Raw genomic sequence first — 138,837 nt, 5'->3', positions numbered from 1 at the left:
CCTGAATCCAGCCATTCCTGAAGGCAGCCAGCCACTGGATGCTTGAGTCATTACATTCTCCTTTTGACTTACAATTGTTTGAGTTGGGTTTTTGTCGTACACAAATGAAAGAGAATTTCAACGAATATGCTGAGTTTTACTAACAGAAACATTCACACAAATTGAGTGCTAGAAAGGCTAAATGCTGGGCTTTATGGCAACTTATTTTTCATAACATGGAAAATGAACTCATTGATTTACTTATATTGTAAGACTAAAAATTAATATATATTTAAGATTTAGGATTTCTGTGGCCTACTAAAACCTTAGCTATTACTATTACATCTAACAAACTAAATGTACCTACTAAATCTAAGAAAATAAAACCTGGTATGATACCAGCCTAAGAGAAAGAAGTATGTCCACCAAAAGGCAATGAGAGTGCTCATAGATGCTTTTCTTACAGAAGAGTCAGAAACTGCAAACAAGCTAACAGTAGAATAAGTAAATGAATTGTGGCATATTCATACAGTGAAATGCTATACAGCAGTAACAAAGACGGGACTTCTGTGACATGCAATCACATGGATTCATCTCACGGAGGCAATGATGATTGAAATTCAGATACAAAAGACTACAGACTGTGTAACATTTATACAAAGTTCAAGAACAGGCAAACTAAATAATGGAGCTAGAAGTCAGAATAGCGATTACCTTGGGGAAGGGAGGACATGGGAAACAAGATGAGTGAGCACGCCTCTGGGATTCTAGAAATGTCCTCCTCTTGATCTGGGTGGTGGCTGCATGGTGGCATGTGTGTGCGCATCAAGGACACGTAAGAACCGTGTGGGTGCGTGCTCGGTTGCTCAGTTGTGTCCAACTCTTTGCAACCTCATGGACTATAGTAAGAACTGTGTACCTCTCTATAAATATACAGCCTCTTACTCTTAAAAAGAAAGAGAAAATGAGAATGCTCTGAACCAGAAACCATAATGTGAAACTTTCTATTTCCCCTTCTATTTCCTTCTAATTATACTAGCTGAAGATAAATGAATGGCTCCAGCTCACAAACATTACCAGTTTTCTCACATATGCATCACAGAACATCTGAGTGGATGAAAGCAAAAACTAGGCGAGGACAGGACACGTTATCTGAATTGAATCCTCTGTTGTCAGTTCAGTTCAGTCGCTCAGTCGTGTCCAACTCTTTGTGACCCCATGAACTGCAACAAGCCCCGCCCCCCTGACCATCAGCAATGCCCAGAGCCTGCTCAAATTCATGCCCATCGGGTCGGTGATGCCATCCAAATAACTCACCCTCTGTCTTCCCCTTCTCCTCCTGTCTTCAGTCTTTCCCAGCATCAGGGTCTTTTCAAATGAGTTGGTTCTTTGCATCAGGTGGCCAAAGTATTGAGTTTCAGCTTCAGCATCAGTCCTTCCAATGAATATTCAGGACTGATTTCTTTAGGATGGACTGATTGGATATCCTTGCAGTCCAAGAGACTCTCAAGAGTCTTCTCCAACACCACATTGGTTCAAAAGCATCAATTCTTCAGTGCCCAGTTTTCTTTATGGTCCAACTCTCATATCCGTACATGACCACTGGAAAAACCATAGCCTTGACTAGACAGACCGTTGTTGGCAAAGTAAGGTCTGTTTTTTAATATGCTGTCTTGGTTGGTCATAGCTTTTCTTCCAAGGAGCAAGCATCTTTTAATTTCATGGCTGCAGTCACCATCTGCAGTGATTTTGGAGCCCAAGAAAATAAAGTCTCTCACTGTTTCCATTGTTTCCCCAACTATTTGCCATGAAGTGATGGGACCGGATGCCATGATCTTAGTTTTCCAAATTGAGTTTTAAGCCAACTTTTTCACTTTCCTCTTTCACTTTCATCAAGAAATTCTTCAGCTCTTCTTTGCTTTCTGCCATAAGGGTGGTGTCATCTTCATATCTGAGGTTATTGATATTTCTCCCAGCAATCTTGATTCCAGCTTGTGCTTCATCCATCCCAGCATTTCTCATGATGTACTCTTCATATAAGTTAAATAAGCAGGGTGACAACATACAGCCTTGATGTACTCCTTTCCCAATTTAGAACCAGTCCATTGTTCCATGTCCAGTTCTAACAGTGGCTTCTTGACCTGCATATAGATTTCTCAGGAGGCAAGTCAGGTGGTCTGATATTCCCATCCCTTGAAGAATTTTCCACAGTTTGTTGTAATCCACACAGTCAAAGGCTTTGACATAGTCAATAAAGCAGAAGTAGATGTTTTGCTGGAACTCTCTTGCTTTTTCGATTATCCAATGGAGGTTGGTAATTTGATCTCTGGTTCTTCTGCCTTTTCTAAATTCAGCTTTAGAAATATCTGGAAGGTCTCGGTTTATGTACTGTTGAAGCCTCACTTGAAGGATTTTGAGCATTACTTTGCTAGCATGTGAGATGAATGCAGTTGTGTGGTAGTTTGAACATTATTTGGCATTGCCTTTCTTTGGGACTGGAATGAAAACTGACCATTTCCAGTCCTGTGGCCACTGCTGAGTTTTCCAAATTTGCTGGCATATTGAGTGCAACACTTTCACAGCATCATCTTTTAGGATTTGAAATAGCTCAACTGGAATTCCATCACCTCCACTAGCTTTTTTCGTAGTGATGCTTCCTTGATGCCCACTTGACTTCACATTCCAGGATGTCTGGCTCTAGGTAAGTGATCACACCATCATGGTTATCTGGATCATGAAGATCTTTTTTGTACAGTTCTTCTGTGTATTCTTGCCACCTCTTCTTAATATCTTCTGCTTCTGTTAGGTCAACACTATTCCTGTCCTTTATTGTGCCCATCTTTGCATGAAATCGTCCCTTGGTATCTCTAATTTTCTTGAAGAGATCTCTAGTCCTGTCTATTCTATTGTTTTCTTCTATTTCTTTGCATTGATTACTGAGGAAGGCTTTCTTATCTCTCCTTGCTATTCTTTGGAACTCTGCATTCAGACAGGTATATCTTTCCTTTTCTCCTTTACCTTTTGCTTCTCTTCTTTTCTCAGCTATTTGTAAGGCCTGCTCAAGCATTTTGCGTTCTTGCATTTCTTTTTCTTGGGGATGGTCTTGATCACTGCCTCCTGTACGATGTCACGAACCTCCAACCATAGTTGTTCAGGCGCTCTGTCTGTCGGATCTAACCCGTTGAGTCTGTTTGTCAGTTCCACGACATAATCATAAGAGATTTGACTATGTGATGCTGTGCAATGAAACGGTTAGGAATCAAGCCCTTGGCATCGGGTTTAGTTTCTATCTGCTAGCTTTGTGGACTTGGGCAAATCACTTAATCTCTTTGATTCTATTTGCTCATCTATCCAATGCTGACTAATAATGCCTCATAGAGTGGGAAGGAGTGAACAATATGGGGCACATAAAGAACGGGCATCAAGGAAACATTCACTGAATAGAAGATATTATTTACCACTATTTTGATTTATGTGTAATGAAAACCCTGGCAGCTTTCACAAGAAAGAAGGCTTGGTGGACAACAAAAGTCAGGCATTCCATTTGGTGGACAACAAAAGTTCATTCCATGGATGGACCTAGAGATTATCATACTAAGTGAAGTAAGTCAAACAGAGACAGACAAATGTGATGTCACTTACATGTGGAATCTAAAAAAAAAATATATACAAATGAACTTATTTGCAAAACAGAAACAGACCCACAGATATAGAGAAATTTATGGTTACCAAAGGGGAAAGATATGGGGGAAAGATAAACTAGGAGTTGGGATTGGCAGATACAAAATACTATGTATAAAATAGATAAATGACAAGGTCTTACTGTATAGCACAGGGAACTATGTTAATATCTTTATAATAAGCTACATGGAATTCCCTGGTGGCTCAGATGGTAAAAGAGTCTGCCTTCAATGCGGGAGACCCGAGTTTGATCCCTGGACCCAAGGAGACCCTCTGGGGAAGAAAATGGCAACCCACTCCAGTATTCTTGCCTGGTACATCCCATGGATGAGGGGGCCTGGTGGACTACAGTCCATAGGGTCGCAAAGAGTCAGACACAACTGAGCAACTCTACTTTATTCATTATATGTATAGGCTACATATAGTTGAAAAGAATCTGAAACAGAATATATGTGTGTATGTGTGTGTGTGTGTGACCAACCTAGACAACATATTAAAAAGTAGAGACATTACTTTGCCAGCAAAGGTCCATCTAGTCAAGGCTATGGTTTTTCCAGTGGTCATGTACGGATGTGAGAGTTGGACTATAAAGAAAGCTGAGCACAGAAGAATTGATGCTTTTGAACTGTGGTGTTGGAGAAGACTCTTGAGAGTCCCTTGGACTGCAAGGAGATCCAACCTGTCCATCCTAAAGGAAATAAGTCCTGATTATTCATTGGAAGGACTGATGCTGAAGCTGAAACATCAGTACTTTGGCCACCTGATGTGAAGAACTGCTCATTTGAAAAGATCCTGATTCTGGGAAAGATTGAGGGCAGGAGGAGAAGGGAACGACAGAGGATGAGATGGTTGGGTGGCATCACTGACTCAATGGACATGAGTTTGAATAAATTCCAGGAGTTTGTGATGGACAGGGAGGCCTGGTGTGCTGCAGTCCATGGGGTTGCAAAGAGTTGGACACGACTGAGCGACGGAACTCAACTGATGTGTGTGTGTGTGTGTGTGTGTGTGTGTGTGTGTGTGTATGAATTCATATACAGAAACTAATAAAATGTTGTAAAGCAACTTATACATCAATTTTTAAAAATTCAGGCATTCAACTAGGACATTTTTAAAAATAGAAATCCTTTATAATAAAGTAGAAGGAAAAGAAATTCTAGCAAATTCCTCAGTTGACATAGTGACTGTAAATGAGAACTAAATTTTGGTGTGAGCTTCTTTTTAGTGCAGACTGAAAGAGAATCATACAAGTTATGTGATACTCATTTCTTGGGAAAAAAGGAAGTATGTCAGTTTTTCAAGAAGTCCATGCTTTTCCCCAGGATGAATTTCTGGGAAAAAAAAAAAATGTGTCAGGAGGACCTTCTAAAGGGATCAGATGACCACAAAATACAGCTCAGGGTCACCAGCAAAGAACTCAGACCCTCCAGCAACTCCAGGACGAGCTGCTGGGGCTGGGGGTGGGGAGAGTTGGGGGGAGCTCTGGAGTCCCTGCAGGTCACTGTGAGATGAGCAACCCCCTTCCATAAAGGCGGTGGCATTGGGCTAGTTTTGGCCAGAGGGCTGTGAGCATGTGTTACTTCCAAGCAAAAGAATTTAAGAGTCAAAAACAACCTTTTAGTGCCTTTCCACTGCCATGGCAACCAGTGACATTTCAGATGGAGACCCACTCTTCACCCATAGACCGCGTGACCAAATGGGGCACAACCCACCCCCAACAACCCATAATAGCATTTCATGTGCAAGAGATAAACTTTCAGGAGTTAAGCCATTGAGATTTTGAGTTTGTTTCTTAATGCAGCAGAGTCTAGCCTAGCCTGACAATACAAGATCATTTAGAATCTTTGACAAATATATCTTTGTGTATTATATGAATATATATATTTGTGAATATATTAATGAATGAATGAACTGTTGGCTGATCACATATAGCATCTGTCTACTTATCTGTCAATCATTCACTTATTTACCTGTTTATCTCTGTGTGTTTGTGCATATGTATTGTATGAACATACTTATTCATACAACACATACATTTAATATATGTATTCATGAATGTATTTATGAATATATAAGTTCATAATATATTCATATAACACAAATATGGATAGATAGACACTATATGTGATCAGCCAATAATGAGTTTCAATCTGCTGGTACAATTCTCTGTTCTACTGACGTCATTTGACAGGAGTTTGTCAGTTCACTTGTCTTTTTCACAGACCAGGCACCAATGTGCTGTAACCTCAAATCCCTAAGGAAGCAAAGAGATAAGCCACAGAAAATGACTGAAAGAAAAGAGAGAGGAGGAAATAACTACAAGGAAATAGTCTTGAGCTGACAGGGAAATTAAGTGGGAGTGGTCTTCTCAGAAATTTACTCATAGTTTCCTACTAACTCTTAGGGGTACAAACATCCTGTCTTTTCCAAGGAAAAATTTCTCTTTGTGCCTTGGAAGAAGCTCAAATACATATACATTTTTCTTTTTATTGAAATATAGTTGATGTAGTTATAGTTATGTGAGTTACAGGTGTACAATTTTAATTGTCATACTGCATTTATAGTTATTATAAAATATGGGTTTTAGATTTTATAGAGTATATTATATATTTTTTTGCCTCTAAGTTTTGTTGCTCTAGTATCTTCCCAATAAGGGCCATTGATTCATCAATTCTGAGTCCTCCTTTTGACATCTATTTAGGTTTTCCTACTTCACTGTTTCATTGGTTTTCAGTCACATTCCCACACAATTATATGTCTTTTGAATCTGTTAATTGCAGGCTCCCTATTTGATCTTGCAAGTCTCCTGGTTTGAATGGATGATCATAACAACCTTGCATTTAGCTAGTCCAATAATGTTCAAAGGATAAACTACATCCTAGAATCTTGATAAGGTCACAGGCAGGCTATGTATCTGGATCTCTACTGCCTCTTATATTTCCCAGACTTAAACCAGCATAAGCCACAGCAAGTCACCCACGATCTTTGTTCTGCAGCCACCAAAATGACCTCACAAAACAGTGACATGGAGTCATTAAGTCCAAGCTTTATGTGTAATGAGAAAAAATGGAAACAATCCAAAAACCCATCAACAAGGGATGGATCAAATCGGTGACAGCACACCTGCATAATGGAATATCGTGGGGCTAAAAAAGAATGCTCGAGATCGCCATGTTCCAGCAGAAGACAGCCGGCTTTGTAGGGCTCTTCTCTCTAATCTCCTTTTCCCGTCTCCTGCCCAACCCCACGCTAGAATCACGAGGCAGTCGTAAACTGCACAAAGGTTAATTTTGCTAATAAGGCCAGTTATTACCTGAAAGACAAGGGAAGAGAGGACAGAGCCTTGTAAAAGTTAACTTGACCACCACCAAATGCAGGACATCACCCCATTAGGGGCAAAATGAGGCCACAAATTCTCATTTCAGCTGCATGTTCTGTCTTCTAATGGGGTGAATTTTGTTGTTTAAACACAAGACAACCTTTCAACCTAAATGAAACCGACTTGCTTATAAATGGTATATAGTACATACAAATTTAAGATCCACAGTCAAAGTTATTAAAAAGTGAGTCTGTAGAAATTTTTAATTAGTTCCAAAGAGCCACCATCATTTTGATTTAGATCAACCGAATTTTTCAGGTTTTTATTTTTTGGGGCAGGGGTGGGGTGCTACATTTTATTTTGCTAACTAAAGACATTAAAAGCAACAACAGCTACCATGACCTACGATCACTGTTATTTCATAAACCATTTTATAGACAGTTTTTAAAAGGAAAAAAATCCCAATCTAAAAAGAAAGAACAGTCCATTTCATCGAATAGATTAACCTTCTTAAAAACTTACATCTCTGTCCTCGTTTTTCTCACTTTGTCCCAAATGAGTGCAAACTTCACCCACAGCGACTTGGCGTGCAGATGCTGTTGGAACTACAGGGTCGGATGGATGTGTGTTTTCTCTCCCACTGGCTGTTGATAGAAGCGGATCCGGGACGATTTCCAGAAGGTTATAGTCCTTAACGTGAGTCTGAAGTCTGAAAATTCCCAGCTGCTGACTGCAGGCCATACATCCTGAAAATCAGATGACACAGGACTTTGACTTCTATAAGAGATGATGTCACACCACACCCCTTACCGGTGCCTGTGAAGGAGGGACACGCTAGTTCAATGCCTTCTTATTTTCTTTCCTCTTATGACTTTTAAAAAATGGACAACAATCAAGTACAGACAGCGAAAGAATAAATACTACCAGATACTAATCTTTTTCATGTTAATTCCAGATTTGTGCTTATTTTCTCAAGGAAATAAAGCATGACTGGTAAAATGGAAGCTCTCAAGCTTCCCCTCAACCCAGTTTTCCACCACTATCCCCCTCCCCCTTTCTCTGTCCAAAAGCCAGCACGATTCTGAATTTGGTTGGTGATTTTCCGCTTCATATTGTTTATATGTTGACCACTGTTAGGGGTTGTATTATGTCCCTAGTAAAAGATATACTAAAGTACTTAACCTTTGCTATCCCAGTTTGTGACCTTATTAGGACATAGGATCTAACAGGTAATCAAGTTAGAATGAGGTCATTAAGGTCCAGTATGACTGTTGTCCTTGTTAGCAGGGGAACTTTGGACACAGCCATGCACACAGGGAGGAGTGTGTGAAGAGACACTTGGAGGATGCCATGAAGATTGGTGTTCTTCTGCCTCAGGCCAAGGATTACTAGAAGTTGGAAGAGGCAAGCAAGGATCCTTCCACTATAAGTATAGGAGGGACCATTACCCTCTGAACACCTTGATTTCAGACTTCCAGCCCGCAAACTATGAGACAATACATTTCTGGTAAGCCACCCAGTCTGTGGTACCTTGTCAGGCATTGTCAAAGTCCACTGGGAAATAAATCAGCCGTTCCTCCTCCCCACCTCACCTCTGAGTTTGAGAATGGCTGAGTTAAACTGACATTAACACAGGAGATCTAAAAAAGGGCTTTTCCAGCTCTCTAAGTTCATGATATAAAGAAAAATTTGCAGCAAAAAAGGAAAAGAAAGGGAAACAGAGGTGAGATCTTTTCATTAAAGAGGAAGAAGTGGACATTTTGTATGATTAGGAAGTGAAGGGATGTATCAATACTTCTGAGACATAATACCACCTGCCTGCTGGGAACCAGGCAGCAGGGGCATACGCTCGCTCAGTCTTCACTCGTTTTGGCGGGAGGACCCTTCATGCTCTCATTTTGTTCTGTTCTCACTAAGTCGCATCCGACTCTTTGCGACCCCATGAACTACAGCACACCAGGCTTCCCTGTCCTTCACTATCTCCCTGAGTTTGCTTAAACTCAAGTCCATTAGTCAGCGATGTCATCCAACCATCTCATCCTCTGTCGCCCCCCTTTTCCTCTTGCCCTAAGTCTCGCCCAGCTTCCGGGTCTTTTCCAGTAAGTCAGCTCTTTGCATCAGGTGGCCAAAGTACTGGAGCTTCAGCTTCAGCATCAGTCCTTCCAATGAACACTCAGGGTGATTTCCTTTAGGACTGACTGGTTTGATCTCCTTGTTGTCCAAGAGACTCTCAAGAGTCTTCTCTAGCACCACAGTTCAAAAGCATCAATTCTTCAGTGCTCAATCTTCTTTTTTTAAATAATTTAAAATCATTCTCAGTTACAGGGGTTGCATTTATGGAGGGTAGTTTGCCAAACTTTTATAAACACGCTGGCCTGTTTTCCTGGGTCATGACCTTCGTACACGCTGCTCCCTCCACCTAGAATGCTTTTCCCTCCACTCCTGGTCTGGTTAACTCCTCATCCTTAAGGAGCCAGCTTCAAATCTGCCTTCACAGAGAGGCCTCCCTTATTCCTCCTCATCCAAACAATTCTCCTTGTGTTTCTCTAATAGCATCCTGCCCCCTTTTCCACAGGACTTACCAATTTGTAATTATACATTAATTGTGTGCACTTATTGTTCAAAATGTGTCTTCCATTGACTGAGAGCTCTGTGAGGGTAGGAGTTGTTCTATTTTGTTCAGTGTCTCCCCAGGATCTAGCACCACACCTGGCACACAGGAGACAAAGGAGACACTCAATATTTGTTGAAGGAATGAAGGAATGTTGACTCACAAAGTTCTCATTCATCGCCTGGAGCCTATCTTGTTGGCAGCCAGTGGGAGGGCAAACCAATCTAACTGGGATCTGCTGGACCATCCTGGGAGAGTGGGGAGTGGGGAAAGGTTCACTCAGACCTTCTCAGGCCTGGGTCCCCTGTGGCCACAAACACAACCCATTTATAAACTGAGGGTTTCAGATCATCACAGGGATTCTTGAAAGGAGAAATTTTCTCATGGAAAATAACAAGATTTTATTATTTATCATCTCCCAGCGATAGCTCCTTCCTTTTTATTTCTTGCTCAATGATTCAAGTTAATAACTACATCATCTCCATTAGTGCTAATGATTCTTCAACAACTCTCTGAATGGGCCACTGTCTCTTTTTCAAAGAGGAGAGAGCAAAACTCAAGTTTAGAACCTTCATGAGGCTACAACTTATGACTAGACTCTAACAATTTCACTTTTAAATTAACAAGCAACAAAATATTTGGGATATATAGTTCTGTGAGCCCATGCACAACCACACAGTCAGGATACAGACAGTTTCATCACCTTAAACTCCCCTCTGCCCTTCCCTGAAATCACCCCTCCTCCCATCCTTAGCCCAAGAAGGGTCTGTTCTCCATCCCAATAGTTTTGCATCTTTCAAAATGTCATATAAATGAAATCATACAGAATGTAGCTTTTGAGATGCTTCTTTCACAATCTAGAATTTAATAACATGGTTTGGTTTTCCTTCTATGTATGTATGTCTATGGGCTTCCCTGGTGGCTCAGACAGTAAAGAATCTGTTTGTAATGCAGGATACCTGAGTTTGATCCCTGGGTCAGAAAGATTCTCTGGAGAAGGGAATGACTTCCCCCTCTAGTACTCTTGTCTGGAGAATTCCATGGACAGAGGAGCCTGGCAGGCTACAGTCCATGCAGCTGCAAAGACTTGGACATGACTGAGCAACTAACACTTTTCACTTTTTTCATATATGTCTATAAATACATATAAAGGTAAATAAATATAATAATGTTTATAAAATAAATATGACTATAAGTCACCTATATATATATAAGCAAGTGATACAAATTTTCCATTTACAATAATGACATGTTTCCTTTTAAAATAAATCTATTAAGTTAAAAAAAAATAAATAATAACGTTCATAGTACAAAATGGGGGTAACAAGTATGAAGGTGGAATGCAAATGACAATATTTAGGGAAACAATGGACATTATACAAATAATATAATTACATACTCTCCTCTTTCCCTCCACATGCATTCGAAATACCAGCCATAATTCTAAGAATTCCTGAAAGGGAAGAAAAAGGAATTCAAAAAGAAGACATTGCTCATTCCCAGGCATCTCATTTGAGCCAAACCCTCATAATTGCAGTTCTAGAAGCTTCGATTTCTTTCAGGAACCTGATCTTGGGAAGTCAACTCCCACACAAAGAATGAAGACCACCACATGTCTGAGAGCGGTTGCCCAGGCATGAGGCCACATGCTCAAACACATCCACGTATCAGCGGAGACGTAGATCTTATTTGCTCACAAGTGCCTTGTTCTTCTGGGCTGGTCATGTTAGCTTAATGATTACTTTGGCTGTCATCATTGAAGCCACTGTAAACAAATACCTTAGAATCCTTTATCTGCGGGGAAAGTGCAGAACAAGGAAATAAAACCAAGGAAATTAATCTCTTTAAAGCATGTGAGGGAAAAATCCTTCCATCACCCATTTAACTAATTCATCCCGGAACTAAATATTTGTTAGCTAGCACCCCATGAGTCTTCTCCCAGAACTAAATTATTTTAGAAACTGTTTCTGCCTTTGCCTCAGGCACATTCAAGACCACACATTGGAGCCCTCAGAATATAAGATTTGGCTTTCTATGAATAGAAGGGGAAAAAAACAACAAAAAATAACAAAACATCTTGTCTTTTTTCAAGTTTTCAACAAGGAATTTACTAAATTTTAAGAGATTTACTTAATTCCCAAGGAACAGTAGTTGTATATTATGAATGCTGAAAGAATGTAAGATTTTTAGCTTGTTAAGCACATAAGAAAGTGTCAAAGACTAGAAAATGAACATGAATTTTCATCCTATGAAGGACATCACCTTGACATGGCAAAAATCTATCCAAAGAATGGTCTAGCGGGCTACATTTAGCACTGAGGTAGCCCTGGAGAAGGGACTAGCAATCCACTCCAGTATTCTTGCCTGGAGAATCCCATGGACAGAGGAGCCTGGTGGGGTACAGTCCATGGGGTTGCAAAGAGTCAGACACGACTGAGAGACTAACACTTTCTGAGTTCAGTCCCAGACCATTGCAATCAAGTGAATATTACAATAAAGTGAGTCATGTGAATTTTTTTTGTTTTCCAGTGCATATAAAATTTATGTTTATATATATTGTGGTCTATTAAGTATGCAATAGTATTACATCTTTAAAAAACAATGGATACATTTTAATTTAAAAATATTTAGTTGCTAAAAATGGGAACTGTTATCTGAGCCTCCTACAAGTCAATCTTTTTGCAATACTAACATCAAAGATCACCTTTCACAGATCATCGTAACAAAATAACAGTGAAAAAGTTTAAAATATGCAAGAATTACCAAAATGTGACACAGAGACACAAAGTCAGCAAATGCTGTTGGAAAAACAGCACCAATAGACTTGCTTGATGCAGCGTGGTCACAAACCTTCAATTTGTAAAAAAAACACAATATAAATTGAGGTGTGCTTGTAGAACTTTTTATGATGATGGAATAGTTCTATATCACACTGTCAAATAGAGCAACCACTGACCACATGTATCTAGCAAGTACTTAAAATGTGGCTAGTGCAACTGTGCAACTGAGGAACTGAATTTTTAATTTTATTCAGACGGTAAAGAATATGCCTGCAATGCAAGAGACCTGGGTTCAATCCCTGGGTCGGGAAGATCCTCTGGAGAAGGGAATGGCAACCCACTCCAGTATTCTTGCCTGGAGAATTCCATGGACTGAGGAGCCTGGCAGGCTACCATCCATGGGGTCGAAGAGACATGACTGAGTGACTAACCCTTCATTAACTTTAATGTAGATAACCATTAGTGATTATGGGATTACCAGTGCAAGTCTAGGGAAGGAAAAGACAGTGAAGCATAGAGCCTAAAGGAACTTCAACCTTTAAAACATCGCTGATCTGTGTGTTTTGGGGACCATCAAGCTGGATGCCCAGGAGAGTCACCCAGGAGCCTAAGGGAGATGGGGACCCGTGGATCATCAGGTGACCAACTTGTCCCAGTTTCCCCAGAATATTCTCAGTTTTAGCACTGAAAGGTCCATGTCCTGGAAACCTGCCAGTCCCAGGAAGACCACCCTAGTTCGGGTCCCATCCCCAGAAGTTTTGATTCAGTGGGTCTGGGTGGGACCTGGGAAGCTGCCTTTTTATCAGGTTCCGTGCACGAAGGTTTGAGAATCACTGCGAATTAGCCAGGGAACGGATCAGCAAGGAGCAGGCAGAGAGGTGGAGGGAGAAGAGGAGATGTGAGGGTTGCATGCCTTCCTGCCTGGCTGACTGCCCCAGTCCTTCCCAGAAGAACAAGGATCCCTTTCTGGGAGAGCTGAACCCAACACAAGGAGCCACCATGGCTCCTATACCTGCAAAGACCCGCTGGGAGGAGTGGGTGATTCTGCTGCCCAAAGAGGGACCCCACTTCTTGGAGACCCCGCCTCTTCCCCTCCTGTCGGGAGCCGGCATATTGCATATTGAGTGCATATTGCATATTGAGTGCAGCACTTTCCACAGCATCATCTTTCAGGATCTGGAATAGCTCAACTGGAATTCTATCACTGCCGGGAGCCAGCGTGAGGAGCTCCACCCATGACAAAGGTCATGAGGAAGGAGGCTCGGCATACGCAAAGGCGGGATCGAGCCTCAGGAGTCCCCCTGGAAATTCTCGAGCATCTACCCCCCAAACCAGAGTCTGCCTACTTTCTGCTTTGTGCTTTCACCTACACCTCTGACTTTACGGGGGGCTGTCTCCCACTACCTCTCTCTGGAAAAAGAGTTAGCTTACAGCTCCAGTTAATAATTCTTGGATGTGACAGTGTTTCAACCTACAAACTCCTTTGGAAATCCTCTAGCCTGCCTGAATGGGTTTTTCCGGCCACATGTGATTGTTCAGAGCCTCCCAACTGTGAGAGGCAGGAGATGTTCTAAACTGCCTAAACACAGATTCCTTTGAGTAGTTAAAAGATTGATTAGAAATTGTATTGGTGAAGGGTTTTTCACTTGTTGGGCCAATGTTTGCTGCTAAGTCTCCATACTCCTTACCTACTGTGTCCTTGGCAGTGTATTGATTGATATAATGGGTGTATAGAAATGTAAAATGCAGCTTTGTCCAATGCTTTTTGGAAGGCTGGCGCCTGACTTTGGAATAATCACCTTTAGAGAAAGATAAGTTTCTTAAAATGTTAACAGGCCTCTTGGCCAGAAGATGATGTCTATCACCTGAACTTTTGCATATGATAAGTTTACAGGAAAAAAGCCTGGCTTGCTGCATGACTCTACCCCTTCCCCCATTATCCTCTATGCATAACTTAAGGTATAAAAACTACTTTGGAAAATAAAGTGCGGGCCTTGTTCACTGAAATTTGGTCTCCCCATGTCATTCTTCCCTTTAACTTCCAGCTGAGTGTCCATCTGGAGCGCGGATGTCCTCTGCGACCATTTATTTGCCTGGGCTTCTAAGACCCACTCGAGAAGGTGTCTAAGGTGGGGCACCTTCCGCTGTTCGAGAGGGCGCCTGCGGCCTCCGTGGTCAGAGCTAACCTGGTGTCACGGGTTATATTGATTTTCCGCGTAAACCAAGCCACTCAGCTTCTTTTCTCCACTGAATTTTCCTACTGAGCTATCCTTATTTCAGCTGCTTTTCTCCACTGAATTTCCTCACTGAGCTATCCTTATTCTATTACTCTTTATATCTTTGATGAATAAATAATTAAATAGGTCGCCGACGCCGTCCCCGCTTCGAATACCCTGGATCAGCCGGGGCTGGACCCCGGAACCCTCCCCCACTGTCAATGTGCTCAGAATCCTGCCCAGAGCAGGGAAAAATGATAAACCTAAGTGACAGCCAGGAAGCTGGCTGAGAGCAATGGGAGGTCACCCCTTCAGCTAACAGTCCAATAGCCACCCAATCCCACCAAGCAGTGTACCAGCCCAGCCCCTCACACGCCCCCACCAGTACTCCAAAAATAGTGAGGGGGCTGAGAAAACCCTCTACCAGTGGACTAGAGGACTTTCCCTACTCTAGCACATGCGCACACCTTCCACTAATCCAGTACAAAAGTAACCTTTGGTGGCTATTGGACTCATTAACTGCTCATAAGTATTCCATGAATACATACATCTAATTATAACAGACAGAACTATGGCAAGGCCAGGCATACTAGAGGATCTTGTTACATAACCTGCAGCTGTGAGTCAAGGCTGTCAATCAATGACCCCTCTGGATTATGCAAACGACCCTGCCTTAACAACTAGGCACACCAGTCCTCCAGGGCCATTTGCCTCCCTTGGCCTAGCCCACCTCTCTTGAGGTGTTCTCTCTGTTCTTTCTTTGCGTGCAGCTCAGTCGCTCAGTCGTGTCCGATCCTTTCTGACCTGTTCTTTCTTTGGTCATTATTAATAAACTTTCTTGCGGTGGGTAAGACCTTATATTCTGCTTTGCCCCTTACCAAGAGCTGAGGCCCACAGGAGGAAGGGTCTCCAGACTCTCCTTCCGCTAACACTTGGTGTCTCTCCCCTCCGGGGCTGGGGATCTTCCTCTTCTCTACTACTGGGTGTCAGAAAGGCAGGAGGGGCCAGTAAAGGTTGAGCTTCATCCACCTTTGGCACTAGAAGCTTACTTCTTAGACTAATTCAGATTTGTATAGTATAACAGTCCTATTATAAGGCCTATTTAAACAAACATTATATAACACAATCTAAGTATTATTCCAGATTTGCAGACATGGAAAAGAGAAACTGAAACCAATGAAAACAAAACAACAAGTACGTATATGCCAGACATGTTATGAGAACTTCACAGGTGTTAACCCATTAAATCCCCACCATAGCCTTAGTAATAGATGCTATTATTATTCTTATTCTGCTGAGAAGGACACAAAGGCACAGAGAGGCTAAGTAACTTGCCAAGAAACACAGCCAATATAGAGTGAAGTGCAATATCATAAACGGCCCTTCCTCTTAGGGAAGAGAATCCTTTTTTTCAACTTGCTTGTCCAGCATTCACATTTTGAATATGGTCATATTTTTGCCCATGCTGAGTAAGTATGAAGTTACACGTGGGAAGTTTCTAGATTCAGGGCTATTTGCAGCAAGGCCAGGAGCCGGGTGAGGGAGTAAGATCCTGGCCTGGGATACACATTCAGTTCAGTTCAGTTCAGCTGCTCAGTCGTGTCCGAGTCTTTGCGACCCCATGAATCGCAGCACGCCAGGCCTCACTGTCCATCACCATCTCCCGGAGTTCACTCAAACTCACGTCCATGGAGTTGGTGATTCCATCCAGTCATCTCATCCTCTGTCGTCCCCCTTTCCTCCTGCCCCCATTCCCTCCCAGCATCAGAGTCTTTTCCAATGAGTCAACTCTTCACATGAGGTGGCCAAAGTATTGGAGTTTCAGCTTTAGCATCATTCCTTCCAAAGAAATCCCAGGGCTGATCTCCTTCAGAATGGACTGGTTGGATCTCCTTGCAATCCAAGGGACTCTCAAGAGTCTTCTCCAACACCACAGTTCAAAAGCATCAATTCTTCGGCGCTCAGCTTTCTTCACAGTCCAACTCTCATATCCATACATGACCACTGGAAAAACCATAGCCTTGACTAGATGGACCTTTGTTGGCAAAGTAATGTCTCTGCTTTTGAATATGCTATCTAGGTTGGTCATAACTTTTCTTCCAAGGAGTAAGCGTCTTTTAATTTCATGGCTGCAGTCACCATCTGCAGTGATTTTGGAGCCCCCAAAAATAAAGTCTGACACTGTTTCCACTGTTTCCCCATCTATTTCCCATGAAGTGATGGGACCAGATGTCATGATCTTAGTTTTCTGAATGTTGAGCTTTAAGCCAACTTTTTCACTCTCCTCTTTCACTCTCATCAAAAGGCTTTTTAGTTCCTCTTCACTTTCTGCCATAAGGGTGGTGTCATCTGCATATCTAAGGTTCAAGGGGTGTCCAAAATTCCAGTAATCAGGATCAATAACATTTTAATGCAATATTTTTTAAAGTAGGAAAAATGCAAGAATCCATGATGAACTAAAAATCAACATTTTCAATAAAGACAGGTCAGGATTACTAAATTGTCCTCTGGCTCCCATTTGGCTGAGTGTGGACTGCCTGGCAGGCAGGAGCCCACAATCCCTGAGTTACACTCCCACATATCATCATCTCACCCCAGGAATGGAGGTTCTGGGGGCAAAGAAAGTCATCTTACTGGAGATCACCACCTAGCTCCTCTCTTTTTAAAGTCTTTCCCCTCATCAGACAATTCTAAGTCAACCCTCCACCACAGGAGAAAAGTCTGTCTTGTCACTATTTTGCATTTATTGGGGATGCAAAAACAGGAAGTATTGGAAGAAGTAACTGTGGTCCCCAGTTCTTCTGTTGAATTATAGAAATAGGACGTTCTTTCCTTCTTTTAAAAACCATCCACACTGATTCAAATGCCATAGAAAGCAGAACTTGTTTGTTTGGGCTTGTAAAAAATCCAGAGGACTTACCTAGTCTCTTCTTTCCCTACAAATAAAGTGTCTTTCCTAGAAATGACCTTGCCTAATAATTAGCATTCCATCAGCGTGTAGGTGTCTCTGGGAACATTGAACCTTCAGCAGCTGGAAATAACCTGAGCAGTAATACAGTCCAGTCTCCTTTTACTCTATTCCGGGACCTCTTGTCAAACGTGATCTATCATATGACTCACTGAACTGTCAGAAAGTTCAACCTGACCCTGCCTCTAAGGAGAGAACCCTTCCTGGCATAAGAGGACTCTAAACCCCACCCTTGACATCCAACTCCATTGGAGGTCCATTTGCCAATCTGTGCAGAAGCAATCTAGTAAAATAGCAACAATAACTAATAAAACGCATCAAGACAGCACCATTTGTTGAGAGCTTAACTCAGCACCAGGCACCATGCTATGCATTTGTAACTGAATTTGTATGTAACTGTATGCATATGTAACTGAATTGTAACTATGAATTTGTAACTGCAACCTATGAAGAGGTACTATTATCTCTATTTTATGATTACATCGAGGCCCAGAGAGGTTAAGTAATTCACTCAAGGTCACAGTTTTACAGATAGAATGAAATTCAAACTCTTTCCTTTCTGCCTGAACTTTAATCATTATCATCATCATTGTTATCAGAGGAAGAAGGGAAGGATGAGAAGGAAGAGTCAGAGGTAACATTTACTGAGTGCCGACAGGGCCCCCTATGTTCCGATTAGTCCTGACAGCCCCACATGGGAGTGGGAACTCTTACACTACTCGTCCTACAGACAAGCAAGCTGGAGCCAGAAAGGTCCACCTCCCCCAGCGTCTCCCAGTGAGGACCCCCGAAGCTGAGATTCCAGTGCAGGCAGACAGCTCTAGAGATTTCTCTTTAGCCAGCACACTGCTTTGCCTCCCACTTCCCCATGGTCATTCTTTCCTCTGACAAATATTTATTGTGCATTTATTCTGTACATAGCATCTGGTGCTAAGCAACAGAACAGCCCTAGTTTTGGCCCCTCCCAAGACTCGTTCCCAAGCATTCCACATCATTTCTGTGACCCACCCCAACTCTTCTTCAAAGTGCCCTCTCTTACCTGTGCCCCATCTTTCAGGAATAGGCAGGCATTTCCTTTCTAATCTGCAGAGACAGTGAGGGTCCTCTTTTCTTACTAACTCATAAGATCCATCTTTTTCTGCCTTAAACATAGCCCTGCTTGCTCTCTTGGTCATGCCTCTGAGCTCCCAGGGAGAGGATGTCCTACCAGCTTATGGCAGTTTTATGCCACCCTGGTTATTTTCTCCCCCCTTGTCAGCCAATGGATAACTGGGTCTCACCCATTATACACAGATCAGTCCTTGACTTCCAACTTCATGGCTGCACCATGGCCTCTGTGAGCTGGGTTTGAGGAGAAGGTGGGGAGAGCCCTAACTCAGGGCCTTTGTGTATTTATTTCTTCCTGAATGCCAGCCCCACCCTCTCATCAATGTTCTTTCAGCATCAGTGCAATAAAAGATCAAAGTTCTTCCTACACGTTATTTGATTTCTTGGACACTATAAGGAAGTTAGTTTTTTTTGTTTGTTTGTTTTTGGCTTTTTTTTTTCCCCAGAAAGCTTAGCTTTTCATTTTTACAAGAAGGTCATTCTGGAACAGACTGCTCCACTAGGCACCCTCAGGCACTGGCCACTGTATCCTGTAGATTCAGCCCCTGGGGCAATATATTCAGACCTTACAGGTTTAACTTCGTAATTATGATGGCCTGACTTTCAGGGACATAGGGTAGTGTGGAACCAGCTCACACTCAAGGCTGACTTGAATCAAATCTTGACTCCAGCACTTTATGACTCTACCCACTCTGAACCAAGTGTATCCTTCTGAAACTCAATTTCCCCTGTCTTATCTGCAGAATGGGGACAATATAATCTACCCCCGAAAGTATGGTAAGACCTAAATGGGTTAAGGGTTTCCCTGGTGGCTCAGACAGTAAAGAATCTGCCTGCAATGCAGGAGACCCAGGTTCATTCCCTGAGTCAGGGAGATTCCTTGGAGAAAGGAATGGCTACCCACTCCAGTATTCTTGCCTGGAGCCTGGTGGGCTACAATCCATGAAAGAATCGGACACGGCCGAGTGACAAACTTTCACTTTCACTAATGGGTTAATCTTTGAGAAAGGCTAGACCATTTTAATGGTCAAGTTAGCAACAGCCACTGAAGGTTCAAGTTCCCACAAAGAAACTCCCACCACAGGAATGCTAATCCTCCAGGAACAGTCAGGTCTAGAAAGTGAAAGTGAAAATGAAAGTCACTCAGTTGTGTCCAACTCTTTAGGACCCCATGGACTATACAGTCCATGGAATTTTCCAGGCCAGAATACTGGAGTGGGTAGCCTTTCCCTTCTCCAAGGGATCTTCCCAACCCAGGGACTGAACCCAGGTCTCCCGCATTTCAGGCAGATTCTTTACCAGCTGAGCCACAAGGGAAACCCCAGGTCTAAAAGGGAGACTCTTTATTCATATGGAAAGAAAGAAAGAAGTAAATGATCCAGGGCTGGGTAAGATCTCCATATTTTTACAAATGCCATAACAAGTTTCCTATGGCATCTGAATCTGAATCATTTAAAAGAAAAAAAGAAAGTCCTGTTTTTATAATTCACAAGGAGAATTGGGGGACCATAGCTACTGGTCCCAGCTTTTGATATGTTATTAACACCCCCCCCCCCAATAAATACAAAATAATGGCTCTCCAAAGACAAGGAGAATTTTCTCCTGTTTAGAGAGAGACAGGCTTTACAAATTGTCTGATCAAGGAAAGGACTAAAAATGAGAGGAGCTAGGTGGTGATCTCCAGGAAGAGGGCTTTATTTGTTCCAGAACCCTCATTCCTAGGGTAAGTGACAGTACCTGGCAGCATGTGACTCAAGGAAGAACTGGACTGCAGGCTCCTGCCAGGCAGTATAGAGCTGAAGCAAATTGGAGTCCGGGGCAAAAGTATTGCAGAGAAGAGCCAATTTTGACTCCATTATGGAACTGTTTCTTTGACTCACTTTTCCCTGCTGTTGTTATTATAATCATACATAATGGCCTGCCTCTGAGGACCGTGCCCCTCTGCCTGACTATTGGACTAAAGTGCCTTTGTTCAGCTCACAGGCTGAAATAAAGAAGAGATTAACACGTGCCTTCCAAAGGCTGGCCATTCCTGGAGATGCTCTGCAAGACTGATGGCCCTTTTTACTTCCTTACTGTCTCTCCCTCTCTATTCCGCCTTTTGACTTTTGTTCTTCACCACTTCTCTCTCTGGTTCTACAAAAGAACTTGGTATCCAGACCCCAACAAGATGGCTATTATGAGACATTAGTCTGCCATCTTCTCTGTCAGCTGGCTTTCTGAATAAAGTCATATTCCTTGCTTCAACATCTCATCTCTTGGATTCATTGGCCTGTTGTGCGGCAAGCAGAGTGAATTTGGACTAAGTAAAAAAAGGACAAATCAGTAATTCTTTCGTAAATCGTACTCAGTCCCTTTAGTCTTGTCCTACTCTTTATTAATTTCCCTGTTTCTTTTGCTATAAAATGAGATAATTATAACTATATAAGGGACTAACATTTATTATCACATTGGTTTTATCCTACATATGTTAATTATATTTAATACTCATGGCAGCCCTGTGATTTATGTATATTAAAATCATCCCATTTTACAGATGAATCTTTTGAAGTTGTGTTGTTCAGGCATGTCCAACTCTTTGCAACTCCATGGACCGAAGCACACCAGGCTTCCCTGTCCTTCACTATCTCCCAGAGTTTGTTCATACTCATGTCCATTGAGTCAATGATACCATCCAACCATCTCATCCTCTGTCGCCCCCTTTCTCCCCCTGCTCTCAATTTTTCCCAGCATCAGGTCTTTTCCAATGAGTTGGCTCTTCACGTCAGGTGGCCAAAGTAGAGTGTTCAAGTAGCTTGGCCAGAGGTCACAGAGCTAGAAAATGTCAGAGGCAGGACTGGAACCCAGACAGGCTGGCTTTGGAGCCCAGGTTCCATGGATGACTAGAGCTGGGGCTTAGCACAGTGTCTACCACAGAACAAATTAATGACTCTGATTATAAATGGATGACTGATTATACCAAAAGGCTAGGATCCCTGCCCCTGCCAAGTGCCCACATCAAAGGATGGAGTTCCCCAGGCAGAGAGCACAGTGGTCTTCCCATTATATGCCAGCTTTCCTGTCCCCAGAAACTGCCCTGGAACACTTAAGGGAAACACCTGATCTATCAGAATGAAAAGCTCTTCAAGGATTTGATGGGTGAAAATCCCAGGAGACTCTCAAGATGAGAAGGGGTCAAGGAAAGGGCACTTATTTAGTCTTCCTTGAAGAGTTTTACCTGCACATCAGCAGATCCTAAGGGTAGGAATAGAAAAGAACACCACACATCCAACAATAGGAGCAACAGCTGGCATTTATCATGTGCCAGACACTGTGCAAAATGTTTTTGAGACAGTTCAGATTATCCTTTCAATAACCCTATGAGGTCCTATTATTGTGCCCATTCTACAGATGATGGAACTGAGGCTCGCAAAGTGACTTGCCAAAGTCCCAGAGCTGGAAATCACTTCGAGATGATATTTGAATGCAGCTCTAGCTAGAACAACCACCACATAACTGTTCTTGCTACCTGAAATCCTCCCCAAAGCCCATCTGCTGCCATGGGAATCAACTGAAGCAGGAAGGACTCAGCACCCCCTTTGTGTAACAAAAATGGTAACAGATCCTGCCTTTGTCTCTTTGTATACTAGATGGGCAGCGGGATGCCAGGTGACACCTTTCCCTCTGCACTGAGCAAGGGGGCTTCTTAGGAATATTCCAGAGGGCAAACAGGAGCCTGGCTCTGTGGATCACACAGAAGGCAGGAAAGCTCCTTGGTAACCTCGCCCCCCTGACTCTCCTTCCCACTCCCTAGTGGGCAAACATAGCATGTATTGTAACAGATGTTTATTGAGTCCCTGCTAAGCACCAGGCATTATTCTGAGAGTTTTATCTTCATTTAATCCAGACAAAAACGATATGGGATAGGTATCATCACTGTCCCTATTTTGTGAATAAGGAAACTGAGGCAGAGAAGAATTAAATAACTTGCCATACTCACCCTATTGGAAAGTGATGGAACCTGGACTGGGCATCAGAACTACAGAGACTTTGTGATCAAACAGACCTGGGTTCAAATGTTGACTCCTCTACCAGCCACCGGCGTGACATTCCCTAAGTTGCCTAACCTCTCTGAACCTCGGTCTCCTCATCAGGAATATAGGGACACCAAGGATTATGGTAAAGGATAAAAAGTAATATGTGTTCCTTACTCACGGGACAAATGTTTATTTAGCATCTACTGTGTGCCAGGCACTAGGGCTGTACCTGCAAACAAAACAGGGGGGAGAAAGTCCTACCCCTGTGGCATGCACACTTTAGCAGGGAGGCACTTACATGTTAGCTCAGTTAATCCTCACAATAACCCCATAGGTTAGGTACTATTATACCCATTTCACAGATAGCCAGAAGGGGTCTCAGAAGCAGTTTATCCCCACCTCCACTTCATCCTTCTAGGAAATAGTGGGACCTGGATTAGACCTTAAAGTCCAGCCTCTGGAGTTTGATTTCCTGGCTTCGAATCCTGCTATTTCCATCTCACGGCTGTGGGCAAGCTTCTAAAGCTGTCAGAGCCCAAATCTCCTTCTGGGAAAAATGGAACCAGGAGACCCTAACTCGCGAGATTATCCGAGGGGAAACAATGAAGTCTATTTAGGAAGCCTTTTCATAACTGTTCATGGGGTTCTCAACACGCAGAAGGCCGTCTTTTTTTTTTTTTTTTTTTTTAACTGAGATGGAAACAGGCGCGTAGAGACAGTAACTAATTTAACTAAAGGCGCACAGAGCATAAACAGTGTGATCCCTGGGAGACTTTTCCTACCGCGGAAGTCCGCGCGCGGCTGCCTGGAGCTAGAGCCACTGTCTTGAGTCCCTACTGCCCATTTCCCGTCCCTGGATGGTTCTTCCCCCTTTCTCGTATCCCACCCCAGCTCTCTCCCCTCTCCCCGCCGCGGTTGCACCTGCGGCCCTAGCCGCCGCAGCCCCGCGTTAGGGACACGCCCCACTGGGGAGAGGGCTACCTCCTCTGTCTCCCCTACACGCCCCACTAGGGAGAGGGCTACCTCCTCTACCTCCTCTCGGAGCCGGGAAGAGGGCTCCTCCACGCCGCCCGACTCGGCGGATACCTGGGAAGGCAGCCCCAGCGTCCGCCCCGCGACCTGGAGAGCTGGCCTCACCTCCCACCGGCGTTCGCGTCCCCTGCGCCGGGCGCTCCCGCCGCCGCCGGGTTGGCTCAGCCGCGAGGAGCGTGAGTGACCCGCGGCAGCGGGTAGGGTGTGTGTGTCCCTGCAGCCTCGCCGAACTTCCTCCTGGAGGGCCGACTACTTTTTTTCCTGGAATTGAGCCAGGTTCTTCTGAGCGCTGGGTTAGCACACCTGATGGCATCCGAAACCTCTCTTCACGGCCCTGAGTCTGCATTTATTCTTTGCTTCCATTGAGCAAACCTTACGGAGCGCCCACCAGATGCCGCGCGTGCTTCGGGCACCCAGGGGACCCGGAGGGTGTGCTGGCTAGGGCTCCGCTCTCCAGAACGTTGGCCATTCGCCACATGTGGTTATAGAGCACGTGAAATTGTGGCTCCAAAGACTGAGACGTGTTTAAGACGTAGGACCAAAAAAAAAAAAAAAAAAAAAAAAGGAGGGGGGGGGTTAAAAAAAAAAAAGGCAACTCATTAACAAGTGTTAAATTCAATGTTAAAATGAATATTTTGGATACAGTTTTTTAAATGAAATTATTACTAATTTCACCTGTTTCCCCTTTTCTAAACTACAGCTGCTTGAATATTTAGAATTCTGTGTCTCCTATTATACTTCTACTGGATAATCCTGATCTGGGGCAGGAATTCACAGCATGTTCCCAAATAACCTGTCCCAATTCTCCCTTCTAGAAATTATTCAGCCCTTCCTTATTTCCTCCAGGAAACACATGGGGGAAATCTAGTGTGTACCAAGTGTGAAGCTTGTGTTGAAATCTGAAACTGGTCCTGGTACACAGAGGCAAGAGAAGGCCAGAGAAACAGGCAGGTCTAACAAGCAGGAGAACCCACCTGTGAAGGTGAGAAATGGAGTATTTCCTGCCAGACTAATAAATAAGGCTGTCACAGTCATCAGTGATTCCAGCCCACCAGGGCTGGAGAAGAATACCTGTAATCCAGAGGCCATTGGGCTGCAGCCACTCCCCGTGGTGAGCACTGAGGAAAAATGCAGGCTAAGCAGGGTACTAGCCCCAGATAGCTGAGATGCATATGAAAGGAGTGATTTCAGTAAGCCCAGACACTTGCATCGTCCCAAACATAGAAAAGTGCTAAATTCCTTAACTTGGGATATCTGGTTTTCTTTAATTCACAAAACCACTTTTGATGTTCAGACTACCTGCCCTTTGTTGCAAACTTCTATATGAATTGACCCCTTCCCCCCACCCCCAGCCTCCTCAGAGCAGTTCTTTCAGGGTTACTTGAGATGTTGTCCCCAAGCTTGAAGTCCTAAAATTTCCCACCAAATAGAACATAACTCTCAACTTTTAGGTTGTGACTATCTTTTTAGTTGACAGAGGATTGTCTTGGCCGCTGCAAGATCTCCACAGGTACCTGCCAGAATCTTAATGGTTTATAGAAAGACCTCAACCAGCTTCAGTCAGGTGCATTGTCCTGATGGTCTCAACAGCATCTTATTCTGTCAAAGTTGCCTTCTTGAAACCAGCTCCTACCATGGGAAGGGCAGGCAGAATGTTCATTCCAAGGATGGCAGGGAGGGTGGCAGGGGCTGGGGAAGTGAGAAGCCTCCAACTGTCTGGTCCAGCTCTCTGGTCATCTAGTCATCACATCCTCTCCATGGCCTCCTCCAACAGCCAGACCCTGGAGGAACAGAGTAGTAAACAAAACAGATGCTACCAATGGCCTCATAGAGCTGACTGCCAGGTCAGATGAGAGAGGGCTGGCAAATAAAATGCACAGTGACTGGAAAGGACAGGCTAAGTAGTGGGGGAAATATTTGCAAATCATATCCCTGATAAAGAGTTAATATCGAGCACATATAAAGAAGTCCTACAACTCAACCACCACTACCACTACCACAACAAAAAACAAATAACCAGATTTAAAAATGGACAGAAGCTTGAATAGGCATTTGTTTGAAGAAGATATACAAATGGCCAATAGTCGTATGTTCAACATCGCTAATCATTAAGAAATGCAAATCAAAACCACAATAAGATATCACCTCATATCTATTAGGACAGCCACTGTAAAAAAAAAAAAAAAGAATGAAAATTAAAAGTGTTGGTGAGGATGTTGTTGGTCAGTTGCTCAGTCATGTCCGACTCATGCATGTACAACTGAAGCATGCCAGGCTTCCCTTTCCTTCACCATCTCCCGGAGCTGGCTCAAACTCATGTCCATTGAGTCAGATATGGAGAAATCAAAGCCCTCGTGCACTGTTACTGAGAATGTAAAATGGTGCAGCCATTTGGAAACCTGTATGGGAGCTCCTTGGTTTCCCAGGTGGTGCTAGTGGTAAAGAACTCTCCTTCCAATGCAGGAGATGTAAGCTATGTGGGTTCAATCCCTGGGTCAAGAAGATCCCCTGAAGGAGGGCATGGCAACCCACTCCAGTATTCTTGCCTGAATAATCCTAAGGACAGAGGAGCTTGGCGTGCTACAGTCCATAGGGTCGCAAAGAGTCAGACATGACTGAAGCGACTTGGCACACAGCACGCATGCATGGAAGTTCCTTAAAAAATTAAAAGTAGAACTACCATATGATCCAGCAATCTCACTTCTGGGTACACATCTAAAAGAATTCAAGGCAGGATTTCAAAGAGGTATTTGCACACCCATGTTCACTTATTCATAATAGCCAAGAGGTAGAAGCAAACCAAATGTCCATCAACAGATGAATGGATAAAGAAAATGTGTTATATACACACAATGAAGTATTATGTTCAATATTCAATATTTTAATAATCTATAATGGAAAAAGAATCTGAAAAAGAACACACGTGCACACACACACACATACATATAAATGAATCATTTTGCTCTATACCTGGAGCACTGTAAATCAGTCATCCCTAGATTAAAAAAATATGAGGAAAAAAGAAAAGGAAAGTCTAGTACATGCTACAACATTTATGAACCTCAAGAACACTATTCTGATTGAAATAAAAATAAACCAGTTACAAAAGGACAAATAGTGTATCATTCCCTTCACATGAAGTATCTTAAGTAGTCCAAATCATAGAAACAAACTAGAAAGTGCTGGGAAGACAGAGGCGGGCAGAGGGAAAATTATAGAGTTTGGCAGGTATAGACTTTCAGTTTCACAAGATGAAAAAGTTCCAGAAATCTGTTGCTAAACAATATGAATATACTTAACTCTGCTGAACTATACACTTTTAAATGGTTAAGATGGCTAATATAGTAAGTTTTTTGTTCTTGGTTTAGCTGCTAAGTCATGTCCAACTCTTTTGCCACCCCATGACTGTAGCCCACCAGGCTCCTTCTGTCCATGGGATTTCCCAGAATCTAATGAGAGAGCACATATAATAAGTTATGGTATATATACAGTGCCCACTGTATCCTAAGTAAGAGCTATATAAGTGCTTGTTAAATACAATTTATTTACATACTGTGATACATTGCAAAAAAAAAATGGTCCTTAATTCCTCCCATTCCTATAAGCATAGTGTTTTGCAATGTGACCTTTCAGAATCAGAATCAAAAGTAGGGTGCATCGAACTTAGACTGATGATCTATCTCACATACTAGAGTGGTTTGCCATTTCCTTCTCCAGGGTATCTTCCCAACCCAGGGATTGAACCTGAGTCTCCTGCATTGGCAGGTGAGTTCTTTATCACTAGCCAGCAGGGAAGACCAGTAAGTAAGTTACCACAATTTAAAAAGCTATGTGATGATGTAAATTCAACTGTGATTATTACAAAAGAGGTGGGTGCTGTAAGAATTTGTATTTGGAGGGATGTAGTGGGTGTCAGGGAAGACTTTCGTAAGAAAGTAATGGCTCACTTAGCTAACCTTGGAGTCAGTTAAATGGGGTGGGGAGAGCACGTGCCAAGGGAGTAGCGCATGTAAAAACCCAAGGCGACAGGTCACATAATGAGTCTGAATTTATTTTACATAGTGCAGTTCTGTTGAACTTTCCTGCTCAAAGAAAGAATCCATGATAATGAAAACAGTAACAGTCAAGATGTGTTGAAACTTAATTCACTTGGTAATAATTAATTAAAGTAAATGTAAAGTGTGGAGATTCTGAACCCGACTACTTGGGTTCAAATTCCAGTTCTGCTGTATCTTTACTAGCTTCATAATCTTGGGCAAGTTACTAAATCCCTGTGTCTCAGTTTTGCTGCTGTTGCTGTGCCATGCTCAATCGTGTTTGACTCTTTGCAACCCCGTGGACTGACTGTAGCCTATCAGACGCCTCTGTCCATGGAATTTTCCAGGCAAGAATACTGAATTGTGTTGCCCTTTCCTACTCTGGAGGATCTTCCCAACCCAGGGATCAAATCCACATCTCCTGCATCTCCTGCATTGGCAGGCAGATTCTTTGCCACTGAGCCACCTGGGTATCCAAGTGCCTCAGTTTCCTCATCTGTAAAATGGGTATAATATCATGACCTACCACCTAGGGCTGGTGTGAGGATCTAATGAGGGAGCATATATAATAAGTTATGGTATATATACAGTGCCCACCGTATCCTAAGTAAGAGCTATATAAGTGCTTGTTAAATACAATTTATTTACAAACTGTGATACATTGCAAAAAAAAAAAAATGGTCTTTAATTCCTCCCATCCCTATAAGCATAGTCTTTTGCAATGCAACCTTTCAGAATCAGAATCAAAAGTAGGGTGCATTGAACTTAGACTGATGATCTATCTCACATATGGTAATATACATGTTTCGATGCTATTCTCTCAAATCATCCCACCCTTGCTTTCTCCCACAGAGTCCAAAAATCTGTTTTTTACACCTGAACCTCTTTTGCTGTCTCGCATATAGGGTCATCATTACCATCTTTCTAAATTCCATATATATGTGTTAATATACTGTATTGGTGTTTTTCTTTCTGACTTACTTCACTCTGTATACTAGGCTCCAGTTTAATCTACCTCATTAGAACTGCTTCAAGCGAGTGGGAAGGGGGTTCAGGATGGGGGACACATGTACATCTGTGGCTGATTCATGTCAATGTATGGCAAAAACCACTGCAATATTGTAAAGTAATTTGCCTCCAATTAAAATAAATAAGTTAATTTTAAAAATTAGAAAAGTAGGGCGCGTCCTGAGCTCAACAAAGCAAACACTGATCCCTGCAGTTCTCTCCTCTAGCCTGTTCTTTCCTCAATCGCCCCTCCATCTATGTCTTTCCAATTTTTGCTCCCCACATCTGCTCTGTTTGGAGAAGGAAATGGCAACTCACTCCAGTATTCTTGCCTGGGAAATCCCATGGACAGAGGAGCCTGGTGGGCTATAGTGCATGAGGTTGCAAGATGGACACGACTGAGCAACTAAAACATCAAAAGCATCTGCTCTGTCAGGGTGGCCAGCTTTAAGTGGTGTCAGAATCTGACCACTTCCCACTCTTTCCATACTGCCGCCTCCTTAATCCAGCCACCATCATCTCTTGATCACCGCACCGGCCTCTCCACGGTCTCCCTGTGACGACCCTCGTCCTCCACAGTCTGTTCTCAAGCCAGCAGTCAGGGTGCTGCTGCGAAGGCACAGTTAGGTCCTGCCCCTCTTCTGCTCATTCCTGTAGTGGCTCCCACCTGACCCAGAGCAAATACCGAAGTCCCTACAATGGCCTGAGAGGCCCCCGGTGCTCTGACCCATCACCCCTCTCACCTCATCCCCCACTGTTCCCCACTTGGCTCATCAACTCCATCACAATGGCCTTTCCTGTTGGAGAGCGCTGTCCAGCACCTCCTTGCTCTTGATCATTCCAGCACCAGATTGCCACAGGGCTGTTGCATTCATTGTTTCCTTGCCTAGAGCAACATTTCCACGGAGATCTACATCACCAACACCCTCAACTCTCACGACAGACTCGAAAATCCGTCTTCCTTGTCCCTCTAGTTACATCTGCATCTTGCAGATGGAAATAAACTAGCCCCCAAATGCAATAAGGACCCTGCAGCCCATGATTAATTGTTTGCTCACCATCATCATCTTTAACTTTGTGAGCATGCCCCTTACATATGTGTACATCACTTTACAGTCTGCAAAGCACTTTCACCCCCTTTATCACATTTGATAACTACACACAATCCCATGAGAGGGATATTAGTGGACTGGGGGTCACACTACCCCCAGGCCCCAATTTCCTTTTGTTTTTCTTTATATTTTTAATTGAAGTATAGTTGCTGTACAATACAGTGATTCACAATTTTTAAAGGTTATACTTCATTTGTGTTATAAAATTTTGGCTATATTCCCCATGCTATGCAACAGATCCTTGTAGCTCATTTTATACCTAATAGTTTGTACCTCTTACTCCTTTGCCACATCTTGCTCCTCCCCTTTCCTGTTCCCCACTGATAACCACTAGTTTGTTCTCTAAATCTGTGAGTCTGTTTCTTTCATTTTATAGTCACTGGTTTGTTGTGTTTTTTAGGTTCCACATACAAGTGATGCTGCTGCTGCTGCTAAGTCGCTTCAGTTGTGGCCAACTCTGTGCAACCCCATAGACAGCAGCCCACCAGGCTCCCCCATCCCTGGGATTCTCCAGGCAACAACACTGGAGTGGGTTGCCATTTCCTTCTCCACATATAAGTGATATCATACAGTATTTGTCTATCTTTGTCTGACTTATTTCACTTAGCATAATGCCCTCCAGGTCCATCCATGTTGCTACAAATGGCAAAATTTCATTCTTTTTTATGGCCAAGTAGTATTCCATTGTGTGCGGTGTGTGTGTATTTCACATCTTCTTTATCCATTCAGCTATTGATGGACAGTTAATTTGCTTCTGTATCTTGGCAATTATAAATAATGCTGCTACAACACTGGAGCGCACAAATCTTTTCAAATTAGTGTTTTTGTTTTTCAGATACATATCCAAGAGTGGAAATAGTCTCCACCCCAATTTCTGATGGAGAAATAGATGAAACAAGGGGATTTGCTCAGGACCAATTTACTCAGTAGAAAAGAACTGTGATTCAGCTATGTCTTCTAACTCTGATAAAGGCATATTCATCTCAAGTAGAAAGGCTATGTGTGCAGGAGTTAGACCTGCAAGCTGTGGAGTTTGGACAGAAAAGACTTTGAAACTTGCCTCCGACACTGTCTAGCTGTATGACATTGGGAAAGTTGCTAACCCTCTCTGTGTCTCCATTTTCTCAATCATCAAATGGGCTAATAAGAGTACCTGCCTCATAAGGTTGTTCTGTGGGTTGAATAGGATGAGATCTGGAATGTTATGATTAGTTAGTTTTGTTTTTTTTTTTAAAGTAAGCATGTTATTTTGTGTCCTTTCAAGTACTTTTTTGAGTTGCCCCCAACTGTGCCCAGATTTCTTCAGCTAATCTGATAGGGAGGGACTGGAATATATGACACCATCTATTTTAAAAGTGGTGAAACTAAGCCTCCTGGTCACAAAAGGGATTTGATTCGGTGCTTTGGGGAGAGTGGCTGTGAAACTTCCATAGGAACCAGAAGGCAGGCTCCCCAGGGTCAAAGCAGAGCTGTTGCCCGCCAACCCTACCCCCTCCACCTCCAGAGCACTCATTATGTCCAAGACATGATTTTATTCTGCCGTCTCCAGAGAGGAAGGTGTTTACACACTGCAGGGATGTTTCCAGTGAATAGAGTAGCAGGGAGTCTCCAGAAGTAGGTCTGTGCTCAGCGCAAAGGCTGCTATCTGCTCTCTCCCGTTCACCTGTGCCCCCTTGTGGGCAGTCCCGGCAGTCTGTCCAGAAGGTGCTGCAGGGGAAAGGGAACCAACCTAGACTGCTTTTCTCAGGCTGAGAGCCCACCAGGCACTTGAGGTCATGTGTGACTTCATTTGGGCTTCCCAGGTGGCACTAGTGGTAAAGCGTTTGCCTGCCAATGCGGGAGACCCAGGTTCGATCCCTGGGTAGGGAAGATCCCCTGGAAGAGGAGCTGAAAACCCACTCCAATATTCTTGCCTGGAGAATTCCCACGGACAGAGAAGCCTGGCAAGCTACAGTCCATAGGGTTACAAAGAGTCAGATACGACTGAAGTGACTTAGCACTCATGCTCTCATGATCCCATTTAACATCTCCATGAGGTAGCTTTAAATAGATGGAGATTGAGGGATAGAGAAGGAATACAAAGAAAAATGAAACTTTCCCAAAGACACATCACTAGTAAACAGCAGAGCCAGTGTTCAAATCCAGGCTTGTCTTGACCTTGGAACTCGCAGATTTCCCCCAATACTCACATCAATGCCTTGAAATGGAGTCAAACCAAGTGATCTGTTTGGGCATCAAACTTTGTCACAATTTCATTATTCTATCGCACATGGAATCACAAATTATGAAAACATCCCCCCAATCCCTAGAAAAAAAAATCCCCTAGTGGTCAGACACTAGGGAATAGAATGAGACTAGGCAATGGCACCCCATTCCAGTACTCTTGCCTGGAAAATCCTATGGATGGAGGAGCCTGGTAGGCTGCAGTCCATGGGGTCGCTGAGGGTGGGACACGACTGAGCGACTTCACTTTCACTCTCATGCATTGGAGAAGGAAATGGCAACCCACTCCAGTGTTCTTGCCTGGAGAATCCCAGGGACGGGGGAGCCTGGTGGGCTGCCGTCTATTGGGGTCGCACAGAGTTGGACACGACTGAAGCGATGCAGCAGCATCAGCAGCAGCAGACTGACGGATATCTAAATGCACTGACGTAACATGCATGATTTCCAAGATAAACTGGCCCACCAATTTCTAAACCACTGACTTACATACACTAGAATCCCATCTTTTCAAAACCAGCATGGTGGCTCAGTGGTAAAGAATTTGCCTGCCAATCAGGAGACACGAGTTCAGTCCCTGGGTCTGGACGATCCCCTGGAGAAGGAAATGGCAACTCACTCCAGTATTCTTGCCTGGGAAATCTCATGGACAGAGGAGCCCGGGGGGCTACAATCCATGGGGTTGCAAGGAGTTGGACAGGACTTATCAACTAAACAACAACAACAATAACATGTGTGTAAGTTAAGATAAAGTGGTCAGAAGAACACAAGCTTAAAAGTGGTTACTTCTGGAGAGGGAAACAGGATAGGTTATGAAGAAGGATGTTAGTTTTTATTCTTGTTTCTGTGTCATTGGAAACAAGTATGTTTATACATATTTCTGAAAAGTTGAACAAACATTCTTTTCTTTTCTTTTTTTTTTTTTTGGCTGCTCCACACTGCATGTGGGATATTAGTTCCCCGACCAGAGATTGAATCCATGTCCTCTGTATTGAAAGTACAGAGCCTTAACCACTGGAAGTGGACTTCAGGGAAGTCCATGAACAAGCATTATTATTTTTATAAATTCAAAAGACAGTTTTATTTTAAAAAGCAATATTACCCCAATGTTCATCGCAGCACTGTTTATAATAGCCAGGACATGGAAGCAACCTAGATGTCCATCAGCAGATGAATGGATAAGAAAGCTGTGGTACATATACACAATGGAGTATTACTCAGCCATTAAAAAGAATACATTTGAATCAGTTCTAATGAGGTGGATGAAACTGGAGCCTATTGTACAGAGTGAAGTAAGCCAGAAAGAAAAACACCAATACAGTATACTAATGCATATATATGGAATTTAGAAAGATGGTAACAATAACCCTGTATATGAGACAGCAAAAGAGACACTGATGTATAGAACAGTCTTGTGGACTCTGTGGGAGAGGGAGAGGGTGGGATGATTTGGGATAATGGCATTGAAACATGTATAATATCATATATGAAACGAATTGCCAGGTTCAATGCAGATACAGGATGCTTGGGGCTGGTGCACTGGGACAACCCAGAGGAATGGTACGGGGAGGGAGGTGTGAGGGGGGTTCAGCATGGGGAACACGTGTACACCCATGGAAGATTCATGTTGATACAATACAATATTGTAAAGTAATCAACCTCCAATTAAAATAAATAAATTTATATTAAAAAATAAATAAATAAAAGGCAATATTAAGCTGAAAATCCAGATGATTCTGAGGGGCATCCTAAGTTAAAGATTGAAAGATTATTATCTTACAAATGGCAATGAAAAGGAACAGGACCTTATGGTTCTTGCCCCTATGTTCTCAGCCCACATTTTGTCTGTGAAAAAAACTTTAACCAAGGAATAAGTTTAATCAGAGAAGTAAGAAATGCAGAGACCAAGAAAAGCAGTCAAACAGGACAAAACAATAATAATTTAGTCAGTATGGGGCTTCCCTGGTAGCTCAGCTGGCAAAGAATCTGTCTGCAATGCAGGAGACCCTGGTTCAATCCCTGGGTCAGGAAGATCCACTGGAGAAGGGATAGGCTACCCATTCCAGTATTCTTAGGCTTCCCTGGTAGCTCAGCTGGTAAAGAATCTGCCTGCAATGTGGGAGACCTGGGTTCCATCCCTGGGTTGGGAAGATCCCCTGGAGAAGGGAAAGGCTACCCACTCCAGTATTCTTGCCTGGAGAATCCCATGGACAGAGAAATCTGGCTGGCTAAAGTCCATAGGGTCGCAGAGTCTGACACAACCGAAGAGACTTAGCAAGCACACAAGTACATACCATAAATGCAAGTTGTTACGAAAGTAAGTTCTAAGTGTTCTCATCAGAAGAAAAAATTTTTTGTCCTATTTTTAAAATTTTGTATCTATATGAGATGATGGATGTGCCCTAAACCTATTGTAATCATTTTATCATGTAAATAAGTCAAACGCTTATGTTGTACACTTTGAGCTTATACAGTGCTGTGTGTCAATTTATCTCAATAAAACTGGGAGGAAAAAAATTTGTTCAGTATTTTCATGTTTTTCTATTACGAGTTTGATGCAAAATGAAACATAGGGCTAAAGCACAGGTGTCCAATAATATGTTTTAAAATAACTTTCATTTCTTGACTATGAATGCAATTTTGTAGGAAAGTTAGAAAATACAGAAAAACAATAAGAAAAAAACAACTTCTACTAAAAATAACTGCTAATGTATTGGTGTGGTTGTTCTAATTTATATACAAACATGTACACACACATTTTTACTAAAATAGGATTATATCTTTTATAGTCTTTATTTCTTTTTATATTTGGTTCCCTTTTTTTTCACTCAAATACTGGGAAAATTTTTTCACCTCACTATGTGAATTCTTTTAAAATATCATTGTTAAGGATTGGTTAGTATCCCTTACAAAGGATAATTGATCCAACTGATCTATTGGACATTCTTTTTTGTTATACATGTATGTATGTGTGTGTGTGTGTACTAAGTTGCTTAAGTCCTGTCTGACTCTTTGTGACCCTAGGTACAGTAACCTGCCATGCTCCTTTGTCCATGGGATTCTCCAGGCATGCATACTGGAGTGGGTTGCCATGCCCTCCTCCAGGGGATCTTCCCAACCCAGGGATTGAACCCGTGTCTCTGATGTCTCTTGCATTGGCAGGGAGGTTCTAATGCCACTTGGGAAGACTTAGATGGAGAAACACTGGAAACTGTGACAGACTTTATTTTCTTGGGCTCCAAAATCACTGCAGATGGTGACTGCAGCCATGAAATCAAAAGATGCTTGCATATTAAAAAGCAGAGATGTTACTTTGCTGACAAAGGTCTGTCTAGTCAAAGCTATGGTTTTTCCAGTAGTCATGTATGGATGTGAGAGTTGGACTGTGAAGAAAGCTGAGCGCCAAAGAATTGATGCTTTTGAACTGTGGTGTTGGATAAGACTCTTGAGAGTCCCTTGGACTGCAAGGAGATCCAACCAGTCAATTCTAAAGGAAATCAGTCCTGAATATTCATTGGAAGGACTGATGCTGAAGCTCCAGTACTTTGGCCACCTGATGCAAAGAACTGACTCATTGGAAAAGACTCTGATGCTGGGAAAGATTGAAGGCAGGAGGAGAAGGGGACGACAGAGTATGAGATGGTTGGATAGCATCACCGACTCAATGGACAAGAGTTTGAACAAGCTCTGGGAGTTGGTGATGGACAGGGAAGCCTGGTGTGCTGCATTCCGTGGGGTTGCCAAGAGTCGGACATGACTGAGTGACTGAACTGAACTGATATTGGCTGAATCTTGTGGCTTTGGGATCTTAGTTCTCCAACAAAGGATTGAACCTGGACCTTCAGTGGTGAAAACACAGAGTCCTAACCACTGGACTTCCAGAGAGTTCTGTTTTAAATGGGATCATCATAAAAACACAGTGGTTGATTATGTGAACTCTGGATTCAGACTTCCTGGGATCCAAGCTCAATTCTTTCACTTTCTTACAGAAATTTGGAAAGGATATTTAACTTCCGGGACCTCCTTTTTCTCATCTGGAAATGGGATTGTGGAAGTCCCCACCTCACTGGACTATCATAAGGATTAAATGGATTAGTCACACAAAGTACAATGATATCTACCCTTCAGAACAGAGTCACTCAATGTGGCTTCATTGCCGTCATTGCCTCCATCCTCCTCCTCCTTGCAACTCTTTGTGAACATGCATTATGTTTTCCTAAGGCAAATTTCTAAAAATAAAGTGAATAGGCTAATAGGACTTTTTATATTCTCTGGTAATATGATCAGCAATTGAGATTTATTGTAATTATTACAAGCTGGAGAGTTGATTTTTCCTGCCAGGGCCCCTGTAAGTGATCTGTGTGTTCTGGAGGTGTGTTTCTGAGCTCATGTTCTTCCACATGAGCCTGGCTTCTGTTCTACTAGACACGGATGTTCATGAACAGTACCAAGGTTGTTTCACCCTGGAATTCTACATTCACCACCCTTGAACATCTTCAAGATCCCACAAGAAGGAAAAGAAGGAGCAATGCAAGTGGCAGTGGAGTTGTGGCAGCGCTATTCCTAGCACGTCCCAGAAAGAGTGACCTCAGAGAAAACACAGTCAGTGTGAGAAGGCCTGCCACCCAGGAAACCTTTTAAACTGCTTCATGCCAAGATTTCCCATCTCCTCTAGGAGTAGGAAGTGAGGGGATTGAAAAGAGGAGTCAGGGCAGAGCTGGTTTAATGCAATCACCCCTCTTATGAACATTTGTAGTACTTTTTATTGAAGAAGAGCTAGAGAAGACAATGTTGACTGGACCACTCAATAGTCATTCCTAATGACATTCTAGAAGCTAAAAAAAGAGATCCTCACTTCCCCAACCCTCATAATGATCATATGAGGGTGGTCATAATGCCAAACTATGCTGGCTTTCTGAATGTTGAGCTTTAAGCCAACTTTTTCACTCTCCTCTTTCACTCTCATCAAGAGGCTTTTGAGTTCCTCTTCACTTTCTGCCATAAGGGTGGTGTCATCTGCATATCTGAGGTTACTGATATTTCTCCTGGCAATCTTGATTCCAGCTTGTGCTTCTTCAGCCCACCGTTTCTCATGCTGTACTCTGCATATAAGTTAAATAAGCAGGGTGACAATATACAGCCTTGACGTACTCCTTTTCCTATTTGGAACCAGTCTGTTGTTCCATGTCCAGTTCTGACTGTTGCTTCCTGACCTGCATATAGGTTTCTCAAGAGGCAGGTCAGATGGTCTGGTATTCCCATCTCTTTCAGAATTTTCCACAGTTTATTGTGATCCACACAGTCAAAGGCTTTGGCATAGTCAATAAAGCAGAAATAGATGTTTTTCTGGAACTCTCTTGCTTTCTCCATGATCCAGTGGATGTTGGCAATTTGATCTCTATTTCCTCTGCCTTTTCTAAAACCAGCTTGAACATCTGGAAGTTCACGGTTTACGTATTGCTGAAGCCTGGCTTGGAGAATTTTGAGCACTACTTTACTAGCATGTGAGATGAGTGCAATTGTGCAGTAGTTTGAGCATTCTTTGGCATTGCCTTTCTTTGGGATTGGAATGAAAACTGCTCAACATTCAGAAAACGAAGATCATGGCATCCGGTTCCATCACTTCATGGGAAATAGATGGGGAAACAATGGAAACAGTGTCAGACTTTATTTTTCTGGGCTCCAAAATCACTGCAGATGGTGACTGCAGCCATGAAATTAAAAGACGCTTACTCCTTGGAAGAAAAGTTATGACCAACCTAGATAGCATATTCAAAAGCAGAGACATTACTTTGCCAACAAAGGTCCATCTAGTCAAGGCTATGGTTTTTCCAGTGGTCATGTATGGATGCGAGAGTTGGACTGTGAAGAAAACTGAGTGCCAAAGAATTGATGCTTTTGAACTGTGGTGTTGGAGAAGACTCTTGAGAGTCCCTTGGACTGCAAGGAGATCCAACCAGTCCATTCTGAAGGAGATCAGCCTTGGGTGTTCTTTGGAGGGAATGATGCCGAAGCTGAAACTCCAGTACTTTGGCCATCTCATACGAAGAGTTGACTCATTGGAAAAGACTCTGATTCTGGGAGGGATTGGGGGCAGGAGGAGAAGGGGACGACAGAGGATGAGATGACTGGATGGCATCACTGACTCGATGGATGTGAGTTTGAGTGAACTCCAGGAGATGGTGATGGACAGGGAGGCCTGGCATGCTATGATTCATGGGGTCGCAAAGAGTCGGACACAACTGAGCAACTGAACTGAACTGAACTGATGCTGGCTTTGTCTTTTATCCCTACCACCTTCAACATCAATGTGGTGTTTGGAGTTGTGGCAGCCATCTTGCAACCATGAAGACAAAAAGCAAATATGCTATGGATGGCAAAGCAGAAAAATAGAATATAAGTCCTGATGGCATTGATGATCTACCAAACTCATCTTGAGATATCTTATTAAATAAGTAAAAATGCCCTTAAAGGTTAAGATGGGCATTCTGTTACTTGCAAATGAAAACATTCTTAATACAAGCTCCTTAGAATAATTTATACCTACTTTTGTTATTTACATTTTTACATGTTTTGCAATTACTGAACACTCTTCTTACAAAGAAGAAAAAACAAGTCCTGGACTCAAATGTATGCCACAACACTTCAACACATACTGCTCTGTTCCAGCCTCTCTCAGAGGAAGATCCCTGGTAGGGCCAAGGCTTAGCAACAACAACAAGCTTGTAGGCTTAGCAAGCTCTACAAGCTTACAGCAAATGCTTCCCTCTTCTGTCCATGGTAATGGACACCTGCACCCACAGCTGTCTTCTCCTGAGGTGATACACGTGGGAAAATTCTACAGTCCTCCATGAAAATATCTCCCAAACTTGATTTAAAATGAGGCTGGTGTCACATTTAATTCCTGATTTGGAAATTAATGAGAAAAGTAGAGAGAGACAGCAACAACGAAGATCTGTTGGCTCTAACAGCTACCGCTAGTCATTTTCTGCCACCTCTGCTCGTGGAAAGCTGGGACAAGGTGTGAGAAGGAACAAGCAGCCTCGGAGAGGAGCTGAAATGAGAAAAGAGGAGAGAAAATGGTCTTTCTGGGTTCCCTCCAGCCCTTGGTTCCTATCCTCTTCTGAGGGTCAATCACATCCTGCCCGGCATTCTTCTAATAAATTCTCATTATCCCTTGACAGAACACACTGGGTTATCATCATTGGCAAATACAGGAGCTGTGATCCTCACAATAACCTTTCATTAATCAGCACATGCCAGAACTTCGGTGCAAGACAGAGAACACATTAGAAGGTGAAGAAAATATTTTGCTAAAGGCTTTATTTAGACAAATCATCCAAATGAGTGGGGAAAAAAGGCAAAGAAACCAATAGCAAACTCAAATTCTCCATGAAAATTCAGAGTAGCAAAGGTATTGGCTGATTCTTTTGCTATAAATGAACTAAAAAGCTTTATTTGCATGCATATATGATAATCAAAATGCCCTCCTTTTGGTCCCATTTTGCAACTCCACAGTTAGGTCTTACAGAGCCACAGTTACCATATTAACATTTATTTAGAGATTTGCAGTTTACAAAGCATTTCTGTTGTAGTAATAGATCATTTGTGCAATGACAGTCATTGGGGACGGAAAGAAGGGGAAAGGCAACAGGATGCACCAAGACAACCTAGACTAAGAACATGGTCAACGAGGCCAGGAATTTACTCTTTATTCAAGTCAAACACATCAGACTGTCCTTGTCAGAATCTGGGGACTCAGAGACCTCTAACCAATCTTTTCAGCCTTTATGTCAACCTGGGGCTGCCATGTGGCCATCTTTTGCCATGTGAAGCAGAAGCAGACAAAATCAGGGGCACGTGTGAAGTGCAGGCTCCTGGAAGAGGGAAACAGCAAATAAACTTGTAGGCAGGAACAGACAGGAGGAGAACAGAAGTCAGCCACAGTAGTGATGGTAGGAGGTGGGGCTGGACAGGTCCTGCAAAGCCTGTTCCACACATGATAAGGAGAGCGCAGGTTCTAACAAGCAAGAGGAAACCAGAGAAGGAGGGGATGTTAAAGCAGGAAAATCACAAGATCAAGTTCCTTTCTGAGAAGTTGGCTCTGGCTGCTGGGTGGCCAAGGCTTGGACAAGAGAGGGAGACAGTCAGGAGGCAGTCCTTGACTTGGTAGAGGTGGTGGTGCTTTGGGTTAGGTGATCACTGGTGGGGAAGGAGGGCAGGGGGCCGATTCCACTCTACCTCTGTACATCATGGTTCTTTTTTCTAAAAAGGGAGACTGAAGGTTCCTCCTGTCTTCTTAGGGAAAATGAAAGTTAAATGAGGTAATGCATGATAAAAGTTTGATACAGAGTAAGTCCCCGATAAGCAGCATTTATTACTATTATTCTAATAATAAGAGAGAGACCTCACCATAGTTTTCCTCACATTGTATTCTAGTGTGAGAAACAAAAAAGTAGTAAAAATAAAGTGCTAGATGATGCTGTGAAAGTGCTGCACTCAATATGCCAGCAAATTTGGAAAACTCAGCAGTGGCCACAGGACTGGAAAAGGTCAGTTTTCATTCCAATTCAAAGAAAGGCAATGCCAAAGAATGCTCAAACTACTGCACAATTGCACTCATCTCACACACTAGTGAAGTAATGCTCAAAATTCTCCAAGCCAGGCTTCAGCAGTACGTGAACCGTGCACTTCCAGATGTTCAAGCTGGTTTTAGAAAAGGCAGAGGAACCAGAGGTCAAATTGCCAACATCTGCTGGATCATGGAAAAAGCAAGAGAGTTCCAGAAAAACATTTATTTCTGCTTTATTGACTATGCCAGAGCCTTTGACTGTGTGGATCACAATAAACTGTGGAAAATTCTTCAAGAGATGGGGATACCAGACCATTTGACCTGCCTCTTGAGAAACCTATATGCAGGTCAGGAAGCAACAGTCAGAACTGGACATGGAACAACAGACTGGTTCCAAATAGGAAAAGGAGTCATCAAGGCTGTATATTGTCACCCTGCTTATTTAACTTATATGTAGAGTACATCATGAGAAATGCTGGGCTGGAAGAAGCACAAGCTGGAATCAAGATTGTTGGGAGAAATATCAGTAACCTCAGATATGCAGATGACACCACCCTTAAGGCAGAAAGTGAAGAGGAACTCAAAAGCCTCTTGATGAAAGTGAAAGAGGAGAGTGAAAAAGTTGGCTTAAAGCTCAACATTCAGAAAACGAAGATCATGGCATCTGGTCCCATCACTTCATGGCAAATAGATGTGGAAACAGTGTCAGACTTTATTTTTGGGGGGTCCAAAATTACTGCAGATGGTGACTGCAGCCATGAAATTAAAAGACGCTTACTCCTTGGAAGGAAAGTTATGACCAACCTAGATAGCATATTCAAAAGCAGAGACATTACTTTGCCAACAAAGGTCCATCTAGTCAAGGCTATGGTTTTTCCAGTAGTCATGTATGGATGTGAGAGTTGGACTGTGAAGAAAGCTGAGCGCCAAAGAATTGATGCTTTTGAACTGTGGTGTTGGAGAAGACTCTTGAGAGTCCCTTGGACTGCAAGGAGATCCAACCAGTCCATTCTAAAGGAAATCAGTCCTGGGTGTTCATTGGAAGGACTGATGCTGAAGCTGAAACTCCAATACTTTGGGCACCTCATGTGAAGAGTTGACTCATTGGAAAAGACTCTGATGCTGGGAGGGATTGGGGGCAGGAGGAGAAGGGGACGACAGAGGATGAGATGACTGGATGGCATCACTGACTCGATGGACATGAGTCTGAGTGAACTCCAGGGGATGGTGATGGACAGGGAGGCCTGGCGTGTTGCGATTCATGGGGTCACAAAGAGTCAGACACGACTGAGCAACTGAACTGAACTGAACTGAAAGGGGAATTAAAAGATGCTTGCTCCTTGGAAGAACAGGTATGACCAACCTAGACAGCATATTTTAAAAAGCAGAGACATTACTTTGCCAACAAAGGTCCGTCCAAAGCTACAGTTTTTTCAGTAGTCATGTATGGATGTGAGATTTGGACTTGGTGGACATGAGTTTGAGCAACCTCCAGGAGTTGGTGATGGACAAGGAGGCCTGGTGTGCTGCAGTCGCTGGGGTCGCAAAGAGTTGGACACGACTGAGTGACTGATCTGAACTGAAAGAGAATCAAGAATTCCATGTTGGATTCTCCTTTCTGTCCTACTTGCCATCTTTCCGTCTGAATTTCTATTTTTCCGGCTACCAGCCTTTCTCCCCCTTCTACTTCCTTCTAACAGGAGAGTTCTGTGACCTTTTCCCAATGAACTCCCCTATTTCTGTTTCTGTAAAATCAGTGATCACCTGAAAGGAATGAGTCTCCGTCAGGATTGTTGTTGTTTTTCAGTTGCTTAGTCGTGTCCGAGTCTTTGCAACCCCATGGACTGCAGCACACCAGGCTTCTCTGTCCTTCACCATCTCCCCGAGCTTTCTCAAACTCATGTCCATTGAGTTGGTGATGTCATCCAACCATCTCATCCTCTGTAGTCCCCTTCTCCTCCTGCCCTCAATCTTTCCCAGCATCAGGGTCTTTTCTAATGAGTCAGACACTAATGAGTTGCACACTCCTTCAGGATACGGGGCTCATTGCCCTGCCCCAGAGAGAACCCAGGGCCTCTCTTGGCTTAGGATGCAGACCAAGCCAGGACCATGTGCCAGGTGAGACATAGGAGGAAGACAGTGCCTGGAGTTAGGAGCCTCCATCCATCTACTTCTAAATCTGTGGCTGGGATCAGGGGCTGAGAAGTGGACTCTAGGGAGGAAGGGAAGATGTCAACTGTTGATGTTGACCTTGATCATCTCTCTGAGGAAGTGTTTATCAGGTATTATGTAGGTAGTTACTTGCTGTAACCTGCCCTCCTTTTCCATAATCCTCCTTGGAAGGGAGCCCCTGTGTGTAGCCCACACTTAAAGACTGGGTAGCCACACTCCACCTCCTTGACGTATCTGCATAACTTATTAGAATTCTTCTGCATAGGCAGTTTACCTACACTTTCCATTTAGGCTTCCCTCATAGCTCAGTTGATAAAGAATCCGCCTGCAATGCAGGAGACCCTGGTTTGATTCCTGGGTCGGGAAGATCCACTGGAGAATGGATAGGCTACCCACTCCAGTATTCTGGGGCTTCCTTGTGGCTCAGCTGGTAAAGAATCCTCCCACAATGCAGAAGACCTGGGTTCGATCCCTTGGTTGGGAAGATTCCCCTGGAGAAGGGAAAAGCTACCCATTCCAGTATCCTGGCCTAGAGAATTCCATGGACTGTATAGTCCAAGGGGTCACAAAGAGTCGGACATGACTGAGAGACCTTCACTTTCACTTTCCCATTTATTTAATTTGGCAGTTACCTGTATTATACACAAACATATGTGTGCTATGTGCTGAGTGGATCGAACTCGGGTCTCTTATGTCTCCTGCATTGGCAAGCAGGTTATCCACCGCTAGTGCCACCTGGGAAGCCCCATACAAACCTATATATGATTCAATTCAGTTCAGTCACTCAGTCGTGTCCCACTCTGCGACCCCACGGACTGCAACACACCAGGCTTCCCTGTCCATCACCAACTACCAGAGCTTGCTCAAACTTGTGTCCTTCGAGTCGGTGATGCTATCCAACCATCTCATCCTCTGTCATCCCCTTCTCCTCCCGCATTCAATCTTTCCCAGCATCAGGGTCTTTTCCAAGGAGTCAGTTCTTCGCATCAGGTGGCCAAAGGACTGGAGTTTCAGCTTTAGCATCAGTCTTTCCAAAGGATATTCATGACTGATTTCCTTTGGGATGGACTGGTTGGATCTCCTTGCAGTCCAAGGGACTCTCAGGAGTCTTCTCTAACATCACAGTTCAAAAGCATCAGTTCTTCAGTGCTCAGCTTTCCTTATGGTCCAACTCTCACATCCATACATGACTACTGGAAAAACCATAGCTTTGACTAGACGGACCTTTTTGGCAAGGTGATGTCTCTGTTTTTTAATATGCTGTCTAGGTTGGTCATAGCTTTTCTTTCAAGAAGCAAGTGTCTTTTAATTTCATGGCTGCAGTCACCACTTGCAGTGATTTTGGACCCAAGACAATAAACTCTGTCACTGTTTCCGTTGTTTCCCCATCTATTTGCCATGAAGTGATGGGACCAGATGCCATGATCTTAGTTTGCTGAATGTTGAGTTTTAAGCGAATTTTTTCACTCTCCTCTTTCACTTTCATCAAGAGGCTCTTTAGTTCTTCTTTACTTTCTGCCATAAGGGTAGTGTCATCTGCATATCTGAGCTTATTGATATTTCCCCCAGCAATCTTGATCCCAGCTTGTGCTTCATCCATCCTGGCATTTTGCATGATGTACTCTGCATATAAGTTAAAGAAGCAGGGTGACAATATATAGCCTTGATGTACTCCTTTCCTGATATGGAGCCAGTCTGTTATTCCATGTCCAGTTCTAGTTGTTGCTACTTGACCTGCATACAGATTTCTCAGGAGAGAGTTCAGGTGGTCTGGTATTCCCATCTCTTTCAGATTTTCCAGTTTGTTGTGATCCACAGTCAAAGGCTTTGGAGTAGTCAATAAAGCAGTAGACGTTTTTCTGTAACTCTCTTCATCTATGATCCAACAGATGTTTGCAATTTGATCTCTGGTTTCTCTGCCTTTTCTAAATCTGGCTTGAACATCTGGAAGTTCTCGGTTTGCATGCTGTTGAAGCCTGGCTTGGAGAATTTTGAGCATTACTTTGCTAGCATGTGAGATGAGTGCGGTTGTGCAGTAGTCTGAACAATCTTTGGCATTGCCTTTCTCTGGAATTGGAATGAAAACTGACCTTTTCCAGTCCTGTGACCACTGCTGAGTGTTCCAAATTTGCTGGCATATTGAGTGTAGCACTTTCACAGCATCATCTTTTAGGATTTGAAATAGCTCAACTGGAATTCCATCACCTCCACTAGTTTTGTTCCTAATGATGCTTCCTAAGGCCCACTTGACTTCACATTCCAGGATGTCTGGCTCTAGGTCAGTGATCACACTATCGTGGTTATCTGGATCATGAAGATCTTTTTTGTACAGTTCTTCTGTGTATTCTTGCCACCTCTTCTTAATATCTTCTGCTTCTGTTAGGTCCATACCACTTCTGTCTTTTATTGTGCGCATCTTTGCCTGAAATATTCTCTTGGTATCTCTAATTTTCTTGAAGCAATCTTTAGGCTTTCCCATTCTATTGTTTTCCTCTATTTCTTTGCATTGATTACTGAGGAAGGCTTTTTTAATCTCTCCTTGCTATTCTTCGGAACTCTGCATATACGATTACATTTCTTTATTTGGCATTTATATTTCGTAATTCGTTTTCATTTTATCTTTTAAACTGTCCACGGATAGAGGCAGAGAGGAAACGTGGATAAGGTTCAAAGATAAACGAGGTAAACTGAAAAATCCTTCCTTGAACCTTTCTCACCCAGCCTCCCAGCTCCCCACTCGAGAGTCATCTTCTGTGTTTATAAATATGTACAAAGATATTCCTTCTTCTTCTTCTTCTTTTTTTTTTTTTTTACCCAAACAGTAACTTACTAGATACACTTGTTCTGAGTCCTGGTTATTTTTATTACACTTTAAAAAATCCGGGAGTTAGCCCTTTATCGCGGCCGCTGGATGGAGCCCGTTCCCGGTTCCTCCGGCTCTCCACCCGCGTCTCCCATTCCAGGTCCTGGACGCCGCGGGGCTGCACCCTCCGTCGGATCCTGGCCAGTACCTCGCGACCCTGCTCGGCGCGGCTCTTGGGGTCCCGCGCGGCGGGCGTGGGAAGGGCGCCGGCGCCCCGCCCCCGCCTCTATGACGTCGGCGCCGGAACCTGGAATCCCGGCTCCCGGAGGGAAGGCCGGGAGGCGGCGGTAGCTGCCGGAGCCGGTCTCTGGCGGTCTCTCGGGGGTGCGGGGCGCAGTCATGAGCGAGTCCAGTATCAGTGCGCTCCCGCCCGGCAGGCCCAGCAGGCAGCCCTTCATCCACCAAGGTAGGGCGGCGGGGACTGGGCGCCAGGCGGCGGGCGGGCACGCGGGCACCCCGGCGCGCGGTGCCTGGAGCTCCGCGCGGGCCGGGTCCCCTCCCCACCTCCCGGCTTGGAGGAAAGCGGATCTTTCTTATTCCTGCTCTCGCTCCTCCAACCCATCCTCACCCCATTTAGAGAACTCTCTGCCAAAAGGAGCACTGGAGTGGGAGTCCCGATCGCTGTGAGTTTGTCTTCCCAGAGCTGGTCGAGGAGCCACCGGCTAGCCTCAAAATTATCCTATAAATTAAATGAAAAGATTATGAGAGCCCAGCTAGTCCTCACATTCTAATACGAGGTGCTGCTGCTAAGTCGCTTCAGTCGTGTCCGACTCTGTGTGACGCCATAGACGGCAGCCCACCAGGCTCCACCGTCCCTGGGATTCTCCAGGCAAGAACACTGGAGTGGGTTGCCATTTCCTTCTCCAATGCATGAAAGTGAAAAGTGAAAGGGAAGTCGCTCAGTCGTGTCCGACTCTTCGCGACCCCATGGACAGCAGCCCACCAGGCTCCTCCGTCCATTGGACTTTGCAGGCAAGAGTACTGGAATACGAGGTGACTGCCTCCCAAACACATGAGGCTTTACCATTAGATGGGCCTAGAACTGAATTCTCCCTGGGCTGTTGATCGCTGTGTGATCTTTGGTAAGTGACTTACCCTCTCTGAACCTCAGCTTCTTCAGTAAAATGGGAATAAGCTGTTGGTAGGATTGGTTGAGACAAAAATGTGTTTAGTGCCTAGCGCAGTGCTTGATACAAGAAAGACACGATCAGTGGTAGCCAGCCAAGTATTATATGCTTTTCCTTTTTCCCTTAGGTAAAAGTTAAGAAAGTGTATAGCTCTGTGAATTTTTACATAAATGTGTAGAACTGCTACTCAGTCAAGACAGTGAGGTTTTCAGCACCCAGCAGGCTTCCTTCCAGCATTTGTATATTTGCCCTTAACAAAATGCAAGACCCCACTGTGAAGTTTTATCTGCCGCGTTTTTTCTCTTTTAGTTTGAGAACAGAGATTTTGTTACAAGGATTTACAGTAAAATATATGTGTAGATTTGGGCATTTCTGCTGCTGCATTTAGGCATTGGACCCTTCTAATTGGATTGATCTCAACATTTAGAAGGAAAAAAAAAGAGAAAAACACCTTGAGAGACCCAAACTCTGGGAACTTGCTCAGGAATCAGAATAAAGAAGTCAGCCTGGAATTGACGTTAATCATTTTCTAAAGCATTAGAATGACTTCCCCGTAGCTCAAATGGTTAAGAATCTGCCTGAAATGAAGGAGATCAATGTTCACTCCCTGGGTTGGGAAGATCCTTTGGAGAAGGGAACAGCAATCCACTCCAGTATTCTTGCCTGGAGAATCCCATGGACAGAGAAGCCTGGCGGGCTACAGTCCACGGGGTCGCAAAGAGTTGGACACAACTGAGGCATATATATATAACATCAGTTCAGTTCAGTTCAGTTCAGTCGCTCAGTTGTGTCCAAGTCTTTGCGACCCCATGAATCGCAGCACGCCAGGCCTCCCTGTCCATCACCAACTCCCGGAGTTCACTCAGACTCACGTCCAAACATAATGCATTATTAATAGTGTTGTTATGAGCTCAATTTCAGCCTTTCAGTAATAGCTATTCAAGTACTTTCCACTTGATTTTTTGTTGCTCTTATTTTGTCACAGTTCATCACATTTAAGATGCCAACACTGGTTTTCCATACAGAAGGCATGAGATTCATCTTTTTTATATCTTTGCTGGGTGTTCACGGGGGTCTCTAAGCATCTTTTCATGAGTATTATAACTAGCACCTCTGATTAAAAGGTTCCTCCCTCTGCCTGCAATGCAGGAGACCACGGTTCGATTCCTGGGTTGGGAAGATCCCCTGGAGAAGGGAACGGCTACCCACTCCAGTGTTCTGGCCTGGAGAATCCCATGGACTGTGTAGTCCAAGATTCCCCTGGAGAAGGGAAAGGCTAACCACTCCAGTATTCTGGCCTAGAGAATTCCATGGACTGTATAGTCCAAGGGGTCGCAAAGAGTCAGACACAACTGAGCAACTTTCACTTTCCCTTAGCTTGGACAGATGATATTTTATGACCTTGTACCCACAAACATGAGTGGGGGACTCAGAAGGGACTGTGTTTATAACTTTGTTGCACTTTGTAAACCATGAGGCACTGTATGAGCATCATGGGAGGACAGCTGGAGGGAGGCAGGAGACAAAGGGGCATCTGGTTTATAGAAATGGGAAATGTGTATCCTTCTTAATGATAAAACAGATCACAATGCTTGCCTTATTTTTTTCTCATGGTTTATTACATTGAATATAGTTTCCTGTACTATACAGAAGGATCCTGTTGCTTATCCGTTCTGTATATAATAGTTTGCATCTGCTAATCCCAAACTCCCAATCCATCCTTCCCCCAAACTCTTTCCCTTTGGCATCCCCAAGTCTGTTCTCAATGTCTATGAATCTGTTTCTGTTTCATAGGTAAGTTCCTTTGTGTCGTATTTTAGATTCTATATATAAGTTATATCGTATGGTATTTGTCTTTCTTTTTCTGACTTACCTCATTTAGTATGATAATCTCTAGGTCCATACGTGTTGCTGCAAATAGCATTATTTCTTTCTTATAGTTGAATAAACAATATACTTGGTCGGCTCAGTGGTAAAGAATTCGCCTGCCAGTGCACGAGACCAGGGTTTGATCCCTGGGTCTCGAAGATCCCCTGGAGAAGGGAATGACAACTCACTCCAGTATTCCTGCCTGGGAAATCTCATGGACAGAGGAGCCTGTTGGGCTACAGTCCATGGGGTTGCAAAAGAGTTGGATACGACTTGGTGGCTAAACAGGGCTTCCCTAGTGGCTCGGACAGTAAAGGATCTGCCTGCAATGCAGGAGACCCAGTTTTGATCCCTGGGTCTGGAAGATCCCCTGGAGAAGGGTATGGCTCCCCACTCCAGTATTCTTGTCTGGAGAATTCCATGGGCAGAGGAGCTTGATGGGCTACTGTCCATGGGGCTGCAGAGTCAGACATGACCGAGCAACTAACACTTTCACTTAACTTTCACTTAGTGACTAAACAACAGTACTTCCTTTCTTAATTAAAACTTTACAGTGGCTTCTCACTGCTCTGAGAATAAACTTACGGCCTCCAACAAGGACCCCAGCCCACCTCTGCAGGCTCTCATCACCTCCAGCCTTACCTTAGCCCATCTCGCTCCAGTTACACTGACTGCCTTGTCATTCCTCCAGCATATCAATGTCATTTCTGCCTCAGGACCTTTACTTCTGCTGCTCTTTGCCTGGAGTACATTTCTCTTTGATCTTCATATGGCACCTCTTTCTTCTTCCTGTCAGGTCTCTGCTCACTTGTCACATCAGAGAGACAGACCTCTGGAGTCTTGTTGTCTGCAGAAGTGGCCCCATCCCTCTTACCCTGACCAGTTACCTTGCTTATGCCTTCAAAAGCACTTAGCACCATCTGAAGTCATCTGGTTTGAACATTTCCTCATTTATTTAGCTCTTTTCCCTTCTAGACTATGGGTGACATGAGAAGCAGAGGCTTTTTCTTGTTCCTCTGGGATGTAGAACAGCATCCGGCACATGGTACCTGCTGAACATTCATTGAATAAATGAATGATGGGCTCTACCTGATTTCTCTGAGGCAGCAGTGAGTGGTAGCCTGAAGCAAGATCTTAATTCTCTGCCCAGGAATTGAACCTGGGTAGCCTGGATGAGCACCAGGAATCCTAGCCGCCACCAGACCTGCAAGGGCTAAAGGCTAAAAGCTGTTTTTCCCTGGATCTTTGCCCCCAGGGGAAATTCTTTTCTCACAGAGGCAAAAACTGTAAATGCAGGTATAATGTTTAATATTAGAGATACAGCACACCCACAAGAGGGAGAGAACAGAGAGAAATGGTTTAGTTAAGATGGAAGAAAAGCAGAGATGCACACCCATAGAGAAAGGGTTTGGACATCCCCCCTAGTGAGGAGGAATGCGGAAAAGAGGTGGTTAAGTCATTTATATAGACCTCCCCTACATAGGTGTGCAACTTTTTTCCAAGATGGATTTCAGCCCAGAGGCCTATGTGACACCCTTAGCATCACATATTATGGGGTGATGTCTCCTCCTTTTTGACTCCCAATGTCTCCCTTGCCCCAGGGATGGGAAATATATGACCCTTTAAAGCGTTTAATCTCACTCTGTCCCTGCCACAAAAATGACTAATGTCTGGTTATTAACCCTATTCCAGTTGCTGCTTTCTATATCAAGGTGTAGATCTCGAAATATAGACAGGAGTCTGGTCATAAATAGGTAGTCCTGGAGCCTGATTGTCTCTTGCTTTGGGAGATGTAAACAGGACTGGAGCTCATCTTATGCCAGGAGGTTGAACAGGAGGCCAGTTGTAAATGCCTAGCCTAGGGCCCATCTCCTGCCTCATACCTGCAGCCACAGTGGGAGCTGTAGTGTAGTTGGTTTTGAGTCTAGACTTTGGACTCCCAGATGCCCATCCTCTTTTTCCCATTTACTGGTTTTGTCCTTGAGAAAGGTAAGTAAGTGCTTGGTGCCTCAGTTTCCTTATGGATTAAATAATGATAAAACCTACTTCAGGGGTCATTTCAAGGATTCAGATAATTTACATAAATAAGTGCTTATATCAGTTATCTACACTGTGTAACAAATTATCCCCACGTTTAGAAGCTTAGAACAATAATAATCACGTATCTCCCAGTTTCTGTGGGTCAGGAATTGGGAAATGAGCTGTCTCAGCTTTCTTGGCCCAGAGTCTCTTGTGAAGTTGGAGTCATGGGGTCAGCCAGCGTAGCCATGCAGTCATCCGAACGCTTGCCTGGGGCTGGCGGATCCCTTCCAGGATGACTTGCTCACATGGATGGGCAGACACTGGCTGTTGACAGGAGGCCTCAGTTCCTCTCCATGTGGACCTCACAGAGGGCTGTCTAAGTGTCCTTGAGACACAGTGGCCGGCTTCTTCCAGAGCAGATGATCCAAGAGAGAGCAAGGCGGAAGCTGTGGTGTCTTATATGAACTGGTCTTAGAAATCACTCTGTTACTTGTTTTGTTCCCATGGGTCAGCCCTGTTCAGTGTGAGTGGGGCCTGTTTAAAGGCATGAATGTTGGGAGGAGAATATTGTACTCCTCCTGGGGGGAGGGAGTGCATCCTGGGGACCGACTGCTGTGGACCATGTAAGCATTAACTGTTGTTATGATGTCTCTGTTCCCCTGTGTTCAGTTCCTCAGTTGTGTCTGACTCTTTGCAAACCCATGGACTGTAACCTGCCAGGCTCCTCTGTCCATGGGATTTCCCAGGCAAGAATACTGGCCTGGATTGTGATTTCCTCCTCCAGAGGATCTTCCCAGCTCAGGGATCAAACCCACATCTCCTGCATTGCAGGTAGATTCTTTACCACTAGGGTCACCTGGGAAGTTCCTTTGTGTTCTTACAAGATGACAAACATCCAGAGCCTTCACATTTTGCATCCTTGTTGGTAGTCAGTTGTATGTATAGTGGTTTGTTTGCACGTCCCTTATTTTAGTGGACACTATGATCCCGGATGGCACCCCACTCCAGTACTCTTGCTTGGAAAATCCCATGGACGGAGGAGCCTGGTAGCCTGCGGTCCATGGGGTCGCTAAGAGTAGGACACGACTGAGCAACTTCGCTTTCACTTTTCACTTTCATGCATTGGAGAAGGAAATGGCAACCCACTCCAGTGTTCTTGCCTGGAGAATCCCAGGAACGGGGGAGCCTGGCGGGCTGCCGTCTATGGGGTCGCACAGAGTCGGACACAACTGAAGTGACTTAGCAGCAGCATGATTCTGGGAAAATCGAAACAAAAAAGGATGGTTGGCCTGGAGAGTCTTAGGCAATGTTATGAAATTCCCTCTGTTCCATGAAGTTTAGACAGTGTCCCATAAAGTCTATCTCAGAAGCTTTTCACAAATATTTTAGACCCTCTAAAATTACAATAAGCCATAAAGGCTCCTTCCCCTTTCCTCTCTCATGACTCAGAATTTACTCTAACCACATATGCCCAGAGAGACTGTTCCAGCCCATCAGGACTTCATTCCGTTCGGTTCAGTCGCTCAGTCATGTCCGACTCCATACCAGCCAGTAAATGAGGTGTGCAGTATGTGTAGGGTAATTACATGCTTGTTCCAGTCAGGAGTCCTTCAGCTAGCATGCATGCAGTGCCTTCTTTAGGGGAGGATCGAGGTATAATTCACGTAACAAAATCACCCACTTTGAAGTGTGCAATTCAGCACCTTGTAGTGCATTCAAAATATGAAACAACCATCACACCTCTAATTCCAAAATAGCTTCATACCCTGGTCTGCTAGTGTCACTGAAAGGATTTAATGAGATAAGCTTGTCAAATGGGGTTGAGTGGTAGCTCTTGGTTTGATTATTATCATGTTATCATTATGCTTATTAGGGCCTTTTCTAGCCCAGTATTATAAGGTTTGATGACTGTAGGTGTTCTAGCGTTACCTGATAGACACTTATGTAGTTAAACAGCTATTTTGTGGGCTATTTTAGTCTGACAGATTGTTTAACATTTGAAGACAAGTAACCATTTGACCTGTAGTGGTTTTTCTGGTTTTATGTTTTTACTTAATCTGCTAGGTCCATTCATCCAGGTCACTCCTCAAAGGTGTCCTGGGTGGGAGGACTCTTGTTCAGGTCTGGACACAGACTGAAGTGGTTGGTTCTCTGGTGAGCCAGCCATCTGACCTGAGTGATTTTTTCCCCCTCTTGTCTAGAAGAGGCCAAGAGCTCCGTCTGCCCAGCAGCTCAGGCCCAGATTAGGCCCAAAGGCCGCCCTCAGTGGCTTTTTTTGGTTTGTTTTTTGCAGGAAGTAAAGAATTTAAGGTATAAAAGGGGGAAATGACTTTTCAGTGCTGTAAACTTTGTTGCAGTCTGGCTGCTTTTAAAAGGAGTATTGTTTGGCTGTGGGACCACCCAGTCCTTCTGTGGAGCTGCCCCCACCCACCCTCCTCCCAGGAGGAGGCCAGAAACTGACTCTGAGCCAAAAGCATGTACCAGGCGTGGGCCCAGTGATGGAAGAGGCGGGCGAGGGACGTGCTTTCATGAAGCTTCTAATCCAACAGGGGAGACCCTAAACAGAGGGAAATAGGGTCAGAGACAGCTAAGCATAGCTGCTGAGAAGGAGATAAACAGGTGATGGTATAGAGAGGAGAGCGGCTGCCTGCTGGCTTTCCAGGAGGGACCACTGAGCTGGGGTCCAGGGATGCGGAGGAACCAGTGCAGGTGAGTGGGAAGAACAGGTGGGAAGAGTGTTCAAGAGGGGCAGTGAGGGGAGCAGAGGGCAGAGGTGGGGAGGACCTGCGTGCATCTGAGGAGGCCTCGGGCTGGAGCTTGGAGAGGAGATGGGATGAGCGCAGCAAGCCGGAGCCGGTTCCTGAAGGTCTGGCAGACTCCCTTAGCAGTTGAATTTGGGACTCGCATGTATAACTTTCTGGAATTCCTTACAGCCACTCAATGTAGGTGGTATTCAGTTTCAGTTGAGTCGCTCAGTCGTGTCTGACTCTTTGCAACCCTATGGACTTCAGCACACCATGCCTCCCTGTCCATCAGCAACTCCCGGAGCTTGCTCAAACTCATGTCCATCGAGTCGGTGATGCTATTGAGTCAGTGATGCCATCGAGTAGGTGGTATCACTTGCCCATTTTACCTCCCTGGAAACTGAGGCCCTGAGAAGTTACTTGGTAAGCTACTGAAGCAGGAGGAAGTTAATGTTGCTAATCTAGAGCTGCTGTATCTGTGTATCTGTGACATGTTTTTTTAGCCAACCCCATGCTAATCACCAGGGGTATAAGGGTGAGTAAGACACGCTGAGGTCTTTACCCTCATGGTTCAGACCTTAAGTCAGCCTTGGGCAAAGCTCTTGTCTTCTCTGAACTTTCTGTATTGCAAAATGAGAGCAAAATGTAAGAAAAGCCCATCCTGAGGGTCACAGGAGATAACTATGTAAAGGGTTTGACATAATCATGGCACATGGTAAATGCTCAGTAAAGGTGAATGTGGATATTGTCACTTTCAGGAATGTTGGAAATCATTTTTGGAGAGGTCCTAGCCAAGGAAGATAAATTCTACATAGGGAATCCTTAGCAAGAAGACCTCCTCCCCCGACTGCAGATTACATTAAATTCATCAGTAAATAACCAGAGTCCTGGCTTCAAGTACATAGCACAGTATGCTGGGCACTGCTCTCAGCTCGGGGTCTGCAAACTACTGTTGTTGTGTTGTTTAGTTGCTAAGTCATTTCTGACTCTTTGCGACCGCATGTAGCCCGTCGAGGTCCTCTGTCCATGGGATTTCCCAGGCAAGAACACTGGAGTAGGTTGCCATTTCCATCTCTAGAGGATCTTCCCGACCCAGGAATTGAACCTGAGTCTCCTGCAACCCATGGGCCTAGTCTGATCCACCACCTGTTTTTATGAAGTTTCATTAGAAAACAGTCATGCACATTCATTTATGGATTTATGGCTGCTGCAGTGGCAGGTTGAATAGTTGTAGCAGAGACTGTGTGGTGAATAGTATTTACTATCTGGTTCTTTACAGAAAAGCTTTGCTGTTCTCTTTTCTAAGCACTTGACATACAATAGCCATTTAATCCTTAAGATGGCTATGTGAGGTGGGAACTGCTGCCCCTATTTTACAGGTGGGAAAACTGAGGCATGGAATGGTCAAGAAACTTGCCAGGTCACACAGGTAGCAAGTGGAGCTGGGGTTAGAATCCAGGCAGCAGGCTACGGAGCCAGTGTACTTAACCTCCGACTGGTCTTGTCACCTCCTTAGACAGACAGGATCACAGTAACTGCTCTGTGGACAGCCCACGGGATGCTCTACAAGCTTGGAAACCAGGAGACCTGGGTTCTGGGGCCTGCATGACTCCGATTGCCCTGAGCAGTTAGTCACTGCTCCTGAAGGCTGTTTGCTTGTCTGGTCATAAAGCCTTGGATCCAGTCATTCCCCAGGTGCCCCACCCAGGTGCCCAGTGGTGTGACTCATGCAGGTCCTCCCTGCCCTGCAGTTCTCAAGTCTAGCAGACAGAGGAAGCTCTCAAGGCCCTGGCCCCTCCCCTCTCGGACTAGACTCTGGACTCCTATGAACGAGGCCCCTCTGTGTTGTTCCATACGGTAGCTACTAGCTATGAAGTGAAGTGAAGTGAAAGTCACTCAGTCGTGTCCAACTCTTTGCAACCCCATGGACTATACAGTTCATGAAATTCTCCAGGCCAGAATACTGGAGTGGGTTGGCCTTTCCCTTCTCCAGGGGATCTTCCCAGCCCAGGGATTGAACCCAGGTCTTCCGCATTGAGGGTGGATTCTTTATCAGCTGAGCCACAAGGGAAGCCCAGATACTAGCTATATGTGGCTGTAAAGTGTAAATCGAATAAAGTCTGATAAAATTAAAAATTCATTTCCTTAGTCTCACCAGCCACATTTCAGTTATGCAGTGGCCACTTGTGGTTACCATATCAAACGGTACAATTATAGAACAATTCCATCACTGCAGGACAATGTGACCTGATACGTGATGTTCTGCCATGGGATACAGCCAGACTGACCTGTGTAGCTCAAGTACAAAAATAGCCACAGGGCTGCTCAGAGAGATCCTGTTAAATCTGAGTCAGATGATGTCATTCTTCTGCTCAGAATCCCCCTCAGTTCCCACCGTAACCCAAGTATGGTAACACCATTCCCCACAGGCCCTATGTGGGCAAGCTTGTTTTTCCCCAACCTCCTACCCCATTCCTCTCTTTTTGCAGACTCTCCTTCGGCTACATTGGCCTTTCTTGTTCCTTGAAATCACTAGCCACAGTCCTGCCCCAGGGCCTTTGTAAATTTTTTTTTAAATGTTTATGTATTTATTTGGCTGTGCTGGGCCTTAGTTGCAGCATGCAGGATCTTCATTGCATCATGCAAGATCGTTCATTGCAGCACACAGACTTGGTTGCATGTGAGATCTTAGTTCCCCGACCAGGATCGAACCTGTGTCCACTTGCATGAAAGGCGGATTCTTAACCACTGGACCACCAGGGGAGTTCCAGGCCCTTTGTACTTGCTCTTCTCTGTCTATGTCTACCTTGCCCATCTTTATTTTTCTCCATGCATCTATCACAATTTGAAATATACTTAATAAATTTCATTGTCTATTTCCTCCAGAGGCAGGGAGAGTTCTTAAAGTCATCTTCAAGGCTGCGTCCTAGTCCTCGAACAGTGCATGGCACATAGCAATTGCTCAGTAAATCTTTTTGAGTGAGTGAGTGAGTGAATGGCTCAATGGGTGGGTGGGTGGGTGGCCTTGCCAGAAGTAGGGCCATGATGAGTCCCTGGCCTTGGAGGTTTTGGAGCACTTGGTGGAGATGTCATAGCAGCTTTGACCAGACCCCCTGGACCGTGAGCCCCTGCATTAAGAACCTTTGGCAGCTGGCCAGTTATTGGGCAGATTATCCAGATGCCTAGCCCCAGTTAGCATCCAAAATAAAAACAATGTCACACACATAGACATGAGTGGAAATAAGTCTAAGAAACCCTGAAATTGTTGTCTGCATTGTCTTATTGGTAACATCAAAAACTGAGTGTATATGCATGTGTCTAATAGGGCTGGCTTATGTAAAGTATCTGAAATAGAAAAGGATGTAATATATGGTCAGGGGCTCCCCAGGTGGCTCAGTGGTAAAGAATCTGCCTGTCAATGTAGGAGACACGGGTTTGATCACTGGCTAACCCACTCCAGTATTCTTGCCTGGGAAATGTCATGGACAGAGAAGCCGTGTGGGTTACAGTCCATGGGGTTGCAAAGAATCAGACATGACTTAGTGACTAAACAGCAGCAGCCAGCGGTGTGTGGTCAACATCTCAATACTTCTTGCTAACTTTTTCAGTTGTGAAAAAAAATCATGTCTAAAGAAAATAATATTAAATGCTTAAATTCCTTAGATCTTTTTCTCAATTTTGGTGCCCCTGTGTTGGTGGTATGCTAAATATTTACTTTGATCTGCCTGATGGGTGAGCCAATGTTGCCTGTATCCTCAGTACCAAATTCATTTATTCACAATTTATGCTTGCGTTCATTAATTTAACAGATTTTTATTAAGCATCCACTGTGAGTCAGGCTCTGTGCTAGAACCTGGGGACTCAGTGGTAAAGGAGAGAGATGAGGTCCCTTTGCTCATGAAGGTCACAGTCTAATGGTGGAGGGAAAGGGTCAGAGACTATGCAGGTAAATCCTTAGGGAGGAGGATGGGATAATGACAGGGATGTAGTAGGCTGGACACTTAGAAGACACGTGCCAGTTGGAGAAGGGAGGGAAAGCTCTTGCAGGCAGGAAGCAAGTCTGCAAAACTTCATCATCTCCAGAGCCCCGGGCCCCAGCCTGGGGTCCCACCCAGAGAGGGATCCCATACAAAGTATCAAACAGAACTGATTCCCACAGCAACTGGCAGGTTGCCTGGACCAGATGACCCAGAAGGTCCCTTCTTTCCTAGAGTTCCCATGTTTTTTTGAGGGAAGAAAAACCCTGAAGGGAAGCCAGGACCCATCCAGTCGGGCTAGGTTTTTGGCAAGCTCGTGAGGGAGGTGGTGGTGGTTTTAGTGCCGTTTGGCCTGTGCCCACATTCTGGGAATGTTTGTGCCCTTTGGTAGGAGTTGGTGTCCTATGGAAAGAGCTGCCAGGGAAATTGGGACCTGAAGATGCTCTCTAGATGTGCCTGCCTCTGCCCATTCATTCATTCATTCTTCAGATGGAGGGCTTTCTGTGAGCACGACACTGCTCTAAGCTTCAAAGAGGCTAACTTTGTTCTTAACCTGGAAGGACAGCATTGTTATACCTGCCCCTGCCTCCATATCCCCTGTAATTATCTGGCCATCCTCCCACCTAAGTAACCACCTACTTGCTGAAATCTGGCTCCAGTGGCCAATAGATTCTAGAGCTTCCTAGATGGGGGCACCCCAGTATCTGAGACATGCGCCCCCTCCCAGGCAAATGGTCATCAAGGAGCCCACACACCACAGGCTTAAACGATCAGCTCAAGAGAACATCTGACATTCATGAGACATTCTTGTCCTCTCAAACGAGAAATCCACGGCTAGGAGAGGTGATGCTACCTGCCTTTCTAAGAAGCGGTAGAACCAGGAATCTGTCTTGGCATCAAAGCCTTGGGCAAGCTGCCATCTCTCTGGGCCTCAGGTCCCTGAAGAAAGCCAGGGCACCTCCCCCAGGTTGGCATAAGAAATTCAGTGACATCATGCTGTAGAAAGTATGTGGTCCTAGGTAGATCAGCTATAAAAATGATGCCTGTGTCCAAAGGTTGTGAATTTTTTTTTTTTTTTTAACTTGAAGATGGAGAACTTCCAGGGATGTCTGAAAAGAAAAAAGCATTCCTCTTCAATGATGGCCATTTTGGATTTTCTTTGTGGGGGAGGGTCACATTGTGGCATGTGGGATCTTAGCTCCCTATCTAGGGATCAAACCTGTGCCCCCTGCAGTAGAAGCTCAGGGTCCTACTCCAAGGACCACCAGGGAATCACTGGCCATTTTGAAAATAGAATTTTCCACAAGAGACTGTTGTTGGGAAATGTGGACAGGATGTATCCTTCCTGTGGTGTGGATGCAAGAATAATCCAATAGTTAATTTGTATGGCATTGTAGTGTCTATGAAGTATTTTCAAATTAGTAAAGCCTATAGCTTTGCCACGTGAGAGGTTCCTAGTTTCAGCACTTCCAGCTGTGTGAGTGGCAAAACACCTAGCCTTCTGAGCCTCAGTTTCTTCATCTGTAAAATAGGACAATTCTGTTCAAAGAGTAGCTCAGAGAATTGACTGTGGTGATACATATTGTATACTTCCAATAGTTCAAATATTCCGAGCCAGTATTATTTATGCTGTTGGTAAATGTGTCCTCATGATCACTTCGATGAGATCATGGTATTATATCCCCTGTTCCTGAGATGAGAAACAAGTGACTCAGAGATGGTCTTTGTCTCCGCTGGGGTGTCAGCTTCCAGCTCCAGCCCTGGGTCCCTGACCTCGTGGTCACTGAATATTCAGTGAGTATCCCCCTCCAGATGCAAAGACCTTTGTTCTGGTTAATAACAGCCCTTTGTTGCTGGCCAGAGGGAGAAGCAGCCTCCAGCTGGGCTTGGACTCCGTAGCCCTCAGTCCACTCCCACACCGCCCCTCGTGTTTGCTTAGGGACCACATTACCAATGGAAGTTTATGGAAGTCTGTCATACCCTCAGGGAGTGCGGGGGCCTGGGAGTGAAAGGTTGAGTGGGATTCGCAGGCTTATACTTGGCGACTGGCAGGGCTCCAGACGCGTGTCTGTGTCATCGTCAGTGGGTCAGCTGCTGTACCGTGTGAACACGCGCATCAGAGAGGTGACGATTACAGCTCTGCACCGTCAGACTCCAGCTTGGATCAAGCCTTGGCCGGTCCTCCGCTCCCAGTGCCCTGCTGTCTATAAGTACGTTGACGGAGCCTGCTGCGTGCCGGGCTGTGCTCAGTGTTTCTATCTGCTTGATCGCCTTTGATTCTCATAAGCTGGCACTCCTGTGATGGGTCTCGTCCTTAGCCTCAAAGCCTACAGAGTGACCCTTTGAAATGTGGTCAGATCACAACATGCTTTGGCCCAGAACCCTGGGTGACTGCCCATCTGCCACATCGAAAGGTCATAGCCCAGCCCACAGAGTCTGACCTGGTCTGGCCCAGCCACCTCTGACCCCTGCTTTCTACTCTTTCTGTCCCAGCTCCCTATTGTTGCTTAATAGATTGCGCCACACGTGATAGCTTAAGCCATTGTAATCTTTCTGCTGATCCTGTGCATCCGGAACTGAACAGGCTACAGAGGAGACAGTTTGCTCAGCTGTGTGTCATGTCTGCTGGCTCTGAGCATCCAGTGGCCTTTTCACGCCCATGGTGGGGATGACCCGGAGGGCTGGGGACCCCGGCTCACTGGGTTCATAAGCCAGGACCTTGGTTCTCGCTGTCATCCAGTTCCTTGGCTGTCTTCCTTGGAGGCTTGCAGCTTCTTTCTCTCCACATGGTTGTGCCCGCAGCACAGGTGAACTTCTTACACAGCAGCCCCAGGCTCCCAACAGCACAAGTGAAAATGTTAGCTGCTCAGTCATGTCCAATTCTTTGTGACCCCATGGTCTATAGCTCACCAGGCTCCTCTGTCCTTGGAATTCTCCAGGCAAGAATGCTGGAGTGGGTAGCCATTCCCTTCTCCAGGGGATCTTCCTGATCCAAGGATCGAACAGAGTCTCCTGCATTGCAGGCAGATTCTTTACCATCTGAGCCAGCAGGGAAAGGTAGAAGCTTCCAGGCCTTTTAAGGCTTGAGTCTGGAACTGGCAGAGTGTCACCTCTGTTGCAACTTTGGTGAAAGCAAGTCACAGATCCAGCCCAGATTCAAGGGGAGGGGACCCCAGAGGGCTGGTGTGGCTCTTTGGGGGCCTCCAGCAAAAGACCCCGTGAGGCTCCCATTCATTCACTCTTCCCCAGCCACCCAGGCCTCTGTCCTCGTCTTCAAACACACCGTGCACACCCCTGCCTCAGGGCTTTTGCACTTGTTTCCCTCTCCCAGAATTCCCTTCACCCAGTATCCACAGGGTATACATACCATCCCTCCATTTAGCCTCAGCTTAAATGCTACCTTAGTAGAGAAGCCATACCTGACTCGATCTTATAAAAAAACAAGGTACCCTGCCTGTTACCTCTGTGCCCTTACCTGACTCTTTTTTTTTTTTTTTTTTTTTTGCACTCATTACTTCCTGGCATGGGCTTCCCAGCTGGCACTAGTGGTAAAGAACCCACCTGCCAATGTAGGAAGCACAGAGACAAGTGTTCGATCCCTGAGTCAGGAAGATCCCCTGGAGGAGGAAATGACTACCCACTCCAATATTCTTGCCTGGGAAATCCCATGGACAGAGGAGCATAGCTGGCTACAGTCCATGGGGTTGCAAAGAGTCAGACACAACTGAGTGACTGAGCACGCACACACTTCCTGGCATATTTATTGCATGTGTATTGTCTGATCTTGCTATGCCCCCTCCTTAGAAAACAAGTGTCGTGTGAGTCAGATGTTTACTTTGTTCACTTCAGTATCCCTTGCTCCACATCTGACACACGATAGGTATACTTGGTGAATGAATTCATTTTTGAGGTGAGGCAACTGAAGCTCAGAGAGATTTAAGTAACTTTCCCAGAGACGCAGCTGATAATTGACAGATCCTGGATTCAAATCCAAAGAAGCTTTGCTGCCTGTCGGGGGAATTGCTTATTATTACAGATGCCTCCTACCTCCTCCTTCCATGTCCTGTCTCCATTCAGGATGGTCTTCCCCAGTTAGGATCAGATCAGGCATAAAATCCACCCTGATGGTGGTGTTCATTCCTCGCCTCCAAAAGGAAAGCTCTCCCTCCGTGGACTGCTGTACAGGGCACAGCGAAACTTGGCCTCCAGCCATGACCTGATGGAGCAGCGTGAATAGAGTCTTGAGTAGGCAGACCTGGCTCTGTTTGCAGCTCCCCTCCCCACCAACACACTTTCTAAGCACAGGCAAAGTACAGATGTCATCCTCTCATCCATCCATCAGTGAGTGAGTGTTGAACTGCTCTGAGCCAAGTATTTCCTTGAACTACTACGCTGGGTCCTGGGTCGCAATGGTGAGGAAATCATCACGGTCCCTACCCTCCAAGAACTTAGAGTCCACGGGGCAAGACGGACGTGCTCACATAGCCATACAAATAAATACAAGGTTATAGATTGTGGTAAGTGCTGTCAAGGGCTTACTGTGTATGGGAAAATATGTAACAGTAGAAGTACGGTGAGGCAGGGATGGTTTCCTCGAGAAGAGACTTTCAAGTAAGAGCTAAGAGATGGAGCAGATTCTGTCCAGGCAGAGGGAACAGCATGTGCAAAGGCCCTGAGGAAGAGGGATCAGGCCCAGTTTAGTGTATGAAGGATCCTAAGAAATGTAGTTTGGAGGGCACAGGGCCTGAGGAGCTGGCAGGCAGGCAGGAGTCAGATTGTGCAGGGCTTTGAGGACTTGGGCAAGGGGTTGGGGAACCATGAGTGACTTTGTTTTCTCATCTGCAAAATGGGGATGATAATAGTACCTGCCTCCCTATGTGTGAGGGATCAGTGGTCAGTTGAGCAACTGTAGGCTGTGTAGGCTGGCCTGGAGCAATCATCCCCTCTCTGCCTGGTCTCCACCTCCAGCAGGTTAGCTCCGGCTTGTTCACAAAGCAGCAGCTGGTCCAGAGAGCAGCTGAAGCCGGCAAGGCCTCCTGAGGCTGGACTTAGAACTGACACAGCATCACTTTTGTTGCATTCTGTTGGTCCAGGCAGGTCATTAGGCCAGTCCACATCCCATGAGTGTGTGTGAATCTCTTAACACAGTGCCTGGTGCATAGGAAATGCTCCATAAACCCTATTACTATTGTTGTTGTTGTTGTTGACAATGATGTTCTTGTCACTATGCATCCCATTTGACAAATGAAAAGCAGGTTGGGTTACTCCAAACCTCACACTTAGCAAGTGGCTGCAGCCAAACACTAGAATGCAAGTATCATGTAATGTAAAGCATGTTTGCAAACACGTCTGCTTAAAGTGAACCCTTTTGCAGATGATTTTATTGTCCTGAGCTTGAATACCATCCTGGTAAATAAAATAATTAAGAAGTCCTTTGGTCAGCGCCCTAGGCTCCTGAGTGTCTGTGAGGTTTAGTTAGGGTCTCTGAGATCCAAGTGTCCTAAGTAAGTTTTGGTTTTTGGCTCCCAGGTTCACTGGGGAGAATGATGGTTTTCTTCTTTCTTACCCAGAGAGCCTCTCTTTGGACTCCAGTTGCTTTTCATCTCCACCTGTGAATTTCCTTCAAGAATTGCCAAGTTACCGCTCCATTGCTCGTAAGAGGACAACCATCCTTTCCCGGGACAAGCAAAGTGGCACTTTGCTGAAGCCAACAGACTCTTACAATTTCCAACTGGAGGGAGAACTCACTGAAGACCTTGATAGCCAATCCATTCGAAAATATGCACTGAACATTTCTGAGAAGCGGAGACTAAGGTTTGTCCATTCGCCGTCTGGAGGGCATATGATGTCTGTTTTGGGAAAGGGGGCCTTTTAGGCATAGAATACATTTCCTGATGAGTTCACATAATTAAGTTTATTACTTGGGATAAGCTAAGCTGCTATGACAAAGATACCCACACACATAAAATCTCAGCGTACTAGAAATTTTTTTCTTGCTCACATAAAGGTCCTGGGCTGAGGTCAAGGGGAGACTTTGCAGTCACTCAGGGACCCAGGCTCTTTCTGTCTTACGGCTCTGCAACCTCCAAAGCCGCGTTGCTTTCTGCAGTCACTCTGTTCCCCCTAACCCCCAGCTCCTGCCAACCATTATTCTATTCTCTATCTCTGTAGATTTGCCATTCTGGATATTTCATGTAAATGAAATCGTATAATACAGGACCTTTTGTGTCTGACTTCTTTCACTTAGCTGCATGTTTTTAAGGTTCACTGAAGTTGTAGCATGTATCGGTACTTCCTTTTTATGACTGAATAATATTCTATTGTGTGGCTATATCAGTTTGTTTATCCACTTATCCTTTGATAGAGATTTAGGTTGTTAGCATCTTTTGGCTACTGTGATTAGTGCTGCACTGAATATTTGTGTACAAGTTTTTGTTTGGACCTTGTTTTCAATTCTTCTGGAGTCTCTACCTAGGAGTGGAATTGCTGGGTCATATGGCAATTCTTTGTTTAACTTTTTGAGGAGCTGCCAAACTTTTGCCTTGTGGTCACACTGTTTTGCATTCCCACCAGCAGTGTATGAGGGCTCCAGGTTTTCCACATCCTCTTGGTAGGGGCTTGATCTGATGCTGAAGTTGGGGACCCTGCCATTCTCATGCTTGTTTATTAATGCAGGGACATTCAGGAGACCCAAATGAAGTACCTGTCTGAGTGGGACCAGTGGAAACGGTATAGCAGCAAGTCTTGGAAGAGGTTCATAGAGAAGGCTCGCGAGATGACGACCCACCTGGAGCTGTGGCGGGAGGACATTCGCAGCATAGAAGGTACCGCAGCCCACGCTGCCCATGCTCCTCTGCAGAAGTAGCCTGCCCTTAGAGAAAGTACGGCTTTGTTCTCACCCACCTCCAGCTGAAATGTCATCTTTCCTTCCATGGGGAATGCGAGCAGCACACCACAGTTAGGGCTAATAGAGCCTGTGTCTTCATCACCGGGAAAATCACAAGGTGTCTTCCCATCCCTTCTACGTGTTGCAGTTGTCTGGGAATAGCTCGTGTGCTCATCTTGGCTTTGAAATTACAGCAGTAATTAGATCTGCCGCTAGGTCTTGTTTTTGAATACTAATGAAGATATTCGTGTATTAGTCTATTGCCAATTTAGTTTGTAATATTGTGATATCATATGGACAAATAACCATTTGTATTTTGTGCATTTAAGAGTATTATTGCAAGATGGGGTTCAATAGGACTTATCAGATTGCAGAGGCAGCCATGGCCCTGAACACACTTACTTCCCCATAGTGGTGAGAATTGGGATGAAGTACAGACAGACCAGGCTTTGCCAGTAGCTCAGTTGGTGAAGAATCTGCCTGCAGTGCAGCAGACCCAGGTCTGATCCCTGGGTCAGGAAGATGCCTGGAGAAGGAAATGGCAACACACTCCAGTATTCTTGCCTGGAGAATCCCATGGACAGAGGAACCTGGCGGGCTACAGTCCATGGAGTCACAAAGAGTCGGACATGACTGAGCGACTAAGCACAGCACAGGCAGACCTAGGAGTCATTGCAGGTTTGGTTCCAGACTACCTCAATAAGTAATAATAAAGTGAGTCACACAATTTGTTGGTTTCCCAGTGCATATAAAAGTTGTGATTACACTATACTGTAGTCTGTTATGGTACAGTAGCACTGTATCTAAAAAATAATGTATATACCTTAATTAAAAAGTACTGTCGGCATTTATCATCTGTGTATCTCAGGTTAAAAAACTTGCCCTAGTTCATTATCTAAGATAAGGCAAATCCAGAATTTGAGCCCAGGCAATGAAGCTTCAGAGCCCAAGGTTTTAGCCATCATGCCCAGCTTCCTCTCCTGTTAAGGGGCCACCTTTCTGGAGATTTTCATCATATATAATGGTGAAATGAAGTGAACGTGAAAGTCGCTCAGTCGTGTCCAACTCTTTGCAACCCCATGGACTATACGGTCCATGGAATTATCCAGGCCAGAATACTGGAGTGGGTAGCCTTTCCCTTCTCCAGGGGATCTTCCCAACCCAGGGATCGAACCAGGTCTCCTGCATTGCAGGTGGATTCTTTACCAGCTGAACCACAAGGAAAGCCCAAGAATACTGGAATGGGTAGCCTATCCGTTCCCCAGAAGATCTTCCTTACCCAGGAGTTGAACCAGGGTCTCCTGCATTGTGGGCGGATTCTTTACCAGCTGAGCTATGAATGGTGAAATACTGAAAGCTTTTCTCTTAAGATTGAGAATGAAGATCAGGTTGATAATTATCACAGATTCTATTCATCATCTCAGAAGTCCTAGCTAATGTACAATGATTGGGGAAAAAGATAAAAAAGGCACAATGACCAGAAAGGAAGAAATAACTTGTCTTTTTTTTTCCAGATTACATGATTTATTTGTAGAAAACAAATTATTAGCACTGATGTGAATTTAGCAATGTGCTAGTTGTAACCGCTGTATATAAAACTAATTGTATTTCTATAAACCAGCGTGTGTGCTTGGTCACTAAGTCATGTTCGACTCTTTGTGACCCCATGGATTGTAGCCCGTCAGGCTCTTCTGTCCATGGGATTCTCCAGGCAAGAATACTGGAGTGGGTTGCCATTTCCTCCTCCAGAGGATCTTCCCAACCCAGGGACAGAACCTGCATCTCCTGCATTGGCAGGTGGATTCTTTACCACTGAGCCACCAGGGCTTCCCTATATTACCAGCAACAAATATTTAAAAAATAAGTTACACAATAGTATCATTATACCTAGGAATACATCTAAAGAACTGTGTGAAATAATTGTGCACAGAAAACTATAAAATGTTGTTGAGAGAAATTAACTTATATACATACCATGTTCATGGCTCAAAGGCTCAATATTATAAAGATGTCACTTGTTCTCAAACTGACGTATAAATCTCGGTAAGAATCTCAGCAGATTTTGCACACATATGTATGTGTGCAAAACAAATATGCTGATTTTAATATTTATATAGAAATGCAGAGAACCAAGGATGCCTGAGGAAGAAGAGAGCTTTAAGACTTAGAGCATCATATATCAATTATTATTTTAAGTCTGCAGTGATGAGACAGTCTGGTGTTGTCCTAGGATAGACAAACAGACCAACTGAACAGAAGAGAGAATTTAGAAACAGGTCCATGAATATATTTGTTGTTGTTTAGTCACTAATTCATGTCTGACTCTTTTGCGACCCCATTACTGTAGCCCACCAGGCTCCTCTGTCCATGGATTTCCCAGGCCACAATACTGGAGTGGGTTACTATTTCCTTCTCCAGGGGATCTTCCCAACCCAGAGATCGAACCCATGTCATCTGCTTGACAGGTGGTTTCTTTATCACTGAGCCACTTGGGAAGCCTTCATAAGTATATAGTCAATTACAAATGTACTACTGCAGTTCACTAGGGAAAAGATCACCTGTTCAATAAATGGTGCTGAGTTAATTAGATATTCCTATGAGAAAATGTAAATATTGACCCCTCCCTCACACTATTTCAAAGTAGTAATTTATAATTGATTGTAGATTTACATGTGAAAGTTTAAATCACTAGGAAATAGAGCCTTGAAGCCAACAATGGAGAATATAAAATGATTCTTCCTTCCCCCACCAAGATCCTCCAATTTCAGTTCAGTCCTCCGTGGCTGACCGAACCTGCAGTGGGTACTGGGGCCATACTCCTGGTCAGTGATTTCTGAATTTCTTTTTTTCCAGGGAAATTTGGCACTGGGATTCAGTCCTACTTCTCCTTCTTACGATTTCTGGTGTTGCTGAATTTGGTGATATTTCTGATCATCTTTATGGTGGTTTTGCTCCCAGTCTTGCTCACCACATACAAGATCACCAACAGCAGCTTTATTCTCATTCCATCTCAAGACGTGGGTGAGTGTAAGAGGCCTGGCTTGCCATGAAGAGTGTTCTTTTCATTGCGTACCTAGTTACAGTGCTGCTTTCTCTAGCGGTCTTTATAATCCAAGTCTTGGGTGACTGTATTAGGATAGGCTAGGCTGTTTGCGGAAACAGATGACCCCATAGCACAGTGTCTGATAACCACCAAGTTTCTTTCTTATTCACACTGTGTGTCCATCATGGTTTGGTGGTGCCTTTGTTCCACGTTGTCTTCTCTCTGGAGCCCAAGCTGATGGAGCAGCCTCTCTTCGGACCACTGGCAGTCACGATGTCCAGAGAAAAAAGAGTCGTGGCAAACATGTGCTGGCTCCTAATGCTTCTGCCTGGAGATGACACACATCCTTTTTACCGCATCTTACTAGTCAGTGCAAGTCACTCGCCACTCCTGGATTCAGCAAGGCATTTGGGAGAAGCAGTGAAGGGTAGAAAGTGGAATACTTAGTAAACATAATACAGTCTACTCCAGTGACTTTATTTCAGGCTTTTATTTCCCATAATGGTGATGCTCAGGCTGCCATTCATTAAACACTAGTAATTTGCCAGACTCTGTGGCAGTAATGGGCGTGTGTTTTCTTACTGAATGCTCAACATGTTTTGCTTCTATCACATGACTCCTTCCCCAGAAAAACTCCCTCTAGAGTCACTTCTGTGGCCCTCAGCATTCCTCTTCATCACATTTTTTTTTTTTTTTGTATGTGGATTATATTATTTTATTAACATGAGCATTTTTGCTATACAGGTTTTTTTTTTTTTTTTTAATTTTATTTTATTTTTAAACTTTACATAACTGTATTAGATTTGCCAAATATCAAAATGAATCCGCCACAGGTGTACATGCATCACATTTGTTTTTGTTTTAATTCTATTACACTTAAAAATCAAATGAGAATAACGTGGAAATACTGACTCTTTGAGTGCCTACTATATGCCTGATGCTGAATTCTCATTTCCTAATATGTGCATTTCACAGATGAATATCACCTGCTGCTGTGGGAAGACTCTGGGTTCAGTTTCAAGGCCCACCTCCACTAGTTGGTTAGACTGTCTGAGCCTCATTTTCCTTATTTGTAGAAAGTGATGATATAAATAGTGAGACAGTTGTTTCATTATTCAGATAATAACTATACTATTTAATACTTGGGCCATTAAAAATGTTTACTATTTAGATTATAAATAATTAAAAACAATAATATAAAGTATATTATTTAATATGGAAAAATTTTAAAGTATAAGTAATGATTATTTAAGCCATACTCATAATTTTAAAATGAGTATTAAGATAATACAGTACTTTGCCCATGGAAAGTGCTTAATAAATGGCAGCTGTTATTTATTTATTTAGTATTATTTCTTTCTAGAAGAACAGAAAACCATTCTGTCTTACTGGGCACCACTGCCTGTTCAGTGGTCCGTTCAGCTGTGAGCAGGGCCTTGGACAGAGGGAGGCCACCCTCTTGGAGGAAATGGAGCTGGACTCTGAGCGTGGATGCCACGAGTCTCTGCTTTCTCATTATTTCCTTTGACTACATCGTCCTCCCATGCATGCTTTTTTTTTTTACTTACCTACTAGACTTTGTTCCTTCAGGAAAGGATCAGAAGTCCCTCTCTTCCTTTTCTTACCTTCCTTCCCTTTTTCATTCTTTCAGTGCTTATTGAGTACCTGCTGTGTGCCAGCCCTTAATTCAGGTCCTGGCAGGAGCTACCACACCTGAGTCCATGTAGTACCCTCTAGCAAAGGGTGGGGGTTAGGAAGGGATCTCATGAAGAGGCATATGAAGGATGAATTTGCCTGTGGGGAGGGGAAAGGATAAGGTACTGAGAGGTTGGACACCAGGACTCTGGAGGGGTCCCCTGAGCCCTCTGTGAAGACAGGTGAGCCCAGCAGGACAAGAAGGCTGCCACTGGAGAACTTGGGGAAGCATCTTCATGCAGACGAACAGAAGTTGCAAAGGTTCAGAGATGAGAATAACTCAGCATCCTGGAGACATGAGAAGCCTAGCGTGACCTGGGCACACTTCCTGGGAAGGGCCGGGTAGTCAATATTTTAGGATTGGTAGGCCATACGGTCTTTGTTGCAACTACTCAGTGCTGCCATGATGGCACGAAAGTGGCCGTGGACAGATGTCCTGAATGAGCACGGCTGTGTTCTGATAACACGGTACTGACAAAAAGAGGCAGCTGGCCAAATTTGGCCCTCGGGCCACAGTTTGCTGATGTCTAGGCTTGACAGGGTGATGAGCAGAGAAGCAGCTGTCTCATTCCATCTTCCTGACTCTACTCCCAAACAGAGTGACTATCTCCCTCCTCTTTACTCTAATACTGTGTTCATAAACCATTGAGCACCTTACACACACCTGACTCCTACTTGCCTTTTCTACCGCTAGATGGTAAGCTTTTCAAAGGCAGTAACTTCTACTTATCATTTTATCTCCAACATCTACCTGATGCATAGTAACTAAGAAATGTTTGTTGAATGAATAAATAAGCACTCACATTAGAATTATAAAATAGAAAAGCTGGGATTGGACTTGGAGAAACTGATTCAACTCGCTTATTTTAACAAAGGGGAAACTAAGGCCCAGAGAAGGGGTCGTGGATCGGATTATTTTCCCCAGTTTTTCACTCTCCTGTAATTGTGACTTGCAGAACCTCCCACTGTGGGCCAAGAATACTTTCTGACCCCATTGATATTGTACTTGGCTATGTGACTTGTTTTGTCCAATGGAATTTTAGCTTGAAATGGCTTTATGTGGTTGTCCTGCCTTATAAGAAGAGTCATGAAGAGAGCACCCCCCAGATAGCCATTGCATCTCCAGTCTGTCCCCTGAGTGGAGTCATACAGAGAAGACCTCCATGTAACTGGGATCCTGGTATCCATACTGGCTTATCCTGAATGAGCTTCATGTTCTCAAACTGCAGACCTTGAAGGAGAAAATAAATATTTGGAGGTTAAGTCATTGAGACTTGGGGCTATTTATTACACAGCAGTAGCTGACTGATACAAAGCAAGTGAATTAGTTGATCAAGCACAATGTAGTGTCACTAAAATTGGTGTTCAAAAAATTTCTGGATCAGTTTTATATAGGTAAATATGTGTTTTTTTTAGAGTGAAACAGCTTGTTAATTTACATACATGTAGAGATCTTTTAAAATTGGATATGCTTAAAATGCAATAATAATTATATCAGCCACATCTTCTAAAACATGTGCAAACATGAACTCCAAAATGTAAAATGCCAATATAGTCAGAAAACTTGTACTGTAATAGACCCTTATAATACAAAATGTATAGAAAAACATATATCCCTAGATACTTAGAATAGTGAAAGGGGAAAATGGTATTGTACTTGGTACACTGGGGTTTGGGTTGCAAATAGATTCATAAACACAGCCATACATAACTGTATATGACTACATATACATGCATATGTACACAAATTATGATAAGGTTCTAAAGACTGAGGCTGTTTCCACTGATGTTCTTGTTTTTGTTTTTTACAGATATTCAATGCACAGTGTATCCAATAAGTAGTTCTGGACTCATTTACTTTTACAGTTATATCATAGACTTACTTTCTGGCACTGTAAGTATTTAACATAATTCTAGATTTGGATCCTCAGTACTGAAATAGGTTTCTGAATGTCTGCAGTGAGAGTCAAACATGAGTGTTGAGACAAGTACTGGTTAAAAAAACAGTATTTGCAGTGACCTTATTGGCGAGGATGATGTTCATCCCCCCTGCTTAGATATACAGGAAAAGTGCTTTGTCGCTTTCAGCCCTTGGCTTTTGCCTAATGCCTGCCGCCTTCTTATTGACCTGTAACAAAATCTGAGATCCCCCGTAGACGGAAGCTTCAGTGAATATAAACCCAGATAGAATGTGTTTAACTTCTCTGACATTGAAAAACCTTAAGATTTTGTAGTCCTAGACCACCTGGATGAAAGCTATGACTCTTCTCCCCAGAAATTACACACACAAGGATTTGTGGCACACACGTGCACAACATACATGCACACGCACACACAACTGTGCACACACGGACATGTTCCATGGAATCTCTTAAAAGACTGTTGTGATGTGTGCTTAGTCGCTCAGTTGTGTCCGGCTCTTTGTGACCCCATGAACTGTAGCCCGCCAGGCTTCTCTGCCCATGGGGATTCTCCAGGCACGAGTACTGGAGTGGGTTGCCATGCCCTCCTCCAGGGAATCTTCCCAACCCAGGGATCAAACCCAGGTCTCCTGCATTGCAGGCAGATTCTTTACCATCTGAACTACTAGGGAAGCCCTGAAAGACTGTTAATCCCATGTTAACTCTGATGCTCTGAAATGGAATTAATGTCATCCTTCCTATGATAGTTCCAAAGGTTTTCTTTTCTTTTTATTCTTGACTCTAAAAAATTATTTTTTGTGTGTGCTTTCATTTTTTTAATCCCACTTTTTTCCAGCAAATAAGAGTGCCCATGAAAAGTGGCTGTCTCTGCCTTGTGGAAGAGGGTTTCTCAGCCTTGGACCTGATGCTCCTGTATTATAGGCCTGTGCTGTGCCCTGGGGGGCATCACAGCATCCTGCCTTCCCTCCACTCAGTGCCAGTAGCAGCCCCACAGCTGTGACAACCAAACGTGCCTCCAGACATTGCCAGATGTGTCCTGGGGCACAGAATTGCCCCAGATTGAGAACCACTCCTTTACCTGTTTTTAAAAACTGTTGTTTAGTCACTAAGTGGACAACATATAATTGTCATGTCTTTTGCGACCCCATGGAAAACACAACTATATTAAAATATCTTTCTGAAGGTTACTGATATTAAAATGCCATGTCATCGAACATTTCTAAATTAACAAATAGAAAGCTTCAAATTTGCCCACCACGTTCAATTTTGAAAAAGTGGTTCTTACATCTCTGCTTTCATGTTCTCCTTAGAACAACTGAGAGGAATTGTCAGGTGGGTGTTAAAATGTCCACTGTGCAAACTGGAAAGCTGAAACTTGCAAGCTATACAAGGAGAGGCAAGTCAGTGACTCACCCGAGGTAAATGCGGGTGAGATCACATCCCAGAACTGCGGTTAGCCCCGTTTGATTTGGTCATATCCCACAAGAGAAGTTTCTCCTTGTGGAGCTCCGCACACCATGATCATCTTCATCATAGAAAAGATTTTATAGGAGACTTAGATGCACTTGATCATAAATGTTCAGTAAATTACGCATGATAAAAAATAGCCCTGCCCCAAAGAATGAAGTTTCTATAGCGATGAGAATGTTCTGAATCTATGCTGTGAAATTTGACAGCCACTAACTCTTAAGTACTTGAGTTACATGGCTACTGTGACCAAGAAATTGAATTTTAATTTAATTTTATTGTTCATTTCAATTTCAATTTATTTCTTTTCAATAGGTGTTTTAAAAACCATTCTACACACATTACAGAATGGCTATCACATACATTCCCTGTGATGTCACTGTTCTCACCTATGCAAGCAAGTAGCACACTTACACATAGTTTCCATGTGTTTTTAAACACTTCTGTTCGTGTTTATGGAATGAGCAGAGCATCCACTCATGCTACAGGATTTTCTATGCAGTAAGCACATGCTACTTTAACATATTTCTTACAAGTGTTTTTTAATATTTCTATATGTCTTACAAAACGACTGTCACGTCCACTCGTGGAAATACTGGGATTCATTTCTCCATGTGTGTTGCAAGTCTGTAGCAGTCTTACAAACTTCTCTCACACTGACTTTTAAAAACTTTTCTACACGCATTACAGAATTGACATCCCATGCGTTGACTAAAATAAAAGTATTCTGAACATATTGAGCATGTAGCACTTTGACAACCATCTTTTGTCCTGTGGTTTTAAAATCTTCACTAAGGTAGTAGAGTATGCCTGTCACATTTAGTCACTAAAAGACACAGTTTTCAACATAGCAAGTAAGTAGCATTCTTACATCTTTTGTGTGTGTGTTTTAAAAATTAAGATCTGATTGACATGCAGTGTTGTATACACTTGAGAATGTACAACCTTTTGATACATTTATGTATTATAATATGATGACCACAGTAGCTTTAGCTAGTAACCTTTATCCTGTCACATGTAAATTTAAATTTAAATAGGCCCAGGAGGGAGCTGGCCACAGAGATTAAGCAGTGGCTTGTCTTTGCTGAAAACAATTGAGCCAAGCTCATGATCACACCAGAGAAATTATTTTCCGGGCCCAGTGGACCTTTGTCCTGTTACGCTACTTGATTGAAGACAGTCCTGATACCAACCCAGGGCAATAAAGACAGGCTTTGTGTAGTTGGGCAAGTTTTTATGGCCTGTGTGCCCCAGAGTTACAAAAAAAAGATAGAGTCTTGTGTTTCTAAATCTTTTATTTTCCTATTAAAAATTTACTTAACTATTCAGTATAAGAATACATGGTTTTCATAAGAAATATAAGACTTAATGAGTGAAAAATAAAATTACTTCTTCCCAGAGACCACTAATCCCTTCACACCATGGTTCATTGCTTTCTTGACCTTTCTTATGCACTTATATGGGCTTCTTAATATTCTACAATATGGATTTTTCATGATCTAGCCAGTCTCTGATTGATGAACATTCAGATTGTTTCCATTTTCCCCTTTCTAAACAATAGTGAACATCTAGTTGCTACGTTTACTATTTCTGTTCTCTGTGTATTTCCTTCTTCACTCTCCTAGGATGGTCTATCCTTGCTATTCAAGGAGGAGTCTGAGGTGAACTCATTTATTCCCACAGTAAGAGTCATGGACTTTTCTCTGCTGTATTTTCTCATAGGGTTCCTTTGGGCTTCGAGGTGGGGTGTTGTTTTGTTTTATTTTTCTCTGATAATAGCTTTATTGAGGTACAAGTCACATATTGTACAATTCACCAATTTAAAGTGTACAATTCAGTGGTTTTTAGTATATTCATAGAGTTATGCAGCCATTACCACAATCAATTTTAAAATATTTTTATCACCTCAAAAAGAAACCTGTACCCATTATCACCTACCAATTCCGCTAATCAGTGCTAAGCAACCATTAATCTACTTTCTGTCTCTATGAAATGCTTATTCATGACATTTCTTATAAGTGGAATCATATAATACAAGATCTTTTGTCTCTAACTTCTTGGCAAATTTTTAAGGTTCATGCATGTTGGAGCATCTGTCAGTCTTTGATTCCTTGTTGTGGCCAAGTAAGAGTACATTGTGTGGAAATACTGCATTTTTTGTTTATACAGTCATAATGGACATTGGGATGGTTTTCACCTTTTGTCTATTATGAATGCTGCTGCTAAGTCGCTTCAGTCGTGTCCGACTCTGTGAGACCCCATGGACTGCAGCCTACCAGGCTCCTCTGTCCATAGGATTTTCCAGGCAAGAGTACTGGACTGGGTTGCCATTGCCTTCTCCTATTATGTGATGCTAAAAATATTCATGTTTGAGATTTTGTGTGCACATATCTTTTCACTTCTTTGAGGAATAGAAATCACCGGATCAGATGTTTAACTTTTTGAGGGACTGCCAGACTTTTCCACAGTGGCTGTATGCTTTCCATCCTCGCTAGCACTGAATAAGTCTCCTGATGTGTCTACTACGTCCTTGCCAGCACTCGCTGTTACCTGGCCTTTTGATTATAGTCACCCTAGTTTGTGTGCGGTGGAATTTCTTTGTGGTTTGATTTGCATTTCTCTAATGAATAGTGTTGATCATGTGCTTATTGGTCTTTTGTGTATCTTCTTAGAATAAATGTCTGTTTGGATTCTCTTTTTAGTGTTAATTGGATTATCTGTATTTTTATTGTTGAGTTATACGAGTTTTTTTTGAATATTCTAGATGTGCTGTGCTCAGTCACTCAGTCATGGCTGACTCTTTGCCACCCCATGGACTGTAGCCCTCCAGGCTCCTCTGTCCAAAGAACTTGCCAGGCAAGAATACTGCAGTGGGTTGCCATTTCCTTCTCCAAATATTACAGATACAAATACTTTATCATGATTTATAAATATTTTCTACTCTTCTCTGGATTGTCTTCTCACTTTCTTGATAGTGTCCTTAGAAGCACAAACGTTTTTATTTTTTCTGAAGTCCAGTTTCTTTTTTCTGTTATTGCTTGTGCTTTCAGTGTCATATCTAATAATCCATTGCCAGATTCAAAATCATGCGGATTTAACTCTCTATCTTCTTCTAAGAGTTTTATAGCTTTAGTTTTTATATTTAGGCCTGTAGTCTATTTTAGGTTAAAATTTACATATAGGGTAAGGTAGGAGCTCGGAGAAGTTACTGGCACCCCACTCCAGTACTCTTGCCTGGAAAATCCTATGGATGGGAGGAGCCTGGAAGGCTGCAGTCCGTTGGGTTGCTGAGGGTCAGACAGGACTAAGCAACTTCACTTTCACTTTTCACTTTCATGCATTGGAGAAGGAAATGGCAACCCACTCCAGTGTTCTTGCCTGGAGAATCCCAGGGACCGGGGAGCCTGGTGGGCTGCTGTCTATGGGGTCGCACAGAGTCGGACACGACTGAAGCAACTTAGCAGCAGCAGCAGCAGCAGCAGGGGCTCAGCTTTATTTTATTTTTTGCATGTGGCTATCCAGAGAGGAACCTGGCAGATTGCAAAGAGTTGGACACGACTGAGCAACTGAGCATGTGTGCATGTCCAGTTATCTCAGCACTGTTTCTTTTTGCCCTTATCAAAAATCAGTTGACCGTGGATGTATGGGTTTCATTTTTGGACTCAGTTCTATTCCATTTACCTATACATCTATTCTTATACTAGTATCACATTGTTTTGGTTAGTGTGGTTTTGTTGTAAGTTTTGAAATTGGGATGTGTTAGTCTTACAACTGGAGAAGGAAATGGCAACCCACTCCAGTATTCTTGCCTGGAGAATCCCAGGGACAGGGGAGCCTAGTGGGCTGCCATCTATGGGGTCGCGCAGAGTCGGACATGACTGAAGCGACTTAGCAGCAGTAGCAGTAGCAGTCTTAACAACTTTATTTTTCTTATTCAAGATTATTTTGGTATTCTGAGACCCCTGCAATTCTATATGAATTTTAGGATTATCTTAGCAGTTTCTCATAGAAGGCAGCTGGGATTCCGATAGCGATGTATTGATTCTGTTAGACCAGTTTGGGGAATGTTGGCATGGATCTCGTGATCCATGAACAAGGGATGTTTTCCCATTTACTTAGTTCTTATTTAATTTTTAAAACAATATTTTATGGTTTTAAGAATATAAGGTTTATACTTGATTTGTTAAATCTGTTCCTAAGGATGTCATTATTTTTGCTGTTATTGCATATGGGATTGTTTCCTTAATTTCATTTTTGGATTGTACCCCTATGTATTTTTAATGCTCAGACTTTATCTGTGCTTTATTTCCCAAACCCTAATTGAGCAGCTATATACTTCTGGAATTTTTTTTGAATTGGTCTAAATTTTTAAATTAATTTTTTAAAATTGAAGTATTAGTTGATTTACAGTGTTGTTAATTACTGCTGTGCAGCAAAGTGATTCAGTTATATGTATATTTGTATATATGTGTATATATATCTTTTTTAAAAATCGCATTGTATAGCATGTGAGATCTTAGTTCCTTGACCAGATATTGAACCCATGCCTCCTGTGTTGAAAGTGCGGAGTCTTAAGAACTGGACCACCAGGGAAGTCCAGTACATTATTTTTTTTATAATATACTCCTACTGTAAAGCACAGAGCTTGTTTATCCATTATTTATATAAAAGCTTACATATGCTAACTCCCAACATCCTCATCTTTGTCTACCAGTTTGTTCTCTATATTCATGATTCTGTTTCTATTTGTGTCATATTTTAGACTCCCACATATAAGTGATATCATATGGGATTTGACTTTCTGACTTCACTTAGTTTGATCATCTCTAGTTGTATCCATGTTGCTACAGATCTGGAATTTTTCCAGTCTCTGGGAATTCAGGGATGAAAAATGACACTGGAATGTGAATTCCTTGAGGTGGAGACTGGTTTCCTGCAGTCAGTTCAGCAATCTGACCTCATGCCCTTGGCTTTATTTCAGGGTTTCCTGGAGGATACCTACCTCTTTTATGGACATTACACCATTGATGGGGTGAAATTTCAGAATTTCACCTATGATCTGCCTCTGGCTTATTTGTTAAGCACAATTGCCTACCTGGCTCTGAGCCTTGTTTGGATAGTGAAAAGGTACAGTTTATTTTATCATTTTGTTCTTTTTGAATTACTCTTGATGGTTGGAGTCTCTTGGAGGTCTGTGGACTCTGGGAGCCATTGCCCAAAGGATGAGAAGAATCCAAGGGTGGGCTTTATGGAAAACAAGATTTGTGAATGTGCTGGAGGCTGTGGAGACCTGGAGGAAATGGAGGCAGCATTTGGGAGCTGGAGTAGCAACCTGGAGTTTTCAGTCATTCACTATTGAATACATTCCCCCAGCATTATCTTTGATCTGGTATGTATACTAACAGGTCTCTATTGGGTTGCAAGTGGCAGAATCCCAACTCTGACTAACTGGGATAAAGGGGAATTGAGTGGCTGAGAGAACCAAGGAAGAGAGGAAACTCCAGATTACAGGAAGGACAAAGATGGATTCAAAACAACTCAAAGCACGGGCTCCTGCATTTCTGATTCTGCTGGTGGCAGCTTCCTTGTGTGGAGTCCCAGGGTCACAAGCTCAGAAATCCGCTGAAGGAACTCATTGGCTCTGCTTCATTCAGGCACCCAATCCCGGCCCTTCAGTTGTAGCCAGTGGGTTAGGGTCATATGAGATTGTGGCATTTCCCATGGTGGACAGATATCTTAGTGGGAGATGTCAATTCCAAGAAAAATGAGGAATATTAATTGTTTTAAGTTACTTTAACAAATAACTGTCCCCAAAAGTACAGTGGCCCAACACGATGAAAGTCATACATGAACTTCCTTACATGGAGTTCTTAGTGGGCACAGTGTAGAAGACTCCTTCTCAGTCCTGCCAGAGCTCAGGCTGACTGAAGCTTAGCCATCGTCTGCATGTGTGGCTTTGCTATTCCTCTTGAGGGCTGGAAGGGAAAATGACCTTGGAGGAGAATCACACGGAAGGTGTTTCTGGGCTCAGCCTGAGAGGGATGGACTTCACTGTCATTCTATCAGTATAGCTCAGTTACATGACCACAACTCACTGCAGGGCAGGCTGAGAACTGTTGTCCTTGGCTGGTAGCCACTTCCCAGCACTTGTGCTACGCTATGGAAGGAGAACCACACGTTCCTGATGGACGGCTTACTGTCTCCAACCCAAGTGGGAAGCTTGGATGAACACCTCTCTTACCCACTTCATTGTCCCTATAAGAGCCAGGCAGTGCTGTAAGCCATGGGGCTGTGAAGCTCCTTATTACAGATGTAAAAGAGACCAGGCTGTTAGAGTCTGAGTTTGTCCTCCATGGAGACCAGGGTTTGCCACCACAGAGAAAACCCCAGAGCCCAGCTAGGTACTTGTGTTCTGAGTCAGAATCTATGATATGAAAATGAACTGATGTGTGTCTATCCCCCACCAGACAGACAGTACTGACAGGAAAGAACAGTCATTCTGCTCATCTTGAGGGCAGAAAGATGCTTGGTAAAGAAATGTTGGTTGACTGGGGCTCTGGCTTTACTGTCTGTGCTCGTGGTAGGGGCAGACCCAAGTTTTATGGACCTTCTGTGTAGACAGTATGGAGGGAACCTCTGTAAGACAAAGAGCATGAGAATATCTTTTGCATGTTATAAAAAATAAAAACAAGACCTCATGAACATGTTCCTAGAGGTGCTTCCAGGGCCTTGGAAGGGGCCCTGAAGAAGAAACTTTATTAGCTGAACAGTGAATCCACCTGCAGGTCTTGACTGAGCTCTTTCACCTAATGGCCTTGATTGTTTCATGGTAAAGCCTGCAGAGAGGGTGCCCGTGATGTAATGGGGAGTGGCCTCCCCAGGCAGGAGGAAGTGCTATAGGGTAGCAAAGAGGGTGGACTTGGGGTCCAGAGACCAAGGTTCAAATGTCACTCCACCTCTTTGGACCTCATTTTCTTTGTCTGTGAGATGCACACACCTAGAAGGGTTGTTGGGAGGATTAACTGAAACAGGGCAGGTAAAGAACTTAGCACTGGGCTTGGCACCTTGTAGACGTTAAAATCATTATCACCATCATCATCACCACTCAACTAGCCCCAGTTCTGCCTCTAGCTCTCTGGGCCTAGGAAATATTTTTTTCCTTCTCTAGATCTTAGTTTTCTCATCTGTAAAATGTAGGTTTGGTCTAAATCAGACCAATTCAACTGGAGTGGGACCTCAGAATCACCATGGAGCTTTATAAATAGCATAATTCTGGATGCACTACCCCCCATGAGACATACTGAATTAAAAATCTCAGGATATGGAATCACCTGGGAGTGATTCCACATGGAATCACTGGAAAAGCAGCCCAGGTGGTTCTGACATAAATGCCTTGCTATGAACCTTTGGCAGAATGACTGATTGCTATAATTCCTTCCACTTCTATTTGTGTTCACAACTCAGTAGCGAATCCTAAAAACACCCTGGTTTGTCTACAGAGTGTGTGGCATTTGATGTATTTATTGCTATGTCAAGTACCAGAGTATGTTTTCCAGAAAAGCATTTGAATGAGTATTAATTATGAACTTGTGCAACAGAGTTGTGTCTGACTTAAGCAGGTGCTCACTAAATATTTGGTTATTTTACTGTTTAAGTCATTTATTCATGCATTTATTCATCAAATGGATAGTGGCTATAATTATATCCAGGCCCTCTGGATATAAATGTAGCAAGACAGTCAGGGTACTTGTCAAGGAATTTAAAATTTAGTCAGGATAAGGACTTAAAAACACAGTGAACACATTAAATAACATGATTGTAGGTTAGGTTATTGCTGTCAGGGAAAGTAAAGAGACTGACTTGAAGTCGGAAACCACAACTTTAGATGGGATAGTGGGGGAATCTATGGAATACAGGGATAGTTGAGTGAAACCCCAGGGAATAAGAAGGCAGCCGTAGGAAGAGGGGAGGCAGAGAGAACTGCAAGTGCAAAGGCCCTGAGGCTGCAGGAGAGGTTCAGGTGTTTATGGAAAAGAAAAAAAGCTATTGTCATTACAGCAGAGTGGTTCTCTGGGAGGAAAGATGGTGCCATGCAGGATCATGTAGGACTCTAAGGTGTGTTGAGTTTGGATTATATTCCAGCTGTGGAACAAGGTCATTGAAATGGATAAAGGGACCAATTTTCAACACTGAGATGACTGATTGTCTGCTCCATATTTAGAATGGTCCAGAGCTGGGCCATGCATGTCAAAATCAGTGGAAGGTGCAGTCACGTGTATATCCTTTTAATTTTAGACAAAGCCAATCCACAGGCCTATGTTTTGTTGTTGTAATAAAATGGATAATCATGTTTTGGGGTCAGGTCGGTGGAAGGGTTCAAAATCAACCTGATCCGAAGTGAGGAGCACTTCCAGAGTTACTGCAACAAGGTCTTTGCCGGCTGGGACTTCTGCATCACCAACCGCAGCATGGCGGACCTGAAGCACAGCAGCCTGCGCTATGAGCTCCGGGTGAGTGCTGCTCGGCTTTCTCTTGGTGGGAGCTGGGGTTGCAGCCTGCAGAGGAGCGAGTGGGGGCCGGGCTGTCCTACTTAGGTACCTTCCCCTGTGAGGTTTTCAAGAGTGTTTTGAAGAACCACTTCCTGAGGTTGATCACTTTACCTCCAAGCATAAAGCTGGTGAACTGGAGCTGGGGAAAGAGATGGTATCTTCCCTTCTCAGAACTTTTTTTTTTTTAATTTAGGAAACTTATTTTAATCCTAGTTGAAGAAAACTGATTCTTTTTTAAAAAATGTTATTGGAGTATAGTTGATTTACAAAGTTGTGTTAGTTTCAGATGTACAGCAATGTGATTCAGTTATTACCTATGTCCATTCTCTTTTAGATTATTTTCTAATATAGATTATCACAGAATACTGAGTAGAGTTCCATGTGTTATACAGTAGGTCCTTGTTGGTTTGTACTGTTATTTTTCCACTTGATGAGAACCTGTCATAAACCAGGAGAAATAGAACGTAAAACAGGACAAATAGAAGTAAGAATGCTATGATGATAAGGTGGATGCAGAGAATATGAACATGCAGAAGTTCCAAATTAATCAGGATAAAAGGAGTAACAAATATCATCTTTATCAAACCTGCCCCAAAAGGAGGAGAGACAGATGATATCAAAAGATTAACAACATGAGATGGAAGGAGTCAAACCAGGTGTATTATTTGTTTAAAGAAATAACGCCTGCTGTGCTGCTTAGTCGCCCAATTGTGTCCGACTCTATGTGACCCCATGACCTGAAGCCCACCAGGCGTCTCTGTCCATGGGGATATTCCAGACAAGAATACTGAAGTGAGTTGCCATGCTCTCCTCTAGGGGATCCTCCTGATCCAAGAATTGAACCGAGGTCTCCTGCACTGCAGGTGAATTCTTTACCAGCTGAGCCACCAGGGAAGCCCCACAATGCCTACTACATAATTACTACATTAGATAATGTCCTGAATGGGCAGTTTTCACATATAGTGCAAAATGGAATTGCAGTCTTAATAGGAGGTTCTGCCTTTACTTAAGGTTTTAGTAGACTTGGAAACTGGTTGGGCTTGGTCTGAGAGGGTATCCTGGGGGAGATGAGTATTTAAGGAAACTAAAGATCGAGAGGGAGGGTATGACGATGAGTCACAGTTTCCACCCCTAAATATCCTTTCATCCCAGTGCTCACAAATGAGTTTTCTTTGGTTCTCAGGCAGATCTGGAGGAGGAAAGAATACGGCAAAAAATAGCAGAAAGGACTTCAGAAGAAACGATACGAATTTACTCTTTGAGACTATTTTTGAACTGTATTGTGCTGGCTGTTTTAGCAGCATGCTTTTATGCTATCTACAGAGCGACTATATTCTCTCAAGAACACATGAAAAAAGTAAGTGCTCCATGAAAGTCAATTTAACTTTTACTCCGGTAGTGCTAAGTGTATTGCAAACCTGCAAGAGACAGACTGTCATCATTCTGTTTTACATATGGGAATATACATTTGGCTGATATGACAAAAAAACTAAGATCAAACCAACCAATTTTTTATTTTCAGTAGGGAAAAAAGCATCCAAAATAGTGTGTTTGGGGTACCTACTCCCCCTGGAATTTACAGTATTCAAGTCTAGGCTGGACTGCCTGGATTTAAGCCCCAGCTGTACTACTTTAGTAAGTAGGTAAAGGGGACTCAGTTTACCTAAAATAACAGTAGTTTTAAAAATCCTAGTTGGTCTAGTGGCTCTGCTTCATGAAATCAGCCATCAGGGGCCCAGGTTCCTTCCATCTTGTAGCCCTGCCTTCCTTAGGACGTGGCCTTCTCCTGTATGGCACAGGGTAGCCCACCAGCCAGCGGGGAGGAAGTGAAGGAGATGGGGGGCAGCACATGGAGGTTGCATGGAAAACTTCTATTTATATCCCTTTGGCCAAAATTTAGTCAGATAGATAGCCATTTACCTAGGGAGATAGATTGCGTATCAATGGGTAGTTTACAGCATGTTCAATTAGTACTAATTGGCCTGGAATAGCCATTCTCTCCTTTCATAATAGAATTTCAATGACATATATGGCTATCTGGGAAAAAAATAAAATTACAGCCTTGAAAATTCTGTAAATTACCCGTTGATCCAGAGTGCATGGGTTTTTTAATATTTCACCTTAGTAAATCCAGTAGAGCTTGTTTTTCTTTCCATATGGTACTAGATCATGGTTCCTCTCTTTGAACACCCAAGGGAGAAGATTGCTTAGTTTTAGGTGCCATGTTGAATGAAAAAATGTTTTGTTTCATTTGCTAAATGTGTTTGGGTGTTTTCCCCACTTACAGTTTAATGAGATATAATTAACATTCAACACTGTGTGAGTTTAAGGTGTTGAGCATAATGATTTGACATATGTATAGTTGTGTTCTCTTAAGGTCAATTCATTTGTGATGCAATTTATTATACTCCTGACCAGTTTTGTTATCTTCCTAGGAAATTGACAAGATGGTTTTTGGAGAGAACCTCTTGATTCTGTACCTGCCTTCTATTGTGATCACGCTGGCCAATTTTATCACCCCGATAATCTTTGCCAAGATCATCCACTATGAGGATTATTCCCCAGGCTTTGAGATCCGGCTGACAATCCTTAGGTAATGCCTAGGCATGGCAAACAGGTCACCACTTGTCACCTCCCCTGCCCACAGCAGACACTGCTAATCAATTGTGGTACCTTTTTCCCTGCTGGGTCAAAAATCCTCTTCAGCCTTCAGATAGTCTCCACAAATGACTCAGTTTTCACATGCAGAGAAATCTCTTTGACTTAAGTGTCTACTCTGCTGCAGTGTATTTTCAGTTCATGTATTAGCATACTGACAGCTGAGGGCATAGGGTGGGTCCTTGGAGGAATGTTGCTCTGAAGATGTTAGAATGACACGTGTATACCAGCAGGAGAGTGAGGAAGTGGGAGAGAAGGGAAGGCAGCTAATAAAGGGTATGCTGTTTGGGAAGTTGTAACTGGGGCTCGGTTCTGCAGGACAGCTCAGGGAGTTTGCATGGAAAATATCTTAGGGTTTTCCCACTCAGTAGAGTGTTTGTCCTTCAACAAATGTTCACCCTCCCCTGCCTAAGAGTGGCTGAGTCCCAAGGGCATTAACTCCCCCACAAGTTCCATCCCATGGCCCCAACGCGTGGGCCTTGGGAAGAGAGTTAAACTAGAAACTTGCAGTAGGAACCTGAGACTTTTGCTGGAGTGAATGCTGAGAAAAATGTGGCCCAGATACCGACTGTGTGTGCTACTGTTGCCTTTTTATAATTTGTTGTAATCTCTCTTCTCATACTGAAAAATATTCAGTTTCATTAAAAAAAAAAAATGCCAAGGGTAAAGCTTGACTCAAGTTAACACACATGTGTTAAGGAGGACCAGGTGGGGACTGTATGAAACTGGAATGTTTTCTTTCTGCTTCTCAAATGCCTCAGGTGGTATTTGCATCTTTTAAAAAAAGGTGTTTTTTTTTGGAAATTTCCAAATAGGAAAGTATGGTGACCCCCTATGTGTGTCCATCACTTAGTTTCAACTATTTACCAACATTTTGCTAGTCTTTTAAATATAAATTTGTTTATTTTAATTGGAGGCTAATTACTTTACAATATTGTATTGGTTTTGACATACATTGACATGAATCTGCCACGGGTGTACGTGTGTTCCCCATCCTGAACCCCCCCTCCCACCTCCCTCCCCATCCCATCCCTCTGGGTCATCCCAGTGCACCAGCCCCGAGCGGATATCCTGAATCATGCATCGAACCTGGACTGGCGATTCGTTTCACATATGATAATATACATGTTTCAATGCCATCCTCCCAAATCATCCCACCCTCTCCCTCTCTCACAGAGTCCAAAAGACTGCTCTATACATCTGTGTCTCTTTTGCTGTCTCGCATATAGGGTTATTACCATCTTTCTAAATTCCATATGTATGCGTTAGTATACTGCGGGCTCCAAAACCACTGCAGATGGTGACTGCAGCCATGAAATTAAAAGACGCTTACTCCTTGGAAGGAAAGTTATGACCAACCTAGGTAGCATATTCAAAAGCAGAGACATTACTTTGCCAACAAAGGTTCATCTAGTCAAGGCTATGGTTTTTCCTGTGGTCATGTATGGATGTGAGAGTTGGACTGCGAAGAAGGCTGAGCGCCGAAGAATTGATGCTTTTGAACTGTGGAGAAGACTCTTGAGAGTCCCTTGGACTGCTAGGAGATCCATCCAGTCCATTCTGAAGGAGATCAGCCCTGGGATTTCTTTGGAAGTAATGATGCTAAAGCTGAAACTCCAGTACTTTGGCCACCTCATGCGAAGAGTTGACTCATTGGAAAAGACTCTGATGCTGGGAGGGATTGGGGGCAGGAGGAGAAGGGGACAACAGAGGATGAGATGGCTGGATGGCATCACCGACTCGATGGACGTGAGTCTGGGTGAACTCCGGGAGATGGTGATGGACAGGGAGGCCTGGCGTGCTGCGATTCATGGGGTCGCAAAGAGTCAGACACGACTGAGCGACTGATCTGATCTGATCTGATACTGTGTTGGCGGAGAAGGCAATGGCACCCCACTCCAGTACTCTTGCCTGGAGAATCCCATGGATGGAGGAGCCTGGCGGGCTACAGTCCATGGGGTCACTAAGAGTCAGAGACGACTGAGCGACCTCACTTTCACTTTTCTCTTTCATGCATTGGAGAAGGAAATGGCAACCCACTCCAGTGTTCTTGCCTGGGACGGGGGAGCCTGGTGAGCTGCTGTCTATGGGGTCGCACAGAGTCGGACACGACTGAAGTGACTTAGCAGCAGCAGCATACTGTGTTGGTGTTTTTCTTTCTGGCTTACTTCGCTCTGTATAATAGGCTCCGGTTTCATCCACCTCATTAGAACTGATTCAAATGTATTCTTTTTAATGGCTGAGTAGTATTCCATTGTGTATATGTACCACAGCTTTCTTATCCATTCGTCTGCTGATGGACATCTAGGTTGCTTCCATGTCCTGGCTATTATAAACAGTGCTGCGGTGAACATTTTGCTAGTCTTCATTCATGCGGTTCCCCTACTCTGCTGGAATATTTTAAGCAAATTTCAGGCAGCATGTTTCACCTGTAAAAGCTCAGTGTATCTCCAAAGTGACAGGGACTTTTCTTTTTAAACATAGCCATCATCATGCCTCATAGAATTGTCAGGTCCCTGGTGGAGCTGTAGAGGGCTTTCTGTGATTGGTTGGTCTTGGTTTGTTCAAATCAAGATCCAGAGAAAGGCCCCCTGCTGGTTTGGGTTGTTAATGTTTCTTAAATCCCTTTTGTCCTTTCAAAAATCCCCCTCCCCTTGTGTTATGCCATTGGTTTGTGAGAGAAGCTGGGGCATTTGTCTTATATAATGTTCTTTATTTTGGGTTTAGATCATTGTTGCTGTTTGTGTCTTTTGTTTTTCTATACCCCCTCATCACCAATAATGACTGTGGATTCAGACTTTTTAATTAGATTCCAAATGAGTTTTGAGTTATGGAAGCCTCCCTGGCAATGCTGGGTACTCACATCTCCTAGGAGGACAGAATATCAGATGGATGGTATAGGTTTGCTCACCAACTCACACACTTTTTAATGTTTCTATTTCATTTAATTTTTTAAAATTATAAACCAAACAATAAATGAACCATCTTCGTAGAAAACGAGCCCTCTGCCCTCCTGTCTTAAATCCACTTCCCCCCAGCAGCCCTTATCTACATGGTTCCTGTTGTTCATGCCAACATTCACACATTTTGTTTTCTTTTAAAAATAGGATTGTTTCTACCTGAGACTCTGCCATGTATTTTTTTTTTTTCCACTTCTCAATATATCCTAAGCCATCTCTCAAAACTGATACTTAGAAAATTCAGTTAGTTCTTTGCAGGAGTTGTTCTGAGCATGGCTACATCGTCATGGACTCAGGACTTCCCAGCTTTCTGATATTTTTTTTTTCTTTTGCATTTAAAAAAATGTGATAAAATATGTATATAACATGAAAGTCAGCATCCTCGCCACTTGTAAGTGTGTAATTCAGTGGCACAAAGTACATACTCAATGCTGCCATACATAATCACTACTGCCATTTCCAGAACTTGCTCATCATCCGAAACTGAAGCCCGGTGCCCATCTGTGGGTTTGCTGTTAATAAGGCAACTCCTCTGCACCCAGCCCTGTTCCGAGGGGCCAGCTTGCCCCAAGCCCTTCTCATCCCATGTTCCCCGCCTCCCCTCTCCCCGCAGGTGCGTCTTCATGCGGCTGGCCACCATCTGTGTGCTGGTGTTCACCCTGGGCTCCAAGATTACATCCTGTGACAACTACTTGTGTGAGCTCTGTGGCTACAACCAGAAACTCTATCCGGTGAGGCTGGGGGGAAGTGCGTCCTACAAGGTGGGTCATTTGCAGGGGGCGGTAGCATTAAGGTCGAGAGAACAGGCCATGGAGCCAAGGGTGTGAATCCCAGGTGATCCTCTTTCTTGCTCTGTAGCTGAGTCTGTCACACCAGGAACTCCTAAGGGTTTGAAAATCCAAGTCTGTGCTGGAGCTCAGGGGAGTGTTGGCTGGTGGCACAAGATCGGGGACTGGAAATGACCTCGGTATAACCTGGCTTTTTCTCCTCCAAGTCAGGCTTGTTTCTCTCTTGGTTTCAGTGCTGGGAGACCCAAGTTGGGCAGGAAATGTACAAGCTGATGATCTTTGACCTCATCATCATCCTGGCTGTGACACTTTTTGTGGATTTTCCTAGAAAGTAAGTGTGAGGGGCACCCCTCTTATCTCCCCCCACCCCTCATCCTCCCCAACAGGTCCCCGTCACAGCTGCTCTTCACTAAGTACTGGATGATGCCACGTCCTGGAAACCACTTGACAACCACTGGCACCTCTCAGACAGCTCCAGGCCATCACCCCGAGTCCATTATGCGCCCCATTGAAAGGCAGCAGAAAGAGCAGAAATGAGGCTGCTTTCCGGGGGATGCCCTCAGGGTGACTTCTTGCCATGTCACAGCCACGGGCCCTGTTATTGGAGGCCCTCCAGGCTGCAGTGGACACTGCATTTCCTAATCTGTGTTCAAGCCCAGCACTGCCCGTTTCCTCATCACGTGACCTTGGGCAAGTTACTTAAGCTCTGTGCCTGTTTTTCCTACCTGTGAAATGGGAATACTGGCAGCACCCATCTCATACGCCTTTGGTGAAGATTAAATGACAAAATGCAGATAAAAGTACTAAGAACACTCCATGCCACGAAACTCAACAAAACATTAACTGTCACCATCAGGATTATCATTACTATGCCTTCATTAAAAAAAAAAATTTTTTTTTTCTCAGCATCTTCTTGAGCCTTAAGTGAAACTGTTCACTTAATCATATGTACAAATTCTTTTTTACTCACCTGTACAAATTCTCCTGGCCTATGCCAGAAGTTCAATAAACCCATAAAAGTAAACATTGAAAAAGAAACTGTCCTTTTAAAAAAATTACACAAATATGATGTGAATGTTTATATTACAGTTTTTAAATATTTAAATATATATAGAAATTCTGAGAATAGTGAGAGCCCTCTTGTTACCTTACCCCTAATTCCCCAGACCCACCCCACTCCTCGGAAGTGGCCGTTGTTAACACCTGTGGGTAGATCCAGCCATCCTTAAAAAGAAAACAAAAGCATATTTGCATAAATACACATGTAAGTAAACACACAGTCTTGCTGAAAGTGTCCTTTTCTCGCCCACAAATGGGATCATGTTACATCTACGTGGGTCCACAGCTTGCTTCGGAGAAGGCAATGGCACCCTACTCCAGTACTCCTGCCTGGAAAATCCTATGGAAGGAGGAGCCTGGAAGACTGCAGTCCATGGGGTCGCTGAGGGTCAGACATGACTGAGCGACTTCACTTTCACTTTTCACTTTCATGCATTGGAGAAGGAAATGGCAACCCACTCCAATGTTCTTGCCTGGAGAATCCCAGGGACGGGGGAGCCTGGTGAGCTGCCGTCTATGGGGTCGCACAGAGTCGGACACAACTGAAGCAACTTAGCAGCAGCAGTATGAATCTCTTTGGGTTTATTCTCTTTGGAGTTCATTGAGCTTCTTGGGTTCTTCTTGGGTCACACAGAGTCGGACACGACTGAAGGGCCTTAGCAGTAGCAGCACAGCTTGTTTTTTCCCCTACACAAGCAAAATACCATGACTTTACATATCAGGACACATATTTTCCTCATATGTTTTAAAGACTGTGTAATAGTCCGCTGTACACATTGCTTCTAATTTGATGATGAAGCCCCTGCCGATGGGCACTTGGGTTGTTACCCAGTATTTTTGCTAATATGTGATAATGCTAGAGTGAATAGCTGTGTGTATTTATCTCAGGCCCCTGGTCCTAGGGTTTCTGTAGGAAGCTTCTAGGATTCCAGGAGTGGCATACAGGGCGATAGGTCCCTCGTAAGCCATTATCTGTGTGGATGAACGATAGCGCTGTACTTTTTGAATTGAGTGGCACGCCAGCACACAGAGACTGCAGGTCATTTACTGTCTATGCAGTGCAGTGCAGTAAGCTGTGTTATAATCCCCCTACGTTTCAGATGAGAAAAATGAGCCTTGTCTAATGTTACTTGGCTGGTAAACTATAGGTCTGAGACTTGTACCCTAGTCTTAATGACTCCAGAGTTCACTCTACTTTGCATCTTCTAGACATATGACGAACAGTTTGCATGAGAAGTGTGCATGGAAACAGCCCTAATTGTGTGGATGTGGTTCTGTGCCTCGGCCGACGCTGGTAGGCCAGGCGGCAAGCTGTCCTGTTTATTTGCAGGATCCTGGTGACCTACTGTTCCTCCTGGAAGCTTTTTCAGTGCTGGGGAGAGCAGGAGTTTGCTATCCCTGATAATGTTCTGGGAATTGTTTATGGGCAAACCATTTGCTGGATTGGAGCCTTTTTCTCACCCCTTCTTCCTGCAATTGCAACCTTAAAGTTCATTATCATCTTTTATGTGAAAGAGGTAAGGAGAGGTGGGGTTGAGGGGTCGATAACCCGGACCATTCTTGATCTTGCAGGACATTCAGCACACACATGCCTGGAGCCCACTCAGATCCCATCAGATGTATCAGAATTGCATCCCTTATTTGATATATATATTTTTTTTATTGTGGAAAAAAAAACTTTGAATGGATTTTCACATTTTTATTGTTTTGAGAGTTGAAGAATGGTCTCGCTCCTATGGTTTAAATGTTTTTCTATGTAGCTAAGAGTTGAGCTGCAATTGATCAATCAGTTGACAGTGGTTCATTTTGGTGATATTTAAGAAAAGGTTTATTATTTAAAAGTATTTAATTTTCTGCTTGGCATTTGGAGCTGGTGCATTTATTTTCAGTTCTCAATTATTTATGTAGCTCCTTAAACAGCTCACAGATTGTAGGCATTGTACCTGAACTAAGGGCTCAGTGGGTGAAGTAGCCCTACAGATGACTAATTTATCTTGGCTTGTTAATCAAACTTTTTAAAATTATAGATGCAATATATGCTCACTGTTAAACATTTAAACAGTGCAGGTATGTATTCCATCCCTTCTTCTAGAGGTAACCTCTGTTAATAAGCCCAACATAATTGAGCACCTAATATACCAGGCCCTAGGTATTAAAAAATGGAAGTAATAATAGTATTATTAATAAGTACAACAGTACTAACAGGTGATAATAATACTGTGTCCTCCCACTCTGCTGAACCACTATATAGATGATCATGTAATACTTTAAAGTAGGTACTGCTAGTAACCTTATTTTATAAATTAGGAAGCTGAAGTTCAGAGAGGTTAAGTAACTGATCCAAGATCACACAGCTTATCAGTGACTCCTGAGATGTGAACCCAAGTTTACCTCACTCCAGAGCCTATGCTCTTAATCCAGTAGGCCAGGCCTTTCATTGGGTCATACTTTCTACCCAGCTGTTTTGGTCTTTGAAGAATGTTCCAGTGCTTTCATTTGAAAACTTCAGTTGGCTGAAGTCACCATAGGAGAAGTGGATGCTAGAAAGCTCGTAGGAACTTTTTCTTCCTCCAGAAAGTATCAGTTAGGCAGTGGCTTCCCAGCGTGTAGCTCAGTAGAGACAGCGTGGGGGTAATAGAATGGATCACAGGCACTGGACTGAGTTCTGACACTCCAGCTTGGCTGGCCAGCTGCCCCCAGACACCCTGACCAGACGCCAGGGTCCCTCGGCTCACAAGATGCTCTGACTGCCGTGGTCACAGGAGCTTGATGCTGCTGAGACTATAGCTTTCTGCAATACTCAGGAGGAAGTATATGCCTCTTTCTCCCTCCCTCCCCACCTGATCTCCCCTTCAAGTCTTTCCCTCATTGGAAATATTTATTTTTAATATATAGGAAAGGAACTTAAGCACTGGGGGTCCAGTGCAGAGGGTGATGTTTCAGTCCCCAGTCAGAGAGCCTGAAATCCCATGTATCATAGCCAAAAAAACCAAAAACATAAAAACAGAAACAGTATTGGAACAAATTCAGTAAAGACTTAATATATAGGAAAAATCCATGTTCACGTAAAAATGCAAGCAAAGTATCTCCTATTCTGGTATGTATATATTTAATACATATTTAAACCCCTAAGGAGAATACTTTTTGAATCTTTTCAAATCTTCATGCTGTGTACTGTAAATATATCACGTTGTATACTCTACCTTATAATTTTATTTGTCAATTATACCTCAGTAAAGCTGAGAAAAGAAATTTATGGTAAAGTGTTTAAAAATACATTTTTTTAAAAAACAAATGAGATCATACAGTACAAAGTTTTGATGTCCCGACTTTTCATTTGACAGTGCCTTATACGATGTAAAGCTCTCTTGTTTTTTCTAAGGGCTAGGTGGTTTTCCATCGTATGAATCACTTTAACCTTTAAGGAACTACATTGATAGCTGCTTACATTGATAGCTGCTTTGGTTGCTTTCCAGAGAAGGCAATGGCACCCCACTCCAGTACTCGTGCCTGGAAAATCCCATGGATGGAGGAGCCTGGTGGGCTGTAGTCCATGGGGTCGCTAAGAGTCGGACACGACTGAGCGACTTCTTTTTTTTTTTTTTTTTTTTTTGGTTGCTTTCAGTTATTCCCTGTTATCAACAACTGTAGCAGTAAATACCATGTACATGTGTTTTGGCCATTTTTTTCACTTTGGTCTGTATTGCTGACTACCCTCTAGAAAGGTTATAGCCAATTTATATTCCCACTGTAATGCATGACTGTGCTCATTTATCCTCAGAGAAGCAGTGCTCTTCATTTTTCCTCTTTCTTCCTTTCTCTCCTTAGATAAGTCTTCTTTATACCTGCAGACCCTCTCCGAGGCAGTTCAGAGCATCCAATTCTAATTTCTTCTTCCTGTTGGTGTTGCTGATTGGACTGTGCTTGGCAATTATACCTCTGACAATCAGCATGGCACGGTAAATATGACTTTCTTTCCAGAACATTCCCTCCTTGACTTGTCCCTCTTTTGTGTTAAAGCCTTCTTTGCATTCTTTATTGGCACCAGCAGAGGTCAGTAAGTCACTCCTGGCTGTCAGGTCCACCTTTGTTTTGGAATCACCCTCTGGATGCTGAAATATCTTGATTCACTTCTAAACTTGGACTTAGAGGTTTCCCATTGGTTTTGAGAGTGTTGTTTGGATCTGTTCCACCCGATCCCTTTTCCTAGGACCTCTCCTCTGGTTGCCTTTGGGATTGTTTGTTTCTGATTGTAAAGATAATGCATGGTCACTGAGAAGATTTGGCGTGTCTTCTATGTACCAGGCACTGTTCTAGGTGCTGGGGGTATAAAGACAACTCAGACATGGCACAGGGGAGTGTGTCATCTAGTGTGGAATTTGGAAAGAAGGGAAATGTTCAGTCCTGAGGATGAGAAATTGAGGGTTCCAAACCCAGGGGTGCCACTTTTTCTGTTATAACCATTTATACCAGACTCTGGAAAGAGTAAACGACTTAGCCTTTGCAAGCTATATGGTTTCTGTAGCACTTATTTGGCTCAACTGATTACGTATCATCTGTGTTGCAACCTATGCAGCCTATGTTGCATCTATGTATATAAGCCAGTAGGCAAGACTATGTTCCAGTAAAACTTTATGAAAAATAGACTGTGGACCAGATTTGGTCTATGGGCTGTAGTTTGCCACCCCTTGACTTAGTCTCATGGAATTCCGTTTCTTTATTTTATCTTATTTTGTCCCATGTCTTCATTTTTTTTTTTCTTATATTGGAGTGAGTTGCCATTTCCTACTCCAGGGGATCTTCCTGACCCAGGGATTGAACCCACATCTCTTGCATCTCCTGCATTGGCAGGTGGATTCTTTACCACTGCGCCTCATTTCTTCATCTTTAACTGAAAAGCCTAGAACTTTGAATTCCTCTCTCAGGTTTTATTATTTTTTAAACTAATTTGAGTCTGTGTCAGTTCAGTTCAGTTCAATTGCTCAGTCGTATCTGACTCTGACCCCATGGACTGCAGCACGGATTCCCTGTCCATCACCAACTCCCAGAGCTTGCTCAAACTCATGTCCATCGAGTTGGTGATGCCATCCAACCATCTCATCCTCTGTCGTCCCCTTCTTTTCCTGCCTTCCATCTTTCCCAGTATCAGGGTCTTTTCCAATGAGTCAGTTCTTCGCATCAGGTGGCCAAAGTCTATGTATGTTTAGTGTAATGGTAGTATGTTATAGATTGAAAAATTCAAGTAGACAGAAAAGAGTGTAAATTAAAGAAATTTATTATGAAAAATGTATTTTTTAATGCATATGGAATAATACTGTTTACAACTTAATTTGTTTCATTTTTATATTATGTCCTTTTCCAAGCCAGCACATACAGAACTCTTGTTCTTTTAATTTTTTAACTTTGAATTTTTAAAATAAGAAATGCATTCACATGGCATAGAATTGGAAAAGTATAGACGAGTATGTGGTAGAAATTCATCCTCCAGTTCTGTTTCCGGCTACTTAGTTTCTCTAAGACAGTCATATCTATATGTGTGTGTGTCCCTCTCGGTGGTTCTTTATTCCATTGTATGAATGGATCACAAATTGCTCATCCATTTTCTTAAACAACATTTAGGTTGTTTCCAGGAATCTATTTTTATCCCTAAAATAGGGCTGCAGTAGAAAATTTCCTACACAGAACTTTGTGATGTGACTATAGCCAATTCTTGTAAGCCTTAATTTTTTTCCCATTGTAATTTTATTTTTCCCTTTTTATTTAAAAAATTTTCAAATCTATAGAAAAGTTGAAAAAATAGCAGCAGCGACAGCTTATATACCCTTTACCTGGATGTCCCAACTGTTGCATCCTGCTACATTTGTCTTCTCTCTCTCTATGCATAATTTTTGTGTATGATGAACCACACCATGGTTGTAGGCATCATAACATTTCATTCCTAAATAGCTAAACCTTCACTTCCTAAAAGTAACGACATTCTTCCTATATAGCCACAATAACATTATCACACCTAAGAAAAATAATGCCAATATCATATTCCTGCCATTGCCAAGTTTCTCCAGTTGTCCACAAATAGTCTTTTAGAGCTTTATTTTGTAAATTAGGCTCTTTTTCAGGTTTTACTCATTACTTTTGGTTACCATGTTTCCTTAGTCTTTTTTAACCTTTAATTCTTCAAAAAGTTGAGGCCAGTTTCCTCACCTCTAAATTAATAGGCTGATGAGTGGTCTCCCCACATTCTAGAGCTGTCTGTTTTCTCACAGTGTCATTTATCTTGATCCTTTTTTTTTTAATTTCTGGTGCTCAATTTATTGCTGTTCTAGAATATCACCAGAGTATCTATCTTTGAGTAACAGGTTCTTTTTTTTTAACTGAAGTATAGTTAATTTTCAGTGTTGTGTTAGTTTCAGGTATACAGCAAAGTGATTTAGTTATGTAAATATATTCTTTTTCAGATTCTTTTCCTTTATAGGTTATTATAAAATACTGAATATAGTTCTCTGTGCTTTACAGTAGGTCCTTGTTGATTATCTGTTTTATATGTAGGTAGTATGTATATGTCAGAGAAGGCAATGGCACCCCACTCCAGTACTCTTGCCTGGAAAATCCCATGGATGGAGGAGCCTAGTAGGCTGCAGTCCATGGGGTCACTAAGAGTCAGATATGACTGAGCAGTCAGACTTCACTTTCACTTTTCACTTTCCTGCATTGGAGAAGGAAATGGCAACCCACTCCAGTGTTCTTGCCTGGAGAATCCCAGGGACGGGGGAGCCTGGTGGGCTGCCGTCTATGGGGTCACACAGAGTCGGACAAACTGAAGCAACTTAGCAGCAGCAGCAGTATGTATATGTTAACCCCAAACTTCTAATTTATCCCTACCCACTCATCACCTTCTCCTTTGGTAACCATAAGTTTGTTTTGTATGTCTGTGGGTCTATTTCTGTTTTGTAAAAAAAGTTCATTTGATTCTTTTTTTTTTAGATTACACTCTAAAAAAAAGTAAATGGTAGATTTCTAGATTACACTTTAGATTATACCATTTCTCTGTCTGGCTTTCTTCACTTAATATGATAATCTTTAGGTCCATCTATTTGCAGCAAATGGCATTGTTTCATTCTTTTTTCTGGCTGAGTAATACTCCATTGTGTGTGTGTGTGTGTGTGTGTGTGTGTGTACCACATCTTCCTATTCATTCATCTATCGATGGGTACTTAGGTTGCTTCCATGAAGTGAACATTGGGGTGCATGCTGCTGCTGCTGCTAAGTTGCTTCAATCGTGTCTGACTCTGTGCAACCCCAGAGACGGCAGCCCACCAGGCTCCCCTGTTGGGGTGTGTGTATCTATTCAAATTAGAGTTTTCTCTGGATATATGCCCAGGAGTAAGAGTGCAGGATCATATATGGTAGCTCTATTTTTTAACTTGACCTTCTGTCCTCAATTTCTTGTAAACTGGAAATCAAGTCTAGGGACTTGAGACTTCAGGGTAAGCATTTTTGACTGGGATATTCCTGAAGGCCCATGCGGTCAGGCAGTTCCTTGTGGGTCCTGTTAATGCAGCTTTGCAGGCGTGCAGAGGCGGCTGCTCAGCCTGTGCTGCAGGCCTGGCCTGAGCCCCGTGCTTTGTGTCCTGGCAGCATCCCGTCCTCCAAAGCCTGCGGGCCGTTCACCAACTTCAACACCACCTGGGAGGTGGTCCCCAAGACAGTGAGCACCTTCCCCAACTCGCTGCAGACTCTGGTTTATGGCATCACTTCGGAAGCCTTCGCAGTGCCTTTTTTCATGATCATCTGGTAAGTGAGAACCACCTGGGCTCTGCAAGTGTTTTCCATCGAGACTGGTGGGCTGCTCTCCGCTGGGAAATGGAGGTCACCTGAGACACTGGTGTGCTACTGAACCTCTCTGGGCTGTACTTTACCTAATCCCTAAAATGTTGTAATAATAGTAATTCTTTCAGGATATCGTTGAACAGGTTCAGGGAGATCCCAAATATAAGGCACTTAGCTAGATGGCTGACTTATAAAATATAACCCAATAAACACTGCATATTATTAGTATTACTGCATATTATTAGTATCACAAAATTAGTTGCTCTTCAGAAAAGGAATTGATAACTGGGCTGAGAGAAAAGTACCAGTGTAGGAGCATGCCCTTGAATCCTGGCTCTACCATTTATAAGCTGTGTGGCCTCAGGTCATCAGATTTCCTCTCTGAGTCTTGATTTCCTCACCTGGAAAATGGGAATAAAAATGGCACATACCTTGTAGGGCTGTGAGAAGGACACATGGTGACACGTGTGAAGTGATTAGCAGAGGACCCGGCCCTTAGTGAAGGCTCAGTAATTGGGTGCAGAGGCGATGAAGGCTTTTGTGTAGAGATTCATTTTGCGTGTTAAAGTAATTCTAATCACAAATGTGTGTTGAGGGCTTACTTTGTACTAGGCACTGTTCTAATTACTGTCCATTCTCATCATTCATAAATTCCATATTTTTATGTATTGTAAAAATGCTTACTAGCTAAAATGTTTTTGTAACCAAAAAATCAATACTAGTGATGCTTTTTTGTGGTTATTTATGGAGTGCGTTACTCATGCATTGAGTAACAAAAAATGAGTTGCTTTGACATACAGTGTCTCAGTGCATTTATTATTCCACTGCTATAGTGGAATATCATAGACTGGGTCGCTAAATATTATTTCTCATGGTTCTGGAGCCTGGAAGTCTGGGATCAAGATTCCAATATGGTCAGATGAAGATCCTCTACAGACTTCTTGTATTCTGTAATGGCAGAAGGGACTAGGGAACTCTCTGATGTCTCTTTAATAGGGCACTAGTCCCATTTGTGAGGGCTTTATCCTTATGACCTAATCACTTCCCACAGGCCTACTTTCTAATACCATCACCTTGGGATTAGGACTTATATGAACTTTGGCAGGACACAGTATTCAAACCATAGCTCAGACTGTAACTAAGTATCCTAAATTTTAATGATCTGTTTATAGTGCCATGTTTCTTGCATTTCATGCTTTTGGTGGTGGGTGATTTTGCTGTTCATGCAGACATGAAGTGTTGTCTAGGATTTTCTAAGTGCACGAAGCCTGGAATGTGTTTTATGCAGAGACTGTGCTTGTTAGAATCAGCGAACTAAAATGGACTGGAGTGGGTGAATTTAACTCTGATGACCATTATATCTACTACTGCGGGCAGGAATCCCTCAGAAGAAATGGGGTAGCCATCATGGTCAACAAAAGAGTTCGAAATGCAGTACTTGGATGCAATCTCAAAAACGACAGAATGATCTCTTTTTGTTTCCAAGGCAAACCATTCAATATCACAGTAATCCAAGTTTTGCCCCAAGTAACGCTGAAGAAGCTGAAGTTGAACAGTTCTATGAAGACCTACAAGACCTTTTAGAACTAACACCCCAAAAAGATGTCCTTTTCATTATAGGGGACTGGAATGCAAAAGTAGGAAGTCAAGAAACACCTGGAGTAACAGGCAAATTTGGCCTTGGAATATGGAATGAAGCAGGGCAAAGACTAATAGAGTTTTGCCAAGAAAATGCACTGGTCATAGCAAACACCCTCTTCCAACAACACAAGAGAAGACTCTACACATGGACATTACCAGATGATCAACACCGAAATCAGATTAATTATATTCTTTGCAGCCAAAGATGGAGAAGCTCTATACAGTCAACAAAAACAAGACCAGGAGCTGACTGTGGCTCAGATCATGAACTCCTTGTTGCCAAATTCAGACTTAAATTGAAGAAAGTAGGGAAAACCACTAGACCATTCAGGTATGACCTAAATCAAATCCCTTATGATTATACAGTGGAAGTGAGAAATAGATTTAAGGGACTAGATCTGATAGATAGAGTACCTGATGAACTATGGATGGAGGTTCGTGACATTGTACAGGAGACAGGGATCAAGACCATCCCCATGGAAAAGAAATGCAAAAAAGCAAAATGGCTGTCTGGGGAGGCCTTACAAATAGCTGTGAAAAGAAGAGAAGCGAAACCAAGGAGAAAAGGAAAGATATAACCATCTGAATGCAGAGTTCCAAAGAATAGCAAGAAGAGATAAGAAGGCCTTCCTCAGTGATCAATGAAAAGAAATAAAGGAAAACAACAGAATGGGAAAGACTAGAGATCTCTTCAAGAAAATTAGAGATATCAAGGGAACATTACATGCAAAGATGGGCTCAATAAAGGACAGAAATTGTATGGACCTAACAGAAGCAGAAGATATTAAGAAGAGGTGGCAAGAATACACAGAAGAACTGTACAAAAAAGATCTTCACGACCCAGATAATCACGATGGTGTGATCACTGACCTAGAGCCAGACATCCTGGAATGTGAAGTCAAGTGGGCCTTAGAAAGCATCACTGTGAACAAAGCTAGTGGAAGTGATGGAATTCCAGTTGAGCTCTTTCAAATCCTGAAAGATGATGCTGTGAAAGTGCTGCACTCAATATGCCAGCAAATTTGGAAAACTCAGCAGTGGCCACAGGACTGGAAAAGGTCAGTTTTCATTCCAATCCCAAAGAAAGGCAATGCCAAAGAATGCTCAAACTACCACACAATTGCACTCATCTCACACGCTAGTAAAGTAATGCTCAAAATTCTCCAAGCCAGGCTTCAGCAATACGTGAACCGTGAACTTCCAGTTGTTCAAGCTGGTTTTAGAAAAGGCAGAGGAACCAGAGATCAAATTGCCAACATCCTCTGGATCATGGAAAAAGCAAGAGAGTTCCAGAAAAACATCTAGAAATGCTTTATGGACTATGCCAAAGCCTTTGACTGTGTGGATCACAATAAACTGTGGAAAATTCTGAAAGAGATGGGAATACCAGAACACCTGACCTGCCTCTTCAGAAACCTGTATGCAGGTCAGGAAGCAACAGTTAGAACTGGACATAGAACAACAGACTGGTTCCAAATAGGAAAAGGAGTACATCAAGCCTGTATATTGTCATCCTGCTTATTTAACTTCTATGCAGAGTACATCATGAGAAACGCTGGGCTGGAAGAAGCACAAGCTGGAATCAAGATTGCTGGGAGAAATATCAATAACCTCAGCTATGCAGATGACACCACCCTTAAGGCAGAAAGTGAAGAGGAACTAAAAAGCCTCTTGATGAAGGTGAAAGAGGAGAGTGAAAAAGTTGGCTTAAAGCTCAACACTCAGAAAACGAAGATCATGGCATCTGGTCCATCACTTCATGGGAAATAGATGGGGAAACAATGGAAACAGTGTCAGACTTTATTTTCTTGGGCTCCAAAATCACTGCAGATGGTGATTGCAGCCATGAAATTAAAAGACACTTACTCCTTGGAAGAAAAGTTATGACCAACCTAGATAGCATATTCAAGAGCAGAGACATTACTTTGCCAACAAATGTCCGTCTAGTCAAGGCTATGGTTTTTCCAGTGGTCATGCATATGGATGTGAGAATTGGACTGTGAAGAAAGCTGAGCACCAAAGAATTGATGCTTTTGAACTGTGGTGTTGGAGAAGACTCTTGAGAGTCCCTTGGACTGCTAGGAGATCCATCCAGTCCATTCTGAAGGAGATCAGCCCTGGGATTTCTTTGGAAGGAATGATGCTAAAGCTGAAACTCCAGTACTTTGGCCACCTCATGCAAAGAGTTGACTCATTGGAAAAGACTCTGATGCTGGGAGGGATTGGGGGCAGGAGGAGAAGGGGACGACAGAGGATGAGATGGCTGGATGGCATCACTGACTCAATGGACATGAGTCTGAGTGAACTCCGGGAGATGGTGATGGACAGGGAGGCCTGGTGTGCTGCGATTCATGGGGTCGCAAAGAGTCGGACACGACTGAGCGACTGAACTGAACTGAACTGTGCTTGTTAAATACGCTTCATTCAGGCACACATCATGGTGCTGTTGGCTGTGAGTTCAGTGATATTAAATAAGGTGTCTTTAAATAGAAACAATTATTATGTATTAATAACTTTCTTTCTCAAGAAACATAAAAGAAACTATTGATCAGCTGACAAAAATGTTGTGACCAGAGGCATAAAGGAACCTGTTCTGTATTTCCTTTGGGACCATTGTTTCAGAATTCACTGGTTCAGTTTCCTGGAAACTATAGAACTACCACAAATCACCGAGTTGATTGTAGCTTACCTGTTCTAACTCCTGCAGTCATCGGTTATCCTATGAGGTAGATATTACTACAGTAAAATCCCACAATGATGCAAGAAAAGGGTTAAAAAATTTATTTGTTAAAGGTAAGATACCTTTAATGTTAATACAATGATGTGGGAGTTGTAGCCCATTAGCCTGGAATTCCTCGGATCCTGGAATCCAGTGGCTCCATCATTGTTGGTTCACTCCAGCTGTGGTCTGGCTGCTGCCATCTGGGGTGGTTACCTGATCTGGCTTCCACATCATTGGGGGTCACTCTTGACCTTGGCCATGGGGACTTCCAGAAGAGAAGACTGACATCCCTGATTCCAGTGGCCCTCACTTCCTCAGCCTTCTCTGGGGAGATTAAACAGGCAGCCACCTCCCCTTCATGGATGATGTTGCCTGCTGTTTACCTGGGCACTTGCCCTTCACTTCACTTGTCTGTCTTCTTAAAGATAATAATTTCAACCACCCATAACTGAGGTCTGGGGCTGCACAGAAAACAGGAGAAATTGCCAGTTGCTTTTATTCAGAATTGTATTATGTTAGGCTTGTTATCACTGGGTTTTACTCTGTTATCCCCATTTTACAGATGAGGGGGCTGAGGCCAGAGAGGCTCCACAGTGATCATCCACAGTCACTTTATTCTGTGTTGAGCTGAGCTTCTGGCCCATCTCCTCCTCGCTCCCCTCTCCTGTGTGTGCCAGCGGAGATTCAAGAGCTTTAGTATTAACTTAGAAAGCAAGGTAGGAATCGGTCTCTGCTGCCATTGCCAAATAAAACCTCTCTGGCTATTTCTGATGCTCTCTGCTTGGGAGAGGTGTGGGTTTTCTTTTTTTCTTCTGTTCAAACAAAAGTAAAACTGTTCCAGGCCAAGTGGGTTGGGTCGTTTTGCAGTGGCCTTCAGATGGTACAAACTCCCTAGTGACTTCTCGCCTTATGTTGCAGCCTCATTATGTTTTACTTCATCGCCCTAGCCGGAGCACACAAGCGGGTGGTCGTCCAGCTCCGAGAGCAGCTGAACCTGGTAAGAAAGCTCCGGTCCCGGGTGTCAGGGCCAGGGATGTTTATGGCAGGACACGGAAAGGAATGGGGAGCTTCTCCCAGGGAGAGAGAGTGGGACACTGCATCACCACTCCCCCAGAACTCTGCCTTCAGGCTCCATCCTCATACTGTGCTGGGATGCAGAGGTGAAGAAAGGAGACAGACTGCTCAGTGGCTAAAGGAAAAAGATACATTCCGATTGCGATAACTGCTGTAAGGATGGCGTAGATGAGCTAGTTAGAGGGTGCCTGGTGGACCATCTGCTGCTGAGATAGCAGCCATTTCAGCAGGTAGTGACGATGGAGCCAAGACTTGAATGATGAGAAGGAGGCAGTTATGGGAGGTCTTGGGTATGAGAGTAACAGGCAGAGACAACAGCGAGGTCTGGGCCCAGGAGGACGGGCAGTCTGCACGGAGGGTGCATGATGGGAAAGGCAAGGCAAGCTTGAGTCACAGCACTGCTTGAGGGTGCTGGTGAGAAGTCTGGGTTTAATTCTGAGTGTGATAAGAAGCCACTGGAGGGTGTTGTCCAAGTCTGATGTTCATTTTTTTTTTTTTTTTTTGTGATGTTCATTTTTAAAAGAACATTTTTACAAGGCTGCTTTGTGGACTGGGGGCTGGGGTAGGGGGGTCTGGGGGGCAAGAATGAAAGACACAGTTTGGAGGTCACTGGAGGTCCAGTAGTTTGGATCCTTGGCCTTGAATCTGATAGGTAATTTCTTGGGTTGAAATAATATTTGTTTCCAAATATATTGACTGTGCTGTTGAACCTATCTCTGTTTTTAGGAAAGTCGTGACAAGCGTTATCTAATCCAGAAACTCACAGAAGCCCAGAGGGATCTGAGGAACCGGCTAGACTGACGGGGAGATGCTGCCGCCTGTGGCTTACAGGCTGGCCTGGTGACCTGCCAGCCTACGATATCCGTCGGGGATTTTAGCGGAAATTTTAAAATACATTTTTCTGGAGTTTGGGCCTTTCCTGAAAGTGGCTCCATACGTGCAGCTCCAGTGGCCGTGTTTACATTAACAGGTCCCTGTCCTTAGGGCATTAGTAAAGCAGATTCAAAACCATGTCTTCTGCCTGTAACCCAGCAGCTCAGGGGCAACTTAACCAAAACACTGACTTTGAAGCTTTTCAACTGAAATTGAGGAGAGACCACTCATGTTTTTACAAGCTCACTTGTATCGTCTTTTAAAGTTAACTGTGGAGGTCATCAGTCCATGAGCCTGGGTTCGTTCTTTTGAACCAGGTTTTGGGGGTTTAGGCTGAGAGGTGTTCCCTTAAGAAGCAGTGACTCTTGTGAATGGTTCTGTATACTTAAAATGCAGAAACCCTGGAATCATGATGTTTGAAACAGGTGGTGGAGCATGGAGAGGATGGTTATGTAATTTCAGTAATGTGGTAATATGTAATATGAGAGTAATACTGTATGACAGAGAAAAGCCCTTCCTGCCGTGTGAATAAGGAAGGCCCCGAGGGCCTTGGATTGAGCCCGTGATGGGGGAGCAGCCACAGCTTGGTAGCCTGGATTTCATAGCTTCCTGGGCATGTTGCTACAGCCTCATTACTCAGGGGAAGCTGCTTTAAGGGCCTGGATAGTCACAACCTTCCATTCCCTTCTAGTCCTGGGTTTGGAGACTTGGCAGAGGGTTCTGTGCCATCAAGATTAAGAGGCAGAGTGCATCTCGCTCTGCCAAAGGCCGCGTCCCTTCCTGCACTGAGCTCTCTGAATGTCACTTCACGATTCGGAGCCAGGCTGGAAGGGGCTGTTGAGTGTTTGAGTGTTGGGGGCACGTGGGCTGCAGCATCAGGCCAGCCTTTGGCAGTGTACCCAACTAGACCGAATGCTGGAGCTTTTAAATGTACGTATGCATAGTTTTAAGGGCTCTTGTTTTTCTTGTGCTTAAAATTTTTAATTTCATTTTACAAAATATGTAGATATCTCTTAAGACTTCTGTTACCATAAAAACCTTATGCAATGAATACCTCAGTATAAGCTTACCTGAAATTAATAGCTTTAAACCCTTTCACATAAGCCTTGATTATAGTTTAATCAGTTTTCATTCTAATACCTTCAGAATCTTTTCCAAAGTACTGTAGTTTTGTAATGGACTCTCTGTGCCCTCCTTCTCATGTTTTCCTTCCTTTCACTGGCTCGTTAAACCTTTCCTTGGGTTTGCCTGGCATTTAAAGGTGGGTGCAGGTTTTAGAAAGCTGCTGTTATAAAGACTATTTCCCACCCCCAGGACTCTCCCATTACTCAAAAATGATTCACTCCTTGCTCTTAGAAACAAAGCAAGCTCACCATAGTTAACACAAGTCTATCTACTTGTCCCTTTGCCAGACTTTTTTTTTTTTTGCTCTTCTACAGTTAGTATTAACACAGGGTATTTTTAAAAACTATAAAACTGATGAGCTTTTTAAGCTTTTCATACCTTTTTAAGGTTTATGAATATTTCAGTCTAATAACTAGTATGGAATTTTGAACAAATGAAAGTTCATTCCATCCTCACTTAAAAAATTCTAAATTGTTGGCATTTTTGCCTAAAGAATTTATATGTAGCGCATTCTTGCCTTCAGCATGCTTCTGAGAACAGTCAAGTATTCTGTGCAGCATGTGTGTGTGTGTGTATGTGTGTGTTGGAAGCTCTGTTTTCTTTCCCTGTTATTATACTGAAATATGCTAATATATTCATCTTAGGTAAATGCTGCTAATTTGCATACTTCATACTTGAATTTTTTTATATTTTGATAATTTTAATAACTGCAGGAGATGTCTGTATAATTGTTAAAGTGCAGCTCTCTCTAACAAATGCACATTAAAACTACTGATTAAACTGTATCTTGAAGGTTTTAAAATGTGATTGTGTGTGATTGGAGGGGGTCTTGTCAATAATCTAATGACCATAGAAAACTATATCAGTTTGTAATGTTACTCTTTGCCTTTTCCTAGAATCAGAGAGAAGATAGATTTAATTTTAGAAAATCATCAAATGAGTGCTATTAAGACTCTCTTTTAAGCCAAGGAGGGATGTATGTGTGTGTGTTTTAAACTTAAAAGACATAGTTATTTCAAGCATTCCCTATCCCACCTCCCACAGGAATTTTATTCTCCCAGAAAATTATATAATATATATTCAAGCAGATATGTATCTATAGTTGTATGCATGATATTTATTTATTTCTGAGCGTCTCCTTTTTTCCTCTTTAATAATATCTTGAAGATCTTGAAGAGTAGCTACCCATTCTTTTTTATGAGTACATGGCATTCTTCCATATGTCATTGTATACTTTCATAATCATTTACCAGTGCTGGATACTTAGTTTTCAGGCACTATCCACTCCCTGACCCCACACACCTCATTATAAACACTGGGAGTTGGAATTTTGAAAGTCCATGCAAACATTTCTCTTTTCTCTGTTCTACCCCATTTGGCTTCAGGTTTTGTTTTGTTTTTTTTTTTTTTACATATAATGCATTTATTTATTAAGAGTTCAATTTTTTTTTTAAATTTTTAATTGGAGGATAGTTGCTTTACACTGTTGTGTAGGTTTCTGCCATTAAACAACGTGAATCAACCATAAGTATACATATATCCCCCCACCTTAAAACCTCCCTTCCAACCCCCCACCCCAGCTTCAGGTTCTTGTTCTTTATCAAGACAGCCTTGCACTTCCTTGCATTCACAAAATATTCTCATCCCAGTAGAGAAGAATCCAGTTACACAGGTCTTTAATTTGTATTAACTCTGTTAGCAAAGTAAATTTCTGCAGCCTCATGTCTGATTGCAGATACTCACTTGAGTAAGTATTGGAGAGGGCTTTCCTGGAGGTTCAGTCAGTAAAGAATCTGCCTGCAATGTGGGAGACCTGGTTTCGATACCTGGGTTGGGAAGATCCCCTGGAGGACGGCATGGCAACCCACTCCAGTAGTCTTGCCTGGAGAATCCCCATAGTCAGGAGCCTGGTGGGCTACATACAGTCCATGGGGTTGCAAAGAGTTGGATATGGCTGAGAGACTAAGAAGAGCAGAGCAGAAGAAAAGAATTAAAGGGATGGCACAGCAAGGTCTGATCTCTAGGAAGATAGAACTTTTTAATGTGTCTTCTTTATATAGGGTGTTACTTTATTAGTAAATTTCATTTGGTATATTTTCTTTCCAATACATGGGATGTGCTTGGGACTATAGAGTGGCTTACTAACTTGCTTAGTTGCATAAGTTTTTACAGGTTTCCTTACCTTTGTGAGATAAAGTACCCTCATTTTTAAAATGAAAAAATAACTGAATTCACTTTTATTTTTGAGGATTGAATTAGGGAATAATAATAAACTGTGGAAAATTCTTCAAGAGATGGGAACACCAGACCACCTGACCTGCCTCTTGAGAAACCTATATGCAGGTCAGGAAGCAACAGTTAGAACTGGACATGGAACAACAGATTGGTTCCAAATAGGAAAAGAAGTATGTCAAGGCTGTATATTGTCACCCTGCTTATGTAACTTATATGCAGGGTACATCATGAGAAACGCTGGGCTGGAAGAAGCACAAGCTGGAATCAAGATTGCCGGGAGAAATATCAATAACCTCAGATATGCAGATGACACCACCCTTATGGCAGAAAGTGAAGAGGAACTAAAAAAAAGCCTCTTGATGAAGGTGAAAGAGGAGAGTGAAAAAGTTGGCTTAAAGCTCAACATTCAGAAAACTAAGATCATGGCATGTGGTCCCAACACTTCATGGGAAATAGATGGGGAACAGTGGAAACAGTGTCAGACTTTATTTTGGGGAGCTCCAAAATCACTGCAGATGGTGATTGCAGCCATGAAATTAAAAGACACTTACTCCTTGGAAGAAAAGTTATGACCAACCTAGATAGCATATTAAAAAGCAGAGACATTACTTTGCCAACAAATGTCCGTCTAGTCAAGGCTATGGTTTTTCCAGTGGTCATGCATATGAATGTGAGAGTTGGAGCGTGAAGAAAGCTGAGCGCCAAAGAATTGATGCTTTTGAACTGTGGTGTTGGAGAAGACTCTTGAGAGTCCCTTGGACTGCAAGGAGATCCAACCAGTCCATTCTAAAGGAGATCCGTCCCGGATGTTCTTTGGAAGGACTGATGCTGAAGCTGAAACTCCAATACTTTGGCCACCTCATGTGAAGAGTTGACTTATTGGAAAAGACTCTGATGCTGGGAGGGATTGGGGGCAGGAGGAAAAGGGGATGACAAAGGATAAGATGGCTGGATGGCATCACCAACTCAATGGACATGAGTTTGAGTGAACTCTGGGAGTTGGTGGTGGCCAGGGAGGCCTGGCGTGCTGTGATTCATGGGGTCTCAAAGAGTCGGACTTAACTAAGAGACTGAACTGAACTGAATGAAGCCTTTTCATTATGAAATTTTGTTTTTTCATTACAAAAATACTTGTTTATTATAGAAATTTGAAAGCTATAGAGAAAAAAGAAGTGAATCATGTATAAGCAACATTTATGGACGTCCACTGTTAACCTTGGCAAAATGCCTCATAAGGTAGAAAGAGTGAGGGATGGAAGACAAGAACAAAAGGAAGAAAAATAAAAATTCTCATTTCTTTTTCATAAGTGTCGTCTCACTTTATCCAAAGTTCTTTATAAGCATTTCAGTGGGCTACATAACATCATACAGATGGGCCACGACTTTTTTTTTACATTCCGCTGCAGCTCAACATTCATTTTGTTTCCAAATGTCCCTGATAACAAATAATGAAGACACAAAAATCTTTGTCAACATTTTTTTTCTTTTTTTTTTTTTTTGAGATAGAGACCTGGAAATGGGATTACAGCCAAGGTTTAGAACATTGCAAGGCTTTTGAGAGCAAGATTTACATTCAGGAGCTTTACGTGAGAATGTTACACACCTTCACTTTCACCAAGTATTAGGAGTTAAAAAGCTGGACTATCCTGGTGGTCCAGTGGTTAAGAGTCTGCCTGCCAATGCAGGGGATTCAGGTTCAATCCCTAGTCTGGGAGGATCCCACATACCACGCTCAGAGCAACTAAGCCCATGCACCGCAGTTACTGAGCCTGTGCCCTACAGCCTGTGCTCCACAAGAGAAGCCACTGCAGCTGGAGAATAGCCCCCTCTTGCTGCAACTAGAGAAAGCACATGAGCAGCAACGAAGACCCAGAGCAGTCAGAAATAGTTACATAACAGTCAATTACAATTTTAAATCATTGCAGTGCTAAGCTGCTAAGTCACTTCAGTCGTGTCCGACTCTGTGAGATCCCATAGACGGCAGCCCACCAGGCTCCCCCGTCCCTGGGATTCTCCAGGCAAGAACACTGGAGTGGGTTGCCATTTCCTTCTCCAATGCATGAAAGTGAAAAGTGAAAGTGAAGTCGCTCAGTCGTGTCCAACCCTCAGCAACCCCATGGACTGCAGCCTACCGGGCTCCTCCGTCCATGGGATTTTCCAGGCAAGAGTACTGGAGTGGGGTGCCATTGCCTTCTCCATGCAGTGTTGTTAGGGAAATTAAAATGGAGGAAGTTTTGTTCAGGCTACAGAAGTAGGAGAGCAGGCCTCTGACCTGCTTCTGACCTGCCTGGACACTGCCCAGATTCTGTGCCTGCCTGCCAGCACAGCAAGTCAGGCAGCACTTTAGGTAAAAAAGGAGTGGGTCTTGGAATTCTTGAGTCACCAGAGGTCTAGCCAACCCCTCAGGGTCTAACAAAATCCTATGGCTCATAGGGTAAAACAAACAGCATTGTAAAGAGGTGAAAGTAAAACCAGAGCTGCATTTTTGCATGCAAACAGGTAATGATAACTATTTGCGGCCTGGGATTATAAACAGGAGCCCCTGAAACTGCAATCTGAAGCCTCACCCTTGGGATGGATGCACAGCCCGGTATCTTTTCCCAATCGAGACTCCAGATTGCTGTTAACAAGAAACTTCCCACCACTGTTCCAAGTCTGGATGTAGGCTGGCCCAATTTGACGATGTATGTACTGTTAACTTCTCTCTATTGTTCCTATTTTTTTTTCTTTTAATGACTGTATATTGAAATTAAGTCAAATCTATTAAAAATTGAAATTGTTTATGTGTGTAACAAGTGGTTTCTTGTGTAAATGAATCCTTCAAAACTAAGAGGAAAGTAAAACTTTCAGCAAAACATAAATTGGTGCTGTGAGCAAGATTCATGAAACAAAATGCCACTCAAGAAGAAAGAGGTTAAAACTAATCAAGTTTTTATTTCTGGATGGGAAGATTTGCCTTATGACTCGTTAGCTATTGAATGGAGCATATGCACTGGATTGTGTGAGAAATGGGACCTCAAATTAAAGCGAGCTGAACCTTTAGTAGTTACTGAACATTTGTGGCTTGTGCTAACTGAGAAAGGACAAGACTATACCACACTGGTAGGAGAAGCTGAATCCTCTCTGCCTACCATAAGGTGCATGGAGCTAAATTAAGATTAGTGAAGAGAAATTAAAATTGGAGAAAGAGTTAGGCAATTTGCAAGGACGATTATCCATGTTCCAATGTCAAAATTACATTTTAGCTGACCAAGTCTCCACTTTAAAGTCAGTAGCCAAAAAAGCCACTGTAAAGTTTGCACAAGCTAAATATTGAAATTGGTACAGCCAGGTTAACAAAAAGAAAGTTTATCTGGCAATAGCTAAAACAGAAGTAGCCTGGGACCTTAATGCTTGAGATGGAAGGTTAATCCCTCCAAAATTCAGGGACCTGCCCAGACTCTAAACTTTTGGGGAATACAATGGGCTAAAGGACATAAAGAGATTTTACCTAAGGCTAAACAAAAGATAATGGAATTTCAGACTTCTGAGACAAAAGGCACAAAAATGCATAAAGGATATTTGGCTTCTGGTGACAGCATATTCCACATTTGGGCCAGATACTGAGCCCACTTGACAGAGTAACTCCACGTGAAGAAACTTTTACAGAAAGAAAATGTAAATGAGGTAAGCGCTTTTAGATAAACTCTATTAGGAATAATTATGCTTGGGCAATGTGTACCTAAAACAGTTTCTCCAGATTTGGTAACTTGAATTTCTAGGCTTGTGCTAAATCACGTTAAATGATGGAAGTTTATTAAATAATTAGGCCATTTCCAAATAAAATGCTCAAATAATTACTAAACACTGGTTTCTATTTATAGAAAAAAGGTTTAGAACTATTAGTGAATATGTTTGGTACCATCCTGAGATGTTCTCTATAAGAAAGCAAGTATTTTTAGAAATTATCACTGGTATTTTAGGTTCACCAATGTACAGAATGCTAATCTAAAGGAGAGTTCATGGTTGCTTAAGGAAAGTAGAATGTGTGTTTTTAGTAAAGTATGAGGAATGGAATTGCAGTTTGTTAAGGGAGAGGAAAGGTCTGACTTACAGGTATCTGTTTCTGAATGGGAAAATAAAGTTATGGATACAGAAAATATTCATAGGTAAATATAGAACAGATCACTTAAAGGGTAAATAAACTTAAGTCTATTATCAAAGGCACTTCAGCATCCCAGGGAAACTTCTACCATGCATAAAACTGTTTTCTCAGGGTCCACTTTCCACAAACCTTTCTTATCATAAAAATCTGTATTTCAGATAAAATGTTATCAGTCATAATTCTAGTTATTGTATTAAATGTTACATGTCACAGCAGTAACCAAGCTACTTTGTCAATTGCAATATAATCAGATTTTAAAGTTTCCTTCTTAAGCCATTTGTCACATGGATAGCTCATGCTTCCACTCTGATGCCTTTGTGAAAAAAGATGCTATCACCTGGTCAAGATTTACAGAAAGGACCTAAGAGTACATTAAAATTAACTAGATAAACCAATTTTGTTATTAACAGTAAGCTATTATCCGACTAGAAGTTGGCTTTCTCTCTCTGTTAAGATGATAACAAAGTTTTCTTGGAATGTGGCTTCTGATAACAGAGTATGTGAATGTCTTTGCCTTGAAGTGATTTACATTTGTTTTTAAAGGGTTTTGTTACTTTGGTAAAGTAAATAAATGTTATTTCACAGTCATCTGTGAAGGTTGTGCCACACATAAATAAAACTCATTCTGCTTCTACAAAAAATTAACCCCTCATTGTCAGACTTTTGCTATCCTGATGTCCTTAGGACAAGGCACAGTCTACTTCTCAATCAAAGAATGTAAAATAGCTATTTAAAATAGCTATAAATCAAACAGTCTAGGCTATGGGAAACCCAAGATGGCCACTTGGCTTTTCCCAGTCCCCTTACAAACCTCACTTTTTATTTGATGGGATAAAGGCTTCCTTGGCTGCAGGGTTAATACCCTTACACACACAAACACATACAGACAAATTTTATGTTTCACTGAATATTAAATTCTGGTTTTGTTAATTGAGATGTTGACCAAGACTAACTTATAGACAGAGTACATCATGAGAAACGCTGGGCTGGATGAAGCACAAGCTGGAATCAAGATTGCCGAGAGAAATGTCAATAACCTCAGATATGCAGATGACACCACCCTTATGGCAGAAAGTGAAGAAGAAACAAAGAGCCTCTTGATGAAAGTGAAAGAGGAGAGTGAAAAAGTTGGCTTAAAGCTCAACATTCAGAAAACAAAGAACATGGCATCTGGTCCCATCACTTCATGGCAAATAGATGGGGTAACAGTGGAAACAGTGGCAGATTTTATTCTAGGGGGCTCCAAAATCACTGCAGATGGTGACTGCAGCCATGAAATTAAAAGACATTCCTTGGAAGGAAAGTTATGACCAACCTAGACAGCATATTAAAAAGCAGAGATGTTACTTTGCCAACAAAGGTCCGTCTAGTCAAGGCTATGGTTTTTCCAGTGGTCATGTATGGATGTGAGAGTTGGAGCGTGAAGAAAGCTGAGCGCTGAAGAATTGATGCTTTTGAACTGTTGGAGAAGACTCTTGAGAGTCCCTTAGACTGCAAGGAGATCCAACCAGTCCATCCTAAAGGAAATCAGTCCTGAATATTCATTGGAAGGACTGATACTGAAGTTGAAACTCCAAAACTTTGGCCACCTGATGCGAAGAGCTGACTTCTTTGAAAAGACCCTGATGCCGGGAAAGATTGAAGGTGGGAAGAGAATGGGATGACAGAGGATGAGATGATGGATGCATCACTGACTCAATGGGCATGAGTTTGAGTAAACTCCAGGAATTGCTGATGGACAGGGAGGCCTGGCATGCTGCAGTCCGTGGGGTTGCAAAGAGTTGGACATGATTGAGCGACTGAACTGAACTGAACTTCCCAGATAGTTCCTTACTATTATGTTTATTGCTAAAAAGTTAACTGAATTATTCTAAAGCTTATTTCCGTGATCTATATTTGGATAGAGATTAGACAGCCCATTAGCTACAACCAGGGATCATAAAATTACACGTATCTATCAATGAACTGTATGGTAATTGGAGTTTATGGGAAAAACAACAAAACAGTAACCTTGGGTTCCTGGAATAGGAAATTTCCAGAGGCTGGAAAAATTATAATAAGAGTAATCAATTTGCTGAATTATATGCAGTATGTGTGTGTGTGTTAGTCACTCAGTCATGCCCAACTCTTAGTGACCCCATGGACTAGCCCACCAGGCTCCTCTGCCCATAGAATTCTCCAGGCAAGAATACTGGAGTGGCTTACCATTTTCTACTCCAAGGTATCTTCCCGACCCAGGGATCAGACCCATGTCTCTCATGACTCCTGCATTGGCAGGTGGGTTCTTTATCACTGTGCCACCTGTTACAAAGGAACAGACACAAATCCAAGCAGAAGTCAATCCAGACTCCTGTGACATAAAAGGTTTGACTTTGTGGGTACACAAAAAATGTAGCCACCTGGGAGGAAAAGCAAAGTACAGGTGGGCTCAGGATTGGGCTATTTCCTTAACTATGGATGTCATTAAAACTGTTATTTTAGTGTCCAGCCTGTTAACATATTAAGCACAGAAGCTTGCCCTGTCTGACGCTTTGCGACCCCATGGACTATACAGTCCATGTAATTCTCCAGGCCAGAATACTGGAGTGGGTAGCCTTTCCCTTCTCCAGGGGAATCTTCCCAACCCAGGGATCTAACCCAGGTCTCCCGCATTGCAGGCAGATTCTTTACCAGCTGAGCCACAAGGGAAGCCCAAGAATACTGGAGTGTGTAACCTATCCCTTCTCCAGCGGATCTTCCCAACCCAGGAATCAAACCAGGGCCTCCTGCATTGCAGGTGGATTCTTTACCAACTGAGCTATCAGGGAAGCCCAGAAGCTTGCTACAGCCAGTCAAAGGACAGTTGGCATGTGGCAAGCTGCCTAGGAAAATATGGCAAATTGATTATATTCATCCATTAATTTGAAACAAAGGATGCCAATATGTGAATACTGCTGTGGACACCTATTCTGGATACTTAGTGCCCATTCCCTTCAGGAAAGCCAGATCTGATCAGACTAATACTATTAAAACATTGAAGATAACTAATATGATGTTCCACTTCAAAGTCCGAGTGACAATGGGTCACATTTTAAAGCTAAGTTAATGCACGAGTTTACCCCAGAACATAATATACAATGGACCTTTCATATTCCTTATCTCAAACTGCTGTTTGAGAGAATGAATGGTCTGCTTAAACAGCAATTAATAACTTGGAAAGGACTCTTTTAAAAACTGGAGAACTAACTTTAATATTGTCCTCAATATTTCAAATAACAGACCTACAGGAGAATCAGAAATTTCTTTGATGAGAATGACTATGCCAAATTTACAAATTCATAACATCAACTTCCATCTTTAAACAACTGAGTATTGGGAAATTAGCCCAGGGGCCCTAGCTCCTTTCTGAGCTCTTCCTGAGGCTGCTGGACTGAATTTGTACTCTGTATCTGAACACAGACTTACTAAAAGATCGATAAGTACTGTTTCAACTGGTATTGGAATTAAAATGCCTTCTGGACACTTTGGATAATCAAAGAATACTCCAGTTTAGCATTAAAAGGGATCAGTGTTTGTGGGGGAGTTATAGACCCAGACTACCAAGGAGAAATCAAGTAATTCTACAAAATGAAGGAAAAGATAATTATTTATTAATAAACGACTGAATTGCCAAATTGCTGATTCATCCATGTGTAATTGACAAAGTACAAAAAGGAGAACCTCCCACCTAATTAACAGAGGTGATGGAGGGTTTGGATCCACAAATGAAATACATGCAATTGGAGCTAAAGTCTGGGTGAAGGAGGCTAACGGTCCTCCCATACCTGCTGATGTCATGGTGCAGGGGAAGGATAATACCATATTAGTGATGATCACCAGACAGGAAAAATGGAAATACGTGCCATTAACTCACTGTCATTCTTGGGAATAGATTTTTCTTGGAAGTTTGACCGTAATGTGGATTGTCATCCATGCCTCAAGCCCTGGCCATTGGAAATCGTCAGAGAACCTTCAGCTCGAGAAACGTGAACCAGATCTGAACTCAAGATAATTTCACCTGCCCTGCAAACAACTTGTGGCCTTTCTTAACTTTGACTTTCTATGGATAAAATTTATCTGTCTGCTAGATTATACCAGCTTCGTGTGTTGCCCATTGTATCTGGGGAAGAGTATTGATTACCACATTTTACTGGAAATTTATTTGGACTTTAATAATCATACCCACTTACTGATACGACTGTGGAAAGGCTACCAAAGGACTGCTATGTGGACAAACATCTGGCATTTGGGAATCCTGCTTATTGGAGAACTCTATTAAACTATTGTGAATGGACTATCTTCCCTAAATCCTGTAGTATGTATTTCAGATTGCCCCTCAATTTGTATGTAGTGTAATCAATTATGTAGAAACAATTTCCATGTATCAGTTAGGAACCCCTTTTTCCAGATGCCTAACACATGTTAATCATTTATATTGGAAGGGGCCCACCTATTACTTTCCCCCATGAGAACTCAGGTATTGTAGACTCGAATGTTATTCCCTATTCTTTCTGTTCCCAATATTAGCTTTCCCTTAGTACCCTTACAAAAGATTTTGCAAGGAACCAAAGAGTTACAAGGGCTTCCCTTGTGGCTCAGCTGGTAAAGGATCCGCCTGCAATGCGGGAGATCTGGGCTCAATCCCTGGGTTGGGGAGATCTCCTGGAGAAGGGGAAAGCTACCCACTCCAGTATTCTGGCCTGGAGAATTCCATGGACTGTATATATAGTCCATGGGGTTTCAGCCATGAAATTAAAAGACACTTGCTCCTTGGAAGAAAAGTTATGACCAACCTAGACAGCATATTAAAAAGCAGACACATTACTTTGCCAACAAAGGTCCATCTAGTCAAAGCTTTTTTTTTTCCAGTAGTTTTTCCAGTTTTTCAGTTCAATACAGTCACTCAGTCGTGTCCAAGGTTTTTCCAGTAGTCATGTATGGATGTGAGAGCCGGACTATAAAGAAAGCTGAGTGGTGAAGAATTGACACTTTTGAACTGTGGTGGTGGAGAAGATTCTTGAGAGTCCCTTGGACTGAAAGGAGATCCAACAAGTGCATCCTAAAGGAAATCAGTCCTGAATATTCATTGGAATGACTGATACTGAAGCTGAAACTCCAGTACTTTGGCCACGTGATATGAAGAGCTGACTCATTGGAAAAGACCTTGATGCTGGGAAAGATTGAAGGTGGGAGGAGAAGGGAATGACAGAGGATGAGATGGTTGGATGGCATCACCAACTCAATGGACATAAGTTTGAGTAAACTCCAGGAACTGGCGATGGACAGGGAGGCCTGGTGTGCTGCAGTTCATGGGATCACAAAGAGTTGGACATGACTGAGTGACTGTATTGAACTGAAAGAGTTACAAAATTTCATAGATACAGGTAATCAGACCTTGATAGAACATTCTGTTGTTACTACTATTGCTACCAATAAGTTGATGGATGTAGGAGTTGATGTACCAAAATATACTTCTCATTCATGGTGGAACTTCTTCTTTACTAAGTCCCCTACTGCTCAAAAAGTGTTTCCTGCATTGCTTAACCCATTACTTGTTTCTTTGATCACTTTATTTCTATTGACTATCTGGAATTGTTATGTGACTTATAGAATGAAGACGCCTACTTGTGTTATCTTGCCTTATTCCTATGCATTTCAGCCTAAACAATCCTGAGCCCAGCTTTTAGGGAAAGTAAAATGAAGGAAGTCTTGTTCAGGCTTCAGAAGCAGGAGAGCAGGCCTCTGATCTGCTTTGGACCAGCCTTGACACCACCAAGACTCCGTGTGCGCAAGCACAGCAAGTCAGGCAGCACTTTAGATAAGAAAAGGAGTGGGTCTTAGAATTCTTGAGCCCCTGGAGATCTGGCCAACCCCGCAGGGTCAACGAATCCTATGGCTCACAAGGTGAAACAAACAGCATTGTAAAAAGGTGAAAGTGAAAACAGAGCTGAATTTCTTCATGCAAACTGTTAATGATACCAGTCTGCAGTCTAGGATTATAAACAAGAGCCCCTGAAACTGCAATATGAAGTCTCACCCTTGGGGTGGATACACAGCCCAGGACCCTTTCCCAGTAGAGACTCCAGATTGCTGTTAACAAGGGACTTCCAGCCTGTAAAAGTCTAAATGTAGACTAGATGTAGTCTAGATGTAGACACCACCAATTTGGTGGTGTATGTGTTGTTAATTCTCTCTATTGTTTCTATTTCTCTTCTTTTAATTATTGTATGTTGAAATTATCAAATGATCTTTCATAAAATTTGAAATAGTTTATGTATGTAATACCATGTGGTTTCTTGTGTTAATGAGTCCTTCCAATCTGAAAGGAAAGTAAAACTTTCAGCAAAAAAGTGCGTTAAATTTTAAAACAACTAGCAACATTATTTTACAATAGCAGTCTATCTTAAATATATGGATAAAAGTTATATAATCCAAGAATGTAAAGTAGAAAATGAAAGTCACCTTCTCACAATTTCAACTCTGAAGTTACCATTATTAAACATGCCTCCACACATACACAGCCTCCCGACCAGAGATTTGTTACAATTAATGAGTCTGCCCTGACAGACTGAATACAGACTGAAAAGTATGGAATATGTTGCTAAATCTACTCATCCCAACCTTCCCCTCAAGAAACCAATTTCCTGGTGACTCCTATGGTAAAGAATCTGCCTGCAGTGCAGGAGACCCACACTGGATCCCTGGATGGGGAAGATCCCCTGGAGAAGTGAATCGCTACCCACTCCAATATTCTTGCCTGGAGAATTCTATGGACAGAGGAGCCTGGAACACTAAAGCCCATGGGGGTCACAAAGTGTCCCGCACGACTGAGGGACTAACACACGCTCTCACTAACAGTAAAGGAGAAATAAGGATAGCAATAATAAATGTTCTTTGTAGAAAATCTAAAAATAGAGAAAAGGAGTAGGAAGAAATTTAGTTTGTCAACCCCAAAACCTAGAGTCAACACTATTTGCACGTGGTGAATTGAATTTCAGACTGTAATTTCTACTATTTTAAAGAGCCTACAGATAGAAATTTCCTGTATTGGCAAAGCACAAAATACAATGGCTATGCCGGTAAACAATTCCCTCAAGGTCCTTTTCCTCAGGAACTGAGGTGAGTAATCTTTTACCTGTTTGGATTTTTCAAAGAGCAAGTTAGCATTCTCGTCTCCATGGCAACTCTTTACATAGTGATTGATAGCGATGGTATCCTCTAGAGTCTTTTCATTTGACATTTCCGACCAATCGAGTGGAAGCGGGGGATTAGGGGCGTTTCCAACGGTGCGAGAGCCAACTGCATCTGCCTTACGTAGGCCGTGCGTCATCAGTCTGCGCCAAGGGTACCGTTGACCCCCTCCGTTCAAGGAGGAGTAGTGCTGCTTCCGCGGCAATGAGTTGTGCCCGGGCGTTGGCGGCTTGCTGCCTGTGGCGGCTGCGCACAGGCGCCCTGCAGCCCCTCTCAGGTAAAGGGGAAGCCTGAGCACGACTGCGCGCGGGGCTGAGGAACCCAGGAATTTTTGCCTTAGGCTTAGGTCGGAGAGGTCACGGGGGGGTAGACGTTCATACGTCACAGGGCTGCGACGGAGGGCGACTGCGCGGCTGGAAAAGCGGCGCGAGGCCTGCAGTCGGCCGCGGAGCCCGCCGGACGGAAAGGGGCTGGGTTTTCCTCAGTTTTCTGGCGAGCCCATTCGGCGTCCGTGCGTTTGGGGGATGACGCAATTTCGTGCCTGTTCTGTGACGTCACTGCAGGTGTGGTAGGCGTTCCGAACTGAGGAGAGTTGGCAACCTTGAAAGTTTAGTTTCCTGGGGCGGGGGTGGGGGTCCTCGTAGCTTTCGCTTATGGCCTTGTAGGTGGCCCTACGACCGGCAGAGTGGGTTTCCTCCCGTACGCCCGCCCCACTCCGGAGCCGGTTAGAAACGCAGATTCTCAGATCGCTCCTCTAACCTACCGGATCTTAACAAGACCTTGGAATGACTCGTGTGCATTTGCAAGTTAGAGAAGCACCGGAATGTTGGAAGGAGCATCGAATTGTAGTAGGGAGACTTGGGCTTGGATTCTGACTCGTTTTTTCCTCATTTATCTGAGCTGCCTCAGAAAATTGTGAGGTCATTTTCTCAAAGTTAAACCATTCGTGTACCACCTTCAGGATTTTTGCTTAATAACTGTACCATTGATATTTTACCACTGATATTATTAGAGGTTTTTTTTTTTTTTTTTAATTTCCCTAGACCGTATTCCTTTTTAAAATCAGAACATTGGGAACTAGATCCCTGGGTAAACGGAAAACCAGTATTTCTTGTCCCAAGAAAAAAATCATAAAAGTACGCTGAAAACAAGTTATTGTATTAGATACCGTTGTCTACCAAGGTTTGAACTCAAGCCCATCTTTTTTCTCGAAAGAAAGGAAAATTAACAAGTGTTAGGAAGATTTTAAGATATGTCAGCTATAAACTGAGACAGTCTCCTTGATAAAATCAAGAGTTGGAAGAGAATCAGTTAAGTTGCTCAGTCCTGTGTGCCACTCTTTGCGACCCCATGGACTGCAGCACACCAGGCTTCCCCTGTCCATCACCAACTCCGGGAGATTGCTTAGACTCATGTCCATTGAGTCAGTGATGCCATCCAACCATCTCATCCTCTGTCGTCCCCTTCTCCTGCCTTCAGTCTTTCCCAGCGTCAGGGTCCTTTCCAGTGAATCAGTTCTTCACATCATGTGGCCAAAGTATTGTGGAGTTTCAGCTTCAGCATCTGTCCTTCCAATCAATATTCACTACTGATTTCCTTTAGGATGGACTGGTTGGATCTCCTTGCAATCCAAGGGACTCTCAAGAGGCTTCTCCAACACCACAGTTCAAAAGCATCAATTCTTCAGCGCTCAGCTTTCTTTATGGTCCAACTCTCACATCCATACATGACTACTGGAAGAACCATAGCTTTGACTAGGCAGACCTTTGTTGGCAGGGTAACTTCTCTGCTTTTTAATATGCTGTCTAGGTTGGTCATAACTTTCCTTCCAAGGAGCAAGTGTCTTTTAATGTCATGGCTGCAGTCACCATCTGCAGTGATTTTGGAGCCCATGAAAAGTCTTTCAGTGTTTCCATTGTTTCCACATCTGTTTGCCATGAAGTGATGGGACCAGAAACCATGATCTTAGTTTTCTGAATGTTGAGTTTTAAGCCAGCTTTTTCACTCTTCTCTTTCACTTTCATCAAGAGGCTCTTTAGTTCTTTGCTTTCTGCCCTAAGTGTGGTGTCATCTGTGTATCTGAGTTTATTGATATTTCTCCTGGCAATCTTGATTCCAGCTTGTGCTTCATCCATCCTGGCATTTCGCATAATGTACTCTGCATTTAAGTTAAATGAGCAGAGTGACAATATACAGCCTCGACATACTCCTTTCCCAATTTGGAACCAGTCTGTTATTCCATGTCCAGTTCTAACTGTTGCTTCTTGACCTGCATATAGGTTTCTATATGTGTATGGAAGAGAATCATAGCAACTTAAGATCTTTTCATATACAAATTGAAATCTTGTAGTATATGTTTCACATTTTAGGAAATCACAAATATAAAATGATGCACTTCAGAGCTTTTAGCACTGGGCCTCAATTTTATTATTTCTCAGTTTTAAAGTGTGTGACAATGCAGGCAAAACTCAGGATTGTTGAAGATGAATTTTAATGCTCCTTCATTCTTTTTCACTTGAAGTTACTCGCATCCTTTATCTTTTTATCTTCATGATAACTCAGTAAGAAAGGTATTGTTATTGTGTTTCCCCAAAAAAGAATATAACCACATTGTTCCCAATTTTATATGTAAGAAATGGCAATTCGGAATTGTCAAAAGTCTGTGTTAGAGACAAGATAGGTATTTTCTGATTCTAGTTCTGTGCCCTGTCTATGGTCCATCTTATACTTTTTTTTCTTTTCCATTATGATTTATTACTAGATATTGAATATAGTTTCCTGTGCTATATAGTAGGACCTTGTTTATTCTTTTTAGTGTGGACCATTTTTTACGTCTTTATTGAATTTGTTGCAATATTGTTTCTGTCTTATGTTTTGGTTTTTGGCGGTGAGGAATGTGAGATCTTAAATCCCTGACCAGAGTTCAAACCCACACCCCTGCACTGGAAGGCAGAGTTCTAACCACTGGACCACCAGGGAAGGCCCTTATCTATTTTATAGATAGTAGTTTGTATCTGTTAATTCCTAATTTATCCTTCCCCCACCCCATTTCCCCTTTGGTAACCACAAGTTTGTTTTCTATGTCTTTGAGTCTGTTTCTTAAATAAGTTCTTTTGTAAACTTCTTAGTTCTCATTTTAGATTCCACACATAAGTGGTATCACCTGGTATTTGTGTTTCTCTGCCTTCATTTAGTATGATAATCTGTAGATCCATGCATGTTGCTGCAAATGGCATTATTTCACTCTTTAGGAGTGAGCAGTGTTCCATTGTGTGTGTGTGTGTGTGTAGCTAGACCACATCTTCTTTGTCCATTCATCTGTCAATGGACGTTTAGTTTGCTTCCATCTCTTGGCTGTTGTGAATAGTCTGCTATGAACATTGGGGTGCGTGTATCTTTTCCAGTTATAGTTTTGTCCAGGTATATGCCCAGAAGTGGTATTACTGGATCATACGGCAACTCTGTTTTTAGTTTTTTGAGGAACCAGCATACTGTTCTCCATAGTGGCTCCACCAGTTTACATTCTTAACCAACAATGTACCAGGGTTCCCTTTTTTCCACACCCTCTCCAGCATTTGTTATTTGTAGACTTTTTAATGATGGCCATTCTGAGTGACTGGTGTGAGGTAGTACCTCATTGTAGTTTTGATTTGTGTTTTTCTAATTAGCAGTGTTGAGCATCTTTTCATGTGTCTATTGGCTATTTGTATATCTTCTTCGGAGAAATGTCTATTTAGATCTTCTACCTGTTTTTTTTAGTGGGTTGTTTTTTTTGTGTGGTTTTTTTGAGTTGTATGAATTGTTGGTATAATTTGGAAATTAAGCCCTTGTTGGCTGCATTGTTTGCAAATATTTTCTGTGTGAAGGTTGTCTTTGCATTTTCCTTTGCTGTGCAAAAGCTTATAAGTTTGATTAAGTCCTATTTGTTTTTGCTTTCATTTCTATTGCGTTGGGAGACTGATCTAAGAAAACATTGGTACTGTTTATATCAGAGAATGTTTTGCCTATTTTCTCTTTTACGAGTTTTGTGGTGTCCTGTCTTATTTATTTATGTTATAACTTACATTTTGAGTTATTTCTGCGTATGCTATGAGAGCATGTTCTAACTTGATTTATATGTGGCTGTCCAGCTTTCCCAACACCACTTGCTGGAGAGACTGTTTTTTTCTCATTGTATAGTGTTGCCTCCTTTATCAAAGATTAACTGGCTAGGTGTGTGGGTTTATTTCTGGGCTCTCTATTCTGTTCAGTTGATCCATTTGTCTCTTTTTGTGCCAGTGCCACATTTTTTTGATTACTGTAGCTTTGGAGTATTGTCTGAAATCCGGGAGGATTATTCTTCCAGCTTTGTTCTTTTTTCTCAGACTTGCTTTGGCAATTCTAAGTCTTTATGGTTCCATACAAATTTCATGATTATTTTTTCTAGTTCTGTGAAAAATGTCATGGGTAATTTGATAGGGGTCACATTAAATCTGTAGATTACTTTGGATAGTATGGCCATTTAAATGATATCTTTGCAGTCTAAAAAGCATCCACCCAATACTTTTTAAAGCCACCTTGCAGAAGTTGTGACAAGATAGGGATGGCAAATATTACGATACCTCACCCTCCACATATACCTCAAAAAAGGCATTTATTAGGTGCCTGAATCTGGAAAAGTGTTGCAGTGTTAGGGAAAAGTCAAATATGTTTTTAGTAGGAATTATAACTCTACCCGCCAAAAGTCAGCTGTGTGTTTGAACTCATGCACTTAACCCCTTGCTATTTCTCAGTAAATGATTTCTTAAAAATTAATATTGAGGAATTTCCCCATGGTTCAATGGTTAGAACTTTGCACTTTCACTGGTGAGGGCCCAGTTCAATGGTTCAGTTCCTGGTCTGGGAATTAAGATCCCACAAGCCACTCAGCTTGGCCAAAAAAAAGAAAGGAGTGTTGCGTTGTTTTAAAAGTTCTTTCTTATTAACACATTTTATGGTGGGAGTAACAAAATGAGAGAACAAGCAGACAAGGTTATTTTAAGAAATCGAGTCATCTCATTATTTATTTATTCGTGGCTGCACTGGGTCTCTGTTGCTTTGCACAGGCTTCCTCTCACCGCAGCGCGGGGGCTGCTCTTTATCACAGTTTAAGGGCTTCTCACTGCAGTGGCTTCTCGTGTTGTGGAACACAAGCTGTAGGCGGGTGGGCTTCAGTATTGTGACATGTAGGCTCTAGAGCACAGGTTCAGTAGTTGTGACGCATAGGCTTAGTTGCCCTGTGGTGTGTGGGGTTTTCCAGAACCAGAGATTGAACCAATGTCCCCTGCATTGGCAGACGGATTCTTAACCACTGGACCGCCAGGGAAAGTCCCATCTCATCATTTTTAATTTTAACTTTTGGACCACATCTTTCTACAAGGAGGCCAGGCCTTGGACTTGGAGGAAAAACTTGGGACAGGTTACCTTGACTTTGTCAAATGTCTCAAATTGTTCTCCACATGGAATGGTCATGGAGGGACTTCCCTGGCAGTCCTGCAGTTAAGACTCTGCACTTCCACTGCAGGGGGCGCAGGTTCGAAGCCTAGTAGGGGAACTAAGATCCTGCATGCAGCGTGGCCAAAACAAAGCAAAAGGCCATGGACCACAGTGACCTGCTGTCTGATGACATAGATCTGAGTGGTACCTTACACCTGGCAGAACTTGGAATCCACCCAGTTAAGTCAGATATGCTCAGTGAGATGGAGCAGGTTCTGTGGAAGAATGGCTCAAAGCTGGGACACCATGCTTCAGACTCCCATATCCACTGCTCCTTTGTCTAGAGTGAGGCATTTAAAATCGTCAGCCTGAAAAGTTCAAATGCACATCTCCGATTTCATCAGGCCTACCCCATCATTTTGTGTCCAAAGCACTCAAGCCTTTTTTAATGGAAAAAAAAAAGGCTATAGATGTATCAGAATGAAACTTTCTACACATTTTGTGGGTATTCCTTAGGCTAAATGAAAGGTATCTATTAAACAGATGGTAGTCATAATAAGAGCCCTGAAACACATCTCAAGATGTATCAATACAGTCAGAGATCACATTACCAACTAAATGGTCTAAGTCTTTACTTCCATATCTGCAAAATGAGTTAACACCTTATACATCTAAACATGTTATAAAACTCTTCTCTTAGGGGAGAGAACTTTGGGAATGCTCTAATACAAGCCTCAGAGATTATAGTCAAGGTGTTAACTATTTGGAGATTTTTTTAAAAGACAAAATCTAATCCTGAAGGATTTACATTTTGAAAGCAAGAAGAGTTCAGTTGAATCAAGTACCAGAATGAGATGAAACGTAAGCGCTAGGCTAAATTCTCAAAGTCAGATGCTCACTGTCACAGATAACTTTTAATAAGAGAAATTAAATCTACAGTTCTTAACCTTGGCTGCAGAGAACATTTGTGCACAGAACTTTTTAAAAGCATCATCTCCCAGGGATCAACTGGGGAGAAGCATCCATGATTCTGAGAGCCCCCTAGGGGTTGTGTGCAGCCAGAGTTGGAAAAGAAGCAGGTGTATGAACTGGGAAAACATGCCCATCCAGAGACAGCTGCCGTGTTAGCTGTCTGGTGAGAAGACACCGTCAGTATTTCTAGATGGACATACACTTCAGCTGAAGCCAGGCTCCAGATCTTTAGTTAAATCTTCTGTGTTTTAAATACTGGCAATTAATTTACTTTAAAAAAAAAGAAAACTGCACACTGCTGTATTTAAAATGGATAACTCACAAGGACCTACTGTATAGCACATGGAATTCTGCTCAGTGTTATGTGGCAGCCTGGATGGAGGGGTGTTTGGGGGAGAATGGGTACGTGTGTATGCATGGCTGAGTCCCTTCCCTGTTCACCTGAAACTATCACATTTTTTGATAATTAGCTATACCCCAATACAAAATAAGTTTAAAAAACAAAGCCACAAATCACTGCAGGTTAAACAGAGTCCACTTGTAGGCTTCCCCAACCTATGGGGAGCTTATTTGTGACTTTTGCTGTAAGATGCCTCTTTCTTCTACGAAAGGAATCATCTCAATTTTACCTGAGAGTAACGGAGAATAAACACTTGCATTGCAGCTTATGGAAGAAGAATCAGTGTCAGATTTTGCAGTTCGGGAATGACCTTAGACAATATCAATAGGGAAGCTGTGGATCGAATAATCCGGGTGGATCACGCAGGTGAATATGGAGCAAACCGCATCTATGCAGGGCAGATGGCCGTCCTGGGTCGGACAAGCATCGGGCCGGTCATTCAGGTGGGCACCTCTTAATCTCAGTGATGAATCACATCGGGTCATGCGTTGTCAAGGGAGGTACTGTTGTCCCCAAGAGAGGAAAAATTGGTTGTGGGGTGGGGGTGGAGGAGTAAAAAGCATAGTCTTCTTTTTTATAAACCGCAGACAGACATAAGCAGATTTATAGCACATAAACAAATATACAGTCTAGCTGTAGTTTTAAAATTTCATGGCAAGGAGCAATAAAAAAGGACTAAGAGTCACTGCATTAACTCAAAGCACCAGTTGTAAGACCTTGTGGTCCCACCCCTAGTGGAGCCCAGTGGGGATATTTTATATTTTATACTGAGAGGCAGATCGGACAGGCCTGGGCTTCATAGTCACACAGAGCGAAGTTCCCATTCCAGCTCTGTCCCACCTCCTACCTCTGTGAGCTTGAGGAAGTCCCATGACGTGTTCCGTGTTCCGTGTCAAAATGAGCTGACAAAACGTCATTCAGTTTTGGTGAGGAATAAATGAGCTGGTGTAGAGCAGCGAATACCATGCCTGGCATGTAATAGCCACTTAGCACAAGTTAAATGGCCTGCTCTGAGTACTCGGGCAAATTCCCTAACCTCTCTGTGCCTCACTTCCTTCATCTGTATAGTGAGGATAATAACAGTTGGTCCTTCACAAAGCTATTTGACAGTCCCTGGCTATGGGACATACTCTTACGTGTTAGCTCTTACCATCATTCTTCCCTTTTCCTTTGATGTAAATGATACATTTCTGGCTGTCTGAAAGGAAATCATATAACGGGTAATATTCTGCCCTCCTAATTTTGAAATGGGCTACGCATCTCATGTCTTTGAGGTGTGGCCCCTTGTCCTTGAATAGGTGCACTGTGGATCCGAGCAGCTTCTGCCAGCTCTGCGGTTCGAACTCTGCTTGTCTGGAATGGAGATAACAGACACTTCTCTTGGTTTGCTGTCTCTCTTCCCCGTAATCTGATGTTAAGGGCTTTTCCTTCGATGATTCAAGGGGACTGGGGGAGGTAGCAGTTCCCATCATTCTCCCCATTATGCTTCCTTTACCCACATGAACACAGCATGTGGCTTCCTTATTATGTAGCAGGTGGTCTCTCTGAAATGTCTCTGTTTTTTTGTTTCTTACAGAAAATGTGGGATCAAGAAAAGGACCACTTGAAAAAGTTCAATGAGTTGATGGTTGCATTCAGGGTGCGGCCGACCATTCTCATGCCCTTTTGGAACGTGGTGGGGTTTGCACTGGGTACGTGTCTATCTCGGAGAGCCTGTGTGACCTTAGGGATCTGGGATGATTGAATCACTAAATAACTCCTCTACAATTCTTGCTGTGTCCCCTTACAACCTTTTCATTTACTTAATATTTTTCTAAAGTTAAATTGATTTTTTTTGCTTAAATTTATTTAAGATAGAAGCTTAAAATCAGTACTTTTATAAATAGAAGATACATTGAAAATAACTACAACAGAGAGGGAAAAGGCTAGAGTAATTTGACTGTGGCCAGATGAAGTTCCCTGATGAAGGTTCTAGACTTGGGATCTGCTCACTCTTAAAAAGAGAGTCAGGGAACTCCCTGGCAGTTCAGTGGTTAGGACTCAGCGCTTTCATTGCTGAGGGCCCAGGTTCCAGCCCTAGTTGGGGAACAAAGATCCCACAAGCCCTGAGGCACAGCCAAAAGAAAAAAAAAAGACAAAAAGGGAGAGTCAGTGATACAGAAGAACCAAAGAACCCCAGTGAAGACTCGCTCCTGCCATAATCAGAAGGTTAGAAAAAGCACTGAAAGAACATTCTTACTGTGATTCAGGGTTTGACACTGTCATCTGGTACCATGGTTTTCAAGGATGGCAGGTTGCTCCTGAGGACACTTAGCAACATCTAGAGACAGTTTTGGTTGTTGCAGCTGGGGATGCCACTGGCACCTAGTGGGTAAAGGTCAGGGATCCCGCTAAACATCCTACCATGTTCAGGACACTCCCCTACAACAAGGAATTACCCAGCCCCAGGGTGCCAGGTGACAAACCCTGACCTGGTCTCCATCCCCAGTGGTGTCAACCCCATCCTTTACCTTCTGGATCTGACCATTCCAGGTGCCGGAACTGCCCTGCTTGGGAAGGAGGGCGCCATGGCCTGCACGGTGGCCGTGGAAGAGTCCATCGCACACCACTACAACAACCAGATCAGGACACTGATGGAGAAGGAGCCTGAAAAATACGAGGAGCTTCTGCAGGTATCGGACCATGCTCTGGAAGGGACTGCCGGGGGGAAAGGGCAGATACGCAGTTTGGTAAGAGGAACAATACAGAGTGTTAGGGGCTAGCACTGCCTTAGAAACCTGGGGCAGCACCTCATTTGAAGGGCGTGCACACTGAGGCAGCTCAAGCTGTGGGCCCTGTCACGTGGTCAGGTGGAGCTGGGACTGAAACCCGCGTTTCCTGAGCCCACACCTGTATTCTCTCTGCCTCTGGGTCATTGTTGGACTCTGAGCGAAGGCCATGAGCACGGATCCTTCAGATTAAATAAACGAATATCCTCAGAATAATAAACAAATATCCTCAGAAATTTTCTACAGAAAATAAGGGAACTGTTTTTTTTTTTTAAGTCTTAAGTCAGTGGCCACCCACCTGTCTCTGTAAATAAGTTTTTCTGGAACACAGCTGCACTCACTTGTCTGTGTGTCCATGGCTGTTGTCCCCTCTAGGGTGGCAGAGTTGAGTCATCGTGACAGGGACCTTATAGCCCATGAAACCTGAAGTACTGCCTCTGGCCCTTTGCAGGAAAAGTCTGCCTACCCGTGTCTTAGATGGCAATATGAGGCTTTGGCCACCAGAGTAAGTTTGAACAGTGGGGATTTGGAAGGCTGACTTGTTTCAATTTCTTTTTATTTAACCAGGTGATCAGGAAATTTCGGGATGAAGAGCTTGAACACCATGACATAGGCCTCGAACATGACGCAGAACTGGTGGGGACCCATCTTTACTGTTTGCTTGTAGTGGTCCTTTATTTGGAAGGTTGAGGCACAGGAACGTTTCTGTTTCCAGAAAATTATAAAACCACCATCAGAGAAAGAGAACCCATATCCGTCAGTTCAGTTCAGTCGCTCAGTTGTGTCCCACTCTTTGCGACCCCATAGACTGCAGCATGCCAGGCCTCCCTGTCCATCACCAGCTCCCAGAGCTTACTCAACTCAGGTCCACTGATGTCCAGTCCGTGATGGCATCCAATCATCTCACCCTCTGTCGTCCACTTCTTCTCTCACCTTCAATCATCATCAAGCATCAGGGTCTTTTCCAAAGAGTCATTCTTCACATCAGGTGGCCAAAGTATTGGAGTTTCAGCTTCAGTATTAGTCCTTCCAATGAATATTCAGGACTGATTTCCTTTAGGATGGACTGGTTGGATCTCTTTGCAGTCCAAGGGACTCTCAAGAGTCTTCTCCAACACCACAGTTCAAAAGCATCAATTCTTCAATGCTCGGCTTTCTTTATAGTCCAACGCTCACAACCGTACATGACTACTGGAAAAACCATAGCCTTGACCAGATGGACCTTTGTTGGCAAAGTAATGTCTCTACTTTTTAATATGCTACTTAGGTTGGTCATAGCTTTTCTTCCAAGGAACCAGCATCTTTTAATTTCACGGCTGCACTCCCCATCTGCAGTGATTTTGGAGCCCCCAAAAATAAACTCTGTCACTGTTTCCATTGTTTCCCCATCTATTTGCCATGACAGGATAGGACCGGATGCCATGATTTTAGTTTTCTGAATCTTGAGTTTTAAGCCAGCTTTTTCACTGTCCTCTTTCACTTTCATCAAGAGGCTGTTTAGTTCTTCTTTGCTTTCTGCCATAAGGGTGGTATCATCTGCATATCTGAGGTTATTGATATTTCTCCTGGCAATCTTGATTCCAGCTTGTGCTTCATTCAGCTGGCATTTCGCATGATGTACTCTGTATATAAGTTAAATAAGCAGGGTAACAATATACAGCCTTGATGTACTCCTTTCAAACTGGAACCAGTCTGTGTTCTATGTCCGGTCCTAACTGTTGCTTCTTGACCTGCATACAGATTTCTTAGGAGGCAGGTCAGGTGGTCTGGTATTCCCATCTCTTGAAGAATTTTCCACAGTTTATTGTGATCCACACAGCCAAAGGCTTTGGCGTAGTCAGTAAAGCAGAAGTAGATGTTTTTCTGAAATTCTTTTGCTTTTTCGATGATCCAACAGCTGTTGGCAATTTGATCTTTGGTTCCTCTGCCTTTTCTTAATCCAGCTTGAACATCTGGAAGTTCTCAGTTCATGTACTGTTGAAGCCTGGCTTGGTGAATTTTGAGCATCACTTTGCTACTATGTGAGATAAGTGCAATTGTGTGGTAGTTTGAGCATTCTTTGGCATTATGTTTCTTTGAGATTGGAATGAAAACTGACCTTTTCCAGTCCTGTGGCTACTGCTGAGTTATCCAAATTTGCTGGCATTTTGAGTACAGCACTTTAAGAGCATCATCTTTTAGGATTTGAAATAGCTCAACTGGAATTCCATCACCTCCACTAACTTTGTTCATAGTGATGCATCCTAAGGCCCACTTGACTTCGCATTCCAGGATGTCTGGATCTAGGTGAGTGATCACACCATTGTGGTTATCTGGGTCATGAAGATCTTTTTTGTATAGTTCTGTGTATAGTTCTCCTTGCCACCTCTTCTTAATATCTTCTGCATCTGTTAGATCCATACCATTTCTGTCCTTTATTGTGCCCATCTTTGCATGAAATATTCCCTTGGTATCTCTGATTTTCTTGAAGAGATCTCTAGTCTTTCCCATTCTGTTGTTTTCCTTTATTTCTTTTCATTGATCACTGAGAAAGCCTTTCTTATCTCTCCTTGCTATTCTTTGGAATTCTGCATTCAGATGGGAATATCTTTCCTTTTCTCCTTTGCCTTTCAGTTCTTTTCTAAGCTATTTGTGAGGCATCCTCAGACAACTATTTTGCCTTTTTGTATTTCTTTTCCTTGGGGATGGTCTTGATCACTGCCTCCTGTACAATGTCACGAACCTCCATCCATAGTTCTTCAGGCACTCTGTCTATCAGATCTAATCCCTTGAATCTGTCACTTCCACTGTGTAATCATAAGAGATTTGATTTAGGTCATACCTGAATGGTCTAGTAGTTTTCCCTACTTTCTTCAATTTAAGTCTGAATTTGGCAATAAGGAGTTCATGATCTGACCCACAGTCAGTTCCCAATCTTGTTTTTGCTGACTGTGTAGAGCTTCTCCATCTTTGGCTGCAAAGAATATAATCAGTCTGATTTCGGTATTGACCATCTGGTGATGTCCATGTGTAGAGTTGTCTCTTGTGTTGTTGGAAGAGAGTGTTTGCTATGACCAGTGTGTTCTCTTTGCAAAACTCTTGTTAGCCTTTGCTCTGCTTCATTTTGTATCCAAGGCCAAATTTGCCTGTTACTCTAGTTATCTCTTGACTTCCTACTTTTGCATTCCAATCCCCTGTGATGAAGAGGACATCTGTTTTTGGTGTTAGTTCTACAAGGTCTTGTAGGTCTTCATAGAACCGTTCAACTTCAGATTCTTCTGCATTAGTGATTGGGGCATAGGCTTGGATTACTGTGATATTGAATGGTTTGCCTTGGAAATGAAGAGAGGTCATTCTGTCGTTTTTGAGATTGCACCCAAGTAGTACATTTCAGACTCTTTTGTTGACTATGAGAGCTACTCCATTTCTTCTAAGGGATTCTTGCCCACAGTAATAGATATAATGGTCATCTGAGTTAAATTTGCCCATTCCAGTCCATTTTAGTTCACTGATTCCTAAATGCCATCTCCTGTTTGACTGCTTCCCATTTACCTTGATTCATGGACCTAGCTTTCCAGGTTCCTATGCAAGATTGTTCTTTACAGCATTCGACTTTAGTTCCATCACCAGTTGCATTCACAACTGGGCATTAATAGAACTGCTTAACAGAAAGCAAGCAAATGCCTTGCTCCCAGCTGGGAATCATTTCTTGCTTCCTTATCCTTTTCCCCAGCACATTTGCTCTTTCCAGTGAGAAGCTGGTTGGGTCAGATGTTTTGGTGTAGCAAAGGCATTCTAATCTTTTGGAAAGGATATTTTTTTTCCCCTGTTAAAATCATTTCTTAGATCTTATTACTTATCCGGAGAAGTCCCAACCCTGCCATGCTAGACTTTTGCCTTTCAATGGAAGGTGAATATAGAACGGATTTCTTTGGTTTGCTTACTGTTGTTTTTTTTTTAACAGGCTCCAGCATATGCCGTTTTGAAGAGCGTTATCCAGGCTGGATGCAAAGTGGCGATATATTTATCAGAAAGACTTTAAAGTATGTCCACTTTTCCTTGTGTGTAAAGATAATAGTAATTTAACAGGTGACAGTGGCAGAGAAGGAAATGTACAGTTATTGTTCTGTGACTTTGTTAATAAATTATGAGAGGTTTTTTGTTAATAAAATTCTCCAGTGTTGGTTTTTCTCTGTGCTGCTTTATGGCCATAAGGCTGACAGTTTATCAGGTATGTTCAGATGACAGCAAATGAAACTGGTTCTCATTTGGTCTATACATTTTTTTCTAAAGCAACAAGTATGAATCATTAAGAAAGTAACATATCTTCGAGAGAGAAAAAAAAAAGTGAGTTTACCAGTATCAAAAAGTAATTTAAAACAGTGATGTTTAAAATTGACAAAGCAAGACTGTCTAGCCCATCAGGTAAGCAGAAGACTGACACTGTTTTTATTGTGAAATATGGGTTGAGAGCAGGTTACTCCCATCAGAATATACTAAATTGTGGATTATTTGTGAAGTTGAATTATAATCATTTCCTTTAGGTCTGTTCCCTAAAGAATGGACCAAATGAACTATAATTTTCATACTTTGTTGAAATCCTTTATGATTTACAAATTTTAAAATAATTTGTGGAAAAAAAACCTAGATCAGTGGTTCTCTTCTCTGGCTGCACATTAGGGTCCCTAAAGAGCCTTTTAGAATTTTTCAGATTGTGAACCAAAAATTCTGACTTAATTAGGGGGGAGCCCAGGATGAGAATGGTTTCAAAAGCTCCCAGGTGATTCTAGGCTGAGTACTAGATTGTCAGCTTCTTGTGGTGAAGAATCATGTCCTTGGGTCTTTGCCTCCTGCCTAGTGCCCTGTGTTTAATCGCCGCCTTGCTTCAGGGCGTCCTGTTTTGAAGGACAGCAACACTGGGATAGTTTGGATTAGTCTTCTATAACCTCTCTTTTTTCCTAAACCGAACATGCATTTAATCTTATGTGAGCAAGTGAATCAGTCTTCTGGTTCCAATTGCAATAAATTAAACATGGGGGAGAAGGGTTGAAGACAACTGAATTCTAAATTCTTGCATTAGGTTACAAACAGATGTCTGTTGAAAGGCCAAGTTTCTACTCAGTTGTTGCCTGTCTCCATTATTTTATAAATACGCATTTTATTTCCTGTAAAGACAATGAGTTTATTGAGGGCTGAACATCTTTTCTAGTTCCTAGTACACAGTAGGTGCCCATTAAAAGGGAGGGGAGGAAAGGAGAAAAGAAAAGGAAAGGAGGGACAAAATGTACTTAAGTAGCTACCAAACTGCTAGGAAAACGGCCTCGGTGGGTGTTCTTCATCTCCTCTGGATCTCAGTGCCAGAGGCGCCCAGGGCACCATCCCTGGCCCTGTTCTGTCCATCATTTTCTTCTTGGTGTCTCATCCTGCCTTGAGGCTGACTCCTTCACATTTATATCTCCACCCGGATTTCTCATTTTCAAATAGCCATCTGCCTACAAGATCCTCCACTTGGAAGTCAAGAAAGTCCCAGCTTCCACACACCCCAAGCTGAGCTCCCTGCCCTCCCACCCCTAGTCTTTCTTCCCCAGTGGCCTCCCCATCACAGGGAATGGCAACTTCTTTCTGGTCCTCAGGCCAAAAGCTCTACAGTCCCCTTTGACACCTGCCTCTGTTACACTCCCATCAACCAGGACATCCTTTGGGCTCTACCAGATCCTCTTCACTGTCTCAACGGCCGTCACTCAAGTCTCTCTCCCCGTTCCCCGCATCTCTCACCGAGGCTATTTTAGAAGCCTAACTATTCTTCCTGCCTTACTCTTGCCCTGCCACGATCCCTTCTCAGCCCAGCAGCCAGAAGTGTACTTTGAACTGTCAGTCACATCCCAGTACTATTGCTCAGCTCAGAACCTCACTGTGGCTTTTCCCAGGTTAAAGGTCATGGTCCCTAAGATGGCTTATGAGACCTACATAATCTCGCCTCTGTGACAGCTTCCCTTTCCTCACTCTTCTAGTCACATTGGCTCCCTTCCTATTCCTTGAAATGCTGAGGCATATTTCTGCCCTGTGGCCTTTGCAATGGCTAGTCTCTCGGCCCAGAATCCTTTCCCCTGGATATCTCCATGGTCAAATCCCTCTCCGACTCCTAAGGTTTTGTTCAAATGTCAGTTTTGAAAGGACACCAACTCTGAACACCTCTTTCCAAAAGATTGCAGAGCCCACCCCACCACATAACCTCATGCCTCTTGCTCTGTTCTGCACTTTCCCCCCATAGCACTACTACCCTTTAGCATATTATATAAGGTACTTACTTCTGTTTCTTGTCTGTTTTCTCCCTGCAAGAATATAAGCTCTACAGGGTAGAAATCTTTGTTTTAATCTCTAACACATCACTAGTTGATGGGATTGGATGAAGAAATTGTTCTCCCTTATTAGAAGTCATTTTCAGATAACTGGTAAATCAGAAAGAACCACTCCTGTTTGCATCCCAGCAAAATTCAGTGGAGATTTATTGAAAAGATTCTACCAAGCTGTGCTGGGCCCCTGGCCCTGGCCCGTACAAATTGTTTTGCTGTAAAACTCAAAATCTTTTAGCCAGCAGATGGGGAGAAGGTGGGGATAGGGAGATGGTACTGGGAAACCAAAGGAAGGCCCTTGTCTGTGTTTCTTGCTGATGATTTAAAAAAACACAGACTGGAGTTTTGGCTATGAATCCACATGCAAAAGAATGAATTTAGATCTGTACTTAATAGCACATCAGATCAGATCAGATCAGTCGCTCAGTCGTGTCCGACTCTTTGCGAACCCCTGAATTGCAGCACGCCAGGCCTCCCTGTCCATCACCAACTCCCAGAGTTCACTCAGACTCACGTCCATCGAGTCAGTGATGCCATCCAGCCACCTCATCCTCTGTCGTCCCCTTTTCCTCCTGCCCCCAATCCCTTCCAGCATCAGAGTCTTTTCCAATGAGTCAACTCTTCGCATGAGGTGGCCAAAGTACTGGAGTTTCAACTTTAGCATCATTCCTTCCAAAGAAATCCCAGGGCTGATCTCCTTCAGAATGGACTGGTTGGATCTCCTTGCAGTCCAAGGGACTCTCAAGAGTCTTCTCCAACACCACAGTTGAAAAGCATCAATTCTTCGGTGCTCAGCCTTCTTCACAGTCCAACTCTCACATCCATACACGACCACTGGAAAAACCATAGCCTTGACCAGATGGACCTTTGTTGGCAAAGTAATGTCTCTGCTTTTGAATATGCTAAAAAAATTAAAACACACTGCTAAATTTCTAAAGCTTTTAGAAGAAAACATAAGAGTAAATCTGTGTGACTTTGGATTAGGCAACAGTTGTCTAATTATGACACCAAAAGCACAAGCAATGAAAGAAAAAAATAGATAAACTGAACTTCATCAAAATACAAACTTTTGTTCTTGGAAGAACACTTTCATGAACATGAGAAGACAACCAAAAGAACAGTAGAAAATATTTGCAAATCGTGTATCTGATAAGGGATTTGTATCTAGAATATGAAGAACTCTTACAACTCCAAGACAAATGAATTAAAAATAGGCAAACATGTCTCCAAAGAAGATATACAAATGGCCAATTAGCATTTGGGAAAAAGAAATGCCCCACATCATTCGTCATTACAGAAAACCACAAGGAGATACCCCTTCACACCCACTAGGATGGCTACAATCAAAAAGATGGAGAATAAAAAGTGTTGGTGAGGATGTGGAGAAACTGTAACCCTCTCACACGGCTGGTGGGACTGCAACTGGTGCAGCGCCTTTGGAAAACAGTCTGACATCTCAGGTAGTTATACACAGAATTACTGTGCTACAGTAACTCCTCTCCTAGGTATAAACTTAAAAGGAGTGAAAATGTATTCAAATAAGTAATTGGATATGAATATACATAGTATTAACAACATTGTATTCATAGTATTGATAACATTGTTTGTGATAGCCAGAAAGTAGAAACAACCCAAGTGTCCATCAGCTGATAAATGGATGAACTAAATGCGGTATATCTATACAATGGAATGTTGCTGCTGCTGCTAAGTTGCTTCAGTTGTGTCCGACTCTGTGCAACCCCATAGAAGGCAGCCCACCAGGGTCCGCCGTCCCTGGGATTCTCCAGGCAAGAACACTGGAGTGGGTTCAGTTCAGTTCAGTTCAGTCGCTCAGTCATGTCCAACTCTTTGCGACCCCATGAATTGCCGCACGCCAGGCCTCCCTGTCCATCACCAACTTCGGAGTTCACTCAAACTCACGTCCATCGAGTCGGTGATGCCATCCAGCCATCTCATCCTCTGTTGTCCCCTTCTCCTCCTGCCCCCAGTCCTTCCCAGCATCAGAGTCTCTTCCAATGAGTCAACTGTTTGCATGAGGTGGCCAAAGTACTGGAGTTTCAGCTTCAGCATCACTCCTTCCAAAGAACACCCAGGGATGATCTCCTTTAGGATGGACTGGTTGGATCTCTTTGCAGTCCAAGGGACTCTCAAGAGTCTTCTCCAACACCACAGTTCAAAAGCATCAATTCTTTGGCACTCAGCTTTCTTCACAGTCCAACTCTCACATCCATATCTGACTGCTGGAAAATCTATAGCCTTGAGTAGACGGACCTTTGTTGGCAAAGTAATGTCTCTGCTTTTGAATATGCTATCTAGGTTGGTCATAACTTTCCTTCCAAGGAGTAAGCATCTTTTAATTTTATGGCTGCAATCACCATCTGCAGTGATTTTGGAGCCAAAAAAAATAAAGTCTGACACTGTTTCCATTGTTTCCCCATCTATCTCTCATGAACTGATGGGACCAGATGCCATGATCTTTGTTTTCTGAATGTTGAGCTTTAAGCCAACTTTTTCACTCTCCTCTTTCACTTTCACCAAGAGACTTTTTAGTTCCTCTTCACTTTCTGCCTTAAGGGTGGTGTCATCTGCATAGCTGAGGTTATTGATATTTCTCCCAGCAATCTTGATTCCAGCTTGTGCTTCTTCCAGCCCAGCGTTTCTCATGATGTACTCTGCATAGAAGTTAAATAAGCAGGATGACAATATACAGCCTTGATGTACTCCTTTTCCTATTTGCAACCAGTCTGTTGTTCCATGTCCAGTTCTAACTGTTGCTTCCTGACCTGCATATAGATTTCTCAAGAGGCAGGTCAGGTGTTCTGGTATTCCCATCTCTTTCAGAATTTTCTACAGTTTATTGTGATCCACACAGTCAGAAGGCTTTGGCATAGTCAATAAAGCAGAAATAGATGTTTTTCTGGAACTCTCGTGCTTTTTCCATGATCCAGCGGATGTTGGCAATTTGATCTCTGGTTCCTCTGCCTTTCCTAAAACCAGCTTGAACATCAGAAGTTTACGGTTCACATATTGCTGAAGCCTGACTTGGAGAATTTTGAGCGCTGGAGTGGGTTCAGATCAGATCAGATCAGTCGCTCAGTCGTGTCTGACTCTTTGCGACCCCATGAATCATAGCACGCCAGGCCTCCCTGTCCATCACCAACTCCCGGAGTTCACTCAGACTCATGTCCATCGAGTCAGTGATGCCATCGAGCCATCTCATCCTCTGTCATCCCCTTCTCCTCCTGCCCCCAATCCCTCCCAGCATCAGAGTCTTTTCCAATGAGTCAACTCTTCGCATGAGGTGGCCACAGTACTGGAGTTTCAGCTTCAGCATCATTCCTTCCAAAGAAATCCCAGGGCTGATCTCCTTCAGAATGGACTGGTTGGATCTCCTTGCAGTCCAAGGGACTCTCAAGAGTCTTCTCCAACACCACAGTTCAAAAGCATCAATTCTTTGGCGCTCAGCCTTCTTCACAGTCCAACTCTCACATCCATACATGACCACAGGAAAAACCATAGCCTTGACTAGACGAACCTTTGTTGGCAAAGTAATGTCTCTGCTTTTGAACATGCTATCTAGGTTGGTCATAACTTTTCTTCCAAGGAGTAAGCGTCTTTTAATTTCATGGCTGCAGTCACCATCTGCAGTGATTTTGGAGCCCAGAAAAATAAAGTCTGACACTGTTTCCACTGGTTCCCCATCTATTTCCCATGAAGTGGTGGGACCGGATGCCATGATCTTCGTTTTCTGAATGTTGAGCTTTAAGCCAACTTTTTCACTCTCCACTTTCACTTTCATCAAAAGGCTTTTGAGTTCCTCTTCACTTTCTGCCATAAGGGTGGTGTCATCCGCTGGAGTGGGTTAGTCACCTGTAAAAAGGAAGGAAGTACTGATGCATGTTGTAGCATTGGGGAACCTTACAAACTCGATGTTTGGTTACAGGGTTTCAGTATGGGAAGATGAAAACAGATCTGGAGAGCGATGGTGGCAATAGTTGCACAACAATATGAAAGTGCTTAATACCACTGAACTCTGCACATGGAAATGGTTAAGATGGTAAATGGTTACATATATTTTACAGCAATAATTTTTGAGTTCACTTATATGAAATGTGCAGAACAGGCAAATCCAGAGACAAAGAATAGCCTGCTAGTTGCCAAGGACTGCAAGAGACGGAATGGGGAATTGCTGCTAATGGATTTAGGGTTTCTTTCTTGGGGTGATGAATGTTCTAGAATTAGATGGTGGTGATGGTTGCATAACCTATGAACATGCTAAAAACCACTGAAATGTAGGCTTTAAAAAGGTGAATTTTATGGTATGAATCATAGCCATTAAAAAAAATACAGGATTTGTAGTTTTATGCTGTAAGTGTGTGTTAGTTGCTCAGTCGTGTCCTATTCTTTGTGACCCTATGTACTGTAGCCCACCAGGCCCCTCTGTTCATGGAATTCTCCAGGCAAAAATACTGAAGTGGATAGCCATTCCTTTCTCCAGGGGATCTTCCTGACCCAGGGATCGAATCCAAGTCTTCTGTTTTACAGGCAGATTCTTTACATTTGAGTCACACAGCAATTTTATGCTATATTTGAAAGCAAATTTCAGTCCAGGCAATTGAATGGGAAATGATTTATTTAACGTACAAGTCTTCAAGCCAGCCGAGCATGCAGAAGTCTTGATCTTCTGAGATGCTGATGCTGCTTCTTGCCTTCCTGTATCAAAGTGAATTTTGTAAGTACTGCAGTCAGTAGTCTTAGTCCTATGAAGGCATTTTGTACAATCCTTATTGGAAGCCCAGATTTGCTACTGTTTGTTTAGCATCCCCTTCAGAATTGATGGCTGATGTTTTGTGCTTTCTGAGAGCTTCTTGAATATAAGGCTAGAGAGCTTTGCCGAATCCCCCTTTGATTGTTTTAATTCCATTACAGCTTGTCCTCTGTATTAACAAGGTAACCTTGTCTTTCTCTTACGTTACTGCTCTGACCTTTCAGGGGAAATGTGATTTTAGATTTGGACACCATCCAAAGATGATGCCAGGATGACGAAGGATATTATTCTTGCAAGCAGTCCACTTCCCAAAGATGTGATCTGAGCTATAGTTATTTGCGTGTTTTTGATTCCTTCTCTACTCAGAAGTGGTCCACAGACCAGTAGCAGTGGTAACCTGTGAACTTGTTAGAAATGCAGAATTTGGGGAATCTTCCCAGGACCTGCCTAATCAGAATCTGCATTTTCACAAAATTTGGTGGTTTTAAGTATGTCTGCAAATTCCTTGATATTTCTCTGTTTTGTTGTTGTTGGTTGTTTTAGTCGCTCAGTTTTGTCCAACTCTCTGTGACCCCTTGGACTGTAGCCCATCAGCTCCTCTGTCCATGGGATTTTCCAGGCAAGAACACTGGAGTGGGTTGCCATTTCCCTCTCCAGGCGATCTTCCTGACCCAGGGATTAAACCCTCAGCTCCTACATTGGCAGGCGGATTCTTTACCACTGAGCCACCTGGAAAGTCTAAGTGTTTATTTGAAAAGTGAAAGTGAAAGTCACTCAGTCCTGTCCAACTCTTTGCGACCCAATGGACTATATACAGTCCGTGGAATTCTCCAG

The 138,837-nt window shown here is 43.0% G+C and overlaps 2 protein-coding genes across 4 annotated transcripts; both read left to right on the top strand.

Annotated features, from left to right (window-relative positions):
• The first annotated feature begins 45,764 nt into the window (after positions 1–45,764).
• Positions 45,765–104,816, top strand: TMC7 (transmembrane channel like 7). 2 transcript variants are annotated; one of them, XM_055561670.1, is made up of 16 exons: positions 45,765–46,099; positions 63,003–63,246; positions 64,108–64,256; positions 67,172–67,339; positions 70,868–70,950; positions 77,427–77,572; positions 80,808–80,955; positions 82,178–82,351; positions 83,430–83,587; positions 87,226–87,343; positions 87,634–87,731; positions 89,790–89,976; positions 92,288–92,418; positions 96,095–96,250; positions 101,568–101,646; positions 102,450–104,523. In XM_055561670.1, exons 1-16 carry the CDS (start codon positions 46,033–46,035, stop codon positions 102,522–102,524), a joined length of 2,181 nt encoding a protein of 726 aa, XP_055417645.1. In that variant the 5' UTR covers positions 45,765–46,032; the 3' UTR covers positions 102,525–104,523. The 2 variants fall into 2 exon arrangements, with proteins under 2 accessions (XP_055417645.1, XP_055417646.1); XM_055561671.1 differs by lacking the exons at positions 45,765–46,099; positions 63,003–63,246; positions 64,108–64,256; ... (1 more) ...; positions 70,868–70,950; positions 77,427–77,572 and adding an exon at positions 79,879–80,560 and having other exon boundaries at positions 102,450–104,816.
• Positions 104,817–117,426: 12,610 nt separating this feature from the next.
• Positions 117,427–131,068, top strand: COQ7 (coenzyme Q7, hydroxylase). Of its 2 annotated transcripts, none has more exons than XM_055562068.1 (6): positions 117,427–117,586; positions 124,400–124,578; positions 125,712–125,826; positions 126,668–126,807; positions 127,471–127,539; positions 130,847–131,068. In XM_055562068.1, exons 1-6 carry the CDS (start codon positions 117,514–117,516, stop codon positions 130,922–130,924), a joined length of 654 nt encoding a protein of 217 aa, XP_055418043.1. In that variant the 5' UTR covers positions 117,427–117,513; the 3' UTR covers positions 130,925–131,068. The 2 variants fall into 2 exon arrangements, with proteins under 2 accessions (XP_055418043.1, XP_055418044.1); XM_055562069.1 differs by lacking the exon at positions 117,427–117,586 and adding an exon at positions 117,707–117,872.
• The last annotated feature ends 7,769 nt before the right edge of the window (positions 131,069–138,837 follow it).

This window comes from Bubalus kerabau, chromosome 23 (assembly GCF_029407905.1).
Source record: "Bubalus kerabau isolate K-KA32 ecotype Philippines breed swamp buffalo chromosome 23, PCC_UOA_SB_1v2, whole genome shotgun sequence".
Taxonomy (NCBI): Eukaryota; Metazoa; Chordata; class Mammalia; order Artiodactyla; family Bovidae; genus Bubalus; species Bubalus kerabau.
The sequence above is the reverse complement of the archived record's forward strand: the minus strand, read 5'-3'. Positions and strand labels throughout refer to the sequence as shown.

What these genes read in the sequence shown, in the direction of transcription:
- TMC7 (XM_055561670.1), top strand. Translation starts at nt 46,033, where the DNA reads ATGAGCGAGTCCAGTATCAGTGCGCTCCCGCCCGGCAGGCCCAGCAGG. An exon ending in TCTGAGAAGCGGAGACTAAG is followed by an intron (nt 63,247 to 64,107) that starts GTTTGTCCATTC and finishes TTATTAATGCAG; the next exon opens with GGACATTCAGGAGACCCAAA. An exon ending in GGACATTCGCAGCATAGAAG is followed by an intron (nt 64,257 to 67,171) that starts GTACCGCAGCCC and finishes CTTTTTTTCCAG; the next exon opens with GGAAATTTGGCACTGGGATT.
- COQ7 (XM_055562068.1), top strand. Translation starts at nt 117,514, where the DNA reads ATGAGTTGTGCCCGGGCGTTGGCGGCTTGCTGCCTGTGGCGGCTGCGC. An exon ending in CGCCCTGCAGCCCCTCTCAG is followed by an intron (nt 117,587 to 124,399) that starts GTAAAGGGGAAG and finishes CTTGCATTGCAG; the next exon opens with CTTATGGAAGAAGAATCAGT. An exon ending in TCGAACATGACGCAGAACTG is followed by an intron (nt 127,540 to 130,846) that starts GTGGGGACCCAT and finishes TTTTTTTAACAG; the next exon opens with GCTCCAGCATATGCCGTTTT.